We start from the raw sequence: 121896 nt of genomic DNA, 5'->3' as shown, positions 1-121896 counted from the left end.
TGAAGTGAATGCATGCAACTACTTAATGAGAGTTAAGCTTACTCTGTATTGGGTTCCCTCGTGGACAATAAAGTGTGATGTGAATTCTTATCTGCAACTTGGTCTCTGTGTGGTTTCTGTTTCCTATAGCCCAAGATACTCATCCCGAACTGGTTTGTGTGCCCACCAATATTGTTATAAACCTTATTAGGTAATTGATTATTACTTTTTGGATATTGGTGCTTCATGAATTGAATGATTACGCACAACAATGTTTGACTTGTTATGCAGAATTTTAAGATAAATGTATGTGTGTGTATACCCTGTCGTTAAATTTTTCTTTGTTTGAATTTGCTTTTCAATCAATGGGGTTATTGAATAACTAATTCAAGTAACCTAATATTCAGTTAAAGTTTGTCATATTAAACCACTCCCCTTGGATATAAAAGTTTATTTGCCTTTGCTGAACATGCAACAACATGTATTTGTGTGGGAAAAGTAAAAGTCTTGTATACAATTGCAGAGATTGAGGAGTTCAAGAGTTTTTCTGCACATGTAAGTTTCTCATACGTTTTTTTGCCTGCTATGCACTTAACAATGCCGCTATAGGATTCTTTTACATTGGACCTTTATCCTAGTTATGACCAAACACAAATGTTTGCATGTTTTATTTTATAACTGAAAACAAAAATCTCATCCTCTAAGACATTAATGAATAAAAGGTTAATTTTGTAAGGCTGGCAAGACATTATTTAATTTTATTTCTGCAACAATTGGGGATTCACAGACTACCCCTATAAATGATGTATACAGCTGACTATGTAAACTGCATAAAACCTCAATGCAAAAAAATAATTCACTAACGAATGTCTTTCAGTAACCAGGATGTTTCTATACTGCATCATGTATTGATCACAGAGTTATAGCCTATTCAATAAATATAACCCCTTTTTACTGAAAGGTCTATAACCAAAAAAGACTGTGGTTATTCACTAAAGAGAGAGATGAAAGTGAATTTAAAATTTGTTTAAATTTGCCTAATTGGAAAAATTCAAGTCAGCTATGCTTTCAGTTTGGCTACTCTGGTTTGAAATTTGATATTAATTTTGAATTCTCCCTTTAGCTAATAACCTTTGTGTGTGCGCTTCTCTAATGTTACTGACATTTTAGTGAGTCCCGAACAGAAAAGATATAAAGAGAGAGACACGAGAGAAACACTGCTTGCAAGAGAAAAATTCTTTTCCTTTTTAGCATATTTTATATTGTTGGTTGTGTTTTTGCATTTTAGAAAATAGAAAATAGATCATACTGTGTTTACAGGTTTTCTTAATACATTGTGTAATTTATAAAATAAATTGGTATAAGAATAGAGTCAAACGCTCCTTTCTGCTTAGCAAATAGACATGAGCACAGAAAAATAAGGCAGATAAGAAAGATTTTAAATAAAAGCAAAATATAAAACCATTACATAAAGTTAATATATATATATTACTTTTAACCCCCTAGTGATTAAACCATTTTTCAGTTTTCTTATCACTAAGGACCAGGACTGTTTTTAAATTTCTTTGGTGTTTGTGTTTAGCTGCAATTTTCCTGTTACTCATTTACTGTACCCACACATATTATATACCGTTTGTCTCGCCATTAAATGGTCTTTCTAAAGATACCATTATTTTCCTCATATCATATAATTTACTATACAAAAAAAGTCTAAAATATGATAATAAAATAAAAAAAACACACTTTTTCTAAATTTGATCCTCAAAATCTGTTGCGCATCTACAACCGCAAAAAAATGTCAGTGCTAAATAGTTTCCAAATGCTGTCCTGAGTTTAGAAATACCCAATGTTAACATGTTTTTAGCGTTTTCTTTTTGCAAGTTATAGGGCTAGAAGTACAAGTAGGACATTGCTGTTTCAAAATAAATATATTTAAAATGTATCAATAGTGACATTGTAACACTGTTATCTGTCATAAATCTCTGAATCACACCTCACATGTACATATTTTTTTTAAAGTAGACAACTCAGGGTATTCAATATAGGGTATGTCCAGTCTTTTTTAGTAGCCACTTAGTCAAATATAGCATTTATGTTTGTTTGTGTGTTAAAAAGGCAAAAAACAATTATGAACGCCAACTTTGGACAGTGTTTGTGACTAAGTGGCTACTAAAAAAGACTAAACAATCCCCATTTGCAATACATTGGGTTTTCTTTTTTTGAAAATGTTATGCCATCATGGGGGTAATTCTCCTTCCTGGGCTACTATACACTTTCAAAGGCAACATAACCAATCTGGCAAATTTCAATGTAAAAAAACTGAAAATCAAGCCTTCTATTTGACCCTGAAACATGACAAACACTATAAAACCTGTACATGGGGAGTACTGTTATACTTGGGCGACTTCGCTAAACACACATGTTAGTATTTCAAAACAGTAAAACGTATCACAACAATTATATCAGTGAAAGTGCTGTTTGTGTGTGGAAAATGCAAAAAAACTTCACTTTCACTGACAATATCATCGCTGCAATTTGTTTTACTGTTTTGAAAAACTCAGATTTGTGTTCAGCGAAGTCTCCTGAGTATAACAATACCCTCCATGTACAGTTTTTATGGTGTTTTGTAAAGTTACAGGGTCAATATAGGGCTTGCCCATCTCAGTTTGCCAGATTGGTTAGCTGGGTTTATGTTGCCTTTTGAGACCTTATGGTAGCCCAGGAATATGATTTAACCCCATCATGACATACAATTTGCAAATGTAGACAACTCAGGGTATTCAAAATGGGGTATGTCCAGTCTTTTGTAGTAGCCATTTAGTCATGAACGCTGGGCAAAGTTAGCGTTTTGATTAGTTTTTTGCATTTTTTTTAACAAAAACTGCACTTTTACTGGTGATATCATCGTCGTGATATGTTTTACTTTTTAAAACACTCATATTTGTGTTCAGCAAAGTCTCCCAAGTATAACAATAGCACTCATGTAAAGGTTTTATGGTGTTTTGGAAAGTTAGAGGGTTAAAAATTGGCTTGCCAATTCAATTCTCTGGACTGTCTGCCTGGGTTGTCAGGCAGGTCCCTCAAATTATAATTAATAAAATCAAATAATTATGTAAAATTAATAGTTATATATATATATATATATATATATATATATATATATATATATAGAATGTGTGTGTGTGTGTGTGTGTGTGTATGTGTATAATATATATATATATATATATATATATATATATAAAACGTCCCTGCACTCAAGCTATAATATTCCAAAGGTTCTCTTCCGGGTGCCAGCCAGGGTTCTAATATGCAGAAAAAAAGCAACAGGTTTAGCTGCACTCATGGTTAGGAGATAAAATATTCAATGCTTTATTTTTTCATTTAAAAAAGATTGACGTTTCAGTCCATCTTGTGGACTTTCCTCAGGATAAAAACATGAATACTAACACATACAAATCTGTTTGTGTTAGTATCCATGTTTTGATCCTGAGGAAAAATCAGCACTCCCAAGTATTTTCACACTAAACTTCTTTACAGGAAAGAGTGTCAAACAATCATCAATGTTTCATCAGGACAAACACTAGTGAAATGAAGCAAACCACACAATTAAATAAGGAAAGTAATCATTAACTTACAGTTCAGCTTTGCGGTGGGCTGGCATTCCTGCTCCCCGGGCGCATGAGCGGATGCTGCAATCAGCTGAATCCCTGCTCATTATCATAATGCTCAACACATGGAAGGGACTATCACCATGGAAATCAGGACGCGGATCACCGGATTTACGCTTATGTCAACTGCTCAGCATACTTCACACCAACAAGCGTTCAAAGTCTCCAAGGGGATATTGGCGCATGCGTGATTACTGCTGAACAGATCACTATTGCCTAAAAATCCCAGACCGGGAGCTGGATGCCGCCAACTCACAAAACTTTCCAATATCACTGCAAAATAGATACAATGTTATGTTGCACCACCATAATAAAGTTACACAATATCTTGTAACAATATACTGTTTATTTGTTACAGCAAAGTGCCGACGGCATGTGTAGCTATTAAACACCATGTATCGTAGTACATCAGAGTGCAGAAACTTGGATAAAGTGCTAAGTGCATATCACAAATATCATAAAGTGTTGTCAGAAAAAAGTATAATAAAGTGCCATCAAATTTTTTTTTTTAACGTGATCTGCATTTAAAATTTAAAGTGATAGTGCATTATACAAAATACTCTCAACAGGATCCATTATAATCTATGTTTCACATCAAAAGTTAATAGAGGTACTTAGATGAACCAAAGCAATACCATAATGCCATAACCCTAGTTCAGCCCTTCTAGTGCAGGACCACTGGTCCTTAATATAAAAGAATTAAAGTGTCTAAAATGACAATGTAATAATGCACCCCTGCTATATATATCAAAAGTGCTCGTATTTTTAATATGTCAAGAGATGAAGAAAAACTCACTATTCAATAATAGTAAATATCAAAAGAAAATGTTTTCTATCTAGTCCTACATGGTATATTATTAAGATTGGTAGCAACATGGAGTGACCTGATATAACCATCTGGAGACTGCAGTTAATAGATCACCAAATAAGTACACATACAACTATAAAACCTAGTGGAAACCAGAATACTAAATGATTATTTTTTTTTACTCTTTATTTTTGTAGTGCTTAGAATTACAGATACGCTTATATCGCCACGACAACAGATATAAGCCAGTAGAGTAACACAAAAATATTCAGTAACATGGCAAGCATTTACAGCACATTTTTTAAAAGGTCAGATTTGGTCGGACTGTCTGTAACATGAGTGACATCCATGCTGGGAACTACATGAAGGAAAAATAGACAGTTTGAGTTATCTTATAAGCTTTCAGAGATTAAACGTGGTTGAAGCCTACGTGGTGCCTCTAGGGCTGAGTAGGTGTGTGAGCATCGTTTTAATAATAATCATGCCAGGTGCCTTAAGCCGAATATGTGACAGGTGAGAATATCTAGGGAGTTGAGTGGTTAAATAGCATGAAGCACAGCGAAGGTTGGTTGCCGGCATTATCAGTGTGAATGTGTCAGCTAGTTCAAATAAATAGACAATTCAAATAAAAACAATAATTATAATAATAAGGCAGCGCAGTCATGCAACTCAGAGTCAATGAACAGTGGGCTAATGTACATTTGAGAAGTGAAGAGAAAAAATAAAAAAAATTATAAAAGAAGCCCAGGCTTTGCGCTACTTGGTACTTGGTAATGCCAGGCTCAGTCAACCAATGCCGCTTAGCGTTCTTTTGCCGGGTTCCAGCCTGCTCTGCTATCCTGCTATGGTGTTTCCAGCCGCAGATTAGGAAAGGTATGTTGTTACCAGTTTGAGTCCCAGGTTTGAGGCTGTGCTGTTCTGTGGCCATGGCTTGCAAAGTTTGATGCAGAGCTGAGGTTTGTACTTTGGCAGTTCCCACCTCCGTGCTGCTGATGGCTTCGTTGGGCTCTGCTGCTTGCGTGCTGGTAGAGCTTTCGCCACGGGTGCGTGCTGCTGTGCCCTCTGGAGCTTGCGTGGGGTAGTGTAGAGGTTGGCGGCCAGCCAGGAGCTAACCAGTGGTGCCCTCTCGCTCCGGGCCTGTAGCAGGGCCGGCATCTTGTGACCACGGACTCGGGGACTATTGAAGGCCGAGTCCTTCCCTTTCAGGGTTGGTCTGGAGATCCTGGGGTTGGTGGTATGCTGCCATTGGCGGATGGGTCTCCGCCTGCGTGGTCGATGCTCCGGGGTTGATCCCCTGTTGGCCCTTGGCCCAGATGGGCTGGTGTGGAGATTCTTGGACTGCGTTTTCACGGCTTTGCCCAAAGGCAGCCTGGTCCCACTCCGGTCGGTGTCACCTTGTTGGCCCTCCGTACCTCCGATCTCTAGCAGCTTGGATCGCTCTTCCTTTTGTCGGGCCGCAATCTTTGCCCAGAAGGCCTCAAACAGGTCGTCTAGGTGGGTGGTGAGGGAGTCGTTTGTGCTGGGGCTTTGTAGTGAAGGCCAAGATTGTCCACGGGGCTGCGTGTCCGCCATTTTGATATGGTGGGCTGCTTGCAAGTTCGGTGCGTGGATGGGGTCGGTGTCCGCTTTTAGGGTCCACCTGGGCTTGCCAGTCAAGGCGATTGGGACCGGGATAACCCCCACCGGTCCTAAGGTGGGGGGTAGCCATTTGCTGTGGGTGCTGTATGAGGTTATGGGCTGGGAGAGCGGCCGCCTCTCTATTGCCCTGCTTAGTATAGGCCCCAGGCCTCAGCTTGGTCATTCCGGCGTTATTTCTGGGCATGTGAGGTATCCCCCTGTTCGCCAGTGTCTGAAGAGCAGGTTGTGGTGAATTGGGGATCAGGGTTATTTAGTTTGCCCCTGATTTTAGCCAGTAATTGGCCTTAGGCCCAGGAGCTCTTGGTTTGTGCATCTGCACTGCTTCACAGTCAGGCCACGCCCCCTCTTACTAAATGATTATTAAAAGCAAATATTTAAAAAATAGCTGGGTGCTGGTTGTGGGTAAGAAATAATCCCATACGCATAAGGCTAAAACATAATTGCAATTCAATCACTTTTTTATACCCAAAGGCAACCTATCATAGGAAAGAAATGTACGTTAATTTTTCATTGAGTCCATTAGGGGCAAGTGTGCCCAACTTTTGAATCCAACATATCTCTCTCTGTAATAGACATGTGCAATTTGTTTCGGTCCGAATATGAATTCGGACGAATATCGGGCAATTCGGACATTCAAGTGCCGAATTGCAGAGGTCCCGAAGTTCCGACATTACCGAATTTCCGAAGTGTCGAAGTGCCGAAGTTCCGAAGTTTCAAAGTGCCGAAGTGCCGAAGTTCCAAAGCACAGTATTGCCTAAGTACTAATATACTTACCCAGTGAAAGAAGAATGTTACATTGTAAACAATTTTAAATAAAAAGTATACAAACATAGCCAGGATTCAGCTGTAAGCATTTGCAACACTTACAACAATCAAGTAACATACATTCATATAAAATGTAAGTTACTTGGCCAGTCAGTGTAATGACAGGAATGAATAAGTAGATAACTTTGTCTTTCAGCCAAATTTACTAATACTAAGTAAAGATTACTTAACCCACCAATCAGAGAGTTATACGTTACTTAATCCACCAATCAGAGAGTTATGAGTCAAATTACACAGCGTGGGAAAATTTCAAAGAACTTTCCCACGCTGTGTAAAATGACACCGAGCACTCTGACTGGATTTCAAACCAACCAATCAGAGTGCTGTGACAGGTAAATGTAGAGAGTTACCTGTCAGTCTCTTCATTTACCTGTCAGAGCACTTTGATTGGATGGCTTAAACCCACAAATCAGAGGGCTCTGAGCCTAATTGCACAGCGGGGCAAGGCTTTATAAGCCTTGCCCCGCCCTGCAAAGCTCAGTCTGCGCGGAGCCCTCTATGGGTGAAGATGGATTCTTTTATTTTTGCGCCCCTTTTTTTTTTATTGCGTCGGTTATTATGTTTTTTTATTTGGCCTTTTTGGGGCTGAAAAAAGAAGATTTTAGAAGAAAGAAAACATTGAATGGTAAGTTGTATTTTTTTTTTTTACAGGTACTTAGTTAAAGGTCCCCCCCCTCATTATTTTTAGGGTGAGAGGCTAGGTAGGGGGATAATTTTTATTGGGGGGGAGGGGGTGACTAGGGGTTTGGGGAACCCTAGTCACCTGGGGGACACACATTTTTTTAAAGCCCCCACCCGCCGCTCAGGGGTGAGGGCCGGGGGGAGGACATTAGGTCCCCCCCTTATTAGTATTTAGGGCCCCCACCCGCCACTTAGGGGTGGGGGCCAGGGGGAGGACATTAGGTCCCCCCTTATTCTTGTTTAGGGCCCCCACTTACCGCTCAGGGGTGGGGGCCAAGGGGGAGGACATTAGGTCCCCCCCTTATTCCAATTTAGGGCCCCCACCCGCCGCTCAGTGGTGGGGGCCAGGGGGGAGGATATTAGGTCCCCCCTTTTTAGTATTTAGGGCCCCCACCCGCTGCTCAGGGGTGGAGGCTAGGGGGGAGGACAATATGTCCCCCCATCATTTTACTTTAGGGCCTCCACCCGCCACTCAGGGGTGGGGGCCGGGGGGGGGGGCAATAGGCCCCTCCTTTAGTTTAAAAGCTCCCACTCGCACGTCACGAGTGGGGGCTTGGGAGGGGGGACCCTATTTTTTTTTTTTAAACAGTGAGCAGCCATAGGTTACTCACTGTTTACTAGACATGCCCCTACTCGCGGTATAGCGAGTAGGGACAAAGTTTACCAATACTAAGTTATTTTTACTTAGTATTAGTAAATTTGGCTGAAAGACCAATTTAGGTCTTTCAGCCTTTTGGTAGATAACTCCCTAATACCATGGGAATTAGGGAGTTATCTACTAAGCGGCTGCAATAGAAATCCCGAGGTGCCGAAGTGCCGAAATTCCGAAGTGCCGCAGTTGCCGAATTTCCGAAGTTGCTGAATTTCCGAATTGTTGAAGTTCCGAAGTTCGAAGTGCTGAAGTGCTGAAGTGGCCGAAGTTCCGAATTACGAAAATCACGAATTTCGGAATGCCGAACCGAAAATGTTCCCCATGCACATGTCTACTCTTTAATAACAATTCCTGCCTATTTCCTCCTTGTTTTGAGGCAGGTGATCAATTGCCACACATTTCAAGGATGTCAGTGGATGTATTTTTCTAGAAAGTGCCGTGTAACCGGTTTATCAGACTTGTAAGCCCTATATGCCAACCGTATACTGGACCCCTCATTCTTTTGCATAATGCTGTTTCTGTTTTTCCAATATAGTTGAGGCCGCACAGGCATAGCAACTTATAAATCACAAAATCCGTGCGGCAGCTGATCCTATGTTGGATCTTGAATACTTGTCCTGTGTGAGGATGATTAAAGCTTTTGCATGGAATAAGATGTCCACAGGTTACACAGCCCAAACATCTCACATATCCATCATTCACCACATTTTTGTTCACCGGCATATAATTTTGAACCGGATCCGTGTGGACCAAGAGGTCTCTCAAATTTTTGCTCTGTTTATAGGAAAACTTGGGTTTGTCGTGCAGACTGTCTGGAAGACTATTGTCACTCTCCATAATGTGCCAATTCATTGTTACCGCTTGGCATAGTTTGGTACTGGCAGTATTGAATACCATTGGAAATGGTATTCGTGTGCTTTTGGTTTGAGGCGGTTTGTCTGTTTCTAATGATTGATGCCTGGCTTTTCTGAGGGATCTATTTAGTACTTTGCATGTGTATCCCCTTCATAGCAATTTATCATACATCTCTTGTAGTTGTATTTCGCATTGGGCCTCTCTCAAATTATTTCTCATTACTCTAATTCATTGAGAGTAAGGTAATGAGTCCTTCACATGCTTATGGTGGGCACTCTCATTATGAAGCAATGTGTTACGGTCTGTTGGTTTGGAAACAAGGTGATATTCAATCCTCTCTTGTTTAAGTATAATCTCCAAATCTAAAATTGTATTGCTTGAGCATTAATATTCGATGTGACTCTTATGGATGTTGGTAACCTGGTAATATGTTCAACAAACTTCAATGCTTCTTCTGTGTTGCCTTTCCACAGGATCAAAATATCATCGATATATCAAAAGTACCTCAAAATACATCCAGAAAATTATTTTAAAACATGTTCTTTTTCAAATTGGTACATGTAGGAATTAGTATACACGGGGGCCATTGCCACCCCCATTGACGTGCCTGCTTTCTGTAAGTACCATTTTGTCTCAAAGCAGAAATAATTATTCCTTAATGCCAGAGATAGAAGTTCCAGAACAGATTCAATTGGCAGCCTTTGATACTGTTTTGTTTACAATAGGAGTTCCCTCATGGCCTCTATCCCTTCTTCGTGGGGGATCACTGTGTATAAACTAGATACATCCAGTGTCATTAGAATGATACATTCATCTATTTGTTTAAATTTTTTCAATTCTTTAAGAAGTTGGCCCATATCTTTGATACACGTTGGAATTCCATTAACTGACTTTTTGAAGAGATTGTTTAGATATTTTGCTTTGGGTTCCAAAATTCCACCCACTGCCCAGACTATAGGACGTCCAGGAGGAGTGGTGGAGATTTTATGGATTTTTGGAAGCGTGTAAATAATTGGAGTATGGGGGTTGTTTTTTATATAGAAATTTAAATAGATGTAAATCAACTTATCCTGCTGTTAATCCAAATGAAAGAATCGCATGGATCTTCTGTACAATCTCCATCGTGGGGTCCCCTTTTAACATCTGGTAGGTGTTTTCATCACCTAACTGTTTGTATATCTCCAATGCATATTCCTCATAATTCTGTATGACAATGCCAACACCTTTATCCGTCGGCCGAATTGTAATAGATGGATCATTCGATAAATTTTGTTTCCTGGAAAGATTGGAATGCTTAGTCTGATGTGTTGATAATATATCCTCTGTTTCAGACTTTACTGACGTTAAGAATGTTTTAATTGAAGGATGGCATGTTGGTGGATCAAATTTGCTTGTACCCTTAAACATATGTCTTGTATCTTGCTCATTATTCATAGGACAATTCTTCTGTGATTTATGGAAAAAATCCTTTAATCTTAAATTCCTGCCAAATTTAAATAGTTCAACATCCCATTGAAACATGTTTGGCAACATTGTTGGAATAAATGAGAGACCTTTACTCAAGGAACTAATTTCCTCCTGGGACAGTTCTCAGTTTGGGACAGTTTGGAAAGTTTTTTGAGTGGGCAGCATCCAGCTCCCAGTCTGGGAGCTTTAGGCAATAGTGATCTGTTCAGCAGTAATCACGCATGCGCCAATATCCCCTTGGAGACTTGGAATGCTTGTTGATGTGAAGTATGCTGAGTGGGGACTTTCCTCAGGATCAAGACATTATATATAACACATATATAAAAGGAAAACAATACATAAATATATCATACATAAATTATATATGTATAATATATTTTAAAATAATTAATTTTATAATATATTATACATATATAATGCATATATATGATTACATTTTAAGTGTATTTTGAGATACATGTGTATATATCTCAAAGTACACTTATAATGAAATCATATTTATGCATTATATATCTATAATATATTATAAAATGCTTTAATTACTTTTTAATATATTATACATGGTATAATATAGTGCCAGGAAAGCAATCCGTTTTCCTGGCACTGGAGGTCCCTCTCCCTCCCACCCCCCAATCCCCGGTTACTGAAGGGGTGAAAACCCCTTCAGTCACTTACCTCAGGCAGCGACATGTCCCACGTCGCTGCCTGCTCCTCCCCCGCCGCTCCACCTTCTTCCTCCGTCGGTCGGTGGGCGAGACTGATCCCGCCCACCGGCCGAGGAGTCCCAATGCGCATGTGCGGCATTGCCGCGCATGCGCATTGGCTCACCCCATAGGAAAGCATTGAAAATGAATTTTAATGCTTCCATATGGGGAATAGAGCGACGCTGGAGGTCCTCACATAGCGTGAGGACGTCCAGCGACGCTCTAGCACAGATAATCTGTGCTAGGGACCAGGAAGTTCCCTCTAGTGGCTGTCTAGTAGACAGCCACTAGGGGAGGACTTAACCCTGCAAGGTAATTATTGCAGTTTATAAAAAACTGTAATAATTACACTTGCAGGGTTAAGGGTAGTGGGAGTTGGCACCCAGACCACTCCAATGAGCAGAAGTAGCCTGGGTGCCTGGAGTGTCCCTTTAACCCCTTAAGGACACATGACATGTGTGACATGTCATGATTCCCTTTTATTCCAGAAGTTTGGTCCTTAAGGGGTTAATCTCATAAGAGCAGACATTAGACTGTGAGAGTAGGACCTGCCAAAGATGGGGTACATTGACGTTGTGGCAGGCTTATGCAATGTATGATCATATAATGTAACTAAATCCCCATTATATTTTTTTTTGCCTAGATTAGGTGTTTTTAAAAAAACTTTTAAAAACTAATAAAATCTGTCAACATTGAAGTTGCTGTTTAGTAGATAGGAGAGTGCGCTGGATCTTGTGTATTGTTTATTATATAATATGGCCCCCAGCAGCACCCCATTTAAGCATGTTCAGGTGAGTGCAACCATCCCCCATGTTTCATATATATATATATATATATATATATATATATATATATATATATATATATTTGGGAGTCTAGCCAATTCCTTGGTTTTGCACCCCTCCCTGTTACAGGTGCCTCACCTCAGGTTCCTATTTAGCCTTGTACTGCAGAGAGCCTCAGATGGAATTTTTTCCCAAGTAAGTGGGTTAATCTCATAAGAGCAGACATTAGACTGTGAGAGTAGGACCTGCCAAAGATGGGGTACATTGATGTTGTGGCAGGCTTATGCAATGTATGATCATATAATGTAACCAAATCCCCATTACTATTTTTTTTGCCTAGATTAGGTGTTTTTTAAAAAAAACTTTTAAAAACTAATAAAATCTGTCAACATTGAAGTTGCTGTTTAGTAGATAGGAGAGTGAGCTGGATCTTGTGTATTGTTTATTGTATAATATGGCCCCCAGCAGCACCCCATTTAAGCATGTTCAGGTGAGTGCAACCATCCCCCATGTTTCATATATATATATATATATATATATATATTATTTTTATTTTTTTTTATTGCGGCCATGTGATCATGGTGATCACATGGCCTTGGAGGGCCGGGGTGGCAGGAGCTGCTGCAGGGGAACTGCTGGCGTCTTGGGCAGCCTCTCCCCCAACCGGGATTGCTGTGGATCGCCGGTCCGGGTAAGTACAGGAGTCATATTTGCCACGAACGTACTAGACATGATCCCAGAGGCAGAAGTGGCAGACTCGCATAAACAGGGTTCACTCGGTGTCGTAACAGTGGCAGCAGCAGCCTTTGGATTTGAGTCAAGGGACACCAGTGGCACTGGCAATCACATTTGCATCAGGTACCAGCAACATTAACAAAACGTTGTAGTGCTTTACAGGGTGAAGTACTGCAGCCTTGCCCTACTCCTAACAGACCCTAAAGGGGGACATTTTAATTTTCCATTCAGAACAGCAGCAATTACATCTGGAAGTGAGTTCCCAGGGACAGAGGTGGCAGACTGACAGAAATGGGATTTACTCAGAATGAGAACAGTGGTAGCAGCAGCCAATGAATGTGAGCCCAGGGACAGCATTCGGTCAGGGACACTGGCAGGTGGTAGCCCAGTCACTTTTATTTGGTTACTCCAACAAAATTAATGAAAAACTGCAGTGCTTTACAAGGTGAAGAAGAGAGTAAAATATATTTTAAAAATCTATATTTATATATTATATATTTATAAAATATATAATAAAAAACATATAAATGCAGAACTTTTTTCCTTTTGTTACTCACTTTTCACTTGACCTGTAAATAAAATCAACATTTACTGACTTGCAACTAGCAATCAATCATGTTTTTTCCATCAATCATCTCTGCTCTGGCCCAACAGGCAGAATATTGATGCACCCCTCTCCTCCTCCCGCCTCAACCCACCTAACCTGTTCAGTAAGTCTACAATTCTGGCTTATTTTAAAATTTGAGAATTGAGCTGATAAACCGGTCGGTCTAGATTCAGGTGAATTGCCATTCGGTTTGAAACAAATGTAAAAGTCTACTAACTTTATACATTGTTTCTCCATACTTGTGTGAATCTGGGAATTGTATGTAATCTCCTAAAGGGGCAACACCCATATTTGAATTAATCTTGTGCTGCAGATCCATCTCCCTACAGAATATTTGAAATACTGTTCTGATTCTAACACTAACGGTTAGACCAGGGATAGGCAACCTTCGGCTCTCCAGATGTTGTGGACTACATCCCCCATAATGCTCTTACACATAATGCTGGCAAAGCATCATGGGAGGTGTAGTCCACAACATCTGGAGAGCCGAAGGTTGCCTATCCCTGGATTAGACTTATCATAAGAGATACATAAAAGTCACCATTAGGCACAAATTAGGCAAGCATTCCTTGACAACAATTCATACTAAACATCATATGCAAAATATTGCCTTGTTGAAAATGCAGTTTCAGTGCAGTGATCCAGATACTGCTGCACTATGAGCATGATTCTAAAATATAGCACCACTATTTCCAATGGAAGAAAGACCAAAGATAAGATAATTTGTGAGTCCACAGCCTGAGACAGGAAACCAAATTAAGACTCCTATTTCTTGTATAATAAAATAAACTTTCAGTAATATATACGCATGACCAATAGAGTTATTAGTAAACGTGGAAGACTGGCTGGGCAATATAAATAACTAAGTTAATGTGCAAAATCAGTAATTTAGTTACCATAACTTAACAACCATCTGTAGTACAGAGCTGTAGAACATTCGCAAGTGCAGTCCGTGCACCCGTACCAGAGCCTGCATGATGAGGGGTCTCATCAGGTGGCCCATGCACTTAGTCACCCCATGTGCATGTGTCTTTGGGGGCCCAGGTGTGCGCTGCAGCCCTTTAATATTGACAGCCATTGCTGAAGAAGGGAGAGACGGTCACTTCCTCCCAACTTACAGACCAAGCAGCACAGGAGTAGAAGTCAAGGCAGAGAGCAGGGGCATAGTTTGGGAGAGCCACTGACTTCCAACATCCTCAGCCAGCAGACTGGACCCCAAGGAGGTCATCCTTCTGCATCCAAAAGTGTCTATATGTATCTATCGGTGTCTGTATGTGTGTTTGTATTTCTGTGTATCTGTGTGTATATCTGTGTACGCGCATTATGCCCTCTGCATAAAAGAGCATTGTTGCCATGCTTTCCTAAGGGGATTTTGCAGATGCTGGATGTTTTAATGCAGAGCGTGAGGATTTCCAGTGTTAGTTAAGCAACCAAAAGGGACTTTGCACCCAGACCACTTCAATAAGCTGAAGAGGTCTGGGTTCCTATATTGTCCCTTTAAAATTAGTGTAGAATCCAACTATATTGATGTGCTGTGAAGTAGTGGTGGGCTTAAACCAATATGGCCATATGGTGTAAGTAAATACCCATATGTGTTTGTTAAAATAGGCGAGTTTCAGTAGCCTTATAACATTTAAAACCTTTTCTTTTTTTAATGTGTGCGCTGTTCATTTAACTGTATTTTTTCTATAAAGCAAGTGTCGGTGAGAGTGAGATAGGCAGTAATGGCTGTGATACTACTCTACTAGATAAAACAGGCTCCCGCTGAAAGCCAGAATTTGCAGAAAAAAATATTTATTAGATAAAATCTAATAGATTACCAGGAGTATTTATAGTGTGTGTATACGTCTTTAAGAAATATCAAAGTAAAAAACATCAGTCTGTGTATAACAAATATGTTTCAATATATTAGTCCCAATGTTATTGGAATATTGCCACAATAAATGGTTAACCAAAGATTTATAGTGTCTGCCTGTATCAGATGACCCCAGTTATCGGCACAGCTGGTGGTTATTCTGTTTTAAACAAGCTATTCGATATAGTACTGACAGTGTGTTCTTGAACTGTGTTGATTCCAATTATGTATGGAAGATTGAAATAAGAATTATTTTAAGATCATTTATATTGGTCTTAAGTACCAAAATCCTTCCGTCGTTAATTTGTAGATTAAAAACGAGCGTATCGTGAGAATGCTGCACTGAGTGGCTGTCACAGTCTTTCACTCCAGCCGGTTGAAAGGTAGATGTCAGTTTGTGTAAAGTGCTGTGTGCGTTCCACTGCTCTCTCCTCCTGCGTTCCACTACAACTCGGTAATATTGGAGGCAGATGACAAAAAGGTCCTTACTAGTTTTGTGAGGTCAGACTCGCTTCATCAGAGGCTGACATTTGTACGGGGACTCTGTGCTTAAATAGCCAGCCAGATCTCTGCTGCTGTGTATTAACCCGTTGAGGTACAGATGAATATGAGTATTTCTTTTTTTTTTTTGCTTGGGATTTATAGTACAAAATTAGCAAACATCAATAATGATTTGAAGTCAGAGAAAATGGTATAACAATTCAGAGTATCAATTAAAATAATGTAGGCAGAATTTGACATATTATGAATAAATCAAAGTGTTACAATTGTGCCAATAATAAATAAACCTTGTAGAATAGTAATATTAATACATTGATACATAAAAAAGAAGAATACATATGAAAAGAGTATATGATTGTAGAATTAGATGCATATTGTTAAGATCCATTGGAGTTAACAAAAACTAATGAGAAAATGATGAATTTAGGAAGATATAAGAATAATTCATTAAAATGTATAAAAATGCATTTAATTCAAAGTCCACATTTAACCCATTAGGCTCTAAAGTGTCTAGCTGGAAGATCCACTTTGCTTCAGCTTTATCTAATTATTATTATTATTTTTCTAGGTCTCCTCCTCGCCATGGGATATTTTTTTTTTTTGTATTCCCATAAATGTAAGACCTGTGGGGTCTCTTGCATAGATCCATAGGTTGTGTGAACAGAGTCCTTTTTTAATATTTCTAATATGTTCGCCTACTCTTATTTTTAAGGCTCTTTTTGTTCTCCCTATATATAATTTGTTACAAAGCAGCTTAGCATGTATATGAGACCTATAGTGTTACAGTTTATATAAGTTTTAATTTAGAATTTTTCTTTAGTTTGTGGATGAACAAATTTCCTAATTGTTTGTGGTTGTTCTTGATTATTTAAGCATCCCCTACATTTTTTACATTTCCAAAAGACTGGTTTTGCTTTTAATTGTGTAGAATTTGTTTCCTTTTTTTTTTTTCTTTTTTTTATAGTTGGTGCTAGTATTGTATTAAGGTTTGGGCTTTAAAATAAATACTTTTTTTTTGTAGAATGTTGCATACTTGATGAGTTTGATTATCAAATCTAGTTATAAATGCTGGAGTATCTGTGTGAATTTCTTGAGTTTCTGTTTTGTTTTTAAGATTTGATTCCATGGTAGTCCCATGTTTCTAATAATGGCTTGATTTAATAGATCTTCAGAGTATCCTTTCACTTGAAATTGATGTTTCATTTTTACGATTTGATTTTTGCACACTTCAGGTTCCGAACAATCCTCCTAAATTGACTGAATGATATATTTTTGAGCCATGTTTGTTTATAGAAGCCGTCATTAGGGATGAAACTATTACATGCAACGGGCTTCCTAAATGTTTTAGTTTCTATTTTGTTATTTTTCAAGTAAATTTCCAGATCTAAAAATGCTATTTTCAACACAGTTCAAGAACACACTGTCAGTATTATAACAAATAGCCTGTTTAAACAGAAAAACCCCAGCTGTGCCGATAACTGGGGTCATCTGATACAGGCAGACACTATAAATCTTTGGTTAACCATTTATTGTGGCAATATTCCAATAACATTGGGACTAATATATTGAAACATATTTGTTATACACAGACTGACGTTTTTTACTTTGATATTTCTTAGAGGGACACTATAGTCACCTGAACAACTTCAGCTTAATGAGGTTGTTCAAGTGAGAACTATAGCTCCCTGCAGCCTTTCTCATGTAAACGCTGTATTTTCTGAGAAAATACAGTGTTTACATTGAAAGCTAAGAACACCTCCAGTTGCAGTCACTCAGAGTGAACCAGAGGGACTTCGGAGTTGATGGAGGCATAATATGCCTCCATTCCCTCAGATCTGCTGTCTGCAGAGCACAGGGCAGCACTGTGCACAGCATCCTGTGATTCAGTATCTCCCCCCTCTGCATGCAGACACTGAACTTTCCTCATAGAGATTCATTGATTCAATTCATCTCTACGAGGAGATGCTGATTGGCCAGGGCGGTGTTTGAATCATGCTGGCTCTGCCCCTCATCTGCCTCTTTATCAGTCTCAGCCAATCCTATAGGGGAAGCACTGTGATTGGATCAGGCTACCACATGTCAGCAGACTGCTTGTTTTTCTGAGTCTAACAGCATGCAGATTCAGCTTCAGGCTTGAATACAGTACGTTTTTTACTACATTTATGGAGGCATGAGGGGCCCAGGGGTGCTAGATGGTGGTGTTAACACTATAGGGTCAGAAATACATGTTTGTGTTCCTGACCCTAAAGTGATCCTTTAATGACATATTCCACACGCCATAACTACTCCTGGTAATCTATTAGAGTTTATCTAATAACGCTCTATTTTTTCTGTATTTTTCAGTGTGTGTCTATATCTATCTGCATGTATCAGTGCTTTTGTATGTGTTGGTACATTTAAAAGCAAAGACTATACACAAGTAAAACACTGTTTTTAAATGGAAACAGTACATTAAAAAACACACCACTACACTACACACAAATATACCCCAACATTTACTCACACATACTCCATACAAAAACAAGCTTACATTCGAACACACAAACACTGCCTAGTGCTAAATACAACCATGCATGGATGGGAAAATTGTAGATCCTGAGCTGGCAAAGCATAGTGGGAGTTTTACGAAAGATGGGGTTCTATTTTATGGCCATCTTTGTGATGGGTGCATACAAACTCTTCCATCTGTGCCCTCTCTACTTTAGTTCTGCCACTACTGTGATACCAAGGAAGTTATGACTGTCCTGTACCATCATAAATTAGAACCCTAATTATTAATGGGACACGATAGGCATCAAAACAACTTTCGCCTAATGTATAGATGATCTCCCTGCGATCTCACTACTCAGGTCTCTGCTATTTAGGTGTTACATCCCTTTTGTTCTTCATTTTTTCCTTTTTCCTTTTTCCTTTCCACACCTCGCATTTCTGTGCCTCACAAAGTCTGCATGTCAAATATCAGCTAAAAACATTTCTAATATTTTAGATCCTAATGGCTAAAAGGGTGGCGATAATTGGGGCAGGCTGCAGTGGCCTGGCTGCCATCAAATGTTGCCTAGAAGAAGGTTTGGAGCCTACATGTTTTGAAAAGAGTGAAGACATTGGTGGACTTTGGAGGTATACTGTAAGTATTTGATTTTGATAATAGACAAGTGATCCTTAACAATTTCTGTGACAGGATAAAAATGATGTACATGACACTAGCTTGGGAACACATTTTTCTATTTTAGAATTACATCTGTTACTTATTTTTTAACTGTATATTGTAACAATATATAAAGTAAATGTAATGTTGCACAACAAAAAATACTTATGAAGGTATGAACAGTCTAGGAATGCTACATTAACTAATTATGGTTTATTGTCTAATGCCTGACTCAAAGTATCTTCTTATTCCAATCACGTTGGGATCAGATTTTAGTTTATGGCCCTACAAGGATGAGATTTGATTGTTAATATTTACTTTAAAGGATCAAAGATTCACTGTAAAATAACTGTGTAAAGTGCAATGGTTTATCAGATTTGGCTCACAAAATAGCTGAAGCAACAGTATAACATGGCAGAGATTTCATTGCACAGCTTTTGGTTTTATTTGGGTTACTTTCCACTAGACATTAAATATTAAGCATCCATAAAAATGGTTGAGAAATATTGAATAAATTAAATATAATTTAGTAGTTTCACATTAGTTTAACTTGTTTCAACAGTTAAACAATTAAGGCAACCTGTGGCATTCCTGATGTAGTGGATTACATATTTCATAATGCTCTTACAGTCATAATGAAGGCAAAGCATCAGGGAAGATATAGTCCACATCAGCGGGGGCATTGAAGGTTGCCTACACCTATTATGCTGTCAGGGGTATGCATAACTGCTGATGATAAATAGGACCCTCCATGCAAATATACAGCTGACACACAGATGCATGCACATTGACACACACACGCACCCTGACACACAGATGCACACACTGACAGGTATACACACGCAGATCTACATACTTACACAGATATACATACACATTAACACACAGATGCACATATATACACACAGAAAAATACAAACACAGACATAGACACAAAGATACACCCACTGACACATTCACACCCTTACACACATATACACACCTTGAGACACACACACACACAATCAGGTATTTAAATGCCTAGACTAGAGTGTGAGCAGGGGTAAATCCCTGCTCACTAGTGATGTCGCGAACATAAAATTTTCGGTTCGCGAATGGCGAACGCGAACTTCCGCAAATGTTCACGAACGGGCGAACCGGGCAAACCGCCATAGACTTCAATAGGCAGGCGAATTTTAAAACCCACAGGTACTCTTTTTGGCCACAATAGTGATGGAAAAGTTGTTTCATGGGGACTAACACCTGGACTGTGGCATGCCGGAGGGGGATCCATGGCAAAACTCCCATGGAAAATTACATAGTTGATGCAGAGTCTGGTTTTAATCCATAAAGGGCATAAATCACCTTACATTCCTAAATTGTTTAGAATAACGTGCTTTAAAACATCAGGTATGATGTTGTATCGATCAGTTAGTGTAAGGGTTACGCCCGCTTCACAGTGACAGACCAAACTCCCCGTTTAACGCACCGCAAACAACCGCAAACAGTCCATTTGCACAACCGCAAACTCCCCATTTGCACAAGGTTGGATACCAAGCTAGCCATGTCCCGTTCCTTGTCCTCACTGATGTCATTGAAGGTCTCTTCCTCCACCCAGCCACGTACAACATCAAGGGTCCCCGAAAGTTGACAACAAGCCCCCTGTATTTTTTTTAAATGTACACTACTGTTACACCAGATATGAGTTGAACTGGTGTGACACTGTGCCCTGGCAGGCCCTGAAACGCACACGTGTGAAGGAAACGGACTGCTATTATATTACAGCCCAAAAAGTTTTTTTTGTTTTTTTTTAAATGCAAGCTATTGTGACACCAGATATGAGTGGTGGCACTGGACAAGTGGGCACAGTATACGCTGTGATCCTGACACACACGCTGGCAGGCAGGCAACTGCAATTAGATTACACAGGAAAAAAAAAAGCAGAGTTCTAGCCCTAAAAAGGGCTTTTTGGGGTGCTGTCCTTACAGCAGAGATCAGTGGACACTGAATACACTAGCCTAGCTATCGATTTCCCTATTAAATCAGCAGCAGCTACACTGTCCCTCCTCTCACTAAGAATGCAGCTTCCGGGGGGCGGGGCCTAGCTGTCATGGAGGAAAGACGCACTTCGTGTGAGCTCCCTCAATATCTCACTTTAAGCAGCTATCAACAAGCGAATTTCACCCCAGAAGGGGATGACCCAGCAATGTTGCTCCTACCTGACCGACCCGACATGCTTAATAGCGGTCAGCAACTCGACAGAGTCTTACTTACCTCCACGTGGCAAGTGGGCCTGGTGCTCACCGGGCGGGAGAGGCGGCCGATCTCCCAATCCTGGGATGCCCAGGAGCAGCTACTTCCTGGCAGGTGCTCCGTTACCCCCCCTCCCCCCTCAGAACGGTGGGGGTTATCCCGGTCCATCCCTGAGAGGCTGTGTGGAGCAAATGGACGCTCAGAGCACAGCCGCCCAGGCTGACATACTCATCTGCGACTCTCCCAATATGGCGGCAGCCGCGTGTCCTCCTGGTACCAGCAAAGCATGGCAGGATATTGAGTCTAAGCTGGACAGACTCTTTAATCAAATTTGGAAGCCCCAACAAGCTCCACCACAGCTAAGCGAAGCAGTCCCCATTAAAATCCACCAACGCAAAAGGCGTTGAAGACGGGACCAGAGGCACAAACAGAAATGCAGAGCCTTCCCCATGTCAAGCACTCGCCTCCACCTAAAGCCACCACAATCCCGCACCGGACGTGAAGCACCACCGGGACAGATCCGACCACCCGACAAAACAAGCTTCCACCACCTCAAGCCGCGAACCCGGCCAGAGACTTGCCTTTGTTGTTCCAGGTATCCGGGATTCCCAGGGTCTGCACCTGGCGCCCAGAAGGGATCGGATGAGCACAAGCAGTAAACAGCAGCCTGCCAAGCATGTCCCACTATAGCCGATCTGAACCATGCCTTTGATCACATGAACTGCTCTCTGCACATTAACTAATCGTAAAATAGCAAGCGTTTAAACATGTCATTATTTCACCTCCTAAAGAGTTTATTGTCGAAGTTCCTTACATGCCTTTACCTTAACCGTTCATGTATTATGTTATTCACTAGTCTCATCTCATGGGTCGACTCACACTTGATTTATAACTAGTGGTGGAGCTGCTGATATAAATACACAGTTGATAATGTGCATTCGTGCAAGCTACACCCTAAACATGACAGCCATCTTTCACAACAATGTACTGCTATATACTCATACCCTCAGTGAAACTAGCCATGATATACGCACGTTCAGCCTAGCATGCTCAAATATAACACACTTCTGTCTAAAAAAAAAAAGAATACAAAAAAAAAAGAATGCAGCTTCAGAATTAATCTAAATTGTATGCTGTCTAGGAGGAGGGAGGGTCTGCTGCTGATTGGCTGGAATGTGTCTGTTGACTGTGAGGTACAGGGTCAAAGTTTACTCAATGATGACGAATAGGGGGCGGATCGAACATCGCATATGTTCGCCATCCGTGGCGAACGCGAACAAGCCATGTTCGCCAGGAACTATTCGCCAGCCAACCGTTCGGGACATCACTACTGCTCACTCCAGGATTCCCAGGTATCAATAAAACCTGGGGCTCCACTCTGTCTGCCGAGTCCGCCCACATGACCTGCCCATGAGTCCGCCGACAAGGATTCAGTATGTGGGTAGAATGCATGCATAATATGTGTGTGTAGTAAATGCAGTGTGTTTGTGTAGTCGATGGAGTATGTGCAAAGTTGCCAAAATGTAGATTCCCATCTGTCATACAAGTCCCAGAATGCTTTTTTAGCTTGGGATCTATAATTTACCCATCCTTGCAGCATTGTATTTAGCACTGAGCAGTGTCTGTATGTTTGACTGAAGCATGTTTTTATATGGAGTATGTGTGCATGTGAATGTTGGTGTTTGAATGCAGTGGTGCATTTTTGTGTAGTGTACACACTTACGCAAACTATGATACACACATAAATACACATACATGTACACACAGTTACACACATACTGACACACATCGATACACACACATACACTGACACACAGACCCAAACGGACACTGATACAGATATGCAGACACACATACTGACATACATGCAAATACACACACATAGGTACACAGTTACACACACTGTCAGATATACACACATACACAGGAATAGAGATGAGCAAACCCGAACTGTAAAGTTTGGGTTCGTACCGAACATTATAATTTTTGAACCTCGAACCCAAGCCCAGACATTTCAGGGACAGTTCGGTTTCGAGTTTGGTGTTCGGCGATTTAATTGCGCGTTTTGAAAAGCTGCAGGGCAGCCAATCAACAAGCGTTTGACTCGTGTGCCCTTAGAAGCCATCACAGCTATGCCTACTAAGGGCATGGCTGTGATTGGCCAGTGCAGCATGTGACCCAGCTTCTATATAAGCTGGAGTCACATGAGCTCTTGTTAGTTTTGGGAGAGGATGCTGCAGCTGTGAGGGAAATATTAGGAAAGAATTCTGGTGTTGAATCTGCAAACTACAGTGATTATTTTTGTGGGTGTTATACTACATTTTTGTACCCTGCCCTGAGCCCAGTGCCACAAAGAAATAAGCAATCAGTCGGTTTGTTAGGTGGGCACTTGCAACTGCATGTGTGCCAGGCACATTACTTTATTCCTGTTCTGGTAGCTCAGTGGGCAACATCTAGGCATTTTCAAATACTGCTGTGACATTGCAGTTTGACAAATTCAAATTTTGTTGGTGCTAAAAAGTAAATTTGTGGCGTGCACTTCATATCTGAGAGTCAAATAGAACCGTCAAATACGGCTGTGTCATTGCAGTTTGACTACTTCAATTTTTTTTGGTGCTAAAAAGTACATTTGTGGTGTGCACTTTATATCTGAGAGTCAAATAGAACCGTCAAATACTGTGGTTACATCGCAGTTTGAAAAATTAAAAATGTTTTGGTGCTAAAAAAGTAAATTTGTGGCGTGCACTTCATATCTGAGAGTCACATAGATCCGTCAAATACTGTGGTTACTAGTGATGTACCGAACTGTCCGCCGGCGAACAGTTCCTGGCGAACTTAGCGTGTTCGCGTTCGCCGCGGCGGGCGGACACATGCGCAGTTCGATCCGCCCCCTATTCGTCATCATTGGGCAAACTTTGACCCTGTGCCTCTCGGTCAGCAGACACATTCCAGCCAATCAGCAGCACTCCCTCCCTTCCACACCCTCCAACCTCCCTCCCAGCATCCATTTTCGATTCATTCGGAAGCTGCATGCTTAGTGAGAGGAGGGAAAGTTTAGCTGCTGCTGATTAGATAGGGAAATTGATAGCTAGGCTAGGGTATTCAGTGTCCACTACAATCCTGAAGGGCTCATCTGATCTCTGCTGTAAGGACAGCACCCCAAAAAGCCCTTTTTAGGGCTATAACATCAGGATGCTTTTTTTTTTTTTTTCCTGTGTAATGTAATTGCAGGTGCCTGCCTGCCAGCTTCTGTGTGAGGTTCACATTGGATACTGTGCCTACTTGCCCAGTGCCACCACTCATATCTGTTTTAACAATAGGTTAAGCTTTAGATTTAAAAGAAATAATTTGTTTTCACTGTAATAGAAGAGCAGTTGCCTGCCTGCCAGCTTCTGTGTCAGGTTGGATGCCTTGCCCATTTGCACAGTCAGTGCCACCACTCATATATGTTTTAACAATAGGTTAAGCTTTAGATTTAAAAGAAATATTTTTTTTTCACTGTAATAGAAGAGCAGTTGCCTGCCTGACAGCTTCTGTGTCAGGTTGGATGCCTTGCCCATTTGCACAGTCAGTGCCACCACTCATATCTGTTTTAACAATAGGTTAAGCTTTAGATTTAAAAGAAATATTTTTTTTTCACTGTAATAGAAGAGCAGTTGCCTGCCTGCCAGCTTCTGTGTCAGGTTGGATGCCTTGCCCATTTGCACAGTCAGTGCCACCACTCATATCTGTTTTAACAATAGGTTAAGCTTTAGATTTAAAAGAAATAATTTGTTTTCACTGTAATAGAAGAGCAGTTAGTTGTCTGCAAGCGTCTGGGTGTCAGGCCTACTTCAGCGTGTGCTCTGCAGACCTGTGCCAGCGTGCTTTGACAGTTGCCAATCATATCTGGTGTCTCTTTAGCGTGCTTTTACAAAGAAAAAAGGTTTCCAGTGTAAGCTAATAGCAGCCAGTCAGTGTCCTTCAAGCGGCTCTGTCAGGCCTTCCTTCAGCGTGTGCCCTGCACAACCCTGCCAGCGTACTTTGACAGTTGCCACTCATATCTGGTGTCTCTATAGCGTGCTTTTACAACCAAAATTTTGTTTCCACTGTAATAGAAGAGCAGTTGCCTGCCTGCCAGCTTCTGTGTGAGGTTCACAGTGGATACTGTGCCCTCTTGCCCAGTGCCACCACTCATATCTGTTTTTACAATAGGTTAAGCCAGGGGTAGGCAACCTTTTAGCAGCACTGTGCCGATATAGGATTGTGATGTCCCATAGCGTGCCGATCCTATTTTTTTTTTAAATTGAGGTGTGTATGCTGCTGTATTCTGCTTGTGTTATTTTTACTGTAATTGCTTTGTATCGTTGTATTTGTGCGTATATGAGCTATTATATTGTATATGTGCACAGGGCCGCCATCAGGGGGTGACAACCATGACGGTTGTCACGGGCCCGGCGGCCCTGGGGGGCCCGGACTGCTCTGGCAGTCCTGGGCCCCACTTTCTTTCTCTGCACACATAGATAGCGAATATCGGGGGCCCAGGCAGCACACAGCCTCTTCTCTTCTAATAACTCTCGTGAGACCCGGTTGCCAGGGCAACGCTCCGCGGGTCTCGCGAGAGTTATTGGAAGAGAGGAGAGAAGAGAAGAAGCTGTGTGCTGCCTGGGCCTCCTCTGCGGTAACAGGGAGCCGGGCCCCCCCCACCGGACCACAAGGGTTGGAATCTCCCCCTCTCTGGACCCAGGTAAGCAGGGATGGGGGGAGAAACATTTAATTACATTTTAAAAAAAATTAAAAAATGTATGTGAAAATGCCCCTTCCTCCCCCTCCCCCTCCCCTCCCCACCAGATTGCACATTTACACACACACACTACATACACTGACACAACACACACACACACACACACACATACATACACTGACACACTCTGCATTCACTACACCCTAACACACACTCTGCATTTATTACACACTAACACACACTCTGCATTCACTAAACTATTCACACACTCTGGATTCACTATACTGACACACACTCTGGATTCACTATACTGACACACATTCTGGATTCACTATACTGACACACACTCTGCAATAACTGTACACACAGCATCCACTACACAAACATCCTGTATTCACAGTACACACACTACATCCACCACAAATTGAAACACTCTGCATTCACTATACACAGACACTGCCTCTAATACACACACTACATCCACTACAGACACTGTATCCACTAAACACATTTCATCTAGTACAAACACTACATCCACTACACACACACACTACATCACTGTACACACACTACATCCACTACTCAAACACACTCTGCATTCTCTATAATCACTGCATCTGCTACACAAACACACACTCTGCATTCACTGCACAAACACAAACACTACATCTATTACACACATTCTAATTCACTTCCACTATACACACCACATTCAGTCCTGCATCATTGTCAGCGGACAAGGCAGGGTGTGAGCGGGCCCAGGAGGGGAGGGGGAGGGGGGGGCAGCAGACCTTGTGCTTTGTCAGGGGCCCCAAAATTTCTGATGGCAGCCCTGTATGTGCATTAGTAGTTTATGGTATCATGTATGATACATATAAATGTGGGCTGTGTATGAGGGCTGCTTGTGGAATTGTGTGTGGATGGATATGTCACATTGTGTTTTTGGTAGTGTGTGTGGGGCTGGCCAGGTACAGGTCAACGACAGGAGCTGCAACAGCAGCTGCAGGCTGCTCTACTGCAGTGTGGATTCCCATTCACAAGTGCTGGGAGGAACTGATCTGAGGTCACTTCCTCTACGTTCTGCAATGCATAAATTGAGGATTTTCTTTCACCACCTTTTCGTATTAGCAGATATTTGAAGTATCACTGAGACGCCTGATAGGCCAGACCCTGTTTGGCTCTAGCAGCCTTGAGTGCCGTGGAAAGACACCTCGAGTGCCGTGCACGGCACTAGTGCCGTAGGTTGCCTACCCCTGGGTTAAGCTTTAGATTTAAAAGAAATAATTTTTTTTTCACTGTAATAGAAGAGCAGTTAGTTGTCTGCAAGCGTCTGGGTGTCAGGCCTACTTCAGCGTGTGCTCTGCAGACCTGTGCCAGGGTGCTTTGACAGTTGCCAATCATATTTGGTGTCTCTTTAGCGTGCTTTTACAAAGAAAAAAGGTTTCCAGTGTAAGCTAATAGCAGCCAGTCAGTGTCCTTCAAGCGGCTCTGTCAGGCCTTCCTTCAGCGTGTGCTCTCCAGAACTGTTCCAGTGCACATTGCCAATCATATCTGGTGTCTCTATAGCGTGCTTTTAAAAACAACATTTTTTTTTCACTGTTATAGATTGAATAGCAGTTACTTGTCTTCAAGCGGGTGTGTCAGGCCTACAGTGTGTGCTCTGCAGAACTGTTACAGTTCACATTGCCAATCATATATGGTCTCACAGTAGCTTGCACGCATAGTACCACTAATCCCCAAAAAAATGACAGGCAGAGGCAGGCCACCCCGCAGGGGCCGTCGTGGTCGTGGTGCTGTGATTCCCTTTTGCCCTAGAATAATGCCCAGTTTTCAGAAGCCACGTACCCTGAACTTGAAAAGTTCTGAGGACATAGTTGACTGGCTAACACAGGACACCCAATCTTCTACAGCCTCCGCTCGGAACCTTGACGCACCATCCTCCTCCAGCTTAGCTTCAGGCACCTCTCAAGATACCACTCACCCGCCTGCCGCCACCACCAAAACTAGCACCACAGCCGCTTTACTTGGTATGTCAGAGGAGTTATTCACACACCCGTTTGAAGAAATGAGTGATGCGCAACCATTATTGCTAGAGGATGTAGATAACAGGGATATGTCTCAGGCAGGCAGCATTAAACACATAGAGGTACGGTGTGATGATGATGATGTTGTACCCGCTGCTGCTTCCTTTTCTGAGTTGTCAGATACAAGCGAAGCGGTTGATGATGACGATGCGTCCATGGATGTCACGTGGGTGCCCGCTCTGCAAGAAGAAGAACAGGGCGAAAGTTCAGATGGGGAGACAGAGAGGAGGAGGAGACGAGTTGGAAGCAGGGGGGGTCGTCGCAAGGAGCTAGTGGCACAGTCAGACAGCATGCATTGGCACCCGGGGTCAGCCTGACAGCACGCCAATCAACGCATGCTGTGTCCACCACCAGAATGCCGTCATTGCAGAGCTCAGCAGTGTGGCATTTTTTTTGTGTGTCTGCCTCGGACAACGGCGATGCCATTTGCAACCTGTGCCAAAGGAAGTCGTGGGAGGTCCAACACCCACCTAGGTACAACTGCTTTGCGTAGGCACATGATCTCACATCACAAACGCCTATGGGATCAACACATGAGTACAAGCAGCATGCCTACTCTAAGCCGCAATCATCCTCCTGGTCTAGCATCTTCAGCCACGTCAACCACTGCTGTCCTTCTTGCCCCCTCTCAACCATCCGCCACTCCGTCTCCCGCCTTGAGCAGTTCCCGCTCATCTGCCCAGTCATGTGTCTGTCAAGGACATGTTTGAGCGTAAGAAGCCAATGTCACCAAGTCACCCCCTTGCCCAGCGTCTGACAGCTGGCTTGTCCGAACTATTAGCCCGCCAGCTTTTACCATACAATCTGGTTGAGTCTGAGGCGTTCAAAAAATTTGTAGCTATTGGGACACCGCAGTGGAAGGTACCCGGCCGGAATTTCTTTTCACAAAAGGCAATCCCCAACTTGTACTCGATTGTGCAAAAGGAAGTCATGGCATGTCTGGCACACAGTGTTGGGGCAAGGGTCCATCTGACCACTGATACCTGGTCTGCAAAGCATGGTCAGGGCAGGTATATCACCTACACTGCGCATTGGGTAAACCTGCTGACGGCTGACAATCAAGGAATGCGTGGCATTGCAGAGGAGTTGGTGACACCGCCACGAATTGCAGGCAGTCCTGCTGCCACCTCCTCTACTCCTCCTACTCCATCCTCTTCCATAACCTCCTCGGCTGAGTCATCTTGTGCTGCTGCGTCTTGCTCCACATCAACGGCACCCCCCCAGCTTCCCAGGTAGTATTCCACATCCCGGATACGGCAGTGTCACGCCGTCTTGGGTTTGACTTGCTTGAAAGCAGAGAGTCACACCGGACAAGCACTCCTGTCCGCCCTGAACGCACAGGTGGAAAAGTGGCTGACTCCGCAGCAACTGGATATCGGCAAAGTGGTGTGTGACAACGGAAAAAATTTGATAGCGGCATTGAAGTTGGGCAAGTTGACACATGTGCCGTGCATGGCACATGTGTGTAATCTGATCGTACAACGCTTTGTGCATAAGTACAAAGGCTTACAGGACGTCCTGAAGCAGGCCAGGAAGGTGTGTGGCCATTTCAGGCGTTCCTACACGGCCATGGCTCACTTTGCCGATATCCAGCGGCGAAACAACATGCCAGTGAGGCGCTTGATTTGCAACAGCCCTACACGTTGGAATTCAACACTCCTAATGTTCGACCGCCTGCTCCAACAAGAAAAAGCTGTTAATGAATATTTGTATGACCGGGGTGCTAGGACAGCCTCTGGGGAGCTGGGAATTTTTTTGCCACGTTACTGGACACTCATGCGCAATGCCTGTAGGCTCATGCGTCCTTTTGAGGAGGTGACAAACCTAGTCAGTCGCAACGAAGGCACCATCAGCGACATCATACCATTTGTTTTCTTCCTGGAGCGTGCCCTGCGAAGAGTGCTGGATCAGGCTGTAGATGAGCGTGAAGAGGAAGAGTTGTGGTCACCATCACCACCAGAAACAGCCTTATCCGCATCGCTTGCTGGACCTGCGGCAACGCTGGTAGAGGATTGTGAGGAAGAGGAGTCAGAGGAGGATTGTAGCTTTGAGGAGGAGGAGCAAGACCAAACACAACAGGCATCCCAGGATGCTCGTTGTCACCTATCTGGTACCCGTGGTGTTGTACGTGGCTGGGGGGAAGAACATACCTTCAATGACATCAGTGAGGAGGAGGAACGGGAAATGAGTAGCTCGGCATCCAACCTTGTGCAAATGGGGTCTTTCATGCTGTCCTGCCTGTTGAGGGACCCTCGTATAAAAAGGCTGAAGGAGAACGACCCGTACTGGGTGTCCACGCTACTAGACCCCCGGTATAAGCAGAAAGTGGCGGAAATGTTACCGAATTACAACAAGTCGGAAAGGATGCAGCATTTGCAAAATAAATTAAAAAGTATGCTTTACACAGCGTATAAGGGTGATGTCACAGCACAACGGGAATCTAACAGGGGGAGAGGTGGAAGTCATCCTCCTCCTCCTCCTCCCACGACCACGCCGGCAAGGACAGGACGCTTTAAAGACATGTTGTTGATGGAGGACATGCGGACCTTTTTAAGTCCTATGGATCCACCCTCAGAGAGCGACTCGACCGACAGGTAGCAGACTACCTCGCCTTAACTGCAGATATCGACACTCTGAGGAGCGATGAACCCCTTGACTACTGGGTGTGCAGGCTTGACCTGTGGCCTGAGCTATCCCAATTTGCGATAGAACTTCTGGCCTGCCCCGCTTCAAGTGTCCTGTCAGAAAGGACCTTCAGTGCAGCAGGAGGTATTGTCACTGAGAAGAGAAGTCGCCTAGGTCAAAAAAGTCTAGATTACCTCACCTTTATTAAGATGAATGAGGGATGGATCCCGAAGGGACTGACACTGGGCGATACATTCGATTAAAAAAGGCCTGATGAGATGAGCTGCCTTGGGCTAAAAATGGTCAACACACTGCTGTATTTTAGCTCTGAATGACGTTTGACTTGCGTGACTTATCCGCCACCAACTAGGGTTCAAGCCGCCATGTTTTAGGGCACTTTCTGCCTGTGAAACAAACATCAATTTTTCTGGCCGCTGCTACAGCAGCGGCTGCAACAATGCCAAATTTTTCAGGCATGTGTACATGCCTAATTTTTAGGCCCACTGGTGCAGCACTGTGGCTTCAAAAACCAAACCAAAAAAAAATCCTCCAAGATGGCACCAATATACCAGTGGTCTAAGCATCTTCCCACCTTGGCCTAAAAAGGGGAGGTGATTCAACAATTAAAAATCTCTGCCATTTACACGTCCACTGATAGGAGACGCGGAAGGTATTAAACTGATATGAACAATACTAAACTCACCACTCTTATCTGGTGGCACATTAGCTTGCCCGCGCAGTGCCCCAAATTTCAAGTAAGAGGACCGACCAAGCATCTTCTTCCATCTCCCTGTTACATAAATCAATGCCATATCCATAGAAATTGTAGAGAATATCCAGGATAGTTTTACAGGGCCAAATCATGTCGCCTGTTGAAAGAGGTGACCTTGCTCGGGTCCCAGGTGTGCGGTTCCTAAAATGGCTGCCATATACACGTCCACTGATAGGAGACGCGGAAGGTATCAGTGGACGTGTATATGGCAGCCATTTTAGGAACCGCACACCTGGGACCCGAGCAAGGTCACCTCTTTCAACAGGCGACATGATTTGGCCCTGTAAAACTATCCTGGATATTCTCTACAATTTCTATGGATATGGCATTGATTTATGTAACAGGGAGATGGAAGAAGATGCTTGGACAATACTCCACTCCTATCAGTAGGTCCGTCCCATTGTGATTTATGCCCCCCACCCACCGCGCAGGGATGGGGGCCGGGGGGAGGAAAGTAGGCCCCCCCATTGTGATTTATGGCCCCCACCCACCGCGCAGGGGTGGGGGCCGAGGGGGGGGAGGACAGTAGGTCCCCCATTGTGATTTATGGCCCCCACCCACCGCGCAGGGGTTGGGGAGGACAGTAGCTCCCCCCAGTGTGTATCATGGGCTTTGAGGACAGGTGTCAATCCATACCTGCCAAGTGACCCTATGTAGGGGTAACAGTCCCTATTCTGCTCTGTGTCAGTGTGTATCATGGTCTCTGTGGACGGGGAACAGTCTCTATTCTGCTCTGTGTCAGTGTGTATCATGGTCTCTGTGGACGGGGAACAGTCTCTATTCTGCTCTGTGTCAATGTGTATCATGGACTCTGTGGACAGGGAACAGTCTCTATTCTGCTCTGTGTCAGTGTGTATCATGGTCTCTGTGGACGGGGAACAGTCTCTATTCTGCTCTGTGTCAGTGTGTATCATGGACTCTGTGGACAGGGAACAGTCTCTATTCTGCTCTGTGTCAGTGTGTATCAGGGGCTTTGAGGACAGGTGTCAATCCATACCTGCCAAGTGACCCCATGTAGGGGGAACAGTCCCTATTCTGCTCTGTGTCAGTGTGTATCATGGTCTCTGTGGACGGGGAACAGTCTCTATTCTGCTCTGTGTCAGTGTGTATCATGGTCTCCGTGGACGGTGAACAGTTTCTATTCTGCTCTGTGTCAGTGTGTATCATGGTCTCTGTGGACAGGGAACAGTCTCTATTCTGCTCTGTGTCAGTGTGTATCAGGGGCTTTGAGGACAGGTGTCAATCCATACCTGCCAAGTGACCCTATGTAGGGGGGACAGTCTCTATTCTGCTCTGTGTCAGTGTGTATCATGGTCTCTGTGGACGGGGAACAGTCTCTATTCTGCTCTGTGTCAGTGTGTATCAGGGATCATTAGGATAGGTGTCAATCCATATCTGCCAAGTGACCCTATGTAGGGGGAACAGTCCCTATTCTGCTCTGTGTCAGTGTGTATCAGGGATTTGACTATCTTTATTCAGATTCAAAAATTAAAATTCCAGGAAAAATTTAACAAACATTTACAAGAACATGTTATGCACATCATAGAAACAATGTGAACCTCTTTAAAGCCACAAACTTAAGACAAAAAATACGTACACACAATGTGTAAGGGTTTGAAAGAATATTCTGATTCCTTACATGTTTACTTTATCGTTTGTTTGATTTTTGTGAACCATATATAAACTACAAGCAGCGTGAAAACTATAAAAACTCAAGTGGCCATGCTGATCAAATTAAATAGTATGCTTTACAAAGTGTATAAGGGTGATGTCACAGCACAACGGGAATCTAACAGGGGAAGAGGTGAAAGTCATCCTCCCCCTCCCACGACCCCGCCATATCTGCCAAGTGACCCTATGTAGGGGGAACAGTCTCTATTCTGCTCTGTGTCAGTGTGTATCAGGGGCTTTGAGGACAGGTGTCAATGTTAGGTGATTTCTGCCCTTTATGGTTTAAAAGCAGACTCTGCGAGGGGCGGAGTCTAACCACTGAAGCGATCAGACGCATGGCCGCAGAGCTCCGGGACAAAAACGGAAAAACAAACGAAAAACAACTGAAAAAAGGGGGTTACGCCACCTCAGAAATACACCGGGGGGACCACTTACCTCACCTGAACCACATGGGCCGAAAGCCTAAAAAACAAAAGCCCGACAAACCCCGGCCGGGCATGAGCATCGGGGACCTCTGGAAGCAGGCCCTGAATACACCAGGCCCCAACATGGCGTCTCTGCACGGCAGCTGTTCGGACTTCGATGACGAAATGTCAGATGAAACGGAGGGGGAGTACCTACCGGTACCACAGAGGCAATCGCCGGCAAGACAGGTACCCCCACCGCCTACAGCGACTTCCACGCCGGTCACGATGGAAGCAATTAGCAAGCTAATGGCGGACCACCACCAGAAAATCTCAACAGAGGTGGCCGCAATTCGTGACGACCTACGCGGACTGTCAAGCAGACTGGGAGTAGTGGAAAGCACTTCCAACACCCAGGCGGCCCAAATCAAAGAGAAGCAGCAAGCGGTCCAGGAGCTTAAACAACATAGTCTCCTCGCGGAACGCAAGCTCAACGCCCAGGAAGATAAGCGGCGCCAGAACAACTTGAAAATCAGGGGAGTAGCTGTAGACATTACAGAAGCTGAACTTCCACATTTCACCAGGCGGCTTCTAACGGCACTTTTGACCCCCAAAATGGCCAAAGCGACCCAACTAACGGGCATATTTCGCTTGCAGAAACCAGCAAAGGCACCGGCTTCAGCCACCGGGGACGTGGTGATTCAGTTCCTAAACCGCAGAGATAAAGCTACGATACTAGCAGCCTCCAGAGGTCAGCCAACCTATGATTTCGAGGGGATGGAACTCTCCTTTTATGCAGACCTATCTGGTGGAACGTTAGCATGGAGGAGGTCGCTGAAACCGTTCACCACCTTACTGCGCACACATCAACTGCAGTACCGATGGGGCCCAAGCAACACACTGCTTATTGCCAAAGGGGACATAACACATGTCATACACGACCTACAAGAAGCTGCAGCAGCATTAAGAGGCCTGGACCTCCCCTCGGACTCCTTAAGACAAGAGGCACCTACTTCCTCACGAGGCCTAGACCCCGTACATGCACCGGAATTCCAACCCAGACAGAGAGCCACTGAGGCCTACGCAGCGGCCACATCTTGAACTCTCTACTGCATTGGACTCGCCAACGCCGGACTTGGGCTGAACTGCCCACCACGCTGCCCGTTTTCAAAGATACTCCAGACCAGGACCGGAGCGAACTCTGACTAAAGAGACATACCTGGCCGCCGACATCTTCCTTCGGCCAAAGGCGCACTGAACTTCCACCCCAGCACGGCCCCTGGCTGACGAAGATGGGTGTGCTGCTGCCCGCTCCTCACACTTGCAGCTTATACGTTCTTTGGGACTTACTCAGGGGTTCATTATCGGTTTTTTTTACGTTATAGATTTCATTTATATTTGGTTAACCACTGGTAAACTATTTGTCGTTGCATGTAATTAGTTCCATTCCAGCTTACCCTAGCGACACTAGACCACCACGATACTCCGTGGAGTGCAAACAATGCATGCAAACGGTCTACACTAGTACAGCAGGCAAACATCAGGAGCCAACGGTCTATACACACATTATATGCAAATACCGTATTCATCAGTTCAGCACAATCGAAATATGTAATTATGTTATGCAGACTCCCTACGCATTCACTATACGTGACCACTATGTGCACATGATCAACACGATTCACACATGCAAAGACCTTAAGCGACAGGTATAAGCAAAGGTTTCAACACAAACACTCTACCCAACCGTAAGAGGCAACTACTGGGTACATATGGCCTGGGCAACCTCTATAGGTAGATCCCTTATGCAACCATACTGTGCACCAGTTATAGGCAATTACCCTCAGCATACATTTTATGCAACCGTTTCCCGTATCTGGTATATGCAGCCGTTATATACAATTGTTGTATGCCAACGTTATGTGCTATTACTCATCGGAATGTTACTTGAAATTGCGATAAGCGCACGGTCTCTGTAAATGTTACGTAACTGTTAGTGATACATAGACAGGCCTGCCCGAACAGCGGGTAACTTGACACCCAATCCTTGCACACCAATAGGTACAGCTAGGTAAAGCTAAATGAGCCACCACACAGCATATAAACACGCGACCACCAGGTAACTCATCTGGCACGTAACCCAGTAAATAGACCTACCAACTCGAGTGCAGCCCCTCGAGCATGGTATCACACAACCTGATTCTTAATTTCTCCATCTGCATTTATTGGCACTAACGCCCTTACAAAAGCAGGCACTAACGCACCCATACACACCGGACAAGAATAAAACATACACGCCCTGGAATTCAGCAGCGTGCTTAGCTTATGACACCATGTCGACATTGAGACCGGAAAATAGCTTAGATAGGCATTACTGGTATTATCTATGTGCTACTCACATTCATTTCTACCGAAAAAGAAAGTGAATATGATTCGGAGGTTTTTCCTTCCTTGTCACATTCACTTGCTAGTAGCTTTTACTTTGTTATAATCACGCTGGAGGAACAGCTAGCTAAAGGATGTCAGGCCAATTATGTCATATTAATGCTTCCATGTACCAACTAAATAGTTAACCTTTCAACGCATTCAGACTAATGCATTGACAACTTACATGTTTTTACTACCTTGATGTGTTTAAGCTTTCTGCGTAAAGCTAGTTCTATGTTTATAAAAAAAAAAGGTGCAATACATCTTGACAAAGCTTGTATCCAACATTGCACATCAAAAATAAAGAATTCAAAAAAAAAAAAGGAGACTCTGCATCAACTATGTAATTTTCCATGGGAGTTTTGCCATGGATCCCCCTCCGGCATGCCACAGTCCAGGTGTTAGTCCCCTTGAAACAACTTTTCCATCACTTTTGTGGCCAGAAAGAGTCCCTGTTGGTTTTAAAATTCGCCTGCCCATTGAAGTCAATGGCGGGTTCGCGCGGTTCGCCGGTTCGCGAACATTTGCGGAAGTTCGCGTTTGCCGTTCGCGAACCGAAAATTTCGGGTTCGCGACAACACTAGTGGTTACATTGCAGTTTGAAAAATTCTAATTTTTTGGGTGCTAAATAGTACATTAGCTGCCTGCAGTGCACTTCATATCTGAGAGTCAAATAGAACCGTCAAATACTGTGGTTACATCGCACTTTAAAAAAATTCATTTTTTTTTTGGTGCTAAATAGTACATTTGCGGCCTGCGGTGCATTTCTTGCAGTCCAATTAAACCATTAAATACTACTCTTACATTGTTGGTTTAAAAAATCACACTTTTTTGTGCTAAATAGAACAGTTGCGGCCTGTGGTGCATTTCTTGCAGTTCAATAAAACCATTAAATACTACTCTTACATTGTTGGTTTAAAAAATCACACTTTTTTGTGCTAAATAGAACAGTTGCGGCCTGTGGTGCATTTCTTGCAGTTCAATAAAAATAAAAATAATCACTGGAGAGAAAGAGGAAGTACCCTCCTACCCACCCGTGATCCCTGGCCTTTGAAATGCTGTCATTCCGTCTGGTGGAGATGGACAGTTTTAAAAATCTGATGGCGGTGGCTGTCCCACAGTACATGGTTCCCAGCCGCCACTACTTTTCCAGGTGAGCCATCCCTTCCCTGCACAACCAATTGGTGGACAAAATCAGGTGTGCACTGCGCAACGCCATCTGTGGCAAGGTCCACATAACCACTGATATGTGGACCAGTAAGCACGGGCAGGGACGCTATATCTCCCTAACTGCACACTCCCTAATGTAGTGGAAGCTGGGCCTGAGGCGGATAGCAGTTTGGCGCATGTTCTTCCACCACCGAGGATTGCAGGGCATTTCTCTTTGCCTCCTCCTCCTACTCCGCTTCCTCCTCCTCTACCACCTCCTCATCTGGTCAGCGTAACACCTTCGCCACCAACTTCAGCACAGCCAGGGGGAAACAACAGCAGGCTGTTTAAAAACTCATATGTTTGGGGGGAAAAAACCCACACCATGCAGGAGCTGCGGACGGGCATGGAACAACAGACCGATGGCTGTTGCCACTGAGCCTCAAGCCCGGCCTGGTGGTGTGCTATAATGGGCAAAATCTCGTAGCAGCTCTGGGCCTAGCCGGTTTGATGCATATCCCTTGCCTAGTGCATGTGCTGAATTTGGTGGTGCAGAAATTCCTGAAAAACTACCCAGACATATCAGAGCAGCTGCAGAAAGTGCGGGCCATCTGTGTGCGCTTTCGGCGTTCTCACCCTGCTGCTGCTCGCCTGTCTGTGCTGCAGAGTAACTTCAACCTTCCCGCTCACCGCCTCATATGCAACGTGCACACAAGGTGGAACTCCACCTTGCACATGCTAGAGAGACTGTGCGAGCAGCAGCAGGCGATTGTGGAGTTTCAGCTGCAGCACGCACGTTAAAGGATTTAAAGTGTACTCATTCCAATTATAGGGCCTCGAAAGAGTCCTGTATTGTTATTTATCGTCACTACCTCCCCGTGTCGGGAGTGGGTAATTTGCGCGCTTGCTGCCTTCCTTGGATGTGGTAGCCGTTTCTCAGGCTCCCTCTCCAGAATCCTTAATTCCCTCACTGGAGAGTGATCGGAAGATGTGCGACTACAAGTGCACGCTGGTAGACGCGCTGCTGAGGGCATTCCCAACTGACACCGGGGGCTCAGTGGAAGCACAAGGTGAAGGCAAAGGAGGAGGAAGAGGTCGCCAACGCAGCTAGGGCACCGCCAGCACCTCAGGTAGGGTTAGTATGGCTGAAATGTGGAAAAGCTTTGTCAGCTCGCCACAACAACCAGCACCATCAGTTGATATGGAACGTCTAAGCAGGAGGTAGCATTTCAGCAATATGGTGGAACAGTACGTGTGCACACGCGTACACGTACTGACTGATAGGTCTGCCCCATTCAACTTCTGGGTCTCCAAATAGGGCACATGGCCTGAGCTTGCCCTTTATGCCTTGGAGGTGCTGGCCTGTCCTGCAGCCAGTGTATTGTCTGAACGTTTGTTTGGCATGGCAGGGGGCGTTATCACAGAGAAGCGCAGCCGCCTATCCACAGCCAACGTAAACAAGCTCACATTTATTAAAATGAACCAGGCATGGATCCCACCAGACTTGTCTGTACCTTGTGCAGAATAGACATTTATACCGGCCTCACCCAGCCATTGTTATACTCAAGTGCACTTATACTTTGTTTTCTTTTTTATATGTCCCAATATTTTGGGGGCTGCCCCAATTGTTTGCAAGGCACTTGTCCTACTCTTACCCCCATTTTACTTCCTTTTGCAGCCCTCTAGCCCTTTCCAGGACTTTTTTAGAGCCATTTTAGTGCCCAAAAGTTCGGGTCCCCATTGACTTCAATGGGGCTCGGGGTCAAGTTCGGGTCAAGTTTGAGTCCGAACTAGAACTTTTTGCCGAAGTTCGGCCAAACCCGGCGAACCCGAACATCCAGGTGTCCGCTCATCTCTACTCAAGAACTCACTGACACACAAATACAAAAAGATTCACAGATACACACACCGACTGACACACAGATACTGACAGATACACATACACATACACATACATACACACACACACACACACACACACACACAGGTACTCACTAACACAAAGATACAGAGAGATACACACATACACTCAGGTACATATAGATACATACACACACACTCATTTTTTAGCGACCCTCCTGAACGAGGATGCTACTGGCTGGGGCTGATGTAGGTTTGTCTTTTCCCTCCTCTCCGGCTTTTCCTCCCCTGTTCTTCCTCCCTCCCACGTGGGTGTTAGCTTTGAGGAAGTGAGCTCACTTCCAGGACTGCCTGGGGCTGATGTAGGTTTGTCTTTTCCCTCCTCTCCGGCTTTTCCTCCCCTGTTCTTCCTCCCTCCCACGTGGGTGTTAGCTTTGAGGAAGTGAGCTCACTTCCAGGACTTCCAGGACTGCCAAGATTGTTAAAGGTGCCTGGTTGCTGTATTGGAAATCACAGTGCTGACTGGGCCCTTTAAGGCATATGGCCATCAGGTGGCCCTAAGTGCATGGAGCCCAATCAGCATGTGAGCCCTGGTGCAGCCACATCAGCTGCACCCACTGTAGTTTCACCATTGCCAAGGCACATTATAATATATATATATATATATATATATATTTGTGTACGGCACATTCCGAGGACGTAAGGAAAACAGGGTTAAAAATAAGTAGTTCCTTAATAGCAAGTCAGTTGAGGTGTGCCGAAACTGACGTAAGGTTAGGCCTGTAAAAGAGGGCCCACCTAGGAAAATGATAAAATTGAGGGTGCGGTGGGAGGGGCACTTCCGAAATCGTCGAAGACAGGTAAGCAGGGGCTCACTGGGTTTAAATAGGGAATTTAAGTGCCTCCCACAATTACAGGCCAAGCCTTCTATTTGTGTACGGCACATTCCGAGGACGTAAGGAAAACAGGGTTAAAAATAAGTAGTTCCTTAATAGCAAGTCAGTTGAGGTGTGCCGAAACTGACGTAAGGTTAGGCCTGTAAAAGAGGGCAAAAATAATAACCATTAAAACAAAATGCGTTTATTAAGCGGTACATCATTTAGTCATATCACAGAAAGCCAGCCTTATCTCTTTCTCTGGATTGGGAATGTATCTGTTGTATGCGGATGATTTCCACCTCCCCATATTTTTAATTATGTGTGTCGGTACATTTATTTATTTATTTATTTATTATTGCCATTTATATAGCGCCAACAGATTCCGTAGCGCTTTACAATATTATGAGAGGGGGATTTAACTATAAATAGGACAGTTACAAATAAACTTACAGGAACAATAGGTTGAAGAGGACCCTGCTCAAACGAGCTTACATTCTATAGGAGGTGGGGTGTAAAACACATTAGGACAGGAATTTACAATCAAATAAGGTGGGCTGCCCTTTCGGAGAGGGCAAGAGACAGGTATGTGAGGTAAGGGTTAGTCTTGGAGGCCATAAGCTTTCCTAAAGAGATGGGTTTTAAGGCACTTCTTAAAAGATGCAAGACTAGGGGAGAGTCTGATGGCGGTAGGCAGGCTATTCCATAGGAAGGGAGCCGCCCGCGAGAAGTCCTGCAAGCGCGAGTTGGCCGTACGAGTGCGGACAACGGACAGGAGGTGGTCACGGGCAGAACAGAGAGACCGAGAAGGGACATACCTATGGATCTGTGAGGAGATATAAGAGGGGCTAGAGTTGTTCAGTGCTTTATAGGTGTGAGTTAGTACCTTAAATTGACTCCTATAGCATACAGGAAGCCAATGTAAGGACTGGCAGAGGGGTGAGGTGTGAGAAAAACGACTAGAGAGGAAAATCAATCTAGCAGCAGCATTCATTACGGACTGTAAGGGTGCAGTACGGCTATTGGGGAGACCAATCAGGAGAGGGTTACAATAATCCATGCGGGAAATTACTAGAGCATGGACAAGCTCCTTGGTAGTATCTGGTGCAAGAAAGGGGCGGATGCGGGCTATGTTTTTAAGATGGAATCTACAGGATTTGGCAACATGCTGGATGTGAGGCTCAAAGGTGAGACCAGAGTCAAGTATGACGCCAAGACAGCGCGCTTGCAAGGATGGACTGATGTTGGTACCACAAACTTGGAGGGAGAGCGAAAGAGGAGGATCAGTATTAGGAGGAGGAAAGACAAGGAGCTCAGTTTTTGAGAGATTGAGTTTCAGAAAGCGGGAGGACATCCAGTCAGAGATGGAAGAAAGGCAAGCAGTGACACGTTGCAGGACGGCAGGGGAGAGGTCCGGGGAGGAGAGATATAGCTGGGTGTCATCAGCGTACAGGTGGTAGTGAAATCCAAAAGAGGTAATAAGTTTGCCAAGAGAGGCAGTATAAAGAGAAAATAGAAGGGGACCAAGGACGGAGCCTTGGGGAACTCCAACTGAGACAGGGCAAGGGGAGGAGGTATCATTAGAAAAGGAGACACTGAATGAGCGTTGGGAGAGATAAGAGGAAAACCATGAGAGGACAGAGTCACAGAGACCAAGCGATTGAAGAGTTTGAAGAAGGAGAGCATGATCAACGGTGTCAAAGGCCGCTGAGAGGTCAAGAAGAATTAGTATGGAGTAGTGGCCTTTGGATTTAGCTGCGATTAGGTCGTTAGTAACTTTGATAAGGGCAGTCTCTGTAGAGTGGAGAGGGCGGAAGCCAGATTGAAGAGGGTCAAGGAGAGAGTTGGAATTGAGGAAATGAGACACACGGGTGAAGACAAGTCTTTCCAGAAGCTTTGAGGAAAAAGGGAGCAGGGATATGGGACGGTAGTTAGAGGGGGTGGATGGGTCGAGGGATGGTTTTTTTAGTATAGGTACTACAGTGGCATGTTTAAGGTCAGCAGGGACGATGCCAGAGGAGAGCGAGCAGTTGAAGATGTGTGTTAGAGAAGGCACGAGACAAGTGGAGAGAGATCTAATAAGGTGAGATGGGACAGGATCGAGCGGGCAAGTGGTGGGGCGAGAGGAGCAAAGAAGAGCAGCCACCTCTTGGTCAGTAGCTGGGGAGAATGTCTGAAGGGTAGGAAAGGCATGATCTATGTGTGATTGAGAAACAGAAAGGCAAGGAGGGGAGAATTCTTTCCTTAGCTGTTCAATCTTGTCAGTGAAGTAACATGCGAAGTTATCAGCAGTAAGGTTAGTTTTGGGGGTGGCCACAGCAGGGCGAAGAAGAGAATTAAAGGTGTGAAAGAGACGCCTGGGGTTGCGGGAACATGAACTAATGAGAGTGGAAAAATAGGACTGTTTGGCAAGGGCAAGGGCTGCACTGTATGAACACAATATGAATCTATAATGGAGAAAGTCTGATTGTGTACGAGACTTCCTCCAGGAGCGTTCAGCACAACGGGAGCATCTTTGCAGGTAGCGCGTTGATTTAGTATGCCATGGTTGGGGGCGGGTCCTCCTCGAGGTGCTTGTTTGGAGTGGCGCTGCAGTGTTCAAGGCAGATGTAAGAGTACAGTTATATATGGAGATGGCCTGTGAAGGGAAGGGATGGACAGCAGTTGTGAATCAATGTCACAATACATGATTACCTGAGGCAGCTGTGGCTGCTCCAATACGAAAAGAATGGCCCGAGAATGAACGTGGGTTTTGTCCCAAGCGGAGTAAAAGGGTGCGTATGTAAAGCATGAAGATTTTGTGGTCAGGGGTTTCCCTAGTATAGCTAGAAGTGGGCTATCAGGAACGGAATTAGCTTGGGCTGCTACTAGCTTATCCAATACACGGACGGGACACCATTTGGTTGAAGTGGGATAAAAGTTAATTTCCACTGGTGGGCCTGTTCGGCTTGTTTTGGTACGGGTAACGGACAATGTGTAGTGGTCTAGTTTTTTAATTAAGTGTTTCTTTTGGAGGCACGAGCTGAAATCAGAAGCTCTCTCTACAGTGAATTCTTTGGGTCTCAAGAAACCATAAAAGGCTAGATAAGCCGCTGATTTGATAACGAGGTTTGTGATATGTTCGAAAGGGGACGTGTCGAGTACATCGGATATATTCTTAAATAGCTTACTATCTATGGGAAGGCGTTTAGTGGGTATGTGTACTGACAAGTTATGAATGCCTTTGAGGACACTTTTAAGAGGGTAGGAAGATAGGAAAGGAGACTTGTTGGGAAAGGAGGTTAACATGTAGTGTTGGATTCCCGTTAAGTAGAGTTTGATTGTGTTGTAAGCTAGATTAAGAGAAAAGTGGCAAAAAGTTGTGAAAGCAACCATGGTTTCAACAGAAAAAACATTTATTACACAGTAATTACGAACGAAACACATAAACAGTTCATATGCTCTGTAATAGGCTTTCCTTGTGTTAAGGGATAGACCCGCCTGCGCAAGCGTGCCGCTTAGTTGTAAGAGAGAGCTTAACGCATTACCAGGTCTTCGAATTTTGGAGGTACCCTGGGTTGCTGGGTAGCTGTAGGATGTAGTCTGAAGAACTCCTGCAAATTGAAGCGTGACAGAGCATCAGCGGCAGTATTTTGTATACCTGGGACGTGAACACAGGATATGCAGAACTGGAGATTAGCTGCTAGCCAAGTGAGTCTCCTGACTAGGTTCATGATCGTGAGGGACTGAGAGCGGCCCTTGTTAATGATGTTACAGGTAGCTAAGTTATCACAAAAACACCTGACTGACTGCCCCCTCCACTCTACCCCCCACGTGTAAGCTGCTGCTACGATAGGGTAGATCTCAAAAAGAGAGGAGGTGGTACTGAAACTCTCGAGTGATGTGGTTTCGATCGGCCAGGAGTCGTACAGCCACTCGTCTCCAAATATGGCCGCATAGCCTAAGGTACCTGAAGCGTCAGTCCAGAGTACTGGGGAATCGTCGGAAACGGGGGGAACAAACAGTGACCTGCCATTCCACGAGGAAAGGAACAGCTGCCACATTCTCAGGTCAGCTGTAGCTGACTTGTCTAAGGGTGTAGTGGAGTCATCGTCAGGGAGACCGTGCAAAAGTGAAAGGATTCTGGAAATGAAAGACCTACCCTGTGGAATTATTCTCATGGCGAAATTAAGTGAGCCTAGAAGTGACTGTAGCTGTTTCCTGGTGCAAGTGCCTAGTGACATGCAGGTGCTAATGTAAGACAGAATTCGGTCTACTTTCTCCTGGGGCAGGCTGGCGTGCATGGTGACAGAATTGAGTGTAATCCCCAGAAAAGTAATTTCGGTTTTGGGACCTTCAGTTTTGTCCAGGGCTACGGGGACCCCTAAATCTTTAAAGAGAGTGAGCAAGTGATTAAGGCTGCGTGGAGTGCAGTGGTGTGGTTCAATGGTGAGGAAGTCGTCTAAATAATGAATGACAACTGGGCATCTGCAGAAGTTCAGGAGAAGCCATGTCAACGTTTCGGCGAACAGGTCAAATAACTTGGGGCTACTTTTGGAGCCGAAAGTAAGCCTGGTAGCGAAATAGTAGTTGTCTTGCCACTTAACTCCATGCAGATGCCAGAGTGACTGATGAATGGGAAGTAACTTAAAGGCGTTAGTAATATCTGACTTACTTAACCAGGCTGCCTTCCCGGAGTTAATAATCGCTTGAATGGCATCATCGATTCTAGCGTACTGAAGAGAAAAATCTTCTGACGGGATTAGTGCATTCAGGCTAGGGGTGGGAGAGGCGTGTGGTGCAGAAAAATCAATAATAAGTCTCTTTTTGTTGTTAAACTTCCCCGTGGCGATACCTAGAGGGTTAGTTCTCCATGAGGAGAAAGGAGGAGTAGTGAAAGGGCCTATCATGAAGCCGTTATCTACTTCTTTCTGTAAGAGTACTTGTAGGGTGTCGGGGTCTGTGAGAGCTGACTGAAGGTTGGGGCACTCCAAGATGCCTGAGGGGAGAGAGACAAAGCCTGTGTGAAACCCGTGAGTGAACCCTGACGTGAGAAATTCCACCAGATGTAAAGAAGGATGATTAGCCAGGTAACGTTGTAAACTCGGTATGTTTATTGGAGTGGATGCCTTTTTAGGGTACAATTTGCTAGGGCACATCGTCTTGGCATGTGCCCTGAAACAAAGCGAGCACACATGCAGCAGTCTACAAGCACTGTAACTACAACCCCCAGCATTGAAATTATTGCAGACCTGAGCTTTGCCCAAGAACACTATTGGCCTGCCTAATTTGTCTCTTATTTCCTTCTGGTTGGAAGTTGACTGAAAATCGGAGTTGGCGTTACTGGTAGAGGGGATAGCTACATTTTCAGGACAGAAATTAATCGAGTGAGCTGCAGACGAGCATATGGCACAGGAAGGGGTTTTGAGACCTGCAAAATGCATAAGAAACAACTCCGTGTCCAGCTGACCCCAGTCCGTGACTGTATTATACTGAGACAATGAAGCGGCTGACCTAGAGGAGAATGACTTGTGATAGTCGTAAAAGGCAAAGCCCCCGTACTTATAAGCTAGCTCTATCACCTTGTGTAGGTATAAGTCTAGCTCCTCTCTGCGGAGGGGAAAAGCAGTACAGATAACGTCTCTGTATAGGCCAAATGCCAAGACAAACTCGGGAATGTTAAGTTTCCTATTCAACCTAGGGTCTCTAGCCCTCATTACTACTGATAGATCCTCAAACGTGTACGCCCTGTTTTCTACCACGTCTTGAGCCGCTATCAGTAGCGAGGCCAAGTTAACATCCTTTCCCTCTATGATGTCACGTCTGAGAGACTGCGGTATTAGGTGAATAGGATTAATAACGTTAGTAACTTTCCTAGCCGGTAGAGGGTTACTGTTACCTCCTAGGGCGGGCGTGGGTTGGGCAACCGGCCCGGGAATCTCGGGGACTGTAGGAACATTATTAGCTTCCAGGTTATCCAATCTATTATTGATAGTGGCAACTGAGGACACTAGGGAGGCCATCATGGCGTGTAACTCAGCCAGGCTATTAAGTACATTAACCTGTGAACTAGGGCCAGGCCTTTCGTTATCCTCAGTAGAGTTCAATAAACGAAAAAGTTCATTCTTCCTGGCTGAAGCCGGATAAGGGATATTCCTCTTTTTTAGTTCAGCGGTAATCTTAGGGATAGTCCAGGAGCGATAGCTGGAAGCTGGACTTGGAGGCGTTGGTTGCCTTCTCTGTGTGCCCGACCTGAGAGGGGTGCTGGTAACCGACAGATTGTCTTCTAATACCGAAGCGTTGGACATTCTAAGGGGGGCAGAGAGGGTGAGTTTAGAACTGAAATGTAAACAGCTGGAGGGACCCCGCTTACTAGGTTAGTGCCCATAGGCGAAATTGTATTAACTTAGCTTCAGTTGGTGGCAGATGAGGCCCTAACTACTTGCCAAGTGGCTATGAGAGGCACTATCTATGATTTGGCTCGTGGGGCCTTGGTGCCACTGAGGTGGGTGGCGGGGTGTTGGCCTCTCGGTGACACGTAAAAGAAGTCAAACGTTTGGCCGTGACTGGTGAGGCCCTAACTAAGTTTTGAAGCAAGGCTATAGCTATGCGTTGGGACAATTGGCCTGAACCTCCGAACGTAAGGGCTGACCTTATGCCTTGCGGGACCTCTAAACTTATAGGCAAAGAGGCCTATGGGAACATACCTAAGTTGGCAGGAGAATTACAACTAGACCTCACCCCCCCCCCCCCCCCCAGGACACACCAATAACATACCTGCAGAGGAAGGAATACTTTACTTGACCTAATAATGGACTATTATCCTGAAGGGAATCAACGGAACTAAAGGGAAAGAAACGTGACCTATTTATGAAACGTACTATTTAATTACAATATACACACAAATGAACTGGGTGACACAGAGGCCTACCTCTTTAACAAAGCTGCGAACACGTATACCCTCGAAGGGCCACTTGCGAGAAGTGTCAGTACTAGTAAGGACTACAACAGAAAATAGGACATGAACAGCCATTAAATCAATGGAAACAACATACCCCCTATTATTCTACTTTGCTATTTATGACTTTAAGGGGACCATATAAACCACTTTAAACACAGAAGTTTAGAATACTGACTGGCAATACAACAAAACCGCCTAAACCCCTCTTATAAACGTAACTACTAAATTTATTGCTAAAAATGTGAATATCCAGAAAACGAAACAGAATGAAGGTATTGCACCAAACTGAATGAAAAACGTATGGCAACCCGGTCCGGCTAACGAGACTACGAGGTGTAAGTGTAACTGAACGTGTTACACTGACCGAGATTGCAGGAGCGGAGTGAAGCCGAGCCCGTGAGCGACAGGGCTAAACTTACGATTTCGATGCCGTCCGTGTAAGGCAAAAGCGTTATACTCACGAATACAGCCGCAGAGCGTTTGAACCGGGCTGCCGGCGGGCGGGAAACTGACGTCACGGATCTGTAAACCGGAAGTACACTGAAGCACTTCCGAGATCGTCGAAGACAGGTAAGCAGGGGCTCACTGGGTTTAAATAGGGAATTTAAGTGCCTCCCACAATTACAGGCCAAGCCTTCTATATATATATATATATATATATATATATATATATATATATATATATATATATATATATATATATATATATATATATATATTCCAGTAAATGGACAGCACTCCAGGGACTTTCAGATGAAGTAAAATATAACTTTGAATTCAGATTCAAAAATAAAAAATACAAATCAATGTTTCGGCTCTCCTTTGGAGCCTTCTTCAGGATGACAAACATAACATTTGCTAACAAAACAGTGCCTACATATATACATTAAAAAAATTATGTGCTTACCATTCCCATGTGAGTCAGAGATAGTGCCCGCCAAAAAATCCACGGATTAGAGACCGATCCACCCACACTGCCGAGAACCAGGCTCTTTCCTCTGTTGTTTGCATTCCACCATCGCTAGGCAACTGCTGGAGTGCATAATAACTTACCGATCGGTTGTTTGCAGAGAAACGGATTGACAGAGCAATCATCCTCAGCCAGCGCTAACCGCTGGTACTGGGAAGGGTTCCCTTCTATCGCTGACTCACATCTGAATATAGAAATAAAATAGATTGGTGTGGGTCTAGTGCCAGCAAGGATATTACACATGATGAGAAGCTTCACACTAAAAAAATATATATGAATACTTCTATAGTTATCTCAATACATATGCTCAGATTCTCAGAGTAATATGAGGAAATGGTGATGGCAGATGAAAAATTGGAATAGTGACTATAATACATGTATATGTAACAAGTCTTGCCCTCTGTAACAACAATCAGAAGGCAACATAACTAACTACTCATGTTGTAAAAGAGGTACAAGAACTGAAACAAAAGTACAACATCAAAGCAGGCAGCAATGTTACAGTATCAATCACTCAGAGAGAAATACATCACAAAACAATGAGTGTGAAATTAACTGTTATAGAGGTAGAGAGATATAACAGTGCTCATCCTGTATATGGAAAAAATAAAAGTAGCAAGTGAGCAGAGGATACCATGCTAAAAACCAGAGGATGTGCTAAAGTAGAAAAAGCAATTCATATAGAATATAGACAGATATCACGGTCTAGAGTCTATTTAGCTTCACTATATACAAATTATGCAATGTGTACATCTGTTCATAGAGACATAGAGAGAGGCTGTATTGCCCATATTCAAAATAGAGAGGGGAAAGCATAATATAGTTGCCAAATATGATAGATTTTACATCCTCGTGTTCAAAGAAACATGGCAAAGCTTGGCTATAATTATTATTATTATTATTATAATTAGATGTACCGGACACTTGTTGAAACCAGCTCTGTTCTAACCTAAAATAATTGAGAGTAAGTACTGCTTGCAGTAGTTCCAGTGTGAATTCAATTGGTGGTCCTATATAGGATGATGATTCATTTAGAATACATCTCATTGCTTCAATACCCTCATCATGAGGTATAACCGTTTACAGTCTTTTCACATCACACGTAACTAGGGTAATGGTGTCCATAGGAAGGATTGTCTGGTCCAAAAGATTAAGTAGATCTGGCGTATCTTTGAGTGTAGTAGGTAGCTGTTCAATGCTACTCTTAAAAAGGAAGTCTAGCCATTTTGCAACAGGTTCCATGATGCCAACAATCGCGGATACAATTGGACAACCCGGTGGATGTTGAAGGTCCTTGTATATTTTAGGTAGTGTGTAAAGGATTGGTGTCCTCAGGTTATCCTGTATAAGGAACTTGACCAGATCTGTAGAAATATATCCCGCTTCATATCCTAATTGAACAATACCAGCGATATTCTGCATGATCTGTGTTGTTGGATCAGCTGATAGTTTGATATACAGCTGGGAATCTTCGAACTGTGATAGGATCTCCATACTATAATCAGTGTAGTCCATTTACACAATGCCACCACCTTTGTCAGCTAGTCTTATGATTAGAGACTTGTCATTGGTTAAAGATCTAATGGTCTCTCTTTCTTTTTTCGAGATATTAGAGTGGTGATATTGTTTAGGTTCCGTGATCTTGTTGGTATCTTGTTGTATGTTTCTCAAAAAGGTTTTAATTGAAGCATTGAGTGTGCCAGGGTTGAATTTGCTTTTAGTTTTGAATTGGTATGATGTTGATACAGAGTTCTGTGTTGATTCTTTAAAAAATTATTTCAATCTGAGTGTTCTACCAAATTTGTATAGTTCAATTTCATTGCTGAAGGAGTTAGGGTAATTAGTTGGTACATAAGAGAGCCCTTTCATGAGTAGTAGTTCTTGTTCTGATTTAAGCTGCCTTGATGAAAGGTTAAAGATAGATATTATCTTGGTTGTCTCGGCGGTTTGTACTTTGCTACAGTGGGCTCTGCCCTTCTGGCCGCGTCTGGTATTGTACCTTCTGCCTCTCTTCTTGTGGTCAGTCTCGTATGGACCCTGGAAGTGGTCCCTGTGTCCACACCTAAAAAATCATCTGTATTGACTGATTCGCTGGGATATTGTTCTGATTCTGAAGTTGATTCCCGTGAGGTGCGGTCTATAGTAAACTGTCTTGGTTTTCGAATGTCTTTTCCGCTATGCAAAGCGTGGTTTATCAGATTGTCCACTAAGCCATCTGTATACACGATGTTCTTTATAGTCACTCTCCACTTTCTCTTGTTTTTCACGTTTGAAGCGTACTAAGTCGGTTCTGTATGATCCGACGTTCTGTTCCAATTTCAGTAGTGTAGGGGCTGTTTCTACTGCTGACAATATCAGGGTTGTTTTGACTGAAGTTCCGTTATTTTTCTCAGTTCGTATCACACTCATTGTTTTGTGATGTATTTCTCTCTGAGTGATTGATACTGTAACATTGCTGCCTGCTTTGATGTGGTACTTTTGTTTCAGTTCTTGTACCTCTTTTACAACATGAGTAGTTAAATTGCCTTCTGATTGTTGTTACAGAGGGCACGACTTGTTACACATACATGTATTCTAGTCACTATTCCCATTTTTCATCTGCCATCACCATTTCCTCATATTACTCTGAGAATCTGAGCATATGTATTGAGATAACTATAGAAGTATTCATATATATTTTTTTAGTGTGAAGCTTCTCATCATGTGTAATATCCTTGCTGCCACTAGACCCACACCAATCTATTTTTTTTCTATATTCAGATGTGAGTCAGCGATAGAAGGGAGACCTTCCCAATACCAGCGGTTAGTGCTGGCTGAGGATGATTGCTCTGTCAATCCATTTCTCTGCAAACAACCGATCAGTAAGTTATTATGCGCTCCAGCCTAGCGGTGGTGGAACGCAAACAGCAGAGGAAAGAGCCTGCTTCTCGGCAGTCTGGGCGGATCGGTCTCTATCTTGTGGATTTTTTGGCGGGCACTATCTCTGACTCACATGGGAATGGTAAGCACATAATTGTTTTATGTTTATATGTAGGCACTGTTTTGTTAGCAAATGTTATGTTTGTCATCCTGAAGAAGGCTCCAAAAGAGAGCCGAAACGTTGATGTGTATTTTTTTTTTTTGAATCTGAATTAAAAGTTATATTTTACTTAATCTGAAAGTCCCTGGAGTGCTGTCAGTTTACTGGAATTTTTGCATCTTTTTGCTGGATCAGCACCGGGCAGGAACTGTGTTGGTACCAGGAGTGCAAGCATGTTTGTTTTTGTCTATATATATATATATATATATATATATATATATATATATATATATATATATATATATATATTCCTACTTACCATAATTTTCTTTTCCTGGCCATAGGCCATGGCAGCAAATCAATTGGTAGTTCCTCCCTATCCCAAACCAGACAGGAACCCCCACCCCCCACCCCACTACCCCTTCCACCCCCAGTCTTGTTTCCAGCAATATACCAGGGCGGGATATTTGTGCTGCCATGGCCTATGACCAGGAAAATAAAATTACGGTAAGTATGAATACATTTTACTTTTTTCTGGCCATAGCCATGGCAGCACAACAATGGGTAATACACAAGCAATAACCAAGGGAGTGAAGAAATACACAAGACTTGCAAAATATTAATGCAAATTGACACAACCTCATAAGGACATTGGAAATGAACAACTGATTGCCCACTATTGACGCATTATCAAATTGACTAACTCAAATGTACCAAAAAACAAATGTCTGAAAATTAATGGTTGAGGACCAAGAAGCCATTTACCTATAAGCTCCAGGGAACATTGGCCACTGATGCTCAAGAGGGAGAAATGGCTCTAGTGGAGAGCAAACAGATGTTCAGGTACTGTTACCCCTAGGGCTTAGTAGACTGAAAATAGCCAAGACTATCCCTCTGCTGATGAATTGGAGGCATGAAGACCTTTTCTGGTCCATTATTAAAGATAAACAGACTATCAGAAAAAAAGCCAGAGAGCAGATCTATAGAAATAGATCTTACGACATCTATTAAATGTGTCCATTTGTTTGCAATTGTTCAGATTATGCTTTTGATACATATTTAGGACAGGAGGAGAAAGTTTCATTACTGACACTATGTTCTAATCAATAGGCTTTAGATATATTGTGGAATGCAGTAAAGGGTTCTATGCAAAATAGTCCGTGAAGATCTGATATCCTTCAGTCCGATGCTAATGTCACTGATAGAACCAACTTGATATTAAGCAGTTGTGGTCAGATAGAGTCTTATGGTTAAAAGTGGTGAAGATTTCAAAGTCCTTAAAAAATCAGGGAAGAATTCCATGGTGAGCAATGGTTAACCGAGGGATTATATAAATACAGCCAACAGATATTTAGAAACCTCCATATCAAAGTCCTTTCACGAAAAGAGAGATCAGAGAGTGTTGAGACATGTACATCTGAGGTAATGTGGATAATTCCTAGATGAGTCCTGGATTGAAGAACTTAGAAGCTCCTTGGTAGAATGAAACCTAATCAGAAAAAAAAAAACAGAAAAAAGGCATACCAACTGTGTAAAGGTAGCCGAGGACATACGTTTTCTATGGCCTTCAAAAGGGTATTAATTACTGCAGTTGAAAAACCCTTATATTTAAGCTCTTCTTTACAATATCCAAAACCTTCAGAATGAGGAAAGTAGCACTTGACCTGATGGAAGAGGGAAGAACTATTTTGGGAGTTCCCATGGAGGTACTGAAGAAGATAAGAAAAGTGGAAATTATGGATTGGGTACCAATATGGAACAGTCTGGATGATTGATATTGGCTCTTGCAACCTATGCAGAAGTTGGATGTTAAGGGTGTCCCTTTTCTGAACATTTTCAATTTTGGAGAAAAGTTCCTCAACCCCAGTGGATGTTATTCATAGTTATCACTGTCCAAGTGTTTTCCATAGGATAGTTAACCTCTGCCCTGTGCAATCTTATCAGATCTATGGTGGAGGACCTGGATCAAAATTCTCTCTGCTGAGGTAATATGATAGTCTGAAGAGAGTTGTACCGTGCTCTGGAGCAAGGTGACTACAGCAGACATTCATCTTTCACCATGAAGATGTAAAAATAAAAGTGTCATTCCACTGCAATCTGAGAAACATCTGGTGATGTATGTCAATGGATACATGGTGATAAGCATCCTGCAAATCTATAGACATCATCCAATGTACTAGGAATAGTACCTCTATGATGAAGAATGTTGAAGAAACCTATAAACTAAAATGGACTCCATCCACTTGTTAGAAACAGAATCTTTGTGTTCAAGTTGCTTTAAAAAATTCTCACAATAACTCCCGCTAATTGAAGGGAAGCCATGAAATTTACAAATCATCTTTTTTTTCCTTATCTCTTCCTCTGGTAGAATAATGAGAACTTACTTCAAGGTTGAGATCTACCATACTCTCTTCCTGGTGTGAAACACCTTGGTCTAAGAAGGAAGTTAATGAGAGTCTTCTGAACCTTAGGTCTTGAAGTAGACAAGCATTCCTGCCCTATGCCGTTCTCTTTATCCATTCCTTTAGGAGTATACATCTTTTGACCAGGTACTGAGCCAAAGGGCCCAGCTAGTAGACACAGAAAAAGTCATATTTCTGGCTAGAATATAATGCAACCTACGTAGGCTTCCTAGCTGAAGACTATTTCCAGCTTAATGACTTGTAAATTGTCAACAGACAAAGGAAATTCATCTCTGATATGCTCCTCCAAATTATCCATACCAATCTTAGATCCTTAGAGATTGAGGTAAGACCTTAGAGCAAGATTAAAGCCTCTGCCAGCTGCCACATAGGCTTTAGAGAGGAGCAGGACCATGCATACTCCATGGAGACATGGAAATAGGTTAATAAAGTTAGTGAATGCCTAAAGGGTATGAATAAAATAGCTCACCTCCCCTCTCTCGTGGGGATGAGATAAAAAGTGCAATCGTGTGATACGTTAAAAAAATAGTGGGGTGATAATAGAAATATATGGACCCACTCACATGGTACTGAGCCTCAACAGGACAGGCTCAGATCACTCCGGCGTACATGTTTTAAAAGGCAACACGGAACCTACAACGATGAAGTTGTGCTGTTCCTTTAAATATAAAGGGAGACCGAATATGGTGTAGTTTGTAGGTACATTGCAATTGGTGGTAAAATACACAGAATTGCTCACCTGATTCAGAGCCTATAGACCTGGCTCTGGGTGTAATGGTGTATGTGCCAATAAGGGGGCACAAAACCCTATAAGTGAGTATCAGGAACACTGCTTACGTCCACAAGAAGGAGTTGGAAAAAATTAAATTTATTTAACAATATAAAAAACACTAGGTATAAAATAAAATAGCTGTATAAAAACAGTAAGTGAATCTTTGATCCTCTTGGACGTCCACTTACTGTTTTTATACAGCAAATATTTAAACTTTTTTTTAACTTAATTTTTAACTTTTTAAAGCTTATTTTAAAACTTTTTTTCACGTTAACCTTTAGCTGGCCTAACACCAATTCCCCACTAACTCCCACCCTCCCCAGCTAGCTAAATATATAATTTTAAAATACTTAAATTAATTAATAAAATAAATTTAACCCCTGAGGGTTAAAAAAAAAATCAGATCATAGTAAAATGCAATCCCTGCCAATTGATCACTGCAGTCAGTGATCAATTGGCAGGGAAGGGGTTAATTTTTTTATTAAAATGGCTAAAGGTGGGTGGGATTTTAATTTAACTTTATTTTTTTTTCAACAGGGGGCAGGATCACTGATGATCCGTCTCCCTGCACTTCACAGTGAACCCGGAAGTGCAGGGAGGCGGAAGGTGAGTATACACAGCACATGTGCTCGCTCTGACATGCTGTCAGAGCGAGCTCATGTGCTGGGACAGCGCAATCCGGTGCTCCTGGTCTGCCTCTAATACAGAGGCAGACCGGAGCACCATTAACCCAGCGATCGCCGCGATTGCAGTGATCTGGGGTTAATTTTAACGGGTGATGGACGAGGTCTGTCACTCGGCGTTATGGCAATCCCGTGAGTGACGGACCTCGTCCGTTACTCATCGTTAAGGGGTTAAGCGCCTGGATACACAGTACTATCTTGTACTATTTGTATATAGTAGTGTAACAAAGGTGGCAGATAGCTGTGAATCCACAAGAGTAATCACCAGGTATAAAAATCACAGAGGTCTGGAAAAAGTGAATAAGGCGGCAAATGCATGTTAAAAGGCACTTAGAATAAGTGAACCCAGCAGCTGTATTAAAAGGCACTAGGAAAATTTATAACAAAATGTTTAACCAGGAAAAAGACATTCAGTTATGTTCTGGTTACCAAGTACATCCTGGGGATGTTACTTTTAGCCAATTTAATAGAACTCATTTTATCTACCTCAAAGGGCTGAGTCAGCCCCACTGGGAATTGAACCTGCAACCTCCAAGGTTTGAACAAATTCTTCTGATGAAACATTAACCATCTCATCACACTTAGGAGAACCAGCTGCAAGTTTAACCCCTTAAGGACCAAACTTCTGGAATAAAAGGGAATCATGACATGTCACACATGTCATGTGTCCTTAAGGGGTTAAAAGGCTTAACAGAGTCCCAGGAATAAGTGAATCCAGAGGCTATAATAAAAGGCCCAACAGAGGCCTAGGAATAAGTTAATCCAGCTGCTATATTAAAAGGCATAACAGAAGTCTAGGAAACAGTGACTCCAGTGGCTATATTAAAAGACACAGAAGCCTAGGAATAAGTGACTCCAGTGGCAATATTAAAAGCCATAGGGGGCTAGGAATAAATTAATTCAGCTGCTATATTAAAAGGCTGAACAGAGGCCTCGGAATAAGTAAATCAGTGGATATATTAAAAGACACAGAGGCCTAGGAATAAGTTTGATTGAAATTCAAATTAGCAGGAATCTCTTACCGTTTAGATTAAACCAATAAAGGGTAGAAGGGGTTATATCCATATATATGCTCTGTATGTGCCTGCCCAGCCTGCTATTCCATAATCTTGCTACCTCTAGTGTCACTGCAAGTAAATCCATGGCAAAGTACAAGATAGTTGAGTTGTACTTGAACCCTTTCAGCGATGGAATGCTAGCCAGTCTTACATTAACTCTTTCAGCGATGGAATGTTAGTCAATGTCATATTAATCCATGTAATCCATATGCTCTGTATGTGCATGTCTAGCCTGCTACACCTTGGTCACTGCAGGAAACATGATGATGGCATAGTCTTGCAATCCCAAGGGTCACAGTAAGTAAAACCCCTGGTCACTAAAGGGGTTTCTCCAGGGTTGTGTCACGACTAGTAATGTGGTCCAGCACGCAGAAACTATGTAAACATATACATAAGAAAGAAAAGGAAAATAACAGGATAGAGCGTAAACCGGACCTTAGAATGGCCGGACTAATACGCTAGAGACAGAGAATGGTCAAAGGGAAAGCCGAGGTCAAGGAAGCCAGAAAATACTCAATACCGATTAAACAAGCCAAGTCAGGGAAACCAGAGATCAGAATAACCAGGGAAACGCCAAGGATCAGGATACCAGGAAATCAAAAACATGGAATTAGCACTTTCAGGAAACCAGGAAACTGAAACCACGACATGGCAAAGTACTAGGGTGAATTAGGGGTTTAAATACCCCTCTCTAAGCTATGATTGGTCAGAGGGCGACCTCTGACCCCAGAACGTGCGTGTGCGTTGACGTCGTGACATCACACACATTTAGTATAATTCTCGGGGGTGGGGCTATCCATAGACGCGACCACGTGGTCGGCGCCATATTGGATTCGGGCGTGATGCCCGGAAGAACTACGTGCGCGGTTCCCAGCTCGCCGACGAGCAGGTAAGCTCGTGTAGTCGGAGCGGTCGTGCCGGTCGGGCACGACCGTGAGGCTCGGCGGGCCGGTGACCGCAACAGTACCCCCCACTCGAAGACCGCGCACCGGGCGGGAAGGACCCGGCTTAAGAGGAAAGCGGTTGTGAAATGACCGGATAAGACGGGGCGCATGGACCCGGTCAGCAGTAACCCAACAACGTTCCTCGGGACCATAACCCTTCCAGTCAACGAGATAGGACAAGACACCTCTGGATAATTTGGAGTCCATGATAGAACGGACTTCGTATTCTTCTTGATCACCCACTACCAAGGGCGGAGGAGGAGTGGATACCCTGGTGTAGCGATTGCAAGTAAGGGGCTTGAGCAGAGACACATGGAAAGTATTCGCTATTCTCATATGAGCCGGTAGTGCCAAAGTATAGGTCACTGGATTAATACGTTGGGTAACTCGAAAGGGACCAATGTACCGAGGGGCAAATTTCATGGACGGGACCTTAAGCTTGATATGTCTTGTGGAGAGCCACACCCTGTCACCTGGAAGATAGACAGGATTAGCGCCCCGTTTCTTGTCAGCTTGGACCTTTGCTCGTAATGAGGCTTTTTGCAGAGCTGAATGGACGGAATCCCAGGTATCATGAATCGATTCTAAACGGGTGTTCAAAGCGGGGATTTCTGTGTCTGAGAATGCAGAAGGAAAAACAGTGGGGTGATAACCCTGATTAACAAAGAATGGACTGTGATTAGAAGATTCATGAGTGGCGTTGTTTCTGGCGAACTCAGCCATGGGTAAGAGCTCATACCAGTTAGATTGATTGGCATTTATAAAGCAACGTAAATAGGCTTCTAAAGACTGATTCGCCCTCTCTGCTGCTCCATTTGTTTGAGGGTGATATGCTGACGAAAAGGAGAGTTCGACGCCCAATTGTTTGCAAAAGAAACGCCAAAACCTAGAAACAAACTGGGTACCTCTGTCAGATACTATGCTTTTGGGTACACCGTGCAACCGAAAGATCTCTCTCAAGAATATTTGAACTAGATCTTGAGCAGATGGTAATTTTTTAAGTGGGACGAAATGTGCCATCTTCGTGAATCTATCAATAACCATAAGGACTGTATTAAACCCGTTTGAACTGGGTAGATCCACAATGAAATCCATGGCCAAGTGGGTCCATGGAGCACTAGGTATGGGCAGTGGTTGTAACAGTCCAGGAGGTGACCTAGGAGGAACTTTAGAAACGGCACATATTTGACATGCCCCAACATAATCTTTGATATCGTTTCTAAGAGCAGGCCACCAAAATCTCCTGGAGATGGCAGAGAGAGTTTTATGGACTCCAGGATGGCCCGCTGTGAGGTTGTCATGGAACAAATCTAGTACCTTCTTTCGAAACTGAGGTGACACATACAGTTTGTCCGGAGGTTTTCCCACAGGTGCCTGAGTTTGATCTGCTATTATGGCACAGAAGAGTGGAGAAGACACTTCGGAAACTGTAGTGGCAATGAGGCATTCAGGAGGTACAATAGGATATATCACCTGTTCCGGAACTTCATCTGTCTCAAACTGCCGAGAAAGTGCATCTGCCTTGGTGTTTTTAGTACCAGGTCTGTATGTAATTACGAAATTGAATCGGGAGAGGAACAATGACCACTTAGCCTGACGAGAGGACAGTCTCTTAGCGTCCCCAATATAAGCCAAATTCTTATGATCAGTAAAGATCAAAAGTGGCTCTTTGGAACCTTCCAAGAGATGCCTCCATTCCTTAAGGGCAAGTACAATGGCCAAAAGTTCCCTATTCCCTATGTCGTAATTCCTCTCTGCAGGTGTGAGTTTGCGAGAGTAAAATCCACAGGGATGTAAAGGCGTATCAGGACTTTCTCTTTGAGACAGAATGGCTCCAACTCCTGTCTCTGATGCATCCACCTCTAGGATAAATGGTTTGGATGGATCAGGATGGGTCAGGACAGGTGCTGAGGAAAATAAAGATTTTAATCGTTCAAATGCCTCTCTTGCTTCTTTGGGCCAAGATATACAATTTGCTCCTTTTTTTGTTAAATTGGTTATAGGGGAAATCACGGAGGAAAATCCCCTTATGAATTTGCGGTAGTAATTCGCAAAACCTATAAAGCGTTGAGTAGCTTTAAGGCCCTTGGGTAATGGCCACTGTAAGACTGCCTCCAGTTTGCGAGGATCCATCTGGAAACCAGACGGAGATATAACGTATCCAAGGAATTGTATCTCCGTTTGGTCAAACTGGCATTTCTCCAGTTTACAGTAAAGGCCGTTCTGTAACAGGGTTTTCAGTACAATTCTCACATGTTCGTGATGTGTCTCTAGGTCTGGGGAATAGATGAGAATGTCGTCCAAATACACTAGAACGAACATGTGAAGGTACTCTCTTAGGACATCGTTAATAAAATCCTGGAATACCGCTGGAGCGTTACATAATCCAAACGGCATAACCAGGTATTCGTAATGTCCCATTCTGGTGTTAAATGCGGTCTTCCATTCGTGACCGTCCTTAATCCTGACTAGATTGTATGCACTTCGGAGATCGAGCTTGGTAAAGACTCGAGCTCCCTTCAATCTGTCAAATAGCTCTGATATAAGGGGAATAGGGTAGGCATTTTTTATGGTAATCCTATTCAAACCCCTATAATCAATACAAGGGCGTAGGTCTCCTTCTTTTTTAGATTGTTGTGGGATTTGCTTAAAGCAAACACCTTTGCATCTCTCACCCCAACTCACAATCTCTCCTTCAATCCAATCCAAACGTGGATTGTGTTTCAGGAGCCAAGGGAAACCGAGTATTATCGGAATTGTAGGTGAAGATATGATTTGAAAGGTCATTTCTTCAGAGTGGAGAATACCCACTGAAACAGTGATTGGCAGAGTTTCGTGTGTGATGAAAGGCTGGGTAAGAGGCCTTCCATCAATGGCCTCGACTGCTATCGGTTTCTCTTTATGTCTTAAGGGCAGGAGATGTTTTGCAGAGAATTCCTTGTCTAGGAAATTCTCCGCTGCCCCAGAGTCAATTATAGCCTCACACTGAACAGTAGTGTTCTTGAAAGATAAGGTTACTTTGACAAGGAAACAGTTCTTAGTCAATTTAGGGGACATATACATCACACCTAAGGTCGGTCCCCGTACGTGCCTTAGGTGTGCAAGTTTTCCGGCCGAACCGGGCATGACGATCTTAGATGTCCCTTCTTGCCACAATACATACATAACCCCTCGTTACGTCTGTGTTGTCTCTCTGCCTCAGTGAGTTTAGCGCTACCCAATTGCATGGGTTCAGGTTCTGGAAGAGGCGTTTGGCTACTCACCACTGGGTTAGAGAAACGAGGAGCTATGGACAAATTAGAACGTCTGTTACGTTGTTTGTTTTTCTCTCTCTCTCTGAGCCGGTTATCAATGTCTATCATGTAGGCAATAAACTCATTAAGATTAAGCGGAAGGTCTCTAGCTGCAGTCTCATCTTGTATACTCTCAGCTAGACCTTCAGAGAAAGCAGCCACCAGACCACTATTGGTCCAATCAACCTCAGACGCTAATGTCCTGAACTCTATTGCATAATCGGCTACAGAACGACTGTCTTGCTTGATTCTCATAAGGGCTTTGGCAGCGTTCCTTCTCCCTGCCTTTAGGTTCAAACGTAGCCTTAAAGGCCGTAAGAAAAGTACTGTAATCACGGGCTACTGCGTCACCACTTTCCCATAAGGGGTTAGCCCAGGTCAAGACTTTTCCAGTTAATTGGTTCATCAGATAGCCTATTTTTGATCTATCTGTTGGGAATGAACCTGGGGAGGCCTCAAAGTGGTATTCAATTTGGTTTAAAAAACCTCTGAATTCCTTAGAATCACCTCCATAGCGAGGTGGCGGTGACAAGGTTATGGACGGTGGTTTATGTGGTACGGGAACCACTACAGGTGGCGGAACCACAGGTGGTACCGGAGGGACCTCTAAATAGGCAGTCCTCTGGAGCAAGGTCTGAAATGCCTGGGCAAATTGGTCTAACCTGTGGTCCATATCCTCCACCCTACTCTCACAGGCGATCATATGCTTGCATAGTTCTGCAGGATCCATGGCCATGTCGTAATGTCACGACTAGTAATGTGGTCCAGCACGCAGAAACTATGTAAACATATACATAAGAAAAAAAACCAGAGTATATAGGCGCTCGCTATAACGTGGTGAATCAGTGAGGGCTGCTGTATACAATACAAGTATTCCCAAAAACCTTGTATATTAGTGAAACAAAAAATATATATATATATTTTTTGCAATATACATAAGAAAGAAAAGGAAAATAACAGGATAGAGCGTAAACCGGACCTTAGAATGGCCGGACTAATACGCTAGAGACAGAGAATGGTCAAAGGGAAAGCCGAGGTCAAGGAAGCCAGAAAATACTCAATACCGATTAAACAAGCCAAGTCAGGGAAACCAGAGATCAGAATAACCAGGGAAACGCCAAGGATCAGGATACCAGGAAATCAAAAACACGGAATTAGCACTTTCAGGAAACCAGGAAACTGAAACCACGACATGGCAAAGTACTAGGGTGAATTAGAGGTTTAAATACCCCTCTCTAAGCTATGATTGGTCAGAGGGCGACCTCTGACCCCAGAACGTGCGTGTGCGTTGACGTCGTGACGTCACGCACACGTTAGTATAATTCTCGGGGGCGGGGCTATCCATAGACGCGACCACGTGGTCGGCGCCATATTGGATTCGGGCGTGATGCCCGGAAGAACTACGTGCGCGGTTCCCGGCTCGCCGACGAGCAGGTAAGCTCGTGTAGTCGGAGCGGTCGTGCCGGTCGGGCACGACCGTGAGGCTCGGCGGGCCGGTGACCGCAACAGGTTGTCACCTTTGCACAGGGCTGTGTACTGAAGACTTCCCAAGGAAGAGAGGCTGAACTCCCTTGAGGCAGAAGGTAACAAACCTCAGGTAAGCCAAAAAGAAAAACTCTCAAGCCTTAGAGTGACTAAGTCTGTCCTCAGGATAGGACAGGAACAAAAAGGCTGAGGGTGGGAGGGAGCAGTTACTTATACCTTCTGTTTTAATTAGGTTCTTGCCTGATTTGGGATAGGGAGGAGCTACCCATTGTTGTGCTGCCATGGATATGGCCAGGAAATAAAAAAAAAAAAAATATATATATATATATATATATATATATATACACACTTCAAAGCTCTTGCACTCCAACTTAAAATTATATGTGGTACCTAGTGCTCTAGTTACATAGGAAATATAATAGTACAAAAATAGCTGATTGCTCGGCGTGTTCCGGACACCCGGGCGCATGTGCAAGAAGCTCAAGTGTATGCAACTCATAAGCTAATTGAATCTATTCGTCGTAACTGGAATATTCTGGATGTTGACACTACTCTCCCTAAAGAATATCAACAGAAACCAATGTCCGAAACACGCCGAGCAATCAGCTGGATGGCGAACAGCTGAAATGGTGAGTACCCGCTTTTTTGTCTGAAATAAAGCTATCTACTGTAATGTATGTCTTGATATGTCCTGATGAAAGCTCTGCTGGATTTATTGGAATAAAGAAGATTGATTTACAAAAACCTTGTAGTGCCGGTATTTTTGAGTGTGTATGTGTATATATATATATATATATATATATATATATGTGTGGGGGAGTGGCTTCAAAAGATCCCAGGTAGGACATCTGAGATCACTGTCCAGAAGAATGCACTTCTAGGAACAGCTAAGATACCGTGCAGAACCCTCAAACTCCCAGGCCTCTGGTAGAGGACCCAAGAATGAGGAATAAACATACCACCCAGGAGGGGTGAGAAAATCAATTTTAATTTAATATATATATATATATATATATATATATATATATATAGTAGTGTACATTGTATTACTTTTAATGCATGATGTTTTATGTTGTCAATAAGCGTTAAAGCCCTGCAACAGCATAGACTGTCATGTGTTCATTAAGAGGGTGAAGACCCTTAAAGTAAATCAAACACTTAAGTCTTAAAACAAATTGGGAAACAGAATCAGAGGAACGAATACTGTCTTGTGATAGAGAGTGGGAATAGTTGGACTACATGTTCCAGTTCGTTGCAGTGCATTAGTCAGGTTTCACTGGTTGCAATGCAAATTAATATTCATGAGCCATCCACCATATATATTTTTTTAACTTTGTTCAACTAATAGACTTTATAACACTATTTATTTTAAATAAATAACATCAAATATAACATTTATTGTAACTATGTTGTGAAATACATTTATAAATACTTAAATTTACCATTCACTAGGCCAAATGTCACTGTGCCAAGAGGTCCAAGAGGAATCCTAAAAATTCCAAGTATTGCATTTCTGAATAACCACCAAAAGTCAGTCACATGTATTTAGTTCAAGAGGAGTTTCTGCAACAATGATTTTCTTGTTTGCAGTTAGCAAACTCATCCATAAACTATTATATAGTGTTTTTTTTTTTTAAGGACATATACAGCTTTTTTTCGATACTCAATAAATATAAAAATAATCAAAAGAAATCCACAAATAAATGAATTTTGACACATTCATATTTACATTTAATACAATTATTATTGTCGATGTATCTTTTGTAAATGTAATATTTAGAAAAATATCACAAAATATATGCACGGCTTTATCATTGAGTAGAGGAATGCCCCCCACATTTTTTCCCATATGCACGCACAAATGTACGGTCATTTGGAATTGGTGAAGGAGGTACCTTCTATTGAGAGGTTCACAATATTTTTTACCACCTCACCTTCTGTTGCATTGAGCAGGGTAATATACTGAACAACCACAAAAACAACTTAAAATTGCTCCACTATGGCGTTAATTGTTTGCCACAATAGTATATTTAAAAAAAAAAAGCATGGAACTATGTACCATTTGATTTTGTGTTCCAATGCAGGAAACGGTTGAAGAAGGAAGAGCTAGTATATACAGTTCTGTAGTAACCAACACGTCCAAGGAAATGATGTGCTATACCGATTTTCCCATGCCAGCAGACTTCCCTGCATATCTACACAACTCAAAGGTCTTGGAATATCTTCGACTCTATGCTGAACACTTCAGGCTTTTGAAATACATTCAGTTCAAGGTAATTCCATCCATCCATCCATCCATTCATCCATCCATCCATCAGTATTTCAATGAAATTCAGTTTATTCATTTTAAACCAGTATATAAAACTGGAAGGAGGAGGGAAGAGAGGGCTGAGTGAGAGGTTGACAGGCAGCTGAGGGAGAGGGTGACGGGGGCAGAGGGGGGGAAACCCTATAATTCAATTCTCTCTCAGGTACAGAAAATCTGAACAAAATATACAATACCCCAAAAGTGCCCCCACCATAACTAGGAACCCCACAAACGTTATATCCCCGGATAGCCCCGATCTGAGTGCATAACATATTCAAAGATCACTCAGATCGATTTGGTGAAACGGGAATGCCACCAGGGTAAAGTTGTGACCGGCCAGACACGAGGCGCTAGCCCAAAACAGTTCCAGGGAAATAGGTGTCCTGGCTGGTTTCTATTCGAGGGTTACTGTGCAAACACCATGCAAGGGATTCTATTAGTTTCCGGGTACAAATGCTCCCCCTGTTCGGTAGTTCATATCTCCCGAACATCGATCGCATAGCTGGTTGGGAAGTAGAACGGGCAGAGGTCCCATCCTTACTGGGATTTGAGCAAGTGCATAGCCGAAAAGAGTTCCAGGCACTCGACGACCAAGTGCCACTGTCCACATTTGTGAGACAAGATGGCATTCTTTTGTCGGCTACGTGCATTCGGTTATACAAAATGGGGGCCACCAAGGGGAAGCATTCATTAAAAAGTTAAAAAGTTGTGATTGTGTTATATATTTTAGTTTTTCAAATTATGTATGTTTGTTTTTTATTTATATGGGTTTTACCACATGTTTAAGGACAGGCCAGCAAAGGATAATCATTGGGAACCATGTGTCCTGTGTGCTATGTTTAGGAATCTCAGTGACAAAATTCTCAGACCTGTTGACTGGCTGTTCTGATCCCTGATTTAAAAGACAAGTCAAGAAAGAGGCCTTAGAGCCACAAGGCTTGTAAAGATAGTAGTTAGAGGGAAGGCAGGCAGAGGTGTTGATAGCAGCCTGGGAGAGGAACAGAAGAGGATAAGACAGAGGGGATGATACCTGCCTGGAAGGAGAGAGCTGCAGCCTGGGCTGGAGGAAGTGGTCCTCAGAGGCCCTTGTCAGACTTCAGCAACTGGGTCTCAAGTGCTTTAGAGTCCCCTGGTGGCATTGAGAAAACTGACTTTGCAGTGGACATGAGCTCCATCATAAAGACATACGGATTTTGTTTTGGTTCTGAAATTTTTCCAATTTTCATTTCATTCCAAATTTCTAATTTCTGTATTTTGGACAAAATTCAATTTTAAAATTGGAACACAACTAAACATATTTTTGGCTGAGCACAGGTCTACTTGTTATAAGTGCATTGCTCAGATGGGTGTCAAAAACCAATATATAGGAGTTGAAAAAAGGAAAGGAAAATGTGTTAATTAAGCATGAATTTAACGGCATTATCATACATTATGTAATATATCCTGTGCATTGTACTGCATGTAGTGTGGATAAGTGTACCTAATCATGAATAATGTTCTTTCTCTATAACAGACAGAAGTTTGTTGTTTGACAAAACATTCAGATTTTTCCTCTTCTGGTCAATGGGAAATTATAACAGAGAAGAATGGGAGCCAAAGAAAGACTATTTTTGATGCCATCCTGGTTGGAAATGGGCACTATTTTAAACCTTATTTACCCATGGACTCCTTGCCAGGTAACATTGTTACTTCTCCAGGAAAATAGATTCATGTTCAAATTTTTAAATAAAAAGAGTGCAGTTGTGGTTATATTTTTATTTTTTTATTTTTTTGAAATAATAATTTAATTTTAAAAATGAATTCTTAGTTTTTGTTTGCCAATATTTTTATTTGACAAGTCTCTGAGTCTATATCAGTACTGAAAATAGGGTATTTTTTAAAACCCTAAATCATATGCACAGCCCTAACCCTAAGATTTGCTTGACTTTAGAGTATTTTATAGACCTATAGGTATAAACAATACACCCGCATCATTACTTCACACCATAATGCAAGCGTCAAGTCGTGGGGAACAAAAGTGTGGGAACTCACCCATGATCCATGCAGGGTTGTGTGCCATTAGTATTATTTGTGTGTGTATGTCTGGAGATGTGGGGGCTTCCCTGTGTTCCAGTGGAGTTCAGGCTGTGGTAGACTGTGGGCTGCACTCCTCCAGAGCAGATTCCCCTTCACAAGCGCTGGGAGGAAGTGAGCTAAGTTCGCAGAGCTTTACAATGATATAAAAGGGATATTTTTGACAAGTGTTTAGAATATTGACAGAGTTGAAAGAAGCCCTTCTTAAGCCTACAATCTGTGAGGATTTAAGAGAGGTGGATATATCTCATCATGCTTCTTGCCCTGGGACACTTACTGGTGAGGTGATCTGACTGGGAATCAAACACGGTTTTCCGGTTTGATTCACATGATGAGATATATCCACCTCCCTTAAATCCTCACAGATTTTAAGCTTAAGAAGGGCTTCTTTCACCTCTGTTAATATTTCCCACTCTTACCAGCCAATATATCCCAGAAGAAGTCCCACTGTGACCCCTGTTAGGACAGTTTCAAGGAGATCCTCCTATTTCCCCAGCCAGTTTGGGTCTGGCAGCTTTTTGTTTTATGTAAAGGCACCTTGAGTGCCATAGGTTGCTAATCCCTGGACAAGTTCCACAGAACTAAAGCAATTTTCTCCATGGAACAACTCGTACCAATTCCCTTTTCCAATCACCAGAGATGAGTTGAATCTTTCTCTTATTTCTTGCCCGGTACTACTTTCCTTCAAGTTACATAATTATCATGAAAACTATATTGCAATGTCATTTGACTTGCACCTATGCATCTGTTACTCCATTATATTTTTCTCTATACAATAATAGATTTTAAAATATAAATAAGACATTGTTGTCCCTTTGACACATCTTGGTATCCCCACATATTACTGATCCTGCAGATATGTATTGTAATATAGCACTCAACCCTCCTAAAGAAGACAGCCACTTGGTCCTAAAAAGCTGGCCACCAAAAATATTCCACATTGTGATCAGACTAGTGCCATTCCTACACCACTGTACTCAGATCAGTTTGGTGAAACTGGAATGCCACCAGGGTAAAGCTTTGACCGGCTGGTAGTGATGTTGCAAACCCAAAATTTTCGGTTCGCGAACGGTGAACGGGAACTTACGCAAACGTTCGCGAACCGGGCGAACCGCCATTGACTTCAATGGGCAGGCGAATTTTAAAACCCACAGGGACTCTTTCTGGCCACAATAGTGATGGAAAAGTTGTTTCAAGGGGACTAACACCTTGACTGTGGCATGCCGGAGGGGGATCCATGGCAAAACTCCCATGGAAAATTACACAGTTGATGCAGAGTCTGGTTTTAATCCATAAAGGGCAGAAATCACCTAACATTCCTAAATCGCAATGAATATGGATTGACACCTGACATATGACATATTGACACCTTGACATATGGATTGACACCTGTCCTCAGAGCCCCTGATGCACACGGACACAGAGCAGAATAGGGACTGTTCCCCTTACATAGGGTCACTTGGCAGGTAGGGATTGACACCGGTCCTCAAAGCCCCTGATACACACTGACACAGAGCAGAATAGAGACTGTTCCCCGTCCTCAGAGACCATGATACACACTTACACAGAGCAGAATAGAGACTGTTCTCCGTCCTCAGAGACCATGATACACACTGACACAGGGCAGAATAGAGACTGTTCCCTGTCCTCAGAGACCATGATACACACTGACACAGAGCAGAATAGAGACTGTTCCCCCTACAGAGGGTGACTTGGCAGATATGGATCCTAAGGATCCCTGAAACACACTGACACAGAGCAGAATAGAGACTGTTCCCCGTCCTCAAAGCCCCTGATGCACACTGAAAAAGAGCAGAATTCACATTGTTTCTATGATGTGCATAACATGTTCTTGTAAATGTTTGTTAATTTTTTCCTGGAATTGTAATTTTGGAATCTGAATAAAGATCAAATCCCTGATACACACTGACACAGAGTAGCATAGGGACTGTTCCCCCTACATAGGGTCACTATGTGCCTTTTTTTTTGTTTGGTTTTTGAAGCCACAGTGCATCACCAGAGGGCCTAAAAATTAGGCATGTACACATGCCTGAAAAATGTGGTATTGTTGCAGCCGCTGCTGTAGCAGTGGCCAGAAAAATTGATGTTTGTTTCACAGGCAGAAAGTGCCCTAAAACATGGCGGCTTGAACCCTAGTTGGTGGCGGATAAGTCACGCAAGTCAACCGACATTCAGAGATAAAATACAGCAGCGTGTGGACCATTTTTAGCCCAAGGCAGCTCATCTCATCAGGCCTTTTTTAATCGAATGTATCGCCCAGTGTCAGTCCCTTCGGGATCCATCCCTCATTCATCTTAATAAAGGTGAGGTAATCTAGACTTTTTTGACCTAGGCGACTTCTCTTCTCAGTGACAATACCTCCTGCTGCACTGAAGGTCCTTTCTGACAGGACACTTGAAGCGGGGCAGGCCAGAAGTTCTATCGCAAATTGGGATAGCTCAGGCCACAGGTCAAGCCTGCACACCCAGTAGTCAAGGGGTTAATCGCTCCTCAGAGTGTCGATATCTGCAGTTAAGGCAAGGTAGTTTGCTATCTGTCGGTCGAGTCGTTCTCTGAGGGTGGATCCCGAAGGGCTGTGGCGATGCGTAGGACTTAAAAAGGTCCGCCTGTCCTCCATCAACAACACGTCTTTAAAAGCGTCCTGTCCTTGCCGGCGTGGTCGTGGGAGGAGGAGGATGACTTCCACCTCTACCCCTGTTAGATTCCCGTTGTGCTGTGACATCACCCTTATACGCTGTGTAAAGCATACTTTTTAATTTGTACATCGAAGGTCTCTCAGCAAATAACCAAATCAATCTAGAAAAACAAACAGAATGCACATAGCATAATACTGTATGAGGAAAATAGAATGGATAATGGTGGTATTGGGTCACTCACGATAAACAGAGCCTATTATAGCAGGCTCTGACTGTATGGGCTCTTCAGAATCTCTGTATGCTGTATATTCCAACAGGATCAGCTCCAGAATCAGCTCCAGCCTCCTCTTAGTATTCTTCCAGGAGGCTGGAGCTGATTCTGGAGCTGATCCTGTTGGAATATACAGCATACAGAGATTCTGAAGAGCCCATACAGTCAGAGCCTGCTATAATAGGCTCTGTTTATCGTGAGTGACCCAAAACCACCATTATCCATTCTATTTTCCTCATACAGTATTATGCTATGTGCATTCTGTTTGTTTTTCTAGATTGATTTGGTTATTTGCTGAGAGACCTTCGATGTACAGATATAAGTATTTTATGTCTATATAGCACCCCCCTTTTATGTATTTTTCTTGTATCCATTTGTATAGTGCCTTTGGGTGATTTTCTTGGCACTTGGGGGTAGTTGCTGTGTTTACACCTTTGTATCAGTATTAATAGCGCCAATCCACCCACAGATATTTTTTTTTTTGTAAAATATCATTTGTAGTATACTTTTTAATTTATTTTGCAAATGCTGCATCCTTTCCGACTTGTTGTAATTCAGTAACATTTCCGCCACTTTCTGCTTATACCGGGGGTCTAGTAGCGTGGACACCCAGTACAGGTCGTTCTCCTTCAGCCTTTTTATACGTGGGTCCCTCAACAGGCACGACAGCATGAAAGACCCCATTTGCACAAGGTTGGATGCCGAGCTACTCATTTCCAGTTCCTCCTCCTCATTGATGTCAATGAAGGTATGTTCTTCCCCCCAGCCACGTACAACACCACGGGTGCCAGATAGGTGACAACGATCACCCTGGGATGCCTGTTGTGGTTGGTCCTCCTCCTCCTCCTCAAAGCCACATTCCTCCTCTGACTCCTCTTCCTCACAATCCTCTTCCAGCGTTGCCGCAGGTCCAGCAAGCGATGCTGATAAGGCTGTTTCTGGTGGTGATGGTGACCACAACTCTTCCTCTTCCTCTTCACGCTCACCTACGGCCTGATCCAGCACTCTTCGCAGGGCATGCTCCAGGAAGAAAACAAATGGTATGATGTTGCTGATGGTGCCTTCGGTGTGACTGTCTATGTTTTTCACCTCCTCAAAAGGACACATGAGCCTACAGGCATTGCGCATGAGCGTCCAGTAACGTGGCAAAAAAAATCCCAGCTCCCCAGAGGCTGCCCTAGCACCCCGGTCATACAAATATTCATTAACAGCTTTTTCTTGTTGGAGCAGGCGGTCGAACATTAGGAGTGTTGAATTCCAACGTCTAGGGCTGTCGCAAATCAAGCGCCTCACTGGCATGTTGTTTCGCCGCTGGATATCGGCAAAGTGAGCCATGGCTGTGTAGGAACACCTGAAATGGCCACACACCTTCCTGGCCTGCTTCAGGACGTCCTGTAAGCCTGTGTTCTTATGCACAAAGCGTTGTACGATCAGATTACACACATGTGCCATGCACGGCACATGTGTCAACTTGCCCAAATTCAATGCCGCTAACAAATTTTTTCCATTGTCACAAACCACTTTGCCGATATCCAGTTGCTGCAGAGTAAGCCATTTTTCCACCTGTGCGTTCAGGGCGGACAGGAGTGCTTGTCCGGTGTGACTCTCTGCTTTCAAGCAAGTCAAACCCAAGACGGCGTGACACTGCCGTATCCGGGATGTGGATCAGTACCTGGGGAGCTGGGGGGGTGCCGTTGATGTGGAGCATGACGCAGCAGCAGAAGAGGACTCAGCCGAGGAGGTTATGGAAGAGGATGGAGTAGGAGGAGTAGAGGAGGTGGCAGCAGGACTGCCTGCAAGTCGTGGCGGTGTCACCAACTCCTCTGCAGAGCCATGCATTCAATGCTTGGCAGCAGTCAGAGGGTTTACCCAATGCGCAGTGTAGGTGATATACCTGCCCTGACAATGCTTTGCAGACCAGGTATCAGTGGTCAGATGGACCCTTGCCCCAACACTGTGTGCCAGACATGCCATTACTTCCTTTTGCACAATCGAGTACAGGTTGGGGATTGCCTTTTGTGCAAAGAAATTTCGTCCGGGTACCTTCCACTGCGGTGTCCCAAGCTTGTATGGTGGAGTCTGTATGGCCTCAGACTCCACCAGCTTGTATGGTAAAAGCTGGCGGGCTAATAGTTTGGACAAGCCAGCTGTCAGACGCTGGGCAAGGGGGTGACTTTCTGACATTGGCTTCTTACGCTCAAACATGTCCTTGACAGACACATGACTGTGGGCAGATGAGCGGGAACTGCTCAAGGCGGGAGACGGAGTGGCAGATGGTTGAGAGGGGGCAAGGAGGACAGCAGTGGTTGACGTGGCTGAAGATGCTGGACCAGGAGGAGGATGGCGGCTTAGAGTAGGCGTGCTGCTTGTACTCATGTGTTGATCCCATAGGCGTTTGTGATGTGAGATCATGTGCCTACGCAAAGCAGTTGTACCTAGGTGGGTGTTGGACTTCCCACGACTCAGTTTCTTTTGGCACAGGTTGCAAATGGCATCGCTGTTGTCAGAGGCAGACACACAAAAAAAATTCCACACTGCTGAGCTCTGCAATGACGGCATTCTGGTGGTGGACACAGCATGCGTTGATTGGCGTGCTGTCGGGCTGACCCCGGGTGCCGATGCATGCTGTCTGACTGTGCCACTAGCTCCTTGCGACGACCTCCCCCTGCTTCCAACTCATCTCCTCCTCCTCCTCTCTGTCTCCCCATCTGAACTTTTGCCCTGTTCTTCTTCTTGCCGAGCGGGCACCCACGTGACATCCATGGACGCATCCTCATCATCAACCGCTTCACTTGTATCTGACAGCTCAGCAAAGGAAGCAGCAGCGGATACAACATCATCATCATCACACCGTACGTCTATGTGTGTAATGCTGCCTGCCTGAGACATATCCCTGTTATCTACATCCTCTGGCAATAATGGTTGCGCATCACTCATTTCTTCAAACGGATGTGTGAATAACTCCTCTGACATACCAAGTAAAGCGGCTGTGGTGCTAGTTTTGGTGGTGGCGGCAGGCGGGTGAGTGGTAACTTGAGAGGTGCCTGAAGCTAAGCTGGAAGAGGATGGTTCATCAAGGTTCCGAGCGGAGGCTGTAGAAGATTGGGTGTCCTGTGTTAGCCAGTCAACTATGTCCTCAGAACTTTTCAAGTTCAGGGTACGAGGCCTCTGAAAACTGGGCATTATTCTAGGGCCAAAGGGAATCACAGCACCACGACCACGATGGCCCCTGCGCGATGTCCTGCCTCTGCCTGTCATTTTTGGGGGGTTTAGTGGTACTATGCGTGCAAGCTACTGTGAGACCAGATATGAGTGGCAATGTGCAATGTCAGAGGTCTGCAGAGTACACGCTGTAGGCCTGACACACCCGCTTGAAGACACTAACTGCTATTCAATCTATAACAGTGAAGAAAGTTTTTTGGTTTTAAATGCACAAAATTGTGACACCAGATATGAGTGGCCTGAAACACCCGCTTTAAGTACACTGACTGCTATTAGCTTACACTGGAAACCTTTTTTTCTTTGTAAAAGCACGCTATAGAGACACCAGATATGAGTGGCAACTGTCAAAGTACGCTGGCAGGGTTCTGCAGGGCACACGCTGAAGGAAGGCCTGAAACACCCGCTTTAAGGACAATGACTGCTATTAGCTTACACTGGAAAACTGTTTTTCTTTGTAAAAGCATGCTATAGAGACACCAGATATGAGTGGTGACACTGGGCAAATGGGCACAGTATCCACTGAGCCTGACACAGAAGCTGGCAGGCAGGAAACTGCAATTACATTACACAGAAAGAAAAAAAAAGCAGACTGATGTTCTAGCCCTAAAAAGGGCTTTTTGGGGTGCTGTTCTTACAGCAGAGATCAGATGAGTGCTTCAGGACTGTAGTGGACACTGAATACCCTAGCCTAGCTATCAATTTCCCTATCTAATCAGCAGCAGCTACACTTTCCCTTCTCTCACTAAGCATGCAGCTTCAGAATTAATCTAAAATGGATGCTGGGAGGGAGGTCGGAGGGTGTGGAAGGGAGGGTCTGCTGCTGATTTGCTGGAATGTGTCTGCTGACTGTGAGGCACAGGGTCAAAGTTTGCTCAATGATGATGAATAGGGGGCGGATCGAACCGCCCATGTGTTCGCCCGCGGTGTTGAACGCGAATATGCTATGTTCGCCAGGAACTATTCGCCAGCGAACAGTTCGGTACATCACTACCAGCCGGACATGAGGCGCTAGCCCAAAACAGTTCCAGGGAAATAGGTGTCCTGGAAATAGGTCTCTGTTCGGTGGTTCCTGTGTGTGAACACCATGCAAAGGATTCTCTTAGTTTCAGGATACTAATGCTCCCCCTGTTCGGTACTTCCCATCTCCTGAACGTCGTTTGCATGATTGGTCGGGCAGAAGAACGGGCAGCGGTCTAACCTTTATCGGGGTTCATGCCAGTGCCTAGCCGAAAAGAGTTTCAGGCACTCAACGATCAAGGTCCACTGCACACGTTCGAGAGACAACATGGCTGTCACTCCTTTGTTGACCACCCAGGCGAAGTATTCATTAATTACTTCCCTTGCGGTTTCGCACTTAAGTTGCTAATGTGAACATTCTATTGGGGTACAGGTGTGGTCCACGTTCAGGAGACGAATGGAGGATGTTCGTATACCATAAATCCCAAACTGAAAAAAACAAAACAGATGAAATTGGGTAAAACAGACGAAATTGGGGGTAGGTTCCGTCTTTTCTCATAAAAAGTGTTGCAGTAAACACTGTACTAAAAGCTAAAATAACTAAAGTAATTTAAAAGGTGGTACTTTAGAGCTCCTTAGAGTCTTAAACACTAGCCATTCTTTGTATTTGCTTTTAGTAGTATGTACTTAATACTTTTATATAAACTTACACATCCACCTATTAATAATGTACAAACTTTTTTATTTTTTCCAGGTATAGAAAAGTTTAAAGGATATTATATCCATAGTCGTTTCTACAAGAAAAGTGAAGATTACTGTGGAAAGACTGTTCTAGTGGTGGGAATCGGAAATTCAGCAGGAGACATTTCAAGTGAAATTAGCAGCATTGCAAAACAGGTTAAAGGAATGTTGGGTTTTGATGTTGTTTACTTCTAGTAGTCTGTTTGAAACTGCTGTAATAAACTCAAACCAAATAACAAAACAAAAATGCCCTAATTCATGAAAATAATCAAATGACTAAGAATGCATTTTGAAAGAGCAATGATTGTTGCCATTGGTTGCCTGCAATTGGTTGCCACTCAATTGCTCTGTTCTACTTTTTTTTAACAAGTGAACAAGGCATGAGCGAGATCTTTAATTCTGCTAGCAGGGATCACTTCTGCCCCACTGATGGTATTTTCACCAGGGTATCGGGTACAGGGGATTCAAGTTTAGAAAAATGCATCCCCTGGAGGTTGAGATACGAGATACAAAAACCTATACATTGTAATTTGCAAAAGTTAAAATTGTTGTAAATTCATAGTGAATTTAAGTTAATTTCAAGTTAAAACACAAACTACCCTACTTGAAAACATAACTGACTTGGGGAATTTTTGCAAGTTCACCTATTTTGGCCTTAAAGGGCACTCTAGGCACTGCATCTGCTTCATATAATTGAACTGGCTATAGTGTCTGGAGTCCCCTGGTTTTTAATATTTTTTTATGCTTTAAGGCTAAATGAGAGTCCAAACAGAATGTCACCTATGTGCTGCTTGGGCTAATAAAACTAAGGGTAACGTCTTACCGGGCCTTAGAATGCCGGACTTAACGTACCCGAAAATAGTCAGAAAACTAGCTGAGGTCAGGGACACAGAACAATACAGCGATACGGAAAAGCCAGAAGTCAAGGTTACAGAAATCAGGGAAGTCAAAACAAAGCCAAAGTCAAAAAACAGAAAATCACGATCAGGAACACACTCTCGGATAACCATCTAACGGAAACCATGATTGGCTGTACCTAGCTCTTGACCCCAAAACGTGCGTGTGTGTCTTTTGCGTGACGTCAACGTCGTCTTTACCGTGGACAGATGTGGGGCTATATAATTGAGTGGGTCCGCAGTGGCCGGCATGCACCGACATGCTGTCATGTATTCATCCGCTTATAAAAATGTGGTTAATGACATTTACTATCCACACAGGAAAAGATGTGCGAGCAGCAACCTAATCCTCAGAAGGGTTAATGCTGAGCAGCAATTATGCAAATGGGAACCTGGTAACTGACTTTGGGGTCAAAGGCCAGTTACAGCCTATCAGATCTAGAGGAGGGGTATTTAGGCCCAGTTCTTATCCTGCTCAGTGCCCTATCATGGTTTCCTTTGTGGTTGTCCAAGAGTGCGTTATTTATTCTGGTAATTCTGGTTATTTGACTTTGGCATTGTTTTTGACTTCCCTGTTTCTGGTATCCCTGACTCCTGGCTTTTCCTTATCGTTGTGTCTCTTTCTGTATCCCTTGACCTCGGCTATTCCTGACTATCCTTTGGTACATTAGTCCGGCCATTCTAAGGTCCAGTATACGTTACCTTTCAGTCCTCTGTGTTACACAATTCTACGTGCTGGATCATACTGACACATGCCGCACAAGCCAGGCATCATGGCAGAAGACCGCCGAGCAGCACTGCCCTCAATCTTCAGAAGGTAATTATTTCCGTTTTGCCACATGGATACGAAGGATACATGATAGACTACAAGGAAGTGTGTATTCTCTGTCTTGGCCACACCTGAAGTAGGGGCTGGGCTGTAGATAACCAAGCACTTTTATTTTGTTTTAAATTGCTTGTAGATGGTTTAACACTGAATGGAGGGACTTCTGGCATTATAACCAATTCAGTTATAGTAAGTGTTATAGTGACCACAGTGTTCCTTTAGATTAGAAATTAACTTTGAATTCCTAACTATTCTCACTTTAATGAATAACCATGACAATTTCTCATGGACATGTTGCCTCAAGACATCTTGGATGTCATTGTTCAACAAATAAACATTATTATTATTGGATGGTCTATTTGAGGTCAGCTATAACAAGGGTTTGTGCATGTGCAAAATATGCAGAGCTGAATTTTATCAAAAATAATGAAAGACCGAACAAGAGGCCTCCGTTCATGCTCCGCTTCCGATACAAACAACTAAAGGAGTTCATGCTCTCAGTCACTCAGGGCACGGCAACATCGAGGCACAAAACAAATTCGAAGCACAATGCATGGACCCGGACCTAATGGTGAGGGCACTGTCCACATTATACAGAATGCTCCTTCTATCAAGGAGACGACCGCCTTCATGAGCAGGTGGGAGGCGGCCCTGGGATTTGAACTCACACAGGACCAGTGGGACAAGATTTGCACCCTCTCGTTGCACTGTGCGCCATCAAGCAAGGTGCAGGAAACAGCCTACAAAGTCCTGGCCCTCTAGTACCGCACCCCACTACTCACTCACTTCGTAGACCTGATGGCTGATGACAGATGCTGGAGATGTGAGGGAGACACGGGCACGTTCATCCACCTGTGGTGGGACTGCCCATGGAACAAGCCATACTGGGCGGCGATCCATAAAATCCTTGCAAGATTCTCTGACACCCCGCCACCACTGAACCCTGACGCATTTCTCCTACACCACACCATGGTACCAAACTCTGCGTACAAAAAATCCTTGACAATCAGGATCCTTAATGTAGCCAAAAGCCTAATCCCTCTCTTCTGGAAAAAACAATCGGCGCCCCCCTGACCCTGTGGTACCAGCGCATGGAGGACCTCAGGGTGCAGGAGGAGCACTCACTGATGGCGGAGGGGAAAACACAGACATACATGACGACCTGCACACACTGGATCCTATTAACTGAACGCCTGGACTTCCAAATCCTCCTACACTAAGTGACTGATCACCACGGAAACAGAAACAGAAACAGCCAGGGGAGACCGACAACACCTGACACTCCCGACCCCGACTTAGGGCCGACTGACCGAACTAAACTACACAGGCGGACGATGCCCGACGGGGAAACACGTGGATCGGGGAGGGTACATGGGGCACTATGACACACACACACGGAAGTGGCCAGGAGGCAACCCAGGATGGAGATTGATACAATCCGGAACAGTGCCCACCGACCCAGCCCATACTAACACTCACACCCACCCCACACGTCCGGTGTCCCACGACCGGAGGGGTCCCACTGAGTCCCTAATACCCCAAGCCCAACGGAACCACCAACAAATGGCACACGCGTCCAGCAACAAGGCTGCAAGGGGGGGGGGGGAACGCATAGCTTATCTGGGGCAGAAGACCCCATAACGTGGCACACTGCAGCAAGGACAAGCGCACTGCGGGGGGGGGGGGGGGAGACGTCGTGGAGAGGCTCATAGGGTCAGGGTCCCGGGCAGTACCATTGACGCAGAAGGTCAACACATAAACTCCTGTGGGCCCGCGGACCCACGGACAAGCCAGTTGAGGGAGGTTGGCTGCCTGCCCTGCCCAGGAAAGATGGGGCAGAGCTCAGATAGCTCAGGCAGGTTGCCACATGGGTCACAGTCACACAAAAGCAGCCTCCTCGGGGGGGTGGGGAGGGGGGGGTAAGGGATAACAGAAGTAAAAATGGGACTGGAAGACAGTAGTCTGGGCACACAGATACAGAAAAGCTCACAATCACGCATTAAAACTGGTTGACGCAAGAAGGATGAAAAGTACAGGGAAAATGTGCATTGCAAAGAGATCTGCGCATCTCAAACCATGTGATGAAATGTCCTTAACCAGAAACCTGCGTGTTTCACCGTACTAACCGGATGCATCTCTTTCTTTCTGTAATACACCAAATTGCTTTAATAAAACAGAAATTTACCTAAAAAAAATAGTGAAAGTCCTGTATCTTTCTTGAAAAATATCCAAATTGTTGCAATATAATCTTAATTTTAGATTGAAAATAATAATAATAAAACTTACCTTAAAGAGAGAATTTTCTTTTTTCCCCGTTATCACTTGCAAATCTATTGACCCATTATCTCCTCCATCTTCTGTTGCCATATTACTCTCTTCCACCCTCAGATTGTACTACGTGTAAATCTCACCTATTTCAATCCACCCCTCACATTCGCCAAATTTCATCTTAGAGTGCCTTTCTCTACCACCTCTTTATTTTCTAGTGTTACAATTTAACATTTATTTTCTAGTGTTACAATTTAGATTGTAAGCTCACGGGCCATCTAGCCAACCACTTTGTATAAAAGAGCTCCAATGGCTAGATATCCGCTTACAGCAAGGCTCTCTCTACCTCTTGTATTTGTCTGTGTATATTGTACGTTTCTCCACTAATTGTACAGCACTGCGGAATCTGTTGGCGCTTCATAAATAGCAGTAATAAATAAATAATAAACATTAAAATGAATTTTATTGAGATTTTTTTCATTTGCTTTGCACAATATGCATAAAATATTTGAATATGCAAAATCTCAATTTATAGAGACTCATAGGTTAATTAAATAAATATGTGAAAATGAAGCAGACATTGTACATAAATATATTAAATACAGTATTGTAAATATTGGCCAGCACTGTTCTTATTAAATATTTATTAAACATTAAATATGTTTGCAAACATATATATATATGTGGTTTTCCCTTTAAAAAAAAAAAAAATGCTTCTTTTTGCATTTTTTTTGAGTAAAATGTTAGTTGAACATAATATCCAAAACGCAGAAAGATCAAAAAAAGTGACTTGAACTGTAATCTAATAATACCATATACCGTATATTAATATTTATCTTCTTCTGATTGTGGTTAAATGCAGATGTTTGGTCTCATCCAGATCCAAATATAAAACATTATAACATTGGACATTATTATAAATTACATTAATGCTTACAAATACATTTATATAACTAGGGGGTTATACATAGCCTAATTGTTGGTCTGTGGCATTTCAGTAGCTACTTTATCACAGGGTTTGTAAAAAAAGGTCAATATTTTAAAATTCAACTTGTATTATTGATGTTTGTTGCAATTGAACCACATGTATTCTAACTGTAAACTATGCTTCTTGTTTAAGGTTTATATCAGTACTTATCAAGGTTCGTGGGTTCTAAGTCGTGTTTCAAAATGTGGATTTCCTCTAGACATGATGTTTTCAACACGTTGTCATTTTGGGATCACTAATACTTTACCTTCAGGACTGAGAACTAAGCTTATAGAGAAGCAGCTGAACAGCTGGTTTGATCATGAAAACTATGGTTTGCAACCTAAAGACAGGTAACTGTTCATTATTTACAAATTATTCAATTGATATTATCAGAAAGCATCACCAAAGGAAATTACGCAAGTAAAATACATCTATTGAGTCTGAAGGAGATATAAATTTAATTTATGCTGTTTACAGGTCAACTCTCAAAGAACCCATTGTCAATGATTACCTTCCCAGCAACATCCTATGTGGAGCTGTTCGAGTGAAACCCAAGATTAAACAATTTACAGAGACATCTGTAATTTTTGAGGATGAAACAATGATCAAAGACGTTGATGCTATTATTTTTGCAACTGGGTATAGTTTCTCATTTCCATTTTTGGACGATTCTATCATCAAAGTCAACGATGACAATAAACTCAACCTGTACAAATATGTATTTCCCCCACACCTGGAGAAACCAACGCTAGCCTTTCTTGGTGTCCTCCAGCCTTTCGGAGCCATAATTCCAGTTGTGGAACTTCAATCTCGCTGGGCTACAAGAATATTTAAAGGTACGTGCATTGGAGAACAGAAAAACTATAGCAATTAATTTAATATTTTGAGAAAGCAGCATTAATGTAATCTAGATGCTGTAAAGAGAGTACTAATAAAACAGACTTACATAGTTACAAAATAATCAAGGTTGTAAAAAGACACAGGCCCATACAGTTCAACCTTTAATATCCGTTGATCCAAAAGAATGAAAAAAAAAAAAACACGTTGAAGCACTTTCCAATAACGTCTCAAAAAGGGAGTTAAATAATGGTAATCAGATTTCTCCTTGGATAAACAACCTGATTACATACGTATTTATTCATTTATCAAATATTTTGCCAGTAGGGATACATATTAATTATATCCTTGAATATTCTGTTTTTGCAAAAAAACATCCAGGCCTTTTTTTTTAAATAATTATTAAATCTGATAAGACAACCTATTTAGGTAGAGAATGCCACATCTTTGTTATTCTTATAGTAAATAACTTTCCTATGCTGTAGGCAAAAACACCTTTTTTTTTTTTTTAGTCCCAATGCGTAACCTCTTGTCTGTTGTATATTCCTGCGAATGAACAATATATTCCACCAACCACATATTCAATGTGGGGGTCTAAACCAGGAATAGGCAACCTTCGGCACTCCAGATGTTGTGGACTACATCCCCCATAATGCTCTTAACCCATAATGCTGGCAAAGCATCATGGGAATGCGTAGTCCAAAACATCTGGAGTGCTGAAGGTTGCCTATGCCTGGTCTAAACATTGAATTAAATTGAATTGTATGTAGGGGTTTATAAAACACCCCTTCATGTCTCATTAGAGACGTTTAAACTTTGTCTGATACCAGCAGAGTTTATTGAATGTGTAGAAGCCCTATAAAGGGTTAAATGTTAATGGGTTTATAAAACACCCCTTTCTGTCTCACTTTGTCTGATACCAGCAAAGTTTATTGTATGTGTAGAAGCCCTATAAAGGTTTACATGTTAAAGGGTTTTTAAAATACCCCTTCCTGTCTCACTGGAGATTCTTGGCTGATATCAGCATATCTAATGGCTAGTGTAGGACTCACCTATTGAGGCTTGCCTTGACGTGGCTGGTGAGCTTATATATTCAAATGGCCATTGGAATACAACTAAAGAGCCTCCATTTTGTTTAAACGGACATGGGGATTTAGGCCAGAGCGCAGGTAACGGTCTCTTTGTTTTTACTATGTATTTTAAGCTGTTGGATACTAAGCTACTGCTGCTGTAAGCGCGGTGCTTTATCTTTGTGTTTTGTATTGAATTAAATACAGGCAAAAATTATAGTAATAATCTTACTTCTATTTATACAAATGTAAATATATGTTGCTTTTTCTATTTTTATTTATTTTGGTGCGCATAATAGTAGAAACATACAAACTCACAATGCTACGACAGCATAGTCAAGAAATTCAGTGTCACATTTGGTAAATAAAGGCATGGCTGGTAGTATATTTTCGCATTTTTAGAAAAAGTAAGGTAACATAATTTGAAAACAAGTATAACTGCAGTGTCTAACTGATTAGTCAAACATGCATGTATCATCGATAAATTAACCCCTTAACGCCGTTACGGCGTTCTATGCCGTCGCGGCTTTAAAGGGCTTTAAAGCCGTTGCAGCGGCATAGAACGCCGTAACGGCTTGCAGCCCAGGAGGTCCGGCGGCACTCACCTCCGCCGCGATCCTCTTCTGGGGGGCTGCCTCAGAGCCCAGGCAGCCCCCCCACGGCAAATCAGGCCCCCGGGGGCCATGTGATCGCTCTCAAAGAGCGATCACATGGCCCCCTATAGCTGGCTGTGGATCTGGCAGCAGGGGGGCTGTCTGAAATATCAGACAGTCCCCCTGCTGGTGGGAAGAATTAAAAAAAATAATTAGACATGTGTAAAATTAAAATAAATGCATTTTTATATATATAATATATGTATATATATTATATATATAATATATATACATATTATATATATGTAACGTCATGCGTAATGTATTTTAATAGTAATATTAGTATATATATTAGTATTAAAATACACTTAGAGCGACGTTACATATATATAATATGTATATATATTATATATATAATAGATATATACACATATATTATATATACGTATAATTACAATAATAAATAAATAAAATAATAAATAAAATATTGAAACAAAATTTAAAATAAATTATATATTCATATGTAATTTTATTCTAACTGTATTTTGTTATTAATATATATATATTGGTAACAAAATACACTTAGAATGACATTCTATATATATCTATCTATATATAAAATACAAATAACCGCAAATATATATAGAGAGATAAATACATATAATTACATAATAGATTACATTAGTATACACGTAGAATTTAAATACCTATAAATGCATATATATTAAAATTCTACGTGTATATTTAAGTAATCTTTTAACATAATTATGTCATTTGATTGATTTAAAATTTGATTGACATGCCTGACAACACAGGGAGAAAGTGCAGAGAATTTAATTTGCAAGCACTATATTTGACCCTGTAACTCTCCAAGACATCATAAAACCTGTACATAGGGGGTACTGTTTTACTCAGGAGACTTCGCTGAACTCAAATATTACTGTTTAAAACTGGTAAATTATGGGGGGCGGGGCCGGGCCGCCGAGCTGGACGGTCGCAGGCAAGAGCAGCTCCTGCTCCAACTCAAGGAATAAACTGCTAAAACAAAGCCTTTTCTTGCCCAAAAGCAGACCGACAGCGAGGATGATTATAGCAAGGGGACTGTTGGATCCAGGGAGAGGCTGGCTCATCGAGCTTCAGTCCCCTGGCGGAGAGACTCTCGCGGCCCTGACTGAGGCCTTCTCCGGCGGTGAGTGGGGCGGACGGCTGCTGCCCCACTATCCTGCTTCACAGACCCCGTCCAGAAACGCAAACCCGGACGGTCCTGGCTCCGTTCCCCCCCCTATGGACCGGGGGGGTGATCCCGGTCCTCACCCTGTGGCCTGGACCGAGACATCGCAAGCGAGGCCGGGGGGCCCGAGCACTGCAACCAAGATGGCGGACGCCATGTGCATGGGGGGCCAGGTTGTGGCCTGCTCCCTCCCCGCGCTTCCAGACCACAATGCGGCTCCAGTCCTCCGACCAGACCACACAGAGAGGCGGAACAACCCTCACCTGCACCCGCGGCAAACCAAGCCAACGGCGAGCTATGCAGGCTGCCTAAGCAAGCGGCACTGGGGGGACGGAAAACTGTGCAAAAACCGCTACCGCCAGCTACATCCAAGCCAGCCATCACGCAAGGTATTCCTGCAGGACGACGGGCCTCACACTCACCCCCTATCCAGCCTACACCAAGCCGACCCAAGAGGCTGCGAAACCAGGCGGACGACATCAAGCTCCCTTATAAGGCGAATACCGACCTCCAGAGGCACAACAGCAGCAAGCTCAGCGACCCACAGCAGCAGCCTAAAGGACTCCAGCGTACATCATGGAAGGACTTGACACCTGCTCTGATGGACGCTCGCCCTCTGCTACCCAGGAATAACAGAGCAGGTGTCGGATAGACATGGGACTCCCCCCTGTTAGTGAGATCTCGGCGGCTCATTTCCACTAGAGCAGCGCAGGCATCAAACAGGGTGCCAACTCTCTTGAAGCGGTATAACTTGCCCCAATTTGAATGTTTCTCTAAAGAATGTTATACTACAGTCTAAATGCACTAGCCTGTTTTGCAAGTATTTGTATTCTTATGCCTTAACTACCAGATCGTGAGCTTACCAATGCCTATCCTTCTGTTGTACACTCACCGCTTGGGCAGACACATAAGGCATATCACTGTTTAGCTAATCAGCCCTGGCATACGTTTGCTTATATATTCTTGGGGAGTCTATGCACTGATTTAGCCTAATCCAATTTACAATCTACAATCTGACTCGAGTACTTAAGCCTGACAAAATATAATGCATATTTTCTATACTTAAGTTTATATTAATCTAACATGTTTTTCTGTACTTTATGCTAATGTAATGCCTTACTATGACTACGCTTGTTATCTTACACAAAAAAAAAATGTGCAGCACATCTTGACCTTATTTGTCTACCACTAACTGTATAACTTTTGTCATAAGTCATAAAGTCAATGAGAAAGCTTGTAACCTAACACTGCACGCAAAAATAAAGAATTACAAAAAAAAATGGTAAATTATATTACAACGATGATATTTTAAGTAAAAGTGAAGTTTTTTGCATTTTTTACAAACAAACGGCACTTTTATGGACTATATTATTGTTGTAATATGTTTTACTGTTTTAAAACACTAATATTTGTGTTTAGTGAAGTCTCCTGAGAATAACAGTACCCCCCTTGTACAGGTTTTATGGTGTTTTGGAAAGTTAGAGAGTCACATATAAGGCTTGCATTTCATTTTTTTCACATTGAAATTTGCCAGATTAGTTATGTTGCCTTTGAGACCGTATGGTAGCCCAGGAATAAGAATTACCCCCATGATGGCATACCATTTGCAAAAGTAGACAACCCAAGGTATTGCAAATGGGGTATGTCCAGTCATTTTTAGTAGCCACTTAGTCACAAACACTGGCCAAATATTAGTTTTTTGCTTTTTTCACACAAAAACAAATATGAACGCTAACTTTGGCCAGTGTTTGTGACTAAGTGGCTACTAACAAAGACTAAACATACCCCACGTTCAATACCTTGGGTTGTCTACTTTTTCACATGGTATGCCATTATGGGGGTAATTCTCATTCCTGGGCTACCACACCGTCTCAAAGGTAACATTACTAATCTGGCAAATTTCAATTTAAAAATGGAACGTTCTATATTTGACCCTGTAACTTTCCAAAACACCATAAAACCTGTTAATGGGGGGTACTGTTGTACTCGTGAGACATCACTGATTACAAATATGTGCATTTTTTTGCAGTAAAACCTAACAGTATTATGACATTTACAGCTAAAATGTGAGGCGGAACTACAAATTTTTTAAAAAATGTAAAATTTCTCACAGTTTTTTTAATTTTATTCATAATAAATTAGGTTTCATATATAAATATTTGATATGGAATGAAAGCCCTGTTTCTCCTGAACAAAATGATATATAATAAGTGTGGGTGCATTTAATATGAAAGATGGGAACTACGGGTGAACAGACATATAGCGCAAATACCAGTTTTTGTTTACGTTTTGTTTTGATCAGAACGTGCACTATTGACTCCGTCCTGAAGGGGTTAAACTATCAAAAAGTGTAAATACCACACTCAAACATAAATTACTTCTAAATGAAGACAAAAAAGTATAAATCAGTATAAAAAAAAAAGGACGATGAGTATTAAAAGGGTGCAAAAAAATCAAAAGAGCAGACCGGATGTCTGGTATGACATATAATCCTAATAATTAACACAATCCTTGTACACATCTATTGTATAAATATCCTACAAATTGGTCCAACTAAAGAAAAAAGGGAGTTTTAATGCTTACACTTTGGGAATATACATGACTGGTAAGCATTAAAAAACCCTCCCCCCCACTTTTTCTTTTTCTTTTGTTTTTGTTTTGTTTAGTTGGACCATTTTTTTTTTCTACATATATACAGTACATGAGGGGTACTGTTATATTCAGGAGACGTGGCTAAACACAAATATTAACCCCTTAAGTCCGGAGGGCGTACTATTACGTCCTTTTAAAAGCGGCTCTAAACGCCGCCGGACGTAATAGTACGCCCTCCGTTTTTTAGTAACTTACCCGGTCGCTGGCGGTCCCACGCCGGCGATCGCGGTTTGGGGGACTCCCAGGGAGCCCCCCGCGGCACGTCCGCCCTCCAGGAGCCCTCCCGGCCATGTGAGAGTGAGGTCCTTGCGAGGACCTCACAATCACATGGCCGGTATAGCTGCCTGCTGCAATGACAGTTGTAATGACAGTTGGTCCCCCTGCTGGCTGAAAATCAAATAAAAATGTTTTAAAACAGTGTTAAAATAAATAAATTATATACTTAGATCATATATATATATTATATATATATGATCTAAGTATATATATACACATATACACACATACACATACACCGTCTAGGTGTATTTTAATATTAATATATATATAATTATATATATATATTAATATCAAATTACACGTAGACTGATACTGATTAAATATATATATAATTATTGTTATATATATATTTATAAATAATATAAAAAAAATTAATATGTAAATACGTAAAAAAATTAAATAAAAAAAATAATTAAAAATAAAATATAAAAAAATATATAGATGTGTTTTATTTCGTTGTATTCTGTATTCTGATATTAATATATATATATTTATATCAAAATACACTTATAACGAAATAATATATATATCTATATACATAAATATATACGTATATATCACTATATATATACCTATATATAAATAAAAATATTAAAAAAAAAATATATATATATATACGTATATATACACATATGTGTATATATATACATATATTAATTCTACACATATATTTATGTAATAATTTTACATAATTAGGTATCCTAATTAATTACAATTAGCGGGACCTGCCTGACCACCCATGCCGAAAGTATAGGGAATTTAATTTGCTAGCACTATATTTAACCCTATAACTTTCCAAGACACCATAAAACCTGTACATGGGGGGTACTGTTTTACTCGGGAGACTTCGCTGAACACAAATATTAGTGTTTCAAAACAGTAAAATGTATTACAACCATGATATCGCCAGTAAAAGTGAAGTTTTTTGCATTTTTCACGCACAAACAGCACTTACAGGGACGATATTATTGCTGCAATACTTTTTACTGTTTTGAAACACAAATATTTGTGTTCAGCGAAGTCTCCTGAGTACAACAGTACCCCTCATGTACAGGTTTTATGGTGTTTTCAAAAATTACAGCGTCAAATATAAGGCTTGTGTTTAATTTTTTTCACATTAAAATTCGCCAGATTGCTTACGTTGCCTTTATGACCCTATGGTAGCCCAAGAATGAAAATTACCCCTATGATGGCATACCATTTGCAATAGTAGACAACCAAAGGTATTGCAAATGGGGTATGTCCAGTATTTTTTAGTAGCCACTTAGTCACAAACACTGGCCAAAATTGGCGTTTTTTGCATTTTTCACACACAAACAAATACAAACGCTAACTTTGGCCAGTGTTTGTGACCAAATGGCTACTAAAAAAGACTGGACATCTCTTATTTGCAATACCTTGGGTCGTCTACTATTGCAAATGGTATGCCATTTGGGTGTAAATTTATTTCCTGGGCTACTATACAGTCTCAAAGGCAACGTAACCAATCTGGCGAATTTCAATTTCAAATGTAACACGCTATATTTGACCCTGTAACTTCCCAAAACACCATAAAACCTGTACATAGGGGGTACTGTTTTACACGTGAGACTTTGCTGAATACAAATATGTGTATTTTATTGCAGTAAAAGCAAACAGTATTATGACATTGACAGTTAAAATGTCATGAAGAACGAAAAAAATAAAAAAAAATCTTATTTTCTCCCATTTTTTTCATATTAAATTATGTTTCATAGCTAAATATTTGATATTAAATGAAAGCCCTGTTTCCCCTGAATAAAATGATATATAATAAGGGGGGGTGCATTTAATATGAAAGAGGTGAATTACGGTTGGACAGACATATAGCGCAAATGCCAGGTTTTGTTTACGTTTTGTTTCGTTCACAACGTGTACATTTGGCTGCGGTGTTAAGGGGTTAAACAGTAAAACGTATCACAACAATTATATCGTCCGTGTAAGTGCCATTTGTGTGTGAAAAATGCAAAAAAATTAACTTTCTCTGATGATATCATCGTTGTAATACATTTTACTGTTTACTGTTATTTGCGTTCAGAAAAGTCTTCTGAGTAAAACAGTACCCCCCATGTACAGGCTTTATGGTGTCTTGGAAAGTTACAGGGTAAATATAGTGCTATCAAATTAAATTCCCTGGACTTTTGGCCTGGTTGTCAGGCAGGTCCCGCAAATTGTAATTAATAAAATGACCTAATTATGTAAAGTTATTACATAAATATATACGTAGAATTATTATATATGTATATAATTTTTTAAAATTATTTTTATTTATAAATAGTGATATATACGTATATACTTATGTATATAGATATATATATTATTTCATTCCACATGTATTTTGATATCTATATATATATATATATATATATATATATATAGGAAACATGGGGGGATGGTTGCACTCACCTAAACATGCTTAAATGGGGTGCTGCTGGGGGCCATATTATACAATAAATACACAAGATCCAGCGCACTCTCCTATCTACTAAACAGCAACTTCAATGTTGACAGATTTTATTAGTTTGTAAAAGTTTTTTTTAAAAAACACCTAATCTAGGCAAAAAAATGGGGATTTAGTTACATTATATGATCATACATTGCATAAGCCTGCCACAACGTCAATGTACCCCATCTTTGGCAGGTCCTACTCTCACAGTCTAATGTCTGCTCTTATGAGATTAACCACTTACTTGGGAAAAAAATCCATCTGAGGCTCTCTGCAGTACAAGGCTAAATAGGGACCTGAGATGAGGCACCTGTAACAGGGAGGGGTGCAGAACCAAGGAGTTGGCTAGACTCCCAAATATATATAGGAAACATGGGGGGATGGTTGCACTCACCTAAACATGCTTAAATGGGGTGCTGCTGGGGGCCATATTATACAATAAATACACAAGATCCAGCGCACTCTCCTATCTACTAAACAGCAACTTCAATGTTGACAGATTTTATTAGATTTTATTAGTTTGTAAAAGTTTTTTTTAAAAACACCTAATCTAGGCAAAAAAATGGGGATTTAGTTACATTATATGATCATACATTGCATAAGCCTGCCACAACGTCAATGTACCCCATCTTTGGCAGGTCCTACATATATATAGTATCCAGTTGTACCCAGCACACACACTCACAGATTGTCAAAAAAATGCCGGGTGCACTTCAGCCATAGCCAAAACATATAGAACAATCTCAAAAATAAAGGCTTGCACTCACGGTCTGTTGTTAGTATTAAAACACTTCTTCTTTATTCCATATTGTTAAAACATAGTTGCTGTCATTTTATCGACGTTTCAGCCACATCAGTGGCTTTCATCAGGATCAACTCAGCTCACAAAACTATTGCATATACAAATAACCACTTATAGGAAACTATATTTAAAAGAAGAAAAACTACCACAACAAGAGGACATAGTTTTAAATTAGAGGGACAAAGGTTTAAAAATAATATCAGGAAGTATTACTTTACCAGGAGGGCAGTGGATGCATGGAATAGCCTTCCAGCTGAAGTGGGAGAGGTTAACACAGTAAAGGAGTTTAAGCATGCGTGGGATAGGCATAAGGCTATCCTAACTATAAGATAAGGCTAGGGACTAAAGAAAGTATTTAGAAAATTGGGCAGACTAGATGGGCCGAATGGTTCTTATCTGCCGTCACATTCTATGTTCCTATGTTTATATATATATATATATATATATATATATATATATATATATATATATATAGATCATATATAATATATATATAGATCATATATAATAAATATATATATGATCTCTATATATATATATATATATAGATCATATATATTATATATATGATCTAAATATATATATGTATATATAATTTAATTTTACACTGTTTTAAACAATTTACATTTTTTTTCACGCAGCAGGGGGAGTAACTGTCATTACAGGCACTCCCCCTGCAGGCACTGACATGGACGGCTATGCTGTCCATGTGTTGCAAGGACCTCGCGATCACATGGCCCAGGGGGGCCAAAGAGGAAGGCGTGGAATCGCCGGCGACCAGGTAAGTACATAGGATGGCGGGGACGTTCTATGTGGCCCCCTGGCATTTAGAGCCAGGTCCCTAAGGACGGCATAGCACGCCCGCCATCCTTAAAGGGTTAAATTATAATAATAGAAATCACCCAAATGGCCCTGATCAAAAGTTTAAATACCTTTGAATGTTTAGTCTTGTTAAAGACACACAGCTGTGCTTTAAAATGGCAATTAAAGGTTAATTTCCCACACCTGTGGCTTTTTAAATTACAATTAGTGTCTGTGTATAAATAGTCAATGAGTTTGTTAGCTCTTATGTGGATGCACTGAACAGGGTAGATACTGAGCCATGGAGAGCAGAAAAGGACGTTCAAAAGACCAACATAACATGGTAATGGAACTTTATAAAGATGGAAAAAGATATAAAAAGATATCCAAAGCAAATCCCCAAACCAATCACTCTTATTTTTGGCTATTTTGGCATCCAATCTGCAATTCCCTTGACAATACTCCAACTGTATGTTGGAGAAAAAGGACATTTAGAACATAAGATAAAGACTCATTTCCCACTTACTATGCCATTTTAAAAATATTTTTTATCTGGATACTGAAAGTCAGATTTCTACTAATAAAAGGGCCACTAAACAGGGATTCTGCATGAAATCTAGTCCATGAAGCCTCACGCGTACCCTCTACCAGAAGCCAGTATCACTGATATGAGGCCTGTAAAGTTGTTGAACGTATCTGACCAGCCCCTGCTTCCAAAAAGACAAGGACATTTCACTGGGTGAAATCATTCATACAGTCGGGGTGGGGGAGGGTTGAATGGACTCTCTGTAATGTAAAAATTAAATTTCCAGTTCAGAGATTTCTATGGCAGTTTTCAGTACCTTTGTTTTAAAAACATATGATTTAACTGTATTGTGCATTATTCTCAAATGCAGACATTATATTCAATTGCAACTTTTAGTAAGCTGCACTGATATTCATTTTTCAGAATCCTTACAAATCCCTATAAGCATTGTATGTGTCCATTTTCACTTATACATTTTTAACACACTGACTATGTGAGAGAAATAGGATTTTTGCTTTTATACTAACATTTCAGACTTTATGTGAAATATTAAATAAATAAAGGCACTTTATACTGTGTAAAAGTTTTCATTTTAAAAAACAAATCTAATTTTGAACGAATAAGTGATAAATAAAAATGGTGTACATTTACATATTTTTTACTTTTAAGTTTGTCTACAAATCAATATATACACAAAATCACTGTGTTATGATATGTTTATATGCTAGCTATGCATCTCTTGCTTAAAATAAATATTATGCTAATATTTTTTTTTTCAATCAAAAAGTACTCAGTAGACATGTATGACTTCATGAGTCATTTACATTGTGCCTCTCTCGACTAATTAATTAAAAGGGCATTTTTACAAGCATGGTGTTATTTTTGCTACCTTCGGTTCCAGGATTCCTTTTGAGTTTGGTTATTCTTAATTACTTTTTGTACAACTTTACACTTTTTCAAGAGTTTTTCTGTTACATATTCTGGAACTCTATGATATCTTTACTTTTTTTAAATATACATATTATTTTATAATTTTATTTGTGTACTTCCATTAGTTCAAACCGTTAGAATATTTTTAGGTTGTGCTTCTCCATTTTACACTGATACACAGGTAAAATGATTTAAACACAAAAAAAAAAAAGAAAAAAAAGCATACAGTGAAATTTAACCTTTGGAAGGTTTTCATTTAAAAGAGGTGAGCATGTTGAAATATTATTTAATATGTGCATAAAATGAAGTGTGATTGTTCAACATGCAGGCTATGATGTATAAATTAAAATTGTGAAACTTTGTGTTAGCTTCTGAAAATGTAATATAGATTGGAATTATTTTTTTATAGGATTGACTCGCTTACCTCCTGTGCATGAAATGGAATCTCACATTAAAAAAACTGAGGATAAACAAGTCAAGACGTAAGCAATACTAAATTTTATTTTCCATTCATTTCTGAATGCTGCCTGAATCTTTGTTTAGGTACGGCTAGATATAAATATTTTGACAAAACATGTAGTGTATGATTATATTTTACACCACATATTATAGATTTGAATTCAAACTAATGTTTTGAAAACTGGTTTTCTCATCTCTTAATACCAGTACATTTTTTTTATAACCCTTTGTGTGTGAAATAGGTATATAATGGTACATAAGTGTGATAAAAAAATACTCTTCATTTTTATTTACATAAAAAAATGGTTGAGAAGGGATTTATTTTTGTGAAGTCCTGTTTAATGCTGGCGAGATCTTAATGATTGTTAGTAAATATCAGTTTTTCTGGATCTATTTCAGGATGCTAATCAATCTGACATATGGTTATCTTTTTAGGAGGAAAACAATTAGAAACCATGCCCAGAGACAGATCTCCAAAATCCACTGTAACTGTACCCTATAGTTTTTCATTTAACAATTAGCACTTGCACTATTACCAGATTGTTTCTAAATACTGTTCTATATAGTGCAACTTACCGTGTTTTTTTTTTTTTTTTTTTTAGTTTTACGAAGTCCAGAAATCAGACTCTCCAGATGCATTTTATTGAATACATGGATGAAGTGGCCATGGAGATTGGTATCCGTCCCAGCATTATGCATCTATTATTTACAGATCCTCAACTGGCCTACCATATCTTCTTTGGTCCTTGTACACCTTATCAGTATCGTCTCTATGGCCCTGGTAAATGGCCTGGGGCCAGAAAAGCTATTTTAACCCAGTGGAATAGGACTCTGAATCCTTCCAGGACCCGTGTTACATACAAATGTCAAAAATCAAAACCATATTCTAAGAGACAATTGGGAATTTTGGTAATGTTGATAACCATAGTTGTAGGTCTCTACTACATGATCTTTCAAATCTTTCTATGAGACTTGTCTAATTGTGCCACAGGAGTAATTAACAGGTAACCCTAGAACAGATGATTGAAGTATTTTGTTCTCTAGGTTTGGCTATAATGATAGATCTAAACATTATGACTTGGAAATTGTAACTGTATTTACTGTATACTGCCATGTATAATGTTACTGATGTATATTAGCAAGAGGTAAATGTTAACTGGCTCTTAGAAATTCCCAACAAAAAATAAACTTGATTTATTTTATAGAAGCCTGAATTATTTTAATACACACTAAACAATTTGAGACAAAAAATAATTAATACATTAAGAGTCATTTATTAGAAAAAAAGAGAAAAAAAACGTACCGTATTTATCGGCGTATAACACGCACCGGCGTATAACACGCACCTCATTTTTAGAAAGAAATTCCAGGAAATTTCCCCCCTCCCATAGTATTCGCCCCCTCATCCCATAGTGTTCCCCCCTCATCCCATAGTGTCCCCCCCTTTCCATAGTATTCTCCCCCCCTCCCATAGTATTCCCCCCTCCCATAGTATTCTCCCCCCCATAGTATTCTCCCCCCTCCCCTCCCATAGTATTCTTCCGCCCTCCCCTCCCATAGTATTTCCCCCCCTCCCCTCCCATAGTGTACTTTCCTCCCCCTCCCCTCCCATAGTGTACTTCCCCCCCCTCCCCTCCCATAGTGTACTTTCCTCCCCCTCCCCTCCCATAGTGTACTTGCCCCCCCCTCCCCTCCCATAGTGTACTTTCCTCCCCCTCCCCTCCCATAGTGTACTTTCCTCCCCCTCCCCTCCCATAGTGTACTTTCCTCCCCTCCCCTCCCATAGTGTACTTTCCTCCCCCTCCCCTCCCATAGTGTACTTTCCTCCCCCTCCCCTCCCATAGTGTACTTTCCTCCCCCTCCCCTCCCATAGTGTACTTTCCTCCCCTCCCCTCCCATAGTGTACTTTCCTCCCCCTCCCCTCCCATAGTGTACTTTCCTCCCCCTCCCCTTCCATAGTGTACTTTCCTCCCCCTCCCCTCCCATAGTGTACTTCCCCCTCCCCTCCCATAGTGTACTTCCCCCTCCCCTCCCATAGTGTACTTCCCCCTCCCCTCCCATAGTGTACTTCCCCCTCCCCTCCCCTCCCCTCCCATAGTGTACTTCCCCCTCCCCTCCCATAGTGTACTTTCCTCCCCCTCCCCTCCCCTCCCATAGTGTACTTTCCTCCCCTCCCATAATTACTTACCTGTCCTGAAGCGTGGGCCGGCTTCACAGCGCGCACCGCGGTACAGGAACTTTAATTTACGGTTCCGGTTTCCGGCGGGACTGAAAGGAAGTGTGCACACTATTGTGCACACTTCCTTTCAGTCCCGCCGGAAACCGGAACCTGAAATTAAAGTTCCTGTACAGCAGTGCGCGCTGTGAAGCCGGACCACGCTTCAGGACAGGTAAGTAATTATGGGATATCGGCGTATAACACGCACCCACGATTTTCCCCCTATTTTCAGGGGGAAAAAGTGCGTGTTATATGCCGATAAATACGGTAGTTAAAAAAATGAGTTGCAATTGAAATTCAGAAGATGACGCATTAAGGAAAATTGTTTCATACTTACCATAATTTTCTTTTCCTGATCATTATTCATGGCAGCATTTACTCATGGGTTAGCTCCTCCCTCACAGCAGAAAGGACAGGAAATAGAACTTTGAAAATGGTATAAATAGATCCTCCCCCTTCCCATCATACAGTCTTTGTAACTAGCTTCACACCTTATAGCATATGGGTGGGGACATAATGCTGCCATGAATAATGATCAGGAAAAGAAAATGACGGTAAGTATGAAACAATTTTCCTTATTCCTGATCAATCATGGCAGCATTTACTCGTGGAGAATACCCAAGCAGTATATATAGAGGGAGGGACAGAGTTCAAAAACAGCTAATGAAAAAAAAAAAAAAAAAAAAATCATTATTGAGCTGCATAAACCTTAGAAGACTTTAAAAAAGCCAAACAAGTAATCAATAGGATATTGTCATACAATCTGTTCAGACAAGTTAATTTACCCTAGAGGCTGGCATTCAAATGTCTAGGTTACCCTAGAGCAACCCCCTGTCATTCAAATGTCTGAAATATCCTGGAGAAATGTAGAGCCAGATAGGAATTAAGGTCATTATAGCCAAACCTAGAGACGAAACAAGGCTAGACTAATACAAGACAAACTCTCGTAAGAAAAAAGGAACCCATCTTGTTATGGATAAAAATAAAATAGTGAGCATCCATGAAACCCAGACATGGTCTAGAAATTATAGATCTAATATGACAACAATAGAAGATATGTCCTTCTCTCATATAAATTAAAAACCAAATCAGAACCTTGACAAAGGCATAACTTCCAGAGATCATACTGGAACAAGCAGATACTGTTGGATGGGAACAGTCAGACCATGCTATTAAACAGGGGGATAATTACACTGAGAATCCTACTATTTTCTGGATGGATTTATAAAAAGACCATTCACACTGCTTCATTTTGCCTAGTGAACTACTTACCTGTGGATACAGTAAACAAATCAATATCTGCCTGTCAGAAAGAGGCATAGCCTAGTAAAGAAATAAGAGAGGCGGGGCCGGGTCGCCGAGCGGAGCGGCAGCCATCTTCATCAGCTCCGATCTTTGCTCTCTAAAGATGGTGATTTACTGCCAAAAGTGCCCAGCAGACCACTAACTATAACTACATATGCCTTTTGGAACCCACCAGAGACCACAGAAATGCCTGTAGAAATACCAAGCCTGCCAACGTCAAAGGCCTACATCCAGGCTCCACTCCGACGCCTCGATAAACAGCAATGGTGGAACATGCCAGCCTGCTCCTAAATGTGCCTGTGGCTGCTCCCTATAGCCCTGTGGGACATGATGCTGAGGGCGGGTGGCGGCCCGGTCCCGTTCCCCCCACATAAATGGGGGATTGTCCCGCAACTTAAGTTACATCCAAGAATGGCGATCCCCCATCCTCCCACCAGACCTATGGGGCGCGAACAACCATCACGATGTGCCCGGGTATGCCAGTACAAGAAGACACACTCACGTGCCGTAGGAGGCTGCAACATGTCGCACATAAGCCCTGGGGACTGTGGAAAGAGCCACCCGTAACTTCCACCCATCGGAGGCATGTTGTCCTCAACCTCTGGGTTTGTGGGGGGCCTGGAAAGACTTGTCCCCAGCACCGCGAGCCCTGTGGAACCGGATAGTGTGGAGCAGCGGTGTACCGTCGGCCGCAAGCAAAACATGACGGAATCAAGTGTGTGGCCGGAGCTGGGAGAGACATCTCAGGGGTCGATGTCTCACAGAGTCCCTGAAGGTGTGGGGGAGGTTCAGGAGATGAGCGGCCTGTGGACCCTGGGGGGAGTGCCCACTTTGCCACAGATCACTCTGCTTGAAGGATGGAACGGAGGGGGATCAGGAAAGAGGCCAAAGACCCTCTGGGAGCCAAACCTACCATGTTGGAGACAGCCTACCAAGGCTTACCTTTACCAGACTATGGACTGCCATAACTAAACGAGAGGGGGGGGGGGAAGCCTGTGTACTGTGTACTGTCTGCATTCCCCTTGTGTTCTCCTTAATTTTACTTAAATTGTTTCTTATGTTTCTTATCTCCCTTTATTATTTCAATTCAGGGTGTTCTGATATGCCCGGCTGCGCGTGCATGCACAAGGCCCCTTGAGGCACAGGGAAAACATTCCACTGGCGCTTAACAGGGGACCTCACGCAGGCCCTTTTTCCTAACTCATGTTTCCCCTTCCTAGAAGACTGAAACAATTTTTTTTTTTTTTTTTTGCTGTTTTCATATATACACATACATGTATATAATCTGACGCAACTCACAATACGCCTAACCTAGCTCTATGCCAAATAAGCTCCGCTATATATCACACCAGTGTGCAAGTAGTGTTGTACCCAATGGTTTAACTAACACTGGCAACCTGTATACGCTCCCAGGGACCGATCTCTGCTATAATTTCCATTTTACTTATCTTCTCATTTTTAGCAGACACAGGATTTAAGTCAATACGCCTAACTATGAAGTTTTATCAACCTGTGATACTACCCACCTTCCAACTTAAACTACCAAGGCTTTAACTCGTACCATTAAAATGATAGCCACACTATCACTTTACTAGTTTAGGCACGCATGGCTAACATCACTTACATACAGCCTTATTATCATCAGGGCATTTATATAGTTAGCCTACGGCTCAGGAAGATTGCTTATACTACCCCCTTTTTTTTTTTTTTTTTAATACATGCAGAAACTAGACAGACACAGTAGCGCTTACTTACATCACTTTCTCACCGTAATCACCACCTTGGACACGCATACATGCATCTCCTATGTGAATACCATGTAGACTGTTATCTATACCTTACATTTAACCAGTTTTGACATACCAACTATAAGTAATTATTACTGTCCATTTCTTGTTGTCTATGCGTATACATTAATAATAGGATTTTAGGAACTATGACATTATAATTGAACATTTATTGTAAGCAGAAATTTTGTTTTACTTTAGGCACCAACTTATGCCATGCTACACGTTATCTGCTACTCAAATCTAGTCCATATGTTAAAAAATGTTTATAGCTTGTACCAAACGATAACAAAAAGAAAAATGTGCAGTTCTTTAGTGCTACCTTGCGAATCTTGATGGATAAAATATGCGTGCTGTTGTGGCACATTATGAATGCTTGTTATTTTCATGCACAGAAAAATAAAGAATAAAAAAAAAAAAAAAGGAAGTTATTAAAACACTGCAACAATGACTATATATTGCAAAAATCAGACTCTCAACAATACCTCACACTGTGGATGAATTGATACAGTAATGATCAGTTACAGGAGACATAAAAACCAATAACACAAATGGATCTTGCTTGGCAAAGGCAGGAAGAATCATATCATACAGATTTGTTTAAAAAAAATATATTGGTATGAACCATAGAATTTGTGTGAAGACTAAATTATAAGTAGGCAATAAAGGCCAACCACATCAGTACCCACATTCAAAGTTAAAAATATTGTAAATGGTACAGATTATGCCAAACAGTAGAATCAAAATTATTAGAGACTGTTGTGCAATATAAGTAGGAGATATGTAATAGGCAGGATACTAATAAGAAGGTGGTAACTAGAAGCACATGATCCATTGTGACAACAGACACATAATAAGTAGAAGATATTGAGTTATCCTTATGAGAACAAACAACTGCATACGTACTCTGATCTTATCTTCATATAGTGATGAAGTACTTATGGCAGAGCTTATGGTGATCATAAGATCAATCTGCAGCTTGTTTTATCTGCAAAGATATCAACACCAATCCAAACATATCATCCACAAGTATTACACCAATGCAATGTTAGAAGTAACCATCACTTATACAGATCTAGGTACAGAGACCATGTAAAACATATCAGCCAAATGTTTGTCATCAACAAGCTGCAATATTATATTATGCAGGAGGACTCAACAGCTTAAAGCCACACATTGGTTGCAAATTCCACATATAGGGACACCTGGAAGAATCCCCATGAATATCAGAACATAGGTCCGTAATGGAACTTCATGTTCAGGGATTTCTCTTATTGTTCTGGTAGCAGGTGAATTTTACCTGAAATAGTAAACCTGGTAGAATGGCCTGGGGACTGAAGAGACCTTTAAATATCAATTAAAATACTTGAAATACCCGGCATCAAACAAATAGCACATTCTCCAACTCATAAAGATAATGCTTTAAGGAAATTTACTCAGTTCAAAGAATATGTTAAATCAATTCCAGAGCATTGAGCTAAAATCTGAATGCAAATTATAAACCAGACCACGAGTAGTGAATTTTTCAGTGTAGAAGCTTGCAGAAAGTAAAAATGCGTCTGTCAGTCAAAGACTTTCCTATGCTGTAGGCAAAAACACATTTTTTTCAGTCTTAATGCGTAACCTCTTGTCTGTTTTATATTCCTGCTAATGAACAATATATTCCACAAACCACATATTCAATGTGGGGGTCTAAACATTGATTTAAACAGAGGCAAAAATCATAGTAATAATCTTACATCTATCTATACAAATGTAAATATATGTTGCTTTTTCTATTTTTTTTTTGTCAATCTTTATTTTGTTGCACATAATAGTAGAAACATACAAATTCACAATGCCAGGACAGCATAGTCAAGAAATGTCATATTTGGTATATAAAGGAATGGCTGGTAGTACATTTGCGCATTTTTAGAAAAAGTAAGGTAAAATAATTTGAAAACAAGTAAAACTGCAGTGTCTAACTGATTAGTCAAATTTGCATGTATCATCAATAAATTAAACTATCAAAAAGTGTAAATACCGCACTCAAACATAAATTCCGTCTAAATGAAGACAAAAAAAGTATAAATCAGTATTATAAATGTATTAATATGAGAAGAAACATTGTGACTATGAAAAACAAACGTTAATGAATATACAGAAGGGTGTAACAAATCAAAAGAGCAGACCGGATGTCTGGTATGACATATAATCCTAATATGGATAGACGCAATCCTTGTACACTTCTATTGTGTAAATATCCTATATACATATACACAGCAGTGTAAACAACAGAAAATCATTCCGGTGGATCCACCACGTATAGAGAAACTCTGTTAGAAAGGACTCCATTCTTTGTATAGAACTCTTTGCAGAGATTAATGACAAAAAACAGAAAAATCAAAAAAATGAAATAGTAGAAAAAATTAGGAAAAAATTAAAAAAATCTACATATATTTTTGTTGCCAAAGTCTCTCAATAAAAAAATGGAAGTATACAATGAATAGTTGGATCTCACCATATGGCTCCATAGTTAGTCTGTGGGTCGATCCAATGTGTAGGTGTAGTGGAGATTGTGCCAGTTCGTGTCACTTCCATTAGATATCTGTATTTGAAGGCAATCAGGGTATATCGGATTTGGCATCAATTCACATCCAGTTCTCGTCCGGTACGCGTCCCTTCGAAGGCCCTGATTGAAAAGAGAACGTCAAACATATTTATAGGGTGTACAGATGGTAGTGATGTAGATTAATTTAGAAATAAACAAATATGTTTAAATGTCTATCTGTTCCTGTCCAAATCTGAAATGATTAAATTGCGTATACGCAGAAGTAAGCTCACACTGACACATGGAGTTCAGGTTAAAAGCACTTCAGAAAATTTAATGGCATCTAGTTGGAAAACAGTTATGCAGACCTTTTTAAAGGCAAAATGACATCATCATTTAATATCAGATAATAACAAATAAACATCATTAATTGGATTAAATGTTATGTGACTATATCAGTGTCCACCCATCAATTTTATTAATTGGCTCAGGGGTTTGAGTGACTAGCTAGGTGTCCTCCCACCGGGAGGTGGTATTGTTCTGGACAAGGGTGTGGACAGAAGGCTCAGGCGCCATTTTTCCCAGCATGAGTTTTACTCGGTGGAAAGGGGGGCTTGAGCGTCATTTTACACAGTCAGTGATGTCAGGTCTTGTGGTCAGGTGCAAGGTTCTTTTATGAATAGAACATTTCATTAGTAGTGTTCTCATGGCCTTGGCTCTGGCCTTGGTTATACTTTGTTGCATGTTACAGGAGATTCAATAATTCCGGAGTCAGCTATGTCTTTATAGAAAATACAGTCTCTGTTCATTGTATTAAATGTACTGGGAAATTCTATCATGTAATGTAGTTTAAGATGGAGAATCTGTCAGGTAATGAGGACAAAATGGAGGGTTTGTCACAGTGTGAGGTTAAAATGGAGTTAGTACAATAATTCAGTACAAGTTCAATAAAGATTTTTAATAATTCTACATCAGTCCCCCCTATGAAATGTTAAATTCTAAAAGATAAACTTTATTGGTTAGTTTCAGAAGACAGGTTAGCCCAAAGGCACAAAACCCTATGAAGTAACGGTTCTTAAAGTCTTCTTAGATCTTCAGAGGGACATCATAAATAGACAAGCTTACATTACCATATGGACCTGTGTTATCTGGAATATAGGCACAACAAGTCATGGTGACAGGTAAACGTTGTTGGTTGCAATAGATATAATAAATGCAAATCAAAATATTATTATTATTATTAGCAGTGACGGTTGGGAAAATGGACTCAAACTTTCCTTTTACTGCAAAATCATCTGGTACCCCCCTTGGCACACCTATGGCATCAATATATATATATGTCAAACTTTCCCTTTAGAGGGGTGCTCCTCTTTATGTTCTGAAGCATGAATGTGGTGTGTCAAGAGTACCTTGTAATGTATTATGTGTATGGACATAATAACCTTGGCTAGGGCGCATTTGCTTATGCATTGTAGTATTAAACCTGTCCCACGCTACATCAGCGTAGGTGGACTCGGATCATTTAGTCAATATTAATATCACCACAAACTCAGGATGGGCAAATAATCCTGAGGAAGCTTGGCGTTTGGATCTCTTTAGCTTCACGAGGTCTCCTTTTGGGGTCCTCGGCTTTCCATCGATGGCAGGTGGTCAGGCATTATTATGGCCATCAAACACCTACTTGTTGGTATATTTTTATTTAACAAGTCATTTTTTCTTTAGAGTCAAAAGTGTGTCAAAATCAACAAATGTTACTTCTCATGTTGCAGAGAGAGAGAGAGTCTTGAATCTGGAACAATGAATCCACTGAGTGATCTCTGCAACTTTCACAATGCACTATTGGGTATATGGTCTTGGTTGTCACATTGATGACCGGCTAGGCTTCTGGCCATCCTGACAAAATGTCTATTATAACTAGTGCATATTTGACCCAGTAGCTCTTTGTCACCTGGATTCTTGAAAGGGATATTGAGAGTTAGCTAGGTGCTTAGGAGTATTTAGAGATCAAAGAGTTCATGAGGGTCTTGGATAGGTATAAAGTTCCATGGGCTCACTGCCCAGTACATGTTTTTGGGTAAACAGAGCTTGAGAGTGTTGGAGTACAGCCCGTCTTCAAGGGTTGCCCCTTTCTGTTTTTCCAGCTTTGTATTTCTTCAGGGTCAGCAGCTGCTTGTCATTCTTTCAGAAGCTTGAGATCTGTAGGTAGGATCTACATGGTGAGTATAGAAGTTTCTTTAGCGGACACCATTCTGTCCACTTCCCTTGGTGCACTTGTGGCTTGGTTGGCAGCTTTTAGTCAGCTGAGTGGTGCTTCTTATCTTCCAGATTGATCCAAAATAATGTGCTGCACCCAGGGCATATCTTGAGTCAGTGTAGGTATTGGCATGTCTTCCTTCAGGCATTTTGTATGCCACTGAGAAGGCTGTCAATTCAGCGTCTTGAGCAGATGTGAGTGAGGAAAGTGAAGATGCTTGGCGTACCTGATCTTCTGTAGCAACAGCAAATCCAGTATGGTACCTTTCCTCTTTATCCGCAAACAGAGTGGAGTCAGGATCTGGTAAAGCTACTGCATGCTCTGTTGAAAGGTGTCTTGTTTCTTCTTTCATCTGTTCAAAGCAACCATGAGAGCAGTAGAAGAGGTTTCCTCACCTATTTCTGTGTGAGATTGGGGGGTATTTGTCTTTCTATTTACAGTTTTCTTGCTGACCCCCCTCTGTAGAGAGTTGTGAATTGATTGTTCATGTTTTGTTCTAATGAGTCAGGTTCCTTTCATGAGATTTCTGGGGACTTAGTGAAGAAAAAACATGAGGGACAGCCACCTCCCTTACAGGTGTCTTACTTCCATGGGAATCTGGGTCAGGACCGCACTATTTCCTTGAGAGTGCCCAAAACAGTTCTTTCATGTCTGAATAATTTTTCGTTAGTGTGGTATTCCCCCCTGGGAAGTGGCGGAAGAGTGGCCAGAGCAACTTTTCTTCAAAATATAATGTTGTCAGGTAGAGGCAGAGTTGTCTATGAGCGGAGGAAATTGGTAAGGAATAAGAAGGGAGGAAGCATATAAAGGATATAGATATGGTGGTGGGGAGATGGAAGAATGAGAAGTGGATAGAGTGAGAGGGGAAGAAGGTGGAGTAGGAGGAGGAGAAGGTGGAGTAGAGGGAGGAGTAGAAAGAGGAGAGAGGAGTAAGAGCAGGAAGAAGGAGTAGGAGGAGGAGAAGTTGGAGTAGAGGAGAAGTAGGAGGAGAGAGGAGAAGGTGGAGTAGAAGGAGAAAGTGGAGTAGATGGAGGAGTAGGAGGAGGAGAAGGAGAAATAGAGGGAGGAGTAAGAGCAGGAGGAAGGAGTAGGAGGAGTAGAGGAGAAGTAGGAGGAAAGAGGAGAAGGTGGAGTAGAGGGAGGAGTAGGAGGAGGAGTAGAGGAGAAGTAGGTGGAGAGAGGAGAAGGTGGAGTAGAGGGAGGAGTAGGAGGAGAAAGTGGAGTAGAGGGAGGAGTAGGAAGAGGAGGGGGGAGTAAGAGCAGGAAGAAGGATTAGGAGGAGGAGAAGGTGGAGTAAAGGGAGGAGTAGGAGGAGGAGAAGGTGGAGTAGAGGGAGGAGTAGGAGGAGGAGAAGAGGAGAAGTAGGAGGAGAGAGGAGAAGGTGGAGTAGAGGGAGGAGTAGTAGGAGAAAGTGGGGGACTGTAGATGAAGGGGAGGGATCGGTGGGAGGAGTAAGCGGGGGTGGGCAGGTAAGGGAGCAGACAGGTGATGTAGCAATGGAGGATACATCTGAAATCAAGACTAGGTAGAAATGCAATGGAGGCTGCAAATAGCCCATGTACAACAACTATTAACTGGCCCTATGCTTTCCCTAGAGAAAAATAATAAAAGGCTAACATGCTCATCTTGTCTCCACAAGCCTCGAACGTTTCACTCCGTGGGTGTCCCGCAGCGGCTAGCCCACCACATCTCCCACACCAGACTTGTGCCCGTGGAGACAGACGCTATCCCTGACTCTCGTTCTTAATTTAATAATTTATATCTAACATCTCAAAATGTAATTCCTACTTATATCACAAATATACATTATCACAATTTTATGTCTCGCAAATGGGATAAAATTTATTCTATTCTTCACTGATAATGTATTTTTAAAACAAACAAAATAGACAAATAACATTGTCTTCTGCAAAATAAATGGAAAAGATAATGGAGATTTTGTTAAGCTTATAAATGGCTATACATTAATTCACATTTCTTGTTCTCCAGTTTCTGGCTGTTAATGTCAATGTACAATGTAATGGAGCAGCTGGGAATGCTATCAGAATGCTTGGTTGCATAGGGAGAGGTATTAGCAGTAGGAAGAGGGAAATGCTCATGCCATTGTACAGAACACTGGTGGGACCTCACTTAGAGTACTGGATACAGTACTGGAGACCATATCTTCAGAAGGATATGGATACCTTAGAGAGAGTTCAAAGAAGGGCTACTAAACTGGTTCATGGATTGCAGGGTAAAATTCACCAGGAAAGGTTAAAGGATCTTGACAGGTATAGCTTGGTGAAAAGACGAGACAGGGGAAATATGATAAAAGCATTTTAAATACATACAGGGAAACAATACAGTAAAAGTGGAGACTACATTTAAAAGAAGGAAAACTACCATAACAAGAGGACATAGTCTCAAAAATAGAGGGACAAAGGTTTAAAAATAATATCAGGCAGTATTACATTATTGAGAGGGTAGTGGATGCATGGAATAGCCTTCCAACTGTAGTGGTAGAGGTTAACTCAGTAGAAGTGTTTAAGCATGCGTGGGATAGGCATAAGGCTAAGCACTTGCTGCTAGTAACAGATCTAGAATTAATATACTATAATGCCCAAAGTCTCAATTCCTATGCATATGCAATAATAAAATATCTGGACTTACAACAAAAATTATGTTAGTCAGTCTTTTAATCTGGAGGCAAACATTATCCAGTAAAAAAACTGATTGGAACACACTCCCACCTTATTCATTTGTTAATAGTTATGCTTAGAATGTTAACTGGTTCCTTTTCAATTATATCAAAACATTTTGAAACCAATCCCTAATTGTATTACCATTTGTTCATGAAATCTTTGTTCATTAGAACTTTCTTTTAGTAAATGTTCTTTAAGATAACCCCTCTTTCAGCATGTTATCAATTTTGTATACAAAGTTAAAACACACTTGTTACTTATACGTGAATCGATAGACATATATATATATTCTATCTATATATATATATATTAACCATTACTTGTCACAGACACTTTCCTGATATAGGGAAACTAATAGTAGGATTCACGATATATGGGCGGATATGACCTCACTAAGGGCAGAGTGAGGGCAGGAGCCAGGACTGACGTGTCTCTTTAAGGACAACCTTCTTTTGTTCTAGGGGCCATTTTCTTTTAGGGCATTTCAGCTGGCAAATGAAAGCATTATACATTTAACAGCCCGTGAAGCTTTGAAATAACATGGTGCAAAAAATAAACTCACGGGATTCAAACAATTTACCTACAGCCATTAATCACTTTTCCTCTTCACAATCTCACTTAACAACTTTGCATATTCCCTCTATCCACATTGCATAGTATTGCAACAAATCACACTTGCCTTTACATTTTTAACTCGTCCAAATAATTCTCTATTCCTGCATCAGATTCACTTTCCTAACCTTCGTAATCAACACTGAGCTACATCCCCGACTCCCTATCTTATACACCAGTCTTGGAGAAAATACTTTGCACCGCGAAAGGAAATACAGCCTCAGAAAGGTGGAATGTAATCTTGTGAGCTAGTCTCCCACACGATCCTATCAACTTCAATTGAAATAACAAAATACACAATTAGAATATTTTCTAGCAAAAATTCCATTGCTAAGTTCTGAATAACTCTACGGAACACAAATCTGAATCGCACTGAGTCGCAACCACGGCCCCCCCTACTCCTCCCTCCCTTGTCTCACAGAAGGCAAAAAGGGAGGGGTAGGAGGGGAGTGCAAGCATGACATTTTAACCATGTCAGTGCTGGAAAGACAGTTACGTTACAATTATTGCAAAAGCAAAGAGACACAAAAACACAACATTTAATAATACTCTCAGTGAAACTCAATACAAAACCCCCACCCTCTACCAGGGTAATGGCTAACAAAAAAATACAAAAACAATTTTATTATAATATACATATATTCTTAACCCTTTGTGATCTAGTTCTTCCTCAGCCCAACCTTCCTGCTGAATAGCATTGCTACTCTGTCAGTAATCTACGCCAGCTTTCTGGCTGCAATCTACCACATGAAGGCACAGCAATTTTACATACTTTAGTAATCTTTTCAACACCTTTGACCATCTCCTCACCCTCTCTGTCTTCAACTAAATCACATGCTAACCAGCCCTTACTGGGCTTACTCAAATCCTGCCCCATATTCCCCCCCCCCCTAAACTAGCGTCCTAGATATAGGGAAAGATAAGGAAAATTGAACAGGAGCGTCTACAATGCTCGACTGCCACTTGAGAATGGTGGGTCCTACTCAAGTGCGTCTTCCCAAAACGTAGACTAGTCACTGAATCCGCCTACCCGGGGTGGTAGACACGGATTGGAGCGAGGTGAGAAGTGTGTGACCAATCACTTCTCTATTAAGAGGAATGGGAGTGGATAGTATAATAGTACAGGAAGTGTAGAAAAGGTAAAAAGGTAAGGAAAAATCCTTAGAGACAGACACAGGAGTTTGAATGACTCCTATTAGACAAACAAAAGAACAATACAGTTGAAATACAGTGCATGCATCACAGTTCAAATGAAATCAACAGTAATCCCTTTCTTTTACTCATGTGCTTACTCCAAAGTCACCTCCCTCAACCTCGTAGTGTCCCCGCTCGGAGAACGACTTCCTCAAGTCTCACTACCAGCGGCCACAGGAAACAGCAATCATCTCCGACCCGAATCCTGTCTAGCCTCCCTCGTTACTGCAGTCCACAAAATGTGGCCACTCCCGTAGTGCCCCTATAAAACCCACTTTATAAGTCTCACTACCACGTGATGCGGAAAACAAGCAATGCCTACTTGAATCCCCCCAGGAAACTGAGTCCCCTGCCACAAGACTAAGTCCCCTACCACAATTAAATAATCAGGAAGCCTCCAACTCAACTAGAGCCGGAGGGTCCGGGTCAGGAAGCCCCCAACTCAACTAGAGCCGGAGGGTCCGGGTCAGGAAGCCCCCAACTCAACTAGAGCCGGAGGGTCCAAAAGCGCACAGTGAAGCTAGCTAGGCTATCAAAGTGACACAAAAATGGATCACAGGAAACTATGATTCTACACAGTTCCCACAATTCCACAAAACTCTTTTTCCATACAGCCACAGCCACGAGGCTCCTAAAAGAAGTAAACAGGCAAAGAAGACCCCCAGGAAAACTTCCACAGATCAACCCCCCTTTTTCCCTACAGCCACAGACACGTGGCTCCTAAAAGGAGTAAAACAGGCAACAGGACTCCAGGCAAATCCCCCGGGTCCACCCCCCTTTATCCCAAAAAGGGAAACAGACAAACACAGGACCCCCAGGCAAACTACCACGGGTCCACCCCCCTTTTATCCCAAAAAGGGGAAACAAATAAACACTCAACCCGGGCACTTAACTAAAACAGGCCAATTCAAACACATCCAGGCAACAGATAGACTAAATGCAGGTAAACAAGTGAGTAACGAGACACCGGGCAAGATATTACCTGTCTTTGATGTCCTCCCGGGAAGCAGTCACAGACACGTGGACGGGTCAATCAAAGGGGCCGGAACATACCGGTGGCTCTGCAGAAGTCTCTACCGTGTACCTGGAGGTGATCAATCTCCTTTCCTACCCCCAGGATTCCCCCGTCCAACAGCATCTTCCTTAGGACGGCTCACCGGCCAGACATAGCCCGATGCCCCACGTTGGGCGCCAAATTGATGTAGATTAATTTAGAAATAAACAAATATGTTTAAATGTCTATCTGTTCCTGTCCAAATCTGAGATGATTAAATTGCGTATACGCAGAAGTAAGCTCACACTGACACATGGAGTTCAGGTTAAAAGCACTTCAGAAAATTTAATGGCATCTAGTTGGAAAACAGTTATGCAGACCTTTTTAAAGGCAAAATGACATCATCATTGAATATCAGATAATAACAAATAAACATCATTAATTGGATTAAATGTTATGTGACTATATCAGTGTCCACCCATCAATTTTATTAATTGGCTCAGGGGTTTGAGTGACTAGCTAGGTGTCCTCCCACCGGGAGGTGGTATTGTTCTGGACAAGGGTGTGGACAGAAGGCTCAGGCGCCATTTTTCCCAGCATGAGTTTTACTCGGTGGAAAAGGGGGCTTGAGCGTCATTTTACACAGTCAGTGATGTCAGGTCTTGTGGTCAGGTGCAAGGTTCTTTTATGAATAGAACATTTCATTAGTACAGTGTTCTCGTGGCCTTGGCTCTGGCCTTGGTTATACTTTGTTGCATGTTACAGGAGATTCAATAATTCCGGAGTCAGCTATGTCTTTATAGAAAATACAGTCTCTGTTCATTGTATTAAATGTACTGGGAAATTCTGTCATGTAATGTAGTTTAAGATGGAGAATCTGTCAGGTAATGAGGACAAAATGGAGGGTTTGTCACAGTGTGAGGTTAAAATGGAGTTAGTACATCAATTCAGTACAAGTTCAATAAAGATTTTTAATAATTCTACATCAGTAGCGACGACGCCACATAGGGCGTTGCGGCGTCACACGTGATGATGAAATTCAAAACAACTTTATTCAAATTGTACAGCCGGAAACAAACAAAACAAACAAACAATAGATCTAACTTTCGTCATTAGTGCACTTTAAAAGAAAAAAAATATGCAGACAGACAGATGCATCAATAAAAGTGGGGAAAATAATAATTTTCGGATCTAGTAGTAACCCAAAAAGAGTATACCAAAAAAGGATAAAAGAACAATATATGTTACAATGAGATATATTATTTAAATTGGAGAACCTAAATGCTTTGTTAACATATATAGTGAAAAAGAAATAAGGCATAGTCTAAAAAAGTATAAGGCATAACTCCTGAACCTGGTTAATAAAGCACAGCAGGTTATTAAGGGGGTCTTGGCACAAAGATGCAATTATCTCTGTATATTGTACCAAAACAATAGAATTCCAAAGAAATTATGTGTGGAAAAAAAAATAAAAAAAAATATGGTCCAACTAAACAAAAAAGAAAAAGAAAAAAAGTTTTTTTTTAATGCTTACCAGTCATGTATATTCCCAAAGTGTATGAGGATACGCCATGCTTCGGATCTGCTTCCAGATTCGGACCAATGATGGTCTAAAGTGTATACTGGAAGGAGTACAGGATAGATACACATTATTACATACAAGGGGGTAGGTGCAGCGCTTCAGTAATCCTTGACAACGTATATGTGAAGAGAACCAGAGAAGAAATAATAGTGTAGTATTTAAAACTGTAGTGGTGATAGATAAAATAAAAGATGTGCACTCACACTTTCCTGGAGCTTCAATACAGCTCCAGTGTATGCGCCTGGGCGGAATAATCCCCGCCTATGGATCAAGTGCAGAGGCAATTCTTCAAGTTGTAGATGTGGTAGGGGGTATCCTCATAAAAAACAAACAAATAAAAATCGTATATGGTGAAGTATGTAGAGCTATGAAGTAAGGGTAGGTAAAAACTATAAAATGTGCACTCACGTGTAATGGAGCCGTAAAACCTGGCTCCTCTGATAGCGCTTGAAGTGGTATAATCCCCACTCAAGGATACAGGTGTAAAACCAAGTTCTTCCCTCCGTATATATGTGGGGATAAACAAACAGAACCACAATAGTGTACACCGTGTTATTCCAGTTTTTGCCTGTAGAGGGAGCTACTGCCCCTTTTATCTCTGTGATACAATTTACTTGTCCACCATTTTTTTGGATCTCCAGCTTATCCAGGAAGCTGCCATTTTGTTGGAGCCAAAAGAGACAATAAAGAAAGAAAAAAAAAAAAGAAAAGAAAAAAAAAGAAAAAAAAAAAAATTAATTGGTCATGTGACTATGATGTCACAAAACCGTTTTTTTCAAAATCCTAACCCTATTTAAGCAGCTCAGGTCCCATTTACTCTGTAAAACACTTTTGATAAAGCCTATCCAAGGAGAAACGCGTTAAGTGTATTGTTTATAACTTTTTTATCACTATTTTACTATATATTGTATTTCTTTTATTATATTTTTTTAAATTAAAGTACTTTTTTAATTGGACCATACTTTGCTGCTGTTGGATTGTTTGGAGCTATATCCCTGGTGGGGATCATACCACCCAAGCGCTTTGGATTGAGCAAACCGGAACTTGCTCATTAGCATGTGAGTAGGCTTAAACTATTTATTTATTTCTGCTTACACTCCTTTTTTACGGTGTACACTATTGTGGTTCTGTTTGTTTATCCCCACATATATACGGAGGGAAGAACTTGGTTTTACACCTGTATCCTTGAGTGGGGATTATACCACTTCAAGCGCTATCAGAGGAGCCAGGTTTTACGGCTCCATTACACGTGAGTGCACATTTTATAGTTTTTACCTACCCTTACTTCATAGCTCTACATACTTCACCATATACGATTTTTATTTGTTTGTTTTTTATGAGGATACCCCCTACCACATCTACAACTTGAAGAATTGCCTCTGCACTTGATCCATAGGCGGGGATTATTCCGCCCAGGCGCATACACTGGAGCTGTATTGAAGCTCCAGGAAAGTGTGAGTGCACATCTTTTATTTTATCTATCACCACTACAGTTTTAAATACTACACTATTATTTCTTCTCTGGTTCTCTTCACATATACGTTGTCAAGGATTACTGAAGCGCTGCACCTACCCCCTTGTTTTTATCCAATTTTCTGATCGGAAAAGAGAGACTCCGTATTGGTGTTCCAGCTGCTTTTGGACTATTATCACTTTGCTTCCGCGCTGAATTTATTTTTGTGTGATTGTACATTAGTACATACATCTGATATCTCGTGGTGATATTGTGTCATAAATGTTTTAAGTCATAATCCTCATTAAGTCCAGATGGTGATAAAGTCTCCAAGGTGCTGATCCATTTGGTCTCTCTTTGTAACAGGAGTTTTTGTCTGTCTCCTCCTCTCCTCAAGGTGGGGATCATGGCTGGGGGCTGGCCTTGCTGCATAGACCGGTGGCTACCGTCATTATCTGTACATCCTATAAATATGCTGGAGGTTGTCTTTTCAATCAGTGCCTTCGAGGGGACGACATAGTCCCGAACATGCAGCCCACACCTAACGGACCGGACGAGAACTGGATGAGAATTTCCTGATTGCCTTCAACTACAGATATCTAACGGAAGTGACACAAACTGGCACAATCTCCACTACACCTACACATTGGATTAACACACAGACCAACTATTCAGCCATCTGGGGAGATCCAAACATTTTTGTATACTTCCATTTTTTCTATTGAGAGACTTTGGCAAAAAAAATTAAAAAATAATTTCATTTTTTTTTCCACTTTCTTTTTTTTGTTGTCATTAATCTCTGCACAGATTTCAATACAAAGAATGGAGTCCTTTCTAACAGAGTTTCTCTATACTTGGTGGATCCACCGGAACGATTTTCTATTGTTTACACTGCTGTGTATATGTATGTAGGATATTTAGACAAAAGATGTGTAACATAGAAACATAGAAACATAGAATGTGACGGCAGATAAGAACCATTCGGCCCATCTAGTCTGCCCAGTTTTCTAAATACTTTCATTAGTCCCTGGCATTATCTTATAGTTAGGATAGCCTTATGCCTATCCCACGCATGCTTAAACTCCTTTACTGTGTTAACCTCTACCACTTCAGCTGGAAGGCTATTCCATGCATCAACTACCCTCTCAGTAAAGTAATACTTCCTGATATTATTTTTAAACCTTTGTCCCTCTAATTTAAGACTATGTCCTCTGGTTGTGGTAGTTTTTCTTCTTTAAAATATAGTCTCCACTTTTACTGTATTGTTTCCCTGTATGTATTTAAAATGCTTTTATCATATTTCCCCTGTCTCGTCTTTCCACCAAGCTATACATGTTAAGATCCTTTAACCTTTCCTGGTAAGTTTTATCCTGCAATCCATGAACCAGTTTAGTAGCCCTTCTTTGAACTCTCTCTAAGGTATCAATATCCTTCTGAAGATATGGTCTCCAGTACTGTGTACAGTACTCCAAGTGAGGTCTCACCAGTGCACAAGGATTGTGTTTATCCATATTAGAATTATATGTCATACCAGTCACCCGTTCTGCTCTTTTGATTTTTTACACCCTTCTGTAGAACAGGTAGGAAATATATAATCGTTCATGACACGTTCATTCTGTTTTGAGGTATGTAGAGAGGGATCTCTTAAAGTATTTTAAGCCTAGGGAAGATTTTAAAGTGTGCGTAAGATCGTTCCACAATTACAGCGCTCTGTAAGAGAAGGAGGATCGGGCTGATTTCTTTTTGTATTGAGGTAGACTAAATAAAGTGCTGGTACTGGATCGGAGGTTATAGGAGGTGGGAACAGCCGAGGAGAGCATTCTGCTCAGGTAGGGTGGGAGTTTCCCAGAAAAGCTCTTAAACACAAAGCTGGAAAGATGAAGTGTGCATCTGGATTCCAGCGACAGCCAATTTAGTTCTTTTTGCATGTCACAATGGTGGGTCCAGTAATTACATTGTAGCACAAATCGGCAAAACGAGTTATACAATGTATTGAGTTTATTAATGTGGGATTGCGGTGCAGGTGCATATACTACATCCCCATAATCAATGATTGGCATCAGCATTTGCTGTACAAGCTTTCCCTTTACTGTAGGGCTTTGGCAGTATTTGTTTCTGTACAGGGCACCTAGTTTTGGATAAAGTTTAGATGCAAGTGTTTCTATGTGGAGGCCAAAAGATAGATTGGGGTCTATCAACATACCCAAGTATTTGAAAGAGTGGACTGCGGTCAGTGTGCTATTTGAATTTGTTTTGATGGATAGGTGGGAATTGTGTAATTTGTGCAATTTAGGTACTGTTCCAAAGATCATGCATGCTTTGCTTGCATAGATTACTGTGTCGTCTGCGTACATGTGTACATTTGAGGATTTGCAGACATTAGACAGAACATTTATAAATAATGTAAATGGTAGGGGGTCGAGAATGGAACCTTGGGGAACACGACACATGACTGGGAGAGGGAGAGAGTCGCTGTCAGAAATGGACACATATTGCGAGCAATCCGATGAAACCAGGTTAGTGAACAATCACCAATACCTGAGTTTTTGAGTTTGTGCAGTAGAATGTCATGGTCTACTGTGTCAAAGGCCTTTGCAAAATCAAGGAAAATAGCTCCAGTTAGGTCTCCTTGTTCCATGCCAGTTTGGATGTCACTGCAAACTTTTAAGAGGGCAGTTGTAGTGGAGTGATTCTGGTGAAATACCTATAAGCATGGTTTTTGTCCATTTTCACTTAAACATTTAACACACTGACTCTATGTGAGAGAAATAGGATTTTAGGATACAGTGAAATTTAACCTTTGGAAGTTTTTTATTTAAAAGAGTTGAACATATTGAAATATTATTTAATATGTGCATAAAATGAAGTGAAATTGTTCAACATGCAGGCTATAATGTATCAAAAAAATTGTGTGTATCCTTTAAAGTGGAAAGAATATACACCAATGGGTGAATAAAACGTATAGGATAATTTACTGATATATATATCTCCCACAATGTTGAGAATAAAGGACTCCTCCCAGTCCTCACAGAAAATACAAACAGAATAGATATCTGCAAAAGGGGAGAATAAAACAACTCATAGAGTAGTATATCAAAACCAATAAGCATATACGGTTCAAGGTTGCACTCACACAAATTGGTTGAGTGTAGGCATGTCAAAAATTATAAATATGGTATAGAGATGGTATGAACTCTTCAAACTCCAAAAGAGGGCATGTGGGAAACAAAAAATTACATAACAATAAGTGCAGATTTAAAAGACCATCTATTGCACCAGATTAAGTGAAACTTACACACTGGAAGTGGTATTCAGGCATATAATGGTCTCAGAAGGCTGTTACTCCAAAGATGGAAAGCTACTCCTTGGTAGTGGTATATAAAAAAATTTATTAAATGTGACAAAGCACATATGGATTGACACCTGTCCTCAGGGACCCTGATACACACTGGGGGGGGGACCTACTGTCCTCTCCCCGCCCCCACCCCTGCGTGGTGCGTGGGGGCCATAAAAATAATGAGGGGGGACCTACTGCCCTCCCCCCGGCCCCCACCCCTGCACAGTGGGTGGGGGCCATGAATCAAAATGGGGGGAGGACCTACTGTCCTCCCCCCGCCCCCACCCCTGCGCGGTGGGTGGCGCCGTAAAAATAATGAGGGGGGGACCTACTGTCCTCCCCCCGGCCCCAACCCCTGCGCAGTGGGTGGGGGCCATAAATCACAATGGGGGAGGACATATTGTCCTACCCCCGCCCCCACCCCTGCGCAGTGGGTGGGGGCCATAAAAATAATGAGGGGGGACCTACTGTCCTCCCCCCCAGCCCCCACCCCTGTGCGGTGGGTGGGGGCCATTAAAATAATGAGGGGGGGACCTACTGTCCTCCCCCACTGACCTCCACCCCTGAGCGGTGGGTGGGGGCCCTAAAAAAACAATAAGGGGGGAGCTACTGTCCCCCCAGCCCCCACCCCTGAGTGGTGGGTGGGGGCTCTAAATAAAAATCCCCCCCCCAATCAAAGGTGACTAGGGGTCCCCAAGCCCCTAGTCACCCACCCCCCCACCCAAAAAAAAGTTACCCCCTGCCTATACCTACCACCTTCCCCTAAAAAACTAGTGAAGGGGAATAAAATAACTAACCTGTAAAGAAAAATTCAGCTTACCATTTGACGTCTTCTTTTTTCTAAAATCTTCTTTTTTCAGCCCCAAAAAAGGGCAAATAAAAAGCCATAAGAACCAACGCAATAAAAAAAAAAATTAAAAAAAAACAAGCGCAAAAAAAAATAATCCATCTTCACCCATGGAGGGCTCCGCGCAGACTGAGCTCTGCAGGGCGGGGGAAGGCTTATAAAGACTTGCCACGCCCTGCAATTAGGCTAAGAACACTCTGATTGGCTGGTTTAAGCCAATCAGAGTGCTCTTTTTCATTGTACACAGCGTAAGAAAATTCCAAAGAACTTTCCCACGCTGTGTAAAATGACACAGAGCACTCTGATTGGTTAGATTCCAAGCCCACCGATCACAGTGCTCTGTGTCATTTTACACAGCGTGGGAAAGTTCTTTGGAATTTTCCCACGCTGTGTAAAATGACAAAAAGATCTCTGGCATTAGCTAGTATGCCAGCACGCACACATACATTCTTTCACACTCACGCATAAGCGACCCAAAATGCGCGGTTTCTTCATCTCTTTTTCTAGCAGGTCTCCGCTGCTAGGCGTGGTATTTTTTTTTTTTTGCCCGGGCTCCCTGGCTCGGTCTGGATCTCATCACCCTGTGGAGTTTCGGCTACACCTACCTTCTTTTCAGGTCCTAGGCGCTTCCTCGCTTTACTGCGGTTCTCGTGAGTCGGCTTATTCCCACCCCCCCCCACGGCAGCCTTCCAGTCAGCTATTCTCTCAGTGTCTGTCCACCTTCACGGGTAACGCTGCTGTTGGCTATGGGGTGGGTCGGATGGCAGTTTGGGGTAATTGGCATCTGCCGCTTTGGCTGGATCCGAACCGGTCTTCCCGCACATCTTTCGTGTGATCAGTCCTGTGATGTGGCCCTGCCTACGGCCTCTCCCGCAGCCGCTACTATTCCTGCATTTCTGGGTTTGTTCGCGGGCTGCCAGCCTTGTAAGCTCGTGGTTGGCATCTTTCACTTCTGGCTCTCGTCTTTCTAGCACTCGCAGTGCATGTGTTCGGACCTTCTTCCCCTTTGAGGCTCCTGCCTCACACATAACGTTTACAGTTTCTGTTGATATGTTGTCTGCGATTGACATTTGCTTCTTTTGCCACCTCTTACTTGCATCAACTCTACCTATCCAGTCTACAACTTCACATGTTGTACAGGTTTCTAGTCACACGCAGTTTCACGTCATCATACCAGTTTATTACCATAAGCAAGGGTTCAGGTTCTGGGAATTTTCAATCTCCTGATTTCCCATCAACATCCAAGTTTTACAATCACTACCAGACCTATTTAATACTTGTCATCACGACCGGCATCAACTTTCAATGTGGGGCGATATCTGCTTGATCCAGGGATAAATCCGACTGCCATTCTGGGGTCAAGAAGGAATTTTTCCCTAGCTTGTTGCAAATTGGAAAGCGCATCATACTCGTTTTTTTGCCTTCTTTTGGATCAACCGTTTATTCATAGATGTGAAGTAGGCCAGAATTGGGGGACGCTAGTCTTTTTCAGCTAGGTAACTATGTAGTCCAGTTGTCGAGCCGCCATACAGTTTCTCGTGGTCCCACATTTTTCCCACAGTCACCACGTCATCTTGCAGCATTGTCTCAGGAAATCTCACCTATTCATGCAGTCTATTGATTACCTTCTCTACCCCACACGAGATGGCCAACATGTTTTAAATTCCTTACTTCCCCTTGCACAAGTTAGAGGGCCGTTCAAAGCACCGGGCACCTAATTACTCGCTCAGCTGTTACCATACAGCTAGGCTATTTAAGGTTGTTGATTGCTTTTAAACAGGTATCCTTTTTGCCCTCTTTTATTACAGGCCTACCACGACGTCGGTTCCGGCACACCACAACCGACTTATTCCCCCCCTCCTCACCTTACTCAGTCCCGTTCGCATGTCCCCACCCTCCACTCCCTTTATATATACTTTTCATTACACCTCATGGGTGGGCCCTCTTTTATTACAGGCCTACCACGACGTCGGTTCCGGCACACCACAACCAACTTATTCCCCCCTTTATTTTTTATTTCCTTTACGGCCTTATTTGCCCTTCACACAAACAGTGTATACAAGAAACTACAAGAAATAGATCCACATCACAATATGTTCACCTAATTTCCCAAACCACATGGAAAAGCCAAAGATTCCATCCAATTTCATCCATTAAAAAAACTCAGTCTTACATTGCCTTAACTTAATCTCTTCTTCCAGCCTCATATTATTGGTAAACCAGACACCAACATTTACCAGAAAGTAAAGCAATTATGACCCCTTTATCAAGAGCTTAATGATTCTGTAAGGGTACCAGTCTTATTTGCATTTGGTATTCTGTTAATTTTTAAAGAGCATCACGCATTCATGGCATTGTTTTATAATATACATTACTACTCCATAATTTGTCTTTAAAGTAACTAGGGACAGGGCATTGATGCCATAATTATTATTACTTTATTATTTCTAAGGCGCCAACTAATTTTGTAGCGCTGTACAATGGGTGGACGAACAGACACATAATTGTAACCAAGCAGGTTGGATGCACAGGAACAGAGGGGTTGAGGGCCCTGCTCACTGAGCTTACATGCTAGAAATAGTGATGTCGCGAACATAAAATTTTCGGTTCGCGAACGGCGAACGCGGATTTCCGCAAACGTTCGCGAACGGGCGAACCGGGCGAACAGCCATAGACTTCAATAGGCAGGCGAATTTTAAAACCCACAGGGACTCTTTCTGGCCACAATAGTGATGGAATAGTTGTTTCAAGGGGACTAACACCTGGACTGTGGCATGCCGGAGGGGGATCCATGGCAAAACTCCCATGGAAAATTACATAGTTGATGCAGAGTCTGGTTTTAATCCATAAAGGGCATAAATCACCTAACATTCCTAAATTGTTTGGAATAACGTGCTTTAAAACATCAGGTATGATGTTGTATCGATGAGGTAGTGTAAGGGTTACGACCGCTTCATAGTGACAGACCAAACTCCCCGTTTAACGCACCGCAAACAACCGCAAACAGTCCATTTGCACAACCGCAAACTCCCCATTTGCACAAGGTTGGATACCAAGCTAGCTATGTCCCGTTCCTTGTCCTCACTGATGTCATTGAAGGTCCTCCACCCAGCCACGTACAACAGCAAGGGTCCCCGAGAGGTGACAACAAGCCCCCTGGGACGCCTGCTGTGTTTGGTCTTCCACCTCCTCAAAGCCACCTTCCTCCTCTGACTCCTCTTCTTCAGACTCCTCTCTCTGCGTTGCCTTTCTCTGCATTATTATAGGGTGTGTTAAGTAGTACTATTCCTATCAGTTTAATCCCTGTTACGTCCCCCATCAGGGGACGTGTATATAAGGCATCGATTTTAGGAACCGGGAGATGGAAAAAGATGCTTGGTCGGTCCTTCTACTTCAAATTTGGGGCACTGCGCGTGCAATCTAATGTGTCACCAGATAGGAGTGGTGTGTTAAGTAGTACTATTCTTACCAGTTTAATCCCTGTTACGTCCCCTATCAGGGGAAGTGTATATAAGGCATCGATTTTAGGAACCGGGAGTTGGAAAAAGATGCTTGGTCGTCCTCCTACTTCAAATTTGGGGCACTGCACGTGCAATCTAATGTGCCACCAGATAGGAGTCATGTGTTAAGTAGTACTATTCCTATCAGTTTAATCCCTGTTACGTCCCCTATCAGGGGACGTGTATATAAGGCATCGATTTTAGGAACCGGGAGATGGAAAAAGATGCTTGGTCGGTCCTCCTACTTCAAATTTGGGGCACTGCGCGTGCAATCTAATGTGCCACCAGATAGGAGTGGTGTGTTAAGTAGTACTATTCTTATCAGTTTAATCCCAATGTCACGACTACTAGTGTGGTCCAGCACGCAGAAACTATGTAAACACATACATAGGCAAGAAAAGGAAAATAAAAGGACAGAGCATAAACCGGACCTTAGAATGGCCGGACTAATACGCTAGAGACAGAGAATGGTCAAAGGGAAAGCCAAGGTCAAGGAAGCCAGAAAATACACAATACCGTTTACACAAGCCAAGTCAAGGAAACCAGAATTCAGAATAACCAGGGAAAAGCCTAGATCAGGATACCAGGAAATCAGATTCACAATGATAAAGCACTCTCAGGAAACCAGGAACAGGAAACCATGACAGGGCAAGGTACTGGGGTGAGCTAGGGATTGAAATATTCATCTTAATAAAGGTGAGGTAATCTAGACTTTTTTGACCTAGGCGACTTCTCTTCTCAGTGACAATACCTCCTGCTGCACTGAAGGTCCTTTCTGACAGGACACTTGAAGCGGGGCAGGCCAGAAGTTCTATCGCAAATTGGGATAGCTCAGGCCACAGGTCAAGCCTGCACACCCAGTAGTCAAGGGGTTCATCGCTCCTCAGAGTGTCGCTATCTGCAGTTAAGGCGAGGTAGTCTGCTACCTGTCGGTCGAGTCGTTCTCTGAGGGTGGACCCCGAAGGGATGTGGCGATGCGTAGGACTTAAAAAGCTCTGCATGTACTCCATCAACAACACGTCTGTAAAGCGTCCTGTCCTTGCCGGCGTGGTCGTGGGAGGAGGAGGATTACTTTCACCTCTTCCCCTGTTAGATTCCCGTTGTGCTGTGACATCACCCTTATACGCTGTGTAAAGCATAATTTTTAATTGATTTTGGAACTGCTGCATCCTTCCGACTTGCCGTAATTCGATAACATTTCAGGCACTTTCTGCTTATACCGGGGGTCTAGTAGCGTGGACACCCAGTACAGGTCTTTCTCCTTCAGCCTTTTTATACGAGGATCCCTCAACAGGCACGACAGCATGAAAGACCCCATTTGTATAAGGTTGGATGCCGAGCTACTCATGTCCTGTTCCTCATCCTCAGTGATCTCTCTGAAGGTATGTTCTTCCCCCCAGCCCCGTACAACACCATGGGTACCAGATGCCTGTTGTGGTTGGTCTTCCTCCTCCTCCTCAAAGCCACATTCTCCTCTGACTCCTCTTCCTCACAATCCTCTTCCAGCGTTGCCGCAGGTCCAGCAAGCGATGCTGATAAGGCTGTTTCTGGTGGTGATGGTGACCACAACTCTTCCTCTTCATGCTCATCTACGGCCTGATCAAGCACTCTTCGCAGGGCACGCTCCAGGAAGAAAACAAATGGTATGATGTCGCTGATGGTGCCTTCGGTGCGACTGACTAGGTTTGTCACCTCCTCCAGTAACGTGGCAAAAAAATTCCCAGCTCCGCAGAGGCTGTCCTAGCACCCCGGTCATACAAATACTCGTTAACGGCTTTTTCTTGTTGGAGCTGGCGGTCGAACATTAGGAGTGTTGAATTCCAACTTGTCGGGCTGTCGCAAATCAAGCGCCTCACTGGCATGTTGTTTTGCCGCTGGATATCGGAAAAGTGCGCCATGGCCGTGTAGGAACGCCTGAAATGGCCACACACCTTTCTGGCCTGCTTAATGGACCACTCTAGTGCCAGGAAAACATACTCATTTTCCTGGCACTAGAGTGCCCTGAGGGTGCCCCCACCCTCAGGGTCCCCCTCCCACCTGGCTCTGGAAAGGGGAAAAGGGGTAAAACTTACCTTTTTCCAGCGCTGGGCGGGGAGCTCTCCTCCTCCTCTCAGCCTCCTCTCCGCCCCGTCGGCTGAATGCGCACGCGCGGCAAGAGCTGCGCGCGCATTCAGCCGGTCGCATAGGAAAGCATTTACAATGCTTTCCTATGGACGCTTGCATGCTCTAACTGTGATTTTCACAGTAAGAATCACACAAGCGCCTCTAGCGGCTGTCAATGAGACAGCCACTAGAGGATTAGGGGGAAGGCTTAACCAATTTATAAACATAGCAGTTTCTCTGAAGCTGGACCTGGCACCCAGACCACTTCATTAAGCTGAAGTGGTCTGGGTGCCTAGAGTGGTCCTTTAAGGACGTCCTGTAAGCCTGGGTACTTATGCACAAAGCGTTGTACGATCAGATTACACACATGTGCCAACTTGCCCAAATGCAATGCCGCCAACAAATTTCTTCCGTTGTCACAAACCACTTTGCCGGTCTCCAGTTGGTGCGGAGTCAGCCACTGATCCACCTGTGCGTTCAGGGCGGACAGAAGTGCTGGTCCGGTGTGAATCTCTGCTTTCAGGCAAGTCAACCCCAAGATGGCGTGACACTGCCGTATCCGGGATGTGGAACAGTACCTGGGGAGCTGGGGGGTGCCCTTGATGTGGAGCAAGACGCAGCAGCAGAATAGGTCTCATAGGTTATGGAAGAGGAGTAGGAGGAGTAGAGGAGGTGGAAGCAAGCCTGCCTGCAAGTCGTGGCGGTGTCACCAACTCCTCTGCAGAGCCACGCATTCCATGCTTGGCAGCCGTCAGCAGGTTTACCCAATGTGCAGTGTAGGTGATATACCTGCCCTGACCATGCTTTGCAGACCAGGTATCAGTGGTCAGATGGACCCTTGCCCCAACACTGTGTGTCAGACATGCCATTACTTCCTTTTGCACAATTGAGTACAGGTTGGGGATTGCCTTTTGTGCAAAGAAATTTCGGCCGGGTACCTTCCACTGCGGTGTCCCAATAGCTACAAATTTTTGGAACGCCTCAGACTCCACCAGCTTGTATGGTAAAAGCTGGCGGGCTAAGAGTTCAGTCAAGCCAGCTGTCAGACGCCGGGCAAAGGGGTGACTTTGTGACATTGGCTTCTTATGCTCAAACATGTCCTTGACAGACACCTGACTGTAGGCAGATGAGCAGGAACTGCTCAAGGCGAGAGATGGAGGGGCGGATGGTTGAGAGGGGGCAAGGAGGACAGCAGTGGTTAATGTGGCTGAAGATGCTGGATCAGGAGGAGGATGGCGGCTTTGAGTTTGTGTGCTGCTTGTACTCATGTGTTGATCCCATAGGCATTTGTGATGTGCGATCATATGCCTTCGCAAAGCAGTTGTACCTAGGTGGGTGTTGGACTTCCCACGACTTAGATTCTTTTGGCACAGGTTGCAAATGGCATCGCTGTTGTCAGAGGCAGACACACAAAAAAAAATGCCACACTGCTGAGCTCTGCAATGACAGCATTCTGGTGGTGGCAACAGCATGCGTTGATTGGCGTGCTGTCTGGCTGACCCCGGGTGCCGATGCATGCTGTCTGACTGTGCCACTAGCTCATTGCGACGACCTCCCCCTGCTTCCAACTCATCTCCTCCTCCTCCTCTATGTCTCCCCATCTGAACTTTCCCCATGTTCTTCTTCTCTTCTAGCGGGCACGCACGTGACATCCACAGATGCATCGTCATCATCAACCGCTTCACTTGTATCTGACAACTCAGCAAAGGAAGCAGCAGCAGGTACAACATCATCATCATCACACCGTATGTGTGTAATGCTGCCTGACTGAGACATATCCCTGTTATCTACATCCTCTGGCAATAATGGTTGCGCATCACTCATTTCTTCCAACTGATGTGTAAATAACTCCTCTGACAGATCAAGTGAAGCGGCTGTGGTGCTAGTGTTGGTGGTGGCAGCAGGCAGGCGAGTGGTAACTTGAGAGGTGCCCAAAGCTAAGCTGGAGGAGGATGGTGCGTCCAGGTTCTGAGCGGAAGCTGTAGAAGATTGGGTGTCCTGTGTTAGCCAGTCAACTATGTCCTCAGAACTTTTCAAGTTCAGGGTACGTGGCCTCTGAACACTGGGCATTATTCTAGGGCCAAAGGGAATCACAGCACCACGACCACAACAGCCCCTGCGGGGTGGCCTGCCTCTGCCTGTCATTTTTTTCGATTAGTGGTACTATGCGTGCAAGCTACTGTGAGAAATGAGTGGCATTGGTGTGACACTGTGCCCTGGCAGGCCCTGAAACGCACACTCGTGAAGGAAACTGACTGCTATTATATTACAGTCCAAAAAGTTTAGTTTTTTTTTAAATGCAAGCTATTGGGACACCAGATATGAGTAAGTGGTGGCACTGGGCAGGCCCTG

The 121896-nt window shown here is 42.5% G+C and overlaps 1 protein-coding gene across 1 annotated transcript; it reads left to right on the top strand.

Annotated features, from left to right (window-relative positions):
* The first annotated feature begins 490 nt into the window (after positions 1 to 490).
* Positions 491 to 92316, top strand: LOC134568700 (dimethylaniline monooxygenase [N-oxide-forming] 2-like). The gene is made up of 9 exons (XM_063427352.1): positions 491 to 534; positions 18747 to 18884; positions 63399 to 63587; positions 65136 to 65298; positions 73557 to 73699; positions 78654 to 78853; positions 78981 to 79339; positions 91098 to 91170; positions 91750 to 92316. Exons 2-9 carry the CDS (start codon positions 18753 to 18755, stop codon positions 92114 to 92116), a joined length of 1626 nt encoding a protein of 541 aa, XP_063283422.1. The 5' UTR covers positions 491 to 534; positions 18747 to 18752; the 3' UTR covers positions 92117 to 92316.
* The last annotated feature ends 29580 nt before the right edge of the window (positions 92317 to 121896 follow it).

The sequence above is a fragment of the Pelobates fuscus genome, chromosome 7 (assembly GCF_036172605.1).
Source record: "Pelobates fuscus isolate aPelFus1 chromosome 7, aPelFus1.pri, whole genome shotgun sequence".
In the NCBI taxonomy this organism is placed as follows: Eukaryota; Metazoa; Chordata; class Amphibia; order Anura; family Pelobatidae; genus Pelobates; species Pelobates fuscus.
Note: the sequence above shows the minus strand (reverse complement) of the source record. Positions and strands in the feature narration are given on the sequence as shown.

Bases quoted from the DNA above. Each gene is read 5' to 3' on its own strand.
- LOC134568700 (XM_063427352.1), top strand. From the start codon at position 18,753: ATGGCTAAAAGGGTGGCGATAATTGGGGCAGGCTGCAGTGGCCTGGCT. The intron at 18,885-63,398 runs GTAAGTATTTGA...GTTCCAATGCAG, and splicing joins GTGGACTTTGGAGGTATACT to GAAACGGTTGAAGAAGGAAG. The intron at 78,854-78,980 runs GTAACTGTTCAT...TGCTGTTTACAG, and splicing joins GGTTTGCAACCTAAAGACAG to GTCAACTCTCAAAGAACCCA.